We start from the raw sequence: 144,179 nt of genomic DNA, 5'->3' as shown, positions 1-144,179 counted from the left end.
TGAATAAAATTTTTTCAGAATGATTCCGGACGCTTCCGGACTGCCAATCGAAAACGCCATAAGATACAAAAATCTTATAAACTAGTGCAAAGTTATATTTAGAAAACAATTTTTAATCATGATAACAACTCATAGAGGCTTAAATAATTCAAAATTTGAGTAAAATATACATATATGTACATTTGTACCAGTTAACAAAATAATTTTATTTAATTTATTAAATAATATGCCTTTAGTTCCTTTTGAAATCCCTTCCTATCTCCAATGTTCCTAAAATGTCGTGGTAGAGAGTTCCAAAGCCGAACGGCGTAAACGAAGAACTGACGTTCAGACGTCAAAGGATCTGCGCTGTTCTAGTGGAAGCACAGAAAGTTATTTTGTTGAACAGATTCGGAGGTTGATGATTTTGTATAATGTTATATAGCATAGTTAATGATCTAAATTGCAAAAGCTTATCGAAGGTGAGCGTTGAAATTTTGTTGGAGAAATTAGATACTCTATCAAATCGCCGGAGTCCAAAAACGTATCTTATTGCATTATTGTAAGCAACATTTAGTTTTCTTTTGCATATTGCATCGCATTTGCCGTATACCTCACATCCATATGTAAGAATAGGAATTATTAGTGATTTGACCAACACAATTCTGGTTTTTATTGGAGTAAAATACTGTGACGCCCATAAGGAACGTAATACACCATATACTTTCCCTACTGCTACACTGATGTGGTTACTCCAAGTTAGTGTTTTGTTGAAAGTCATACCTAAGTTCTTGGCTGTGGAAACATATTCGATGGGTTCATTGTTAAGGATGATCGTGGGAAAATAAGATGTTGAGGTACTTTTCTTAGAGATGACAATACACTTAGATTTAGCTGAATTAATTGAGAGGAGATTTTTCTTTGCCCAATTAGCTATGTTTTCCAGATCAGCATTAATGCGACTTACACAATCTTCAATAAGACCGAGACGGCAGCTAATTTGAAGTTGAGCATCATCGGCATAGAGTTGAATATTAGAGTTACTAATGACGGATGGGAGTTCATTGATGTACAAGGAAAAAAGCAAGGGCCCCAAAATAGAGCCTTGAGGTACTCCTGTAGGCACGGCTATAAAATTGGACAGTAGGTTGTTTGCATAAACCGCTTGTTCCCGACCGGAAAGATAGGAACTAAGAAGCTTTGTGGCAGTGGCAGAAAAATCAAAACAATTTAAAAGCTTATTGCACAGAGTATTGTGATCAACAGTATCAAAAGCACGAGAAAAATCTAGCAGTAAGAGAAAAGTTATTTGATCATTATCAATGTTTTGTCTAATTTCATCTACTACTGTCAGCAAAGCGGTAATGCAACTATGTTTTTCCCGAAAACCAGATTGCAACGGTGAAAGGGCATGAGTAGCGTATAAAAAAGAGTTAATTTGAATTTTCATTATTTTTTCAAAAGCTTTCGACAGATACGGGAGTATGGAAATGGGCCGGAAATCCTTTCCACTAGAATTTTTAGGAACCGGTATGATTTTCGCTCGTTTCCAAGCTGTAGGGAAAACACTGGTTGTTAAAATACTGTTGAAAGCAAAAGTAATGTAGGGCAGCACTATGGGTAGTAAAATTGTTAAAAACTTAGGATGGACACCATCGGTTCCAACAGCGTTCGATTTGATGGAGAGTATGCTTTCAACTACTTGAGACTGATCAATTCCTTTAAATCCGAACTTCTGATTTGTTTCAGCGATATTTTCAAAGGGTAAGTTTACAATAGATGGCGATGGTGTTACACCCAATAAATGTGGAAGAGTAACAAAATTCTGGTTTAGCGAATTTACATCAATAGACTTGCATATTTCACCTTGCTGTTTACCCAAACCTAGGTTTCGTAAATTTTTCCAAAGCCTTTTTCCACTTAAACAAGGGTCAAGTTTATTAGCAAATACTTGAGCCTTAGTTGACCGAATAAGAGAAACAGTTCTGTTACGAAGACTACAATATTCTTCGCGGTATGCACCAAGTTTATATCTCTTCCAACGTTTATATGACAGGTCACGTTTTTTCATAAGTAAACGTATGTCTGAAGTAAACCAAGAGCGTTGCTTTGAGTTAAAAGTTTTAGTTCTCAAAGGCACATGTTTTTCAAAAAGGTGATTAATGTTCATTTGAAGAAAATCAATTTGGTCATTACATGAAGCCATGAAGTAAATATTTTCCCACGCTATACTCCGAACATCACACTCCAATGTAACTAGGTTAATGCTTTTGAAATCTCTGAATGTGAAAGTGCTAGGTGAAGTAGTTAAGGTAAACTCAAAAGTAAGGTAAATGAGATCATGTTTTGAGAAAGCGGGAGCAGACAACTGGTCATACATCAAAACTTTATTAGGTTCACTTACAAAAAAAACGTCGAGAAGTGTAGCAGTATGTGAGCTAAAGTGCGTAGGGGAAGAATCATTAACGGGAAACAGATTCAAGGTAAGCATACTTTCCACTAAGTGGCTTTCCAGAAGTAAATCACTGTTCATATCCCCACACAAAATGACTTTTGAACAAGAGACCGCTATTTCTTCAAGTAAAGATATAAGAGGTTCAGAGTTAATAAGTCGATGAGGTCTATAAGCGACACCCACTAAAATCCTCTCGCATTCCCCAAGAAGCTCAAGAAACAAAAATTCTATTTGGCTGTCATTCGAAGACCTACGTTTAACAACACATGTAATATTTTCTTTCACATATATAGCAACCCCACCACCATTACATCTAGTTCGATCAGCACGAAAAAGCTTGTAGCCTGCAAGTTTTAAAAAAGTATCATTACAAAATACAAATTACATCAACCTCAGAACCTTCGAAAATTTCTCGAAATTCGTCCATTTTACATCTCAAACTTTGTGCATTTAAATGACAAATTTTGAGGCCAGATTTTTGCGCAACCAATATTTTGACGAGTGATCGCAGCTCAACATAACCGTCGGAATCAGGAACTACTCCATTACTATTAGCCAACACCAAGCCGGTGATGTTTTAAAGAAATGCGGAAATATGAACACGACATTAGGAATGATTTAGGAAAAGACTTCGAGGAGAAAAAAAGGCCAAAAGAAAAATAAAAATTTAAAAACATTATTGGATCTTTTTCCATATTCTGAATTCAAAATTTAAAACAAATGATAGTATAATAAATAGGAAAGTAGAAATAATTAATGTTTAAGTTAGTAATAAAAATTATGAAAATGCAAAAATTAAAAAAAGAAAAAAAAAAAAAAGAAAAGTTGTTTATCTGGCAATGTTGTCTAAGTTCGAAAAACTAATTTATGTTAGGTTCATAAGGTTGGTAACCCAGCAATTTATTTAATGTTTCAATGTTGTCAATAATTTGAGCTTCGCTGTCATCTTGATGAAGTTTGATGTAAACAAATCCCCGTGCGGTGAATGCAGAATGTATTTTTTTATTTTTCTTCAGTATGAGTGCATTTCGCAAAATATTTTGATTTTTTTTGGTCAGACTTTCTCGCAAGTAAACAAGTGAAGTACTTTCGGATGGAAACCCAAGATCGCTCAGACTAAGTTGGCGTTTGTTTTGAGTTAGGAAAGTTCTTATTTTCCTTAGAGTCATGTTTCGATCAAATGGCGAAGTAAATTTAAGTAAAACGGCGGAATCCAAACGATTTCTGGAGGGGCGAGTGCGGTAAATTTTGTTGAGTGCGGGTGTATCGAAGCCAATAGTGTTGCAAAGTGTGTTAAATATTGCCGAAAGATTCTCCTCGGGTTGATGTGGTACTCCGTAAAGAATGGCGTCAGCGGCAACAAGCCTATTTTCTTGAGCTTCAGCTATAAGCTGCAGCTTATCAATATTGGAAATGGCGTTTGACAGCTCAGCTTCGCTTATTGACATTGTTGTTTTTGTGTCGGAGAGTGAGCTATTTATTAGTTTCACATCGGTCTTAAGTGTTTCTATCTCGGCAATTGCAGCGGTGAGTGACGATTCAACTTAATTTACCCTTTCGCACATGGCATTTAAATTAGATTGGATTTCGGTTATATGGTTTTCGGTTTTTTCAATTTTTGCCAAGATTCGTGTTTCGGATTCGGAAATTTGATTATTTATAGTATTAGAAATGGACTCACTTATACTTTTCAAGCGTTCATCAATTCGTTCCCATAAAGCACAGTCGATCTCGCTCGGAGCTTTTAGTGAAGGGGAATTTGTAGTTGGTAGTGGTTCATTTGAATGTTTATTCGAGTTTGCGGTATTTCGGACAATTTTTTTTGTTTCAGTGCCTGGCATTATGTAAGTGTAGTTAAGTTTATTTGTAAATGAGGTAAATGCAAGGGTGTTATTGCATGTGTGAGAAATCGGAATGAGATGGGAAGTTAATTCTTTGATTTGAGGTTAACTATAAAACCGAATTCACTTAATTTAAATTCAATAAATTTAATTCAATTACGATAGGACACCACCGAAAACAGCAATAAATATGTAGTGTTTATTAGCAAGAACTGATTAAAAAGTCGGACAATTTTTATAGGGAAATTTAAATAAATTAACCGGAGCAACAAAAAGCACGTCTATTGAGCTGTTCTCATTTCATTTCAATCAATAGTTTGACATTAAAAATAAAATAAAATCAAAATTTTTCAAAATAATAAAGAAGACTTAAAGTATGAAATGCCTCTATTTTTACTTCGTTTTAATAACTGGTCCATTTAACCAAATAAATTAACCCAAATAAGTTCTGAGGTTTGTAATTTCTCTACATATATCTACCATATATAAATAATATTTGACTTCCAGCCTTTTTTTCTTCCTTATTCGGAGGATTAACGATCTCAGTGTTGAAGGGATAAGAACTCATTGCCTAGAGACCAGACATTGGAACATAAAAGTGCACCTTGGATGCTTTTGGTATTTGTGGCATTATACCCAACTGTGGATTTGAATGATTTTAATACAAAAATGTATTTTTTTAGTAAATTGTATTTAAAAACTTAAAAAGTACAAATCATTCAATAAAGGTGAGCTGTAGTTGAAGGAATACTTCTACACGTTCAATATGAACATTTTTTAGAGTTAAGTATTTCGGAGACTTAATTTCAAAAATTTTCAGTGGGCAACTTCCCGTGATTGGGGTTCCAGTCCAGTCCCTAGAGGTTACATATACGTACTTCATGATCGAAGAGATCATGACTCCTCACGTACATTATTTTCTTCACCCTTTTGTAGAATGCACATACGCCTGGCATGTGAGACTCGCCGGAATGTCATCAGAAAGCGGCAGAAAGCTTCCCTTTTTATTCGCTACTCCAGGGCTACCCATACAATTTGGCGAAAAGAATTTACACATTCCAATTTAAACAAGAATCATAAATTAATATTTATTTGCATTGAATTTTCTAGACTTATTTACATTCAACATTAATAATGCCGACGACCCATATTAAACAAAAATGCATTTTCGTAATTTGATAGAGCCTAATCACAAAACACGAAACTATTCAAAGTATGGAATCCCTTCTTGCTGTTCCTTGAAGGCAGAGGATGATGAAGAAAGTCAGAGATTAATGATAGCCACCCTGAAAGTCACACTTAATCTTTTTAATCTTTCGAATTGTCCGATTTATTGGCATAATTTCTCTTGCCCATAACAGGAGGATGCCTACTGCCGAGGAGGGTTGGGGCCCACTGCAGAAATGAACGAAATAATGACTATCGTGGAGGTTAGAATCGATTGTTCAAACTTTTTCAAGAATTCCAGAGTCCTTATTAGGAGGCCACATTTACGGTTATTCGACGACGACTTAGTAAGTTGTTTCAAATATAGTTCTGTCGACCGCCCCATAATAACTATAAGAAAATGAAACGATATGCTATTAGAATTACCAAGAAATTGGATTTAAAAAAAAAAATTAACCTAAAAGTCGCTTTTTAATACTCAATCATTTGGATGAGACATGAGATGCATCTATTGGAACAAGGCACATTTCCACAGTATCTCCACTGATGACTGGTGCCCGCTCTTGGAACGCACTTGGAAAAACCTGCACTTTTTACTTCTGAAGAGGGTTGTAGTGTAGATAATGCGTCTCATTTTTTTTAGCGCAAGACATGAGAGATGTTAGCAAACACTTTTTTCAAAAGGAATATTGTCAAATTCTTCGTGAACAAATTCCAAAATTGCATGAAAAAGGAGTGATTCACTCCCATAATTTTGGAAAACGACAATGGATTTAGATATATCTTTGTCATATTGGGAAGTTCGAACATTTGTCCTTGTCTTCTCTTTCCTTTTAAGGCTTGGCCACACCGGAGGGTATGAGGTAGCGGTACGGGTAGCGGTAACGATATTTGTATTAAAAAAATTCCACATCTGAACGTTGATGTGTCAGTTTGGAATTTTGTTCATACAAGTACCGTTACCGCTACCCGTACCGCTTCCGTATACCCTCTGGTGTGGCCAAGCCTTTACAGTTACCATTTTGACGTTTTAAACTCGGCGAAAATCAAAACAAACCAGCAAAAACAAACCAACTAAACAAAAAAACAAAAAATATAGCATAGAAATGTATTTAAAATTTAGTATTTATTTCGATTTTTAGACATTAGATTAAGTTTTAGTAGAAAGCAGTTACCATAAAACACTTTAAATCGATTTGTATGAGTTTTTTTTACAGACAAAAAATGCTTTGAAATTGCGCGCGTCCTTGAAAATTTGGTTTGTTTATGTTTTCACCCGGTTTACGAAACAATTTTTTTAATTTTTTTTTTGTTCGTTTGGTACTGACGGCTGAACGAAATTCCGAATTATACATGTATATTAAGTGCGTTCAATGTGAAAAAATCTGAATTTAGGTTCAGTTTTGGTGTGTTGAACTCTGCCATTCTCATTCGTGAGGTTTGTGTCCATGATTAACAAATGCTTTTTTTAACGTTACGTCACGTTTGTTAATTTTTCTATTTTAGTTATTATTTAATAAACTATGATTCACCAAACTATGAAACTGATCAAATACGATTCACTAAATTGACACTGAATTATGGAGAAATTTTTTTTTGAAATTCATGACCAAGTGCTGCCTTACGCCTTACGTAATTTGTTAATAACTTTTAAACTATGATTCACCAAATTGTAAAATTGATTCACTAAATTTCACCTAATTCTCACCTAATTATTTGCATAAAAATTTTTGAAAAACCCCACTAAGTGCTGCTAAGTTGATGGCGGTGTGTGAGACCTCCGTTTATTTTCGTATGGAAAATAACGTGATTTAGAGAATAATTATGTATACATATTTAATATTTACTAAACCCTAATCTAGATTTTGATGTCAGTATGAAGATGGAACATAAGTTTCAAAACTAATAGGAAACAGTCAACGCTATAAAACAAAACTCTACTTTTCTAATCCCTTTTGTTCTGACAGTTTTCACGTATTTTCTAGTGAATTAATTTAATTTTATTTTCTTCATTAAACAAACATGATCACTCCCAAAAATCTTTACAAATTGAAAAAGTAGTGAATTTTTTTGTTCTCTTCACTCCACAAATATTCTGATGTTTTTCATGAATTTTTTGTATTTGTATTTTTATTATTTTGACTTTGACATAATACTCGATATTGTTATTTCTTTAACATGTTCACTGTGGACATTGGGGCCTCAAAAAATTTTTTTTTTCCCCAACTACGTACTAGTCTTAAGAAAACAAGCCATAAAATAATCAAAATCTCTTTAAAGAATAATCATTTAGGTGTAGCCTCGGCTTAAATACTAAAAAGATTTTTGAGTCACCTTGTAGTTTATGTTCTACCTTGCCGACAATACATAGCAAGTTAAATTACAGTTTGTACTTCCTAAAAAAGAACTGTCAAAAGTAAACCTGTAAAAAAAAACTCAATCGACAGAAAAACGTAAAAATAAATGGTTTTAAAAAATTATGAAATAAGATGTATTAAAAGGATACCGGTTTCTGTGTGTTAAATTTCCAAATTTATGAAAAAAGTGTAAGTGAAAAAGTGTAAAAAATCATCCATTTTCATACCTACCGCTTAAATTATCTGTCTTCCAACGCACTTTACTTTCAAGGCTTGGCCACACCGGAGGGTATGCGGTATAGCGGTAACGATATTTGTACTAAAAAAATTCCACACCTGAACGTTGATGTGTCAGTTTGGAATTTTTTTCATACAAGTACCCTCACCACTACCCGTACCGCTACCGCATACCCTCCAGTGTGGCCAAGCCTTCATTCATTTTCATTCATTTTGAATTTTGGTGTTTTGTTTTTGTTGTTGTGTTATTTTTTTTTTGTTTTATTAAAAATCTATTTTGTTTTTCTCAAAATTTTTTCTTGTCATTAGTTGGCTCATTGTTTTTGTGTTTTTGTTTTTTTTTTTTTTTAATTTGTTTTCATGAACGATTTTACAATTATCACTAGATGGCGCTGGGAGCACCGTTAATCCCTTTGACATTCCTGTCAAAAAGTAAGTTTTTGCTCCCAGCGCCGCTAAAGAAGTATAACTTCAAAAAACCGAAATCGGTAATGGAAGAAAAATACATTTGATTTACTTGCTTTTTTTTTGATGAAAATTGATTGGGTTCAAAAAATTATAGCTCTTTTTGTAAATGAACTACAGACATAGTTGATGTGAATATTTTGAGCTTAAACAAAAGACTTTCAGATGGAATAAGGCTTATTATTAGTTGTAATATAAAAAAAATGGATTTTTGGCTGATGGAAGAAAGAAAGGTTGATTTTTTCACTCTTTTTCATAAGAAATTATTGTTTTTAATAAATTATTTTTACCTATACCTTTTGCGCATTGTAAAAATTAAAGTATAGTTTTATTCTTTAGAAGAAATATTAAAATTTTTAATGGTACCTAATTTGTAAGCTTTTCATAAAAAAGAATTTATAATGAGAAAAGAAATAAAAAATGTATTTTTTTAGTATTAGTATTGTAACGATGAATTACTGAACTACTTTTAAGATAAAAGTCTGAACACACTACCTACTACTGCAAAGGTAGAAATGTGAACGGACCTTTAATAATCAAGAAACTACCTACTCTCTGAACACATACCAAAATATCCAACTAGACTGGAAGTATGAAGCGCCCCCTCTTGGAAAGGAAGTTTCGAGAAGCAAAGACGAGAACCTTCGAAGACATTCTCGAATCTCGAAATTCCGGTATAAAAGGGCAGCGTAAACACCGACCGGAGACAGTTTAATCTTGAAAGTGAAAGAGTACAGTACAAAGTGAAATAAAGTGTTACGAATTGTTAGTAGTAAATAAAGTGATTTAAAAGTGTATTTGTTTGAGCGAATAATAAAAGTAAATTGAGTTGAAATAAAGTTTGTTCTTATTTGAACGGAAATATAAGTGGAAATTAAATAAGTTTTATTGTGAACCCGGAATAAAACATTACATTGGTGTCAGAAAAGTGGAATAAAACTTATTTATTTGTGCGAATCAGATAATTTCGCGAATAATATAAAAAGTGCGCGTGTGTTTTAACAATAAACAAAGTTCAAAACATTTTGAAAAAAAGTAAAAGTGCTCGCGTTTTAAGAAGTTAAAATGGGAAAGACATTAAATCAGTTAAGTTTGACTGAGCTGAAGGCGGAATTAACTAAGCGAGGTCTTCCTACTGCTGGATCGAAAAATGACCTCATTATTCGCCTGCAGGATTATTTAACCCAGAAGAACGAAAATTTGGATACATTTCAATTCGAAATTGAAATGACAGAAGAACAAGTAAGTAATACTTCCGATATGTCGTCCATGGTGGCTGTTCTCCTTGCCAAATTGGAAGAACAACGTAATGAACAGAAGGATGAACAGAAAAATCTTCTTGAACAAATTGAGACACAACGCAATGAACAGAGAGAACAAATGGAACAACAACGAACAGAGCAAAAGAGTGAACAACAGAATCTTCTGGAAAAATTGGAACAGCAAAAGAACCTTCTAGATGAACAGAAAAACCTCATCGAAGGTAATCTTCATGCGATCGAGAACAAGTTCGTTGCTCTTGATGCTTCAATCAAAGGCGTTGAAAAACAATCTCAAGAAAAGTTTGAGAAAGTTGAAGAAAAACTCGAGAAAGTAGAAATAAAATTCGATGACAAATTTAAAGGAATGGAAGTGAAAATGCAAAGTTTTACCGAAGAACTTGACAAAGTTCGGAAAATTAAGATCCGAGAAAGTTCTGGTGAGTATCCAAAGAAGAAGGAAATGCATCCACCAACCTTTGAGGGACAAAGCTCTTGGTCAATCTACAAGAAACAGTTTGAGGCAGCTGCCACAACCAATGGCTGGGATGACGAAGACAAATGCATAGCGCTGACTCTTGCTCTTAGAGGTCCTGCTGCTGAGTTATTACAAACTTTACCACCAGAGAAGAATGGTAACTTTAACGCTCTTGTCCACGTAATTGAAAAACGCTTTGGAGATGGCCATATGCAGGAAGTCTTCCGCGTCCAACTCAATACAAGAGTCCAGAAAAGAGGAGAAACTCTGCAACAACTCCAAGCAGATATTGAAAGGTTAGCTCATCTGGCATATCCGACAGCAGGAGACGACATTATCAATCAGTTTGCGACAGAAGCCTTTGTTCGTGCTGTATCTGATATAAATCTTCAGCGAGCGATTCGAACAGCTGGAAAACGTTCCCTTCCTGAAGCATTAGCATTTGCACTAACTATGGAAGCAGCAGAACAGGCTTCTCAAGGCGTTCATCGGGTAAGAGAAGTTGCAGTGGAGGAATGCTCTTGTCAAAAACTCGCATTCCAAAGAAACCAGCGAGACGGAGCTGCTCGATGCTGGAACTGTAACAAGACAGGACATCTCCAGCGGCAGTGCAGATTGCCCCCAAGAAGAACTGCTTGCGAACACTGTGGAAACAGGAATATTGCCCAACAACAGGTAAGCGATAAAACTAACACTCATGCTCAGCTTGATTCCCAATTCGGGAAACGAGTAAGAACCAACTTCGAGGGGCAGAATCTGGTTTCTGGTATCAGTGGCCCCAGAACCACAATTCAAGTCTCACAGACTAAACGAGACAACAAAAGTCTGACAATGGAGGCGACCATAAACAACAAACAACACGTGGCTACAATTGACACCGGTGCCACCGCCTCTATTGTACGAAGAGAATTGGTAAAGATGACGTGGCTACATAACACCAACAGCTATCGTTTGAAGACCGCCACAGGAGAAGCAGCAAGAGTGTACGGAGAAGTTCGTCTTGAAATCCGTATAGCAGAACTAAAGTTTTCACATGTGTTTTTGGTGGCAGATATATGTGACGAGTGCATCATTGGAATCGACTTTATGAAGGAGCATGGAATCATCTTGGATATCGGTAATCAAGTCCTGAAATACAGAAATGTAGAGATTCCAATGGTCTATGGCAGCGAAAACTCAACAACAATTAGAACTGTTATCAAAGAAGACATGTGCCTGCCTCCTTCTTCAGAAGTTTTTGTGTGGACGAAGTTAAAGGGGAACTGTGGAAGCCATCGATACCTCATGGTCGAACCAGAAGTTGAGCAAAGTTCCGAAAACATCTTCATCGGGAAGACTCTTGTGGCACAAAAGAACAACATGGTACCTGTACGGATACTTAACATCAAACCGTACCCAATCAAGCTTAAGAAAGGAGAAGTTGTTGGGCAATGTGAATCTGTGTCCGCAATAACTAAGATCAATGAGATGGACATACAGATGACTATGAACTCTGAGAAACTAAAGACTCAAATTTTCAAATCAGACAACTTGAGTCAACATCAACTTAGTGTTGCTGGAAGGCTTCTTCATGAATATGCTGATATCTTCTCTTCACCCAGCGGGCAATACGGCCGAACACAACTGGGGCAGCATCGAATCGATACAGGAGACGCTAGGCCGATTCGTCAACCAGCAAGACGTCTCCCCTTGGCCAAACAAGGTGAAGTTGAAGAAATGATATCGACAATGAAGAAAGACGGGCTGATCGAAAATTCCAAAAGCCCTTGGGCATCACCGGTAGTTCTCGTCAAAAAGAAGGATGGAAGCACTCGATTTTGTGTCGACTACCGCAGGCTGAATGATGTGACGAAGAAAGACAGCTACCCACTGCCAAGAATCAGCGATACTCTAGATGCAATGGAAGGAGCACAATGGTTTTCGACGTTGGATTTGAAGAGTGGCTACTGGCAGGTAGAAATCCATCCAGAAGATCGGGAAAAGACGGCTTTCTCCACAGGAAATGGTCTGTGGCAGTTCAATGTCATGCCGTTTGGGCTATGTAATGCCCCAGCTACTTTTGAGCGCTTGATGGAGTGCGTTTTGAATGGATTAACCTGGAAATCTTGCCTAGTCTATTTGGATGATGTCATCGTTTACGGAAAAACATTTGATGACCATTGTGAAAACCTAAAGGCTGTATTCCAAAGGCTACGAGAAGCACATCTTAAGTTGAATCCAAAGAAATGTGCACTTTTCAAGACCGAGGTTAAATATTTGGGGCATATCATCTCATCCCAAGGAGTGAAGACTGATCCTGAAAGAGTTGACACTGTGAAGAACTGGCCAACCCCTCAGGACAAGCATCAACTTCGGAGTTTCCTCGGTCTGGCAACGTACTATCGACGATTTGTGAAGGATTTTGCGAGAATCGCCAAAAGCTTGCACCAACTTACGGAGAAGGGTAAACCCTTTAAATGGTCAGGTGAGTGTGAGAAAAGCTTTCAGGAACTGAAGCTGCGGTTATGTGAAGCTCCTGTGCTGTCCTACCCGACTCCAGGCAAACAATTCATCATTGACGCAGATGCAAGTAATGTTGGAGTTGGTGCTGTTTTATCGCAAGTTCATGACGGAGAAGAAAAGGTCGTTGCCTATTTCAGCAAGGTACTCTCGAAACAAGAAAGAAACTATTGCGTGACCAGAAGGGAACTTCTAGCTCTAGTATTGGCAACAAAGCACTTCCATAAGTACATCTATGGACAGAAGTTCCTTCTTCGCACAGATCATGGTGCACTAAATTGGCTTTTGAACTTCAAAAATCCAGAGGGTCAAGCAGCAAGATGGATCGAGATACTTCAGACGTATCAATGTCAGATTCAACATCGAAGAGGAAAGCTGCATTCAAATGCAGACGCATTATCTCGGCGCCCGTGCAAGCAAGACTGCAAGCATTGCACACGACTAGAAGAAAAGGAAGTTGTCGCTGTAAGAAGAACGAGAGCTGATCCCATTTGCGGCTGGAGTAATGAAGAACTCAGAATGGCCCAACAGGAAGATTCGGACATCGAACCCATCCTTGCATGGAAGGAACATCAAGAGAAACCAGAATGGGCCGACATCTCCGACCGAAGCCCCACTCTCAAAGCATATTGGGCGCAATGGGACTCACTTCATGTGCAAGAAGGGCTACTCAGGCGTAAGTGGGAATCCGCAGATGGTAAATCCTATGTAATGCAGCTAGTCGTACCTCAGTCAAAGGTAAATGATGTTCTCCGAGAGATGCACGATGGAACTTCTGGAGGCCATTTAGGCATCAACAAGACGCTGGAAAAGCTACGACAGCAATTCTACTGGTTACGTATGAGAGAAGACGTTGAAAAGTGGTGCCGAAAATGTGATACTTGTGCCGCTAGCAAAGGACCAGCTAGAAAAATCCAAAGCAAGATGCAGCAGTACAATGTGGGTGCACCTTTTGAGAGAATTGCAATAGACGTAGCAGGTCCTTTTCCCGAAACCAACAACGGAAATCGATACATCCTTGTAGTGATGGACTACTTCAGCAAATGGCCTGAGGCATTTGCCATTCCAAACCAGGAAACTAAAACAGTTGTGGATAAGATTGTCTTTCATTGGGTGAGCAGGTTCGGAGTACCCATGGAACTTCATTCCGAATAAGGAAGGAACTTCGAATCTAAGATCTTTCAAGAGGTTTGCTCACTCCTTGGCATCAAGAAGACGCGAACAACACCGCTTCATCCACAATCTGATGGGATGGTTGAGCGATTTAACAGGACACTTAAGGAACACCTGTCAAAAGTAGTCAATGATAATCAAAGAGACTGGGACCGACATATTCCATTATTCTTGATGGCTTATAGAAGTGCAACACATAGTTCTACTGGACATACACCATCGGAAGTCCTATTTGGCTCAACAATACGCCTGCCAAGTGAAATAAAATTTGGAAATTTTGGATATCGGTAATCAAGTCCTGAAATACAGAAATGTGGAGATCCCAATGGTCTATGGCAACGAAAATTCAACAACAATTAGAACTGTCATCAAAGAAGATATGTGCTTGCCTCCTTCTTCAGAAGTTTTTGTGTGGACGAAGTTAAAGGGGAACTGTGGAAGCCATCGATACCTCATGGTCGAACCAGAAGTTGAGCAAAGTTCCGAAAACATCTTCATCGGGAAGACTCTTGTGGCACCAAAGAACAACATGGTACCTGTACGGATACTTAACATCAAACCGTACCCAATCAAGCTTAAGAAAGGAGAAGTTGTTGGGCAATGTGAATCTGTGTCCGCAATAACTAAGATCAATGAGATGGACATACAGATGACTATGAACTCTGAGAAACTAAAGACTCAAATTCTCAAATCAGACAACTTGAGTCGACATCAGCTTAATGTTGCTGGAAGGCTTCTTCATGAATATGCTGATATCTTCTCTTCACCCAGCGGGCAATACGGCCGAACACAACTGGTGCAGCACCGAATCGATACAGGAGACGCTAGGCCGATTCGTCAACCAGCAAGACGTCTCCCCTTGGCCAAACAAGGTGAAGTTGAAGAAATGATATCGACAATGAAGAAAGACGGGCTGATCGAAAATTCCAAAAGCCCTTGGGCATCACCGGTAGTTCTCGTCAAAAAGAAGGATGGAAGCACTCGATTTTGTGTCGACTACCGCAGACTGAATGATGTGACGAAGAAAGACAGCTACCCACTGCCAAGAATCAGCGATACTCTAGATGCAATGGAAGGAGCACAATGGTTTTCGACTTTGGACTTGAAGAGTGGCTACTGGCAGGTAGAAATCCATCCAGAAGATCGAGAAAAGACGGCTTTCTCCACAGGAAATGGTCTGTGGCAGTTCAATGTCATGCCGTTTGGGCTATGTAATGCCCCAGCTACTTTTGAGCGCTTAATGGAGTGCGTTTTAAATGGATTAACCTGGAAATCTTGCCTAGTCTATTTGGATGATGTCATCGTTTACGGGAAAACATTTGATGACCATTGTGAAAACCTAAAGGCTGTATTCCAGAGGCTACGAGAAGCACATCTTAAGTTTAATCCAAAGAAATGTGCACTTTTCAAGATCGAGGTTAAATATTTGGGGCATATCATCTCATCCCAAGGAGTAATGACTGATCCAGAAAAAGTTGACACTGTGAAGAACTGGCCAACCCCTCAGGACAAGCATCAACTTCGGAGTTTCCTCGGTCTGGCAACGTACTATCGACGGTTCGTGAAGGATTTTGCGAGAATCGCCAAAAGCTTGCACCAGCTTACGGAGAAGGGTAAACCCTTTAAATGGTCAGGTGAGTGTGAGAAAAGCTTTCAGGAACTGAAGCTACGGTTATGTGAAGCTCCTGTGTTGGCCTATCCGACTCCAGGCAAACAATTCATCATTGACGCAGATGCAAGTAATGTTGGAGTTGGTGCTGTTTTATCGCAAGTTCATGACGGAGAAGAAAAGCAAGGTACTCTCGAAACAAGAAAGAAACTATTGCGTGACCAGAAGGGAACTTCTAGCTCTGGTATTGGCAACAAAGCACTTCCATAAGTACATCTATGGACAGAAGTTCCTTCTTCGCACAGATCATGGTGCACTAAATTGGCTTTTGAACTTCAAAAATCCAGAGGGTCAAGTAGCAAGATGGATCGAGATACTCCAGACGTATCAATGTCAGATTCAACATCGAAGAGGAAAGCTACATTCAAATGCAGACGCATTATCTCGGCGCCCGTGCAAGCAAGACTGCAAGCATTGCACACGGCTAGAGGAAAAGGAAGTTGTCGCTGTAAGAAGAACGAGAGCTGATCCCATTTGCGGCTGGAGTAATGAAGAACTCAGGATGGCCCAACAGGAAGATTCGGACATCGAACCCATCCTTGCATGGAAGGAACATGAAGAGAAACCAGAATGGGCCGACATCTCCGACCGAAGCCCCAATCTCAAAGCATATTGGGCACAATGGGACTCACTTCATGTGCAAGAAGGGTTACTCAGGCGTAAGTGGGAATCCGCAGATGGTAAATCTTATGTAATGCAACTAATCGTACCTCAGTCAAAGGTTAATAATGTTCTCCGAGAGATGCACGAGGGAACTTCTGGAGGCCATTTAGGCATCAACAAGACGCTGGAAAAGGTACGCCAGCAATTCTACTGGTTACGTATGAGAGAAGACGTTGAAAAGTGGTGCCGAAAATGTGATACTTGTGCCGCTAGCAAATGACCAGCTAGAAAAATGCAAAGCAAGATGCATCAGTACAATGTGGGCACACCTTTTGAGAGGATTGCAATAGACGTGGCAGGTCCTTTTCCCGAAACCAACAAAGGAAACCGGTATATCCTCGTAGTGATGGACTACTTCAGCAAGTGGCCTGAGGCATTTGCCATCCCAAACCAGGAAACCAAAACAGTTGTGGATAAGATTGTCTTTCATTGGGTGAGCAGGTTCGGAGTACCCATGGAACTTCATTCCGACCAAGGAAGGAACTTCGAATCTAAGATTTTTCAAGAGGTTTGCTCACTCCTTGGCATCAAGAAGACGCGAACAACACCGCTTCATCCACAATCTGATGGGATGGTTGAGCGATTTAACAGGACACTTAAAGAACACCTGTCAAAAGTAGTCAACGATAATCAACGAGACTGGGATCGACATATTCCATTATTCTTGATGGCTTATAGAAGTGCAACACATAGTTCCACTGGACATACACCATCGGAAGTCCTTTTTGGTTCTACAATACGGCTGCCAAGTGAGATAAAATTCGGATGTGTTCCAAATGAGCCACAGGAAATAGATGAGTATGTTGATAACCTGAAAGAAACACTGGCTGACATTCACCAACGGACAAGGACAAATATAAAAGCGTCTAGTGACAGGATGAAAACAAGATATGACGCACGAGCGACAGCAACAGGGTTTCAAGAAGGAGAACTTGTGTGGTTTTACAATCCCCACCGACAAAAGGGACTATCACCGAAGCTACAACAAAACTGGGAAGGCCCTTACACAGTAATGACCAGAATTAACGATGTGGTTTACCGTATACAAAGAGGGTTAAGAGGCAAACTAAAGGTAGTTCATTGTGACCGTTTACATCGTTATAATGGTGAAAGAAGCAATGGAGTTGTTCGGGACGAACAATCCTAAGAGGGGGGCAATGTAACGATGAATTACCGAACTACTTTTAAGATAAAAGTCTGAACACACTACCTGCTACAGTAAAGGTAGAAATGTGAACGGACCTTTAGTAATTAAGAAACTACCTTCTGAACGCATCCAAAGAAATTCCCTCGACTGCTGAATATCCCAAAATATCCCACTGGACTGGAAGTATGAAGCGCCCCCTCTTGGAAAGGAAGCTTCGAGAAGCAAAGACGAGAACCTTCGAAGACATTCTCGAATTCCGAATTTCAGGTATAAAAGGGCAGCGTAAACACCGACCGGAGACAGTTTAATCTTGAAAGTGAAAGAGTACAGTACAAAGTGAAATAAAGTGTTACGAATTGTTAGTAGTAAATAAAGTGATTTAAAAGTGTATTTGTTTGAGCGAATAATAAAAGTAAATTGAGTTGAAATAAAGTTTGTTCTTATTTGAACGGAAATATAAGTGGAAATTAAATAAGTTTTATTGTGAACCCGGAATAAAACATTACAGTATTATATTTATTTATAGGTACTAACTATAATATTTTTTATCTTATAAATTTTTTTACAAGAAAGTTGACAACAAAAATAATTTTTAGGTCAATAAAAGTAAACGGTTAAAAATTCTGGAGTATTTTTTAATATTTTTTGGGTTACATATAGGTCTACACCAGAAATGTATTAAAATTTAATACATGACAAGTATTAAAATTTTTTAGTTAATACAAAATGTATTAAAATTTAATATAATTGTATTAAAACATAATACAATTTATATTACAATTTAATACCAAATGTATTAAATTTCAAGTATTGCATATTAAGATTTAATCTTTTTATATTAATTTCTAATAAGAATTTTATTAAAAATCAATACAAAAATATTTCAATTCAATAACAAATGTATTTAAAGTTAAAGTATTCTTTTCCTAAATTCATTACTGAAAATAAATATTAATCATAAATTATATAATAATGGTGATATTATTTTATCTGTTTCACAAACTTCGGCATGTAAAATCTTACTGCCGATCAAATAGGGTTGCTTAAACATCGATAGTCTATCGATAGTATCGATAGTGAAAAACTATCGCGTACATCGATAGTGTCAAAAAACTATCGATTGTTTTCTTCGTGCACCTTTGTTTAATATCAAATGACATTCAAACTCACACTCTTGTATATTTATAAAACTCACCACCAAAAAATAATCAAAATGCAAAACAAAAATCGTCACAAGTAAACAACACAAAATCGTCACAAAAATCTTCGAATGGAAATCCAGTGTAAACGCGTATTCTTGTTATTCTTTTTGTTAAAAAAAAATTATAAAACATGAATAGCTGTGAATATTTGAAAGTTTTTTTTTATTCTTATCTTAAATATTTATTTTGCGCTGTTTTGAAACTACATAAGTATTTTTTTTTTTTTTGTTATTTGAATAATTTATTTTTATAATTTTTGTTATATGAAGAATAAATAGCAGTGCCTATTTTAATTTTTTTTTTTTAGTTTTTTTTTTTATATAAAATATGAATAAACAGCTTTGACTTATTTTAAGTTTTTGTTTTGTTTTTATACATAATAAATAAAAATGAACCGTGTTCTTTCTTCGTTAAAGCCTAGTAAGCTGCTGATAAGCTGATGCGAAACAAAATTTTCATACAAAATTTCATTAAGACTGGGTTCCCTTTTTCAGCAAAGTCAAATCTCATGTAAAAGCATTTGTGTGTATTAGTGAATGTATTTCGCTCTCTCGCCATCGAATTCTCTGGTTTTTTACTCTCAGGATGTTGGTTATGGTTTTCATTCATTGTCTCTTTGTGAGATCACCATCGCACTCACGCGTGCGGGGTGACATGCAAATGGATGTAGGTATACTACGTAGATCTTTATATGGATATGGTGTTTGTGGACGAAAACTGGTTTGAAATTCAATATTTTCATGAAAGATTTCTGGAGTGTATACCTATTTATTTTTGAAATGAAAAAGAAACTTGTTTCCATGTTGCTGTTGTGGATGGCATTTGAGTTTTTTGTGTATCAGAGAAATTTTTTGCATTATAATAATAATTATAGTTGTTCAGCGGAGAAGCAGGTAGAGGATGTGTTATATGGGTGCATTGATATAATATACTTGACATTATCCTTTGTGTAGTGTGTATAAAAATATGAGTAGGTAGATGCGCAGAAGGATTGATTTTCAGGTTCTTGCTCACTTTTGAGTTGTTCTTCGTTGAGAAATTTTTTGTCTCGCACTCGCGCGTGCCGGCTGACATGTAAATGTATTTACATTGTATATAGAATGTTTAGGTTCTTATGTGTATGTTGTTTGAGGATGGACTCGATATCAATCCAATTTACTTTCAACACCTTTTTAATAAAATTTTTTTTAGAGTCACCAATGCAATGAACTCAGTTCGTAACTGAATCGATTTTGTTTTTTATTTACCTATACCTACATTATTAGGAAACAAAAATAAGGCAGCATTAATAACTTATAAGTTACTTTTTTTTAAACCTTGAAATTAATTTTTCAATTATGTAATCAAAATTTAGGGAAGTTTTCAAAAATAATTTTCAAGCTCAACACTTTGAAAAAAAAAAAATGATCTATTTTTCAAACTGATATTTTATTTATAAATTCAGATAGGCATTAGCTACTTTTTTGCTTCTGTTTCCTCAGTAGGTGTAATTTTAAAAACTTTTTTTTTGCTAAGGAAACATACTGAGCATCTTCACCTATTCAAAACTATTTCTATAAATACCATCAACCAATTGTTGTTGCTTTTGACTTTGCCAAATGCCAAACGTCAAAACCTTATTACCCCATTTTGAAAGATGGCGGCTCTAATGATCATACCTTGTCTTTTTATACCATGAATGCATACCTACCACATATCTAATCCTTTACCTATATCCCCGCACGAGCGATGTGAATATTACACAATGCAAAGAATTTCGCTGACACAAAAAAAAACCCAAAAGTGTCAACTCGCAAGTGCGGGTGCGATATTATAAACACGAAATGAATTGTTAAGAAAAACCCAAGAGTCAACAAGAACAAAACAACCCTTTTTGAAAACCAAAGATAATTATCTTGCAAAAAAATATCTACTATCTACGTACTCTCTGCAGCATCTTCATAATTTCATGAATGATTTCTGCCTGCCTGAGTGAGGAAATAAGAAACAAAACAAAAAAGTATTATGTAAACACAAAAAAAAAAAAAACAATATATAACGAGAAAATGAGAGCGCAAGAGCAAGTTTTTTTTCAATAAATAGAAAAGAACAGAAGGAAAGAGTTCATCAGCGCCAGCTTACGCAGTGGCATTCTTTTGAACTAAATTTGCATGTGTGCGTGATTAATGGAATTTTCAAAGTAAAAAAAGCTAAAATAGACACTTTTTCAACAATTTACATATATTAAAAATACTGTGAGCAAAAAAATATATTTTTTTTTTTGAAACTGATTTGAAATATAATGAAAAAAAAATAATAAAAATAAATTGTGGATGCTTTGACTGCCCCTTCCTCAAAAACAGAATGCAAATATTGGTTTATTAAAATCAAATTCTTAGTGTGTAAATAAAAAAAATATTTTTTTTTGGCAAACTGGCTGCATGAACAACTTTATTAACTTCTCATTAAAAAATACAAAAACATTTTAAAAAATAATCACGCTTTGCCCCACGACTAAAATGACACCTTTCCTTCAAATTAACCGTTCAAACTAACTTCAAATTAAATTATAGAAATTTTATTGGATTCTCCTAATTTTACTTTATTATTTTCTTTTTGTTTCATCTACAAACACTAATAAACGGTAAAGTTATTCTAAGAAGAGTGAGTAAAAAAACATGAAATTATAACAAATTAACGAAGCTTTTTTTCTAATAAAAAAAAAATCTGTTTCACGTACGAAAACAAATTTGATCATTATAAAACAAAAAAAAAAAATTAAAAAGTTTATAAACAACGGTGCCCCAACCAAAATTCTGATTCAATCTAAATTTGCAGGAAAAAAATCATTTTCGACTTTTATAAAAATCGCACAAGAAATGTTTCTAAAATTTAAATGATGCAAAAATATTTGTACGTTTATTACCTTTTCAAAAAAGTACGTTTCATAAGATTATCTTATAAACTGCAAAAGTTATACAACAATTAGTCAACCATCTTCCATTAAAATGCTATGGAAACCCCCCCTTAACAAAGTCTTGAACGAAAAATTTCGTTTTGCTTTTCGTTTTTCAGTACGGAGCTCTAGCGAAAAATTGGAGAGTTTTCACTCATTTGTTATTAACTTTGTTACTGTCCTGTGCATTTTTGTTGGCTCGAAGGGCAGTGTTGACGGTCATTTTTGTATTTATTTTATTTTTTCATTTTTAATTCATTTATTTCTTGCTTTGAAAATTATTTTCTGTTGATTTTTCTTGATTTTAAATTAAGTTTGAATTTTTTTATTTTGACTTTGACAGAATATTCGATGATATTTCTTCGTTAGCATTTTCGTTGTCGACTTTGGAGACTTGAAAATTTTTCGTTTCTCATCAGCAGCGTACCAGGCTTAAATGAAAAAATACCGAAAATAAGTCTCTTTTTTACTGCGAAAATCTGGGTATTTAGACAATTAGGCAATGTTAGCATCTAGCAAGGAATATTCATCAACGTTTTTGAAGTTAAAATATAATTTTTTATTTTTTTTTTTTGTGGTTTTGATAAGGCGAATTTTATTAAAAAAAAAACTATCGATACTATCGATATTTTTTTTGAAAACATCGATACTATCGAAACGTCCGACTATCGACGTTTAAGCCACCCTACGATCAAAATTCATCTGCAATGTTTGCGTTTCGCTTCGAAAAACACAAAGCGCCTTCAAATTAGTACAAGTTTACAGTTTTTGATTTAATTTTTTTTTAGAAAAGGTGCCTCAAATAAAGGATTTTTTTAATGGCTACTGGCGTCCACAGTACACATAAAAAGGTAATATATTCCTTCAAAACATGACAATTTGGTGACCAATGTCAGCTACCGAAATTCTTAATTGTTTAAATTACCGACGAAAAACGCACAAAAACCGAAAAACCACGCACACCACTAATTTTTTAACAATTATTCACCATGCTCTGCGAAGAAACACGAAGAAAATTTGTTAATTTTTAATTAATAATTTTTTCAAATGACATTTTATAAATTAAAACAAAAACAAAGTTCCTGTTTACTGCGATTGAAGTATAAAAATTAAGGGCAGACCTGACAGATTGGTGCCCATTTTTGAAAAACAAATTTTGACAATGTTCGGAAGATATTACCTTATTATGTGTACTGTGGCTGGAGTGTCGTTTGATTAAAATTTAATATTCTTGTATTACAATTTAATACTTTTTATATTAGTTTTTAATAAATTTGTATTACATTTTATTATTAAAATGTAATACAAAAATATTAAAATCTAATACAGTGGTATTAAAATTCAATACAAGATTAGAATTTAATCCACGGAAGTTATTTTCTAATAATTTTTTTATTACAAATAATAAACTTAATACTTAAATATTGAAATTTAATACAAAAAAGATTAAAAATGATTTTAATATTTTGGAAGTATTAAAATGTAATACTTTTTGTATTGAAAATTGTTTTAATGCTACAGAATTTTTAACCGTGTACAGAACCTTTTTTACTATCTTAGGGGTCTCGAATTAATGATTCGCTCAGCTTCAGTTAAAAGAGTGTAAAGCTCTTCGTTAGTAATTTTGGCCTTCCAAATTGTGACTTTGAGGATATCTTTCACACTTTTGACCAACCTCTCCCAGAAGCCACCCCACCAAGGTGCTCTTTCCACGCTGAATTTCCAGTTAACTCCACGATTACTAAGAAATCCATGGAAGATCTCGCTGTTGAAAACTTCTCCCAATAACTTTATGTCCGTTGCCGCTTTCTTGAATGTTTTCGCATTATCTGAGTAGATCGTTTTTGGAGGGCCCCTTCTTGATATAAACCGCTGCATTGCTAGGAGACAACATTCCGTTGTCAAGTTTAGGACAAGCTCCAAATGTACTGCGCGGACAACTGCACACGTAAATATCATAATATAAACCTTGCTTTGCGTGTCATCGGATTGTGTGTAAAGAGGCCCGGCGAAGTCCACACCAACAGTTTCAAAAGGTCTTGATGCTTGGATTCGATCTCTTGGTAAAGGGGCAAAAGGTTGGGATGCAGCCTTTCCCCTAAGCCTCCAACAAATGCGGCACGATGCGATGACTTTTTTGATTGACTGTCGTCCACCTGGCAACCAAAACTTTTCCCGCATCCGGGCCAGCGCAGTATTCACTCCACCATGCAATGAATATTCGTGAAAATAAGTAGCTATTAATTTGCTCAAATAACTACGCCTTGGAAGAATAACTGGACTGATAACATCTAGCGGCTCGTCTAGTTGCGTAAGTCTACTTCCCACACGAAGCAAACCTTGGTCGTCGACAAATGGATTAAGCGTCAGGAGGGTAGACGACCGAGAAATACTTTTTCCCTCCTGTAAAGATAAAACTTCATTAGAAATATAAGTAAATTGAAAATAATGTGATGTTTTATTCCGGGTTCACAATAAAACTTATTTAATTTACACTTATATTTCCGTTCAAATAAGAACACACTTTATTTCAACTCAATTTACTTTTATTATTCGCTCAAACAAACACACTTTTAAATCACTTTATTTACTACTAACAATTCGCAACACTTTATTTCACTTTGTACTGTACTCTTTCACTTTCAAGATTAAACTGTCTCCGGTCGGTGTCTACGCTGCCCCTTTATACCGGAATTTCGAGATTCGAGAATGTCTTCGAAGGTTCTCGTCTTTGCTTCTCGAAACTTCCTTTCCAAGAGGGGGCGCTTCATACTTCCAGTCTAGTTGGATATTTTGGGATGTGTTCAGAGGGTAGGTAGTTTCTTGATTATTTAAGGTCCGTTCACATTTCTACCTTTGCAGTAGTAGGTAGTGTGTTCAGACTTTTATCTTAAAAGTAGTTCAGTAGTTCATCGTTACATTGCCCCCCTCTTAGGATTGTTCGTCCCGAACAACTCCATTGCTTCTTTCACCATTATAACGATGTAAACGGTCACAATGAACTACCTTTAGTTTGCCTCTTACCCCTCTTTGTATACGGTAAACCACGTCGTTAATTCTGGTTATTACTGTGTAAGGGCCTTCCCAGTTTTGTTGTAGCTTCGGTGATAGTCCCTTTTGTCGGTGGGGATTGTAAAACCACATAAGTTCTCCTTCTTGAAACCCTGTTGCTGTCGCTCGTGCGTCATATCTTGTTTTCATCCTGTCACTAGACGCTTTTATATTTGTCCTTGTCCGTTGGTGAATGTCAGCCAGTGTTCCTTTCAGGTTATCTACGTACTCATCCATTTCATGTGGCTCGTTTGGAACACTTCCAAATTTTATCTCACTTGGCAGGCGTATTGTTGAGCCAAATAGGACTTCCGATGGTGTATGTCCAGTAGAACTATGTGTTGCACTTCTATAAGCCATCAAGAATAATGGAATATGTCGGTCCCAGTCTCGTTGATTATCATTGACTACTTTTGACAGGTGGTCCTTAAGTGTCCTGTTAAATCGCTCAACCATCCCATCAGATTGTGGATGAAGCGGTGTTGTTCGCGTCTTTTTTATGCCAAGGAGTGAGCAAACCTCTTGAAAGATCTTAGATTCGAAGTTCCTTCCTTGGTCGGAATGAAGTTCCATGGGTACTCCGAACCTGCTCACCCAATGAAAGACAATCTTATCCACAACTGTTTTGGTTTCCTGGTTTGGAATGGCAAATGCCTCAGGCCATTTGCTGAAGTAGTCCATCACTACAAGGATGTATCGATTTCCGTTGTTGGTTTCGGGAAAAGGACCTGCTACGTCTATTGCAATTCTCTCAAAAGGTGCACCCACATTGTACTGCTGCATCTTGCTTTGGATTTTTCTAGCTGGTCCTTTGCTAGCGGCACAAGTATCACATTTTCGGCACCACTTTTCAACGTCTTCTCTCATACGTAACCAGTAGAATTGCTGTCGTAGCTTTTCCAGCGTCTTGTTGATGCCTAAATGGCCTCCAGAAGTTCCACCGTGCATCTCTCGGAGAACATCATTTACCTTTGACTGAGGTACGAGTAGCTGCATTACATAGGATTTACCATCTGCGGATTCCCACTTACGCCTGAGTAGCCCTTCTTGCACATGAAGTGAGTCCCATTGTGCCCAATATGCTTTTAGATTGGGGCTTCGGTCGGAGATGTCGGCCCATTCTGGTTTCTCTTGATGTTCCTTCCATGCAAGGATGGGTTCGATGTCCAAATCTTCCTGTTGGGCCATTCTGAGTTCTTCATTACTCCAGCCGCAAATGGGATCAGCTCTCGTTCTTCTAACAGCGACGACTTCCTTTTCTTCTAGTCGTGTGCAATGCTTGCAGTCTTGCTTGCACGGGCGCCGAGATAATGCGTCTGCATTTGAATGCAGCTTTCCTCTTCGATGTTGAATCTGACATTGATACGTCTGAAGTATCTCGATCCATCTTGCTACTTGACCCTCTGGATTTTTGAAGTTCAAAAGCCAATTTAGTGCACCATGATCTGTGCGAAGAAGGAACTTCTGTCCATAGATGTACTTATGGAAGTGCTTTGTTGCCAATACTAGAGCTAGAAGTTCCCTTCTGGTCACGCAATAATTTCTTTCTTGTTTCGAGAGTACCTTGCTGAAATAGGCAACGACCTTTTCTTCTCCGTCGTGAACTTGCGATAAAACAGCACCAACTCCAACATTACTTGCATCTGCGTCAATGATGAATTGTTTGCCTGGAGTCGGATAGGCCAGCACAGGAGCTTCACATAACCGCAGCTTCAGTTCCTGAAAGCTTTTCTCACACTCACCTGACCATTTAAAGGGTTTACCCTTCTCCGTAAGTTGGTGCAAGCTTTTGGCGATTCTCGCAAAATCCTTCACAAATCGTCGATAGTACGTTGCCAGACCAAGGAAACTCCGAAGTTGATGCTTGTCCTGAGGGGTTGGCCAGTTCTTCACAGCGTCAACTTTTTCAGGATCAGTCTTCACTCCTTGGGATGAGATGATACGCCCCAAATATTTAACCTCGGTCTTGAAAAGTGCACATTTCTTTGGATTCAAATTAAGATGTGCTTCTCGTAGCTTTTGGAATACAGACTTTAGGTTTTCACAATGGTCATCAAATGTTTTCCCGTAAACGATGACATCATCCAAATAGACTAGGCAAGATTTCCAGGTTAATCCATTTAAAACGCACTCCATTAAGCGCTCAAAAGTAGCTGGGGCATTGCATAGCCCAAACGGCATGACATTAAACTGCCACAGACCATTTCCTGTGGAGAAGACCGTCTTCTCCCGATCTTCTGGATGGATTTCTACCTGCCAGTAGCCACTCTTCAAATCCAAAGTCGAAAACCATTGTGCTCCTTCCATTGCATCTAGAGTATCGCTGATTCTTGGCAGTGGGTAGCTGTCTTTCTTCGTCACATCATTCAGCCTGCGGTAGTCGACACAAAATCGAGTGCTTCCATCTTTCTTTTTGACGAGAACTACCGGTGATGCCCAAGGGCTTTTGGAATTTTCGATCAGCCCGTCTTTCTTCATTGTCGATATCATTTCTTCAACTTCACCTTGTTTGGCCAAGGGGAGACGTCTTGCTGGTTGACGAATCGGCCTAGCATCTCCTGTATCGATTCTATGCTGCACGAGTTGTGTTCGGCCGTACTGCCCGCTGGGTGAAGAGAAGATATCAGCATATTCGTGAAGAAGCCTTCCCGCAACATTAAGCTGATGTTGACTCAAGTTGTCTGATTTAAGAATTTGAGTCTTTAGTTTCTCCGAGTTCATAGTCATCTGTGTGTCCACCTCGTTGATCTTAGTTATTGCGGCCACAGATTCACATTGCCCAACAACTTCTCCTTTCTTAAGCTTGATTGGGTACGGTTTGATGTTAAGTATCCGTACAGGTACCATGTTGTTCTTTGGTGCCACAAGAGTCTTCCCGATGATGATGTTTTGGGAACTTTGTTCAACTTCTGGCTCAACCATGAGGTATCGATGGCTTCCAATATTCCCCTTTAGTTTCGTCCACACAAAAACTTCTGAAGAAGGAGGCAGGCACATGTCTTCTTTGATGACAGTTCTAATTGTTGTTGAGTTTTCGTTGCCAAAGACCATTGGAATCTCTACGTTTCTGTTTTTCAGGACTTGATAACCGATATCCAAGATGATTCCATGCTCCTTCATGAAGTCGATTCCAATGATGCACTCATCACATATATCTACCACCAAAAACACATGGGAAAACTTTAGTTCTGCCAAACGGATCTCAAGACGAACTTCTCCGTACACTCTTGCTGCTTCTCCTGTGGCGGTCTTCAGACGGTAGCTGTTGGTGTTATGTAGCCATGTCATCTTTACCAAGTCTCTTCTAACAATAGAGGCGGTGGCACCGGTGTCAATTGTAGCCACGTGTTGTTTGCTGTTTATGATTGCCTCCACTGTCAGACTTTTGTTGTCTCGTTTAGTCTGTGAGACTTGAATTGTGGTTCTGGGGCCATCGATACCAGAAACCAGCTTCTGCCCCTCGAAGTTGGTTCTTACTCGTTTCCCGAATGTGAATCAAGTTGAGTATGAGTGCTGGTTGTATCGCTTACCTGTTGTTGGGCAATATTCCTGTTTCCACAGTGTTCGCAAGCAGTTCTTCTTGGTGGCAATCTGCACTGCCGCTGGAGATGTCCTGTCTTGTTACAGTTCCAGCATCGAGCAGCTCCGTCTCGCTGGTTTCTTTGGAATGCGAGTTTTTGACAAGAGCATTCCTCCACTGCAACTTCTCTTACCCGATGAACGCCTTGAGAAGCCTGTTCTGCTGCTTCCATAGTTAGTGCAAATGCTAATGCTTCAGGAAGGGAACGTTTTCCAGCTGTTCGAATCGCTCGCTGAAGATTTATATCAGATACAGCACGAACAAAGGCTTCTGTCGCAAACTGATTGATAATGTCGTCTCCTGCTGTCGGATATGCCAGATGAGCTAACCTTTCAATATCTGCTTGGAGTTGTTGCAGAGTTTCTCCTCTTTTCTGGACTCTTGTATTGAGTTGGACGCGGAAGACTTCCTGCATATGGCCATCTCCAAAGCGTTTTTCAATTACCTGTACAAGAGCGTTAAAGTTACCATTCTTTTCTGGTGGTAAAGTTTGTAACAACTCAGCAGCAGGACCTCTAAGAGCAAGAGTCAGCGCTATACATTTGTCTTCGTCATCCCAACCATTTGTTGTGGCAGCTGCCTCAAACTGTTTCTTGTAGATTGACCAAGAGCTTTGTCCATCAAAGGTTGGTGGATGCATTTCCTTCTTCTTTGGATACTCACCAGAACTTTCTCGGATCTTAATTTTCCGAACTTTGTCAAGTTCTTCGGTAAAACTTTGCATTTTCACTTCCATTCCTTTAAATTTGTCATCGAATTTTATTTCTACTTTCTCGAGTTTTTCTTCAACTTTCTCAAACTTTTCTTGAGATTGTTTTTCAACGCCTTTGATTGAAGCATCAAGAGCAACGAACTTGTTCTCGATCGCATGAAGCTTACCTTCGATGAGGTTTTTCTGTTCATCTAGAAGGTTCTTTTGCTGTTCCAATTTTTCCAGAAGATTCTGTTGTTCACTCTTTTGCTCTGTTCGTTGTTGTTCCATTTGTTCTCTTTGTTCATTGCGTTGTGTCTCAATTTGTTCAAGAAGATTTTTCTGTTCATCCTTCTGTTCATTACGTTGTTCTTCCAATTTGGCAAGGAGAACAGCCACCATGGACGACATATCGGAAGTATTACTTACTTGTTCTTCTGTCATTTCAACTTCGAATTGAAATGTATCCAAATTTTCGTTATTCTGGGTTAAATAATCCTGCAGACGAATAATGAGGTTATTTTTCGATCCAGCAGTAGGAAGACCTCGCTTAGTTAATTCCGCCTTAAGCTCAGTCAAACTTAACTGATTTAATGTTTTACCCATTTTAACTTTTTAAAATGCGAGCACTTTTACTTATTTCAAAATGTTTTACACTTTGTTTATTGTTAAAACACACGCGCACTTTTTATTTTATTCGCGAAATTATCTGATTCGCACAAATAAATAAGTTTTATTCCACTTTTCTGACACCAATGTGATGTTTTATTCCGGGTTCACAATAAAACTTATTTAATTTACACTTATATTTCCGTTCAAATAAGAACACACTTTATTTCAACTCAATTTACTTTTATTATTCGCTCAAACAAATATCACTTTATTTACTATGTACTAACAATTCGCAACACTTTATTTCACTTTGTACTGTACTCTTTCACTTTCAAGATTAAACTGTCTCCGGTCGGTGTCTACGCTGCCCTTTTATACCGGAATTTCGAGATTCGAGAATGTCTTCGAAGGTTCTCGTCTTTGCTTCTCGAAACTTCCTTTCCAAGAGGGGGCGCTTCATACTTCCAGTCTAGTTGGATATTTTGGGATGTGTTCAGAGGGTAGGTAGTTTCTTGATTATTTAAGGTCCGTTCACATTTCTACCTTTGCAGTAGTAGGTAGTGTGTTCAGACTTTTATCTTAAAAGTAGTTCAGTAATTCATCGTTACAATAACTTATCCAATATGTTTCTGCTTTCTTCATTTCAGTTGCTTGTAGAAACCTTGATGAATGCATTTGTCTGCCCCTTTTGAGAGACCATTTAGGCCACCACTTGATGAGCAACGCATTAACACCTCGAACTATGTACGCTGTAATTCTGAGTAGCTTCTTCCAGTCACTTATCGTTTTATACAGCAACAGCGGTTCCGAATATTTTGAAGAAACAGCAACATCTTCCTTTCGAAAAACCGGCAGCAACATAACAACAGCATCTTCAGCAGCAGCAACATTTCCTATAGGCCAGTAGCTTTGATCTTCCTTCAACCAAGATGGACCTTCCTTCCACAGCGGCGAAGAAGAAAATTTATCTGCAGATATCCCTCTCGTTAACAAATCTGCGGGGTTTTCTTTCCCAGAACAATGACGCCAGTCGTTCAAATCTGTGAGGTCTTGTATTTCCTTAACGCGGCTAAATACGTATGGTTTCCATTTGCGAGCATCTCCTTGTATCCAATGGAGTGTGATCTGAGAGTCTGTCCACAAAAAAAGTCGTTTAAATGGTATATTTGATTTCTTAAAATAAGAACCAAGCCTGGCAGCAACCAACGCAGCTGTAAGTTCTAATTTTGGCAAGGTTAAATCATCTGTTTTCTTTTCTTTAAGTGGCGCAACTGGAGCCTAAGCACACACGAATCTCACATCAATTTCCAAGTTTGCATTTTGGATTCTCAAAAATGCAACAGCACCAAAAGCTTTCTGGCTCGCATCCGCAAATATGTGCATTTCAATCGACGTCAACTCAGCTTTAATTCCAAGCCACCTAGGCATTGAAATTTCGGGAACCAGTTCTAAGTCTTTCAAGCATGTGATATAATTTTTGCTGGATTCTGTGTCTAATAGCTCGTCCCAATTAACCTTATCTCGCCATAAAGTCTTAAATAAGATTTTAAGCTTTATTATAATTGGGTTTAAGAATCCTAAGGGATCGAACACTCGCGCTATAACCTTCAATAAATTGCGCTTTGTAGGTACTACCATCAATTTCAAAAAATCTAAATTGAAATTTATCATCAATTCGTCGCTGTGTACGTTCCACAAAACACCCAAAACAGAGTGAACTAAGCCGTCAGTCAACTCGAGAGAATTTTGGACATCAGAATTATTGCAACGCCATTTCCTAAGATTCATATAGGCTCGCTTGAAAACTTCGATTGCCTCTTTGCAAAATTTCTCTGCATCACCTTGACTATTTACGCTAGAAACCAGATCATCCATATAGAAAGACTTACTCAGTATGTCGCACGTTTCAGGAAATTCTTTCGATTGTACAGAGATGTGAAGAGCAATTGTGGCAGACAGCAAAAACGGACTCGAAGAAACACCAAAAGTGACACGAGTCATGCGGTACTCTGCCTCCGTTGAAAAGTCGGTAGTTAAATCTTCGTTTTGAGAAAACCAAATAAAACGGTGACTGTTTCTTTCATTTTCAGCTAACATCACTTGCAGGAACGCTTTCTCAATATCAGCCACTATCCCAATTTCACCGATCCGGAAATTCAACAGAATTTGGAGCATGTCTGGAAGTAGATTCGAGCCTGTCCATAAACATTCATTTAAAGATAATTTACCTGGTAAATGAGATGAGGCATCGAATACAATTCGGATCTTGGTAGATGTCTTTTCAGGGCGATATACTGCGCAGTGTGGCATATAATACAGGTTCTTCATATTTTTGTCACTTGAAACAACTCTCTCTGCGTATCCTGCTCCAATAAACTGCCGCATTGCGGTATCATATTCGCAAAGTTTAGATGGTTCCCTCTGAAGTCTTCTTAAAAGGGAATGCAGCCTTGACGCAGCCATTTCTTTGTTGTTTCCCATCTGTCCAGTTACGGTTTTCCAGGGTAGGAGCGCTTCGTACCTTGTATCGGTCTTTCTAATACATTTTGTTTGGAGTTCTTTAGTGAAATCACTCATCTCCATCTCATCGCTTCGTATGCCTAAAGTCTCTAACTTCCACATTTCGTCATATGATGTTGAGCTGAAAAGAGTGGAAACACTTTCATTAACGATAACATCACCTGTGTCGCAGGGACCCTGAAGCGTCCACCCAAATATTGTGTCTGGACAGATGGGAAACAACAAAGTAAAATTATCGTCCGCAAACTGACTTTACAGACAACTACCTTTTTTCGAGTAGTATTTACATTAAGATCGATCGATTATTTCAAAAATTTTTTATTTAAATAACTTGATTTAAAAATTACAATGATGCGTATAATTGTGGCTTCTAAAAAAGGTAGATATCATTTATAATGTCCTTGTTTTTTAATATTCTTTTTTATTTTAGGTTTTTTTTTTAGAAAAGGGGGCCATAGTAAATAAAATGCACGACTGGGTCGCACAAACTTGCTCTTAGAGTTCAAGTTGCTTAAATTTTTAAGACTTTTTATATAGACATTTGGAAAATGTAGGTACCTACTAATATAGGTACAAAAAATAAAAAAAAATAAAATTCGTTTTTTAAAAAAATAAAATAAAATCTGAAATCAAATTGCCCTCCAAAACAAGAATGCAGTTTTGATTGATATATTAAGGTGCATTTTTAGAAAAAAAATTTTCAAAATCGTTTGAGCCGTTTTTTAAAAAACTAATTTTTTATAGATAGTTTTTAAATAAAATTGGTATGCCATTTTGTAGAAATTACTAATCAACATCTAAAAACAAAATTTCAAAAAAATTGAATGTCCCGTTTTCGAAAATTTGATTTCTCAAAAAAAAAATTTCAAAATTTTTTTAAAAATCCAAAAATTATTTTTTTTTTAAAATTTTGTTTTTGGGTTCTTCTTCTTCTCCATTATCGACGATAGTCATGATCTCGGATGGGGTCACAACTCTCCCACTCTACTGCTTCACACTACGGCTCCGCATGTGGGGTTCGCCGGGTTGACCTCAGGAAACGTCGGCAGGCTTCTCGATTTTGAATTGTTCCATGTCTAAGGCCAACTGAATGCAGTTGTCGTTGCATTTGTCTTCTCCATGAGTTCTTAGGCCTGCCTCTTCTTCGCGATTGCGTTGGAACGTCGTATGCGATCGCCTTTTGAACTGGGTTCTCAGGGTTTCTTCTTTGTACATGACAGTACCAGCTTAAACGGTCATGCTGTATTTTATCCAAGACGGTATTTTTGACGTGAAGACTTCCTCGGATTTTCTTGCTTCTTATTCGATCAAGCTTTGTTACTCCTGCTGTCATACGAAGCATCTTCATCTCTGCTGCTGTCAGTTTACTCTCATACGTTTTATACATTGTCCAACATTGTGAACCGTATGTAAGTGCTGGGCGAACAACTGCAGTATAGAGCTTTCTTTTTAGTTTAGGGGGCATTTTTCGGTCACAGAAGATGGCAGAGTTTTCGCGCCACTTCATCCACCCTACACTTATTCGGTGGTTGATGTCGTCATCACAAGAAGCTTGGTTGTTGATCATAGATCCAAGGTATTTGAACTTTTCGCACTTGGGAAGTATTGTGCCATTCAGGTAAATGTCCGGAATAGGGCCGTCTTTGTCAGAAAATGGACAGCAGAGATATTCTGTCTTTTTCGCGCTTATCCGGTACCCACTTCCCTCCAGAACATCCACCCATACATCAAGTGCTCGTTGCAGGGATGTTGGATCTTCTCTTATGATGGCGCCATCATCAGCAAAGAATAACTGACTCACTTTCGGATCCGTCACTTTTTCTTCAAGCAGAAAGTCAAGGACGGTAATAAAGAGCAAAGGACTCAGGACGCTTCCCTGGTGCACACCGACTTTAATTGGGAACTCTTCGGTGACTCCTGCGGGGCATTTTACATTCGTTTTTACTTCCTCGTACATGTCCTTGATCATCCGCACGTAGATTTCCGGAACCCCTCGCTGTCTCAGGGACACCCATATCAGATCTCGTGGTTGTCTATCGAATGCCTTTTCGAAATCAACCAGCACAATATGCAAATCCCTCGAGGAATCACGGTGTTTTTCCATTCGGATTCTTAAACTCTGTATGGCATCTGTGGTTGATTTACCCGAGACAAACCCGCACTGGTCATCAGACAGCCGTATTATTTTTCGTAGTCGGCCGTCCAAAATCCGCTCAACGATCTTCATGGTGTGTGACATCAGCTTAATCGATCGGTAGTTATCACAGTTTCGTGTGTCTTCCTTTCCTTTGTAGATTGGGAGAAGGAAACTTTCTCTCCACTGATTTGGCATTTGGTCACCGCTAATGAGTTTGGAGATGAGAATCGTGAGCCATTTACACCCAATGTCTCCCATCTTCTTCCAGAACTCAGAGGGTATTTCGTCTGGACCAATCGCCTTTCCTTTCTTGGAGTTTTTCACCGCCACGCTAACTTCTTCGACTGTAAGGTCGGGTACTTCTTCTAAATTAGGTTCGGCTGTTGGAAAGTAAATCCTGGGAAATTTCTCATTTAGGAGTTGAGCATCGTTAATGAACTTTGGTGAACGTATTTCCTGAGCATTCCTTCTCCTTTGAGCGGCAATTTTGAAGATAGCTGCACCCTTGTTCATCTTGGCATGTCGCAGTTCCTGGAGAGCCTGGTTTGCATCAGCAGCTGGATCAGATATTTCCCCAAGCTCGCGATACATGCTTTCCGTACTCTCTGCCTTATGCTGGGCGCATTTCTTCTTTGCGTCCTTCTTGTAGCGCTTGTAGTCCACTTCGAGTCGTGCTTTTTCATCTCTATTATGAGAGGGGCATTTGGACCAAGCTTGGAAAGCGGTCTTTTTCCTTGATATCATTGCTTTGACTTCATCGCTCCACCACCATGTTTCTTTTTCCCGTTGGTAGTTTCCTTTAGATGTTCCTAGCAGCGACCTCGCCTTCACCAAGCAAGTTCTTGGCAGAGAGTCCCACATATTTTGTACTCTGCACTCTTCGTTTTGTAATCTGCTGGTGGTCTCGCACAGATAATTTCTCATAACAGAGATGAATGCATCGCCTTTTTCCTTCTCCAGGTTGTACCACTTGATACCTCCGGTAGCCTCTCTTTGTTTGTTTGCCGCCTTCGTCTCCATAAAAAATTCTGTCAGTAGGAGACGGTGTTGCTGGGCGATCGCTTCTCCTAATATCACTTTGCAGTCTTTCTCTAGCGGCTTCATGAAACTAGATACCAGATGGTAGTCGATCTGTGTTTCATTTCCACCGCTGCTATAAGTGATAAGGTGTCGGCTTTGTTTAATGAACATGGTATTCAACACTATAAGACCATGTGACCTGCACATGCTTAGAATTTCTTCGCCAGGAGGGTTTCTAGCTCCGAATCCAAGGCCACCATGGCAGTCCTCATATTCTTCGTTGCCGTTCCCTACATGTCCATTTAAATCTCCACCCACAAACAAAAGCTCTTCCTTTGGGATGTCTTTAATGAGGTTGTGGAAGTCTAGCCAGAATGCATCTTTTTCCACCTGCTCACATCCAATTTGGGGAGCATATGCACTGACTATATTCCACACCTTTCCTTCCATCACCAGTTTTAGAGACATCAATCGGTCACTGGACTTCGAAATAGCCAAAACGTTTCCAAGAAGCTTTTCCGCAAGGATGACACCGATTCCGTTTCTACCTTGCTCTGTTCCGTAGTAGAACATCTTGTATTGTTTTGTCTTGACGTGTTTCGCCACTTGGTTTCTTGGACGCACAAGATGTCCACTCGCCTCCTCTTCATCATCTCTTCTAATTCACAGCTTCGGTCGTTTATACTACCCACGTTCCAACTCGCGACTCTCAATTTTCTTCTAACCTCGTGCATTACTTTGTTAGCCCCCGGAATCCGTATAGCTCTGACCCGATTATTTCTAATCGGTCCAGGATCAGTACCGTGTGTAGCAGCGGTACTGCCTGGCGGGGTAGTGCTGTTCGTGTTAGCAAGTACTTCCATAATGCTCGAAATTTTTCGGAAAATTTCGCGAAACGTTTTTCGCAAATTGTCGACACTGGCATGCTCCTGTTTTTGTAATGTGATCGTCTTTTACTACGCCGGTGATCTCCAGTCGCCTAACCCAAGGAATTGCATGCACGCTTAATGGAAAGCTCTTAGATGTTAGTGTGTCGCTAGGCTCACCTTGATGTTATTTTGCCTAGATGTGATTTGCTCCTTATAGACCTGTGCTCTGAATATGTCGGAGTAGCTCATATAAGGGGTTCACCAAGTAGTTCGGCCTAACTGGAACTGGTGACACTACCGTTGATTCTGTAAACGAATTCTTCCGCTACCGTCAATTGTTGGGAGTGCCTTGGTGGGAACACTCTTTCGTTGGGGGGGGTAATTAGTAGCAACAGCCTACTCCGCTTCGACCTGTCGACCATGGGAGGCCCTTCTGCGAAAACAAGTTTCGCGATCGCATAGCTCTTAGCTTCATAGTAGTAGTCACCGTAAGCCCATCCGCCACGACAAGGCTTACCCCCATGGATGGGTGTTTTTGGGTTATATTAAAACTATTTGTGAAGAAGCATTTATATAAGTTATATTAAAATTATATAAATGCTTCTTCACAAAAAGTTTCGTTAAAATAGAACAATCACTTTCGGAGATAATCGGATTTGAAAAAAACGGTTCTATGTCAGGTACCGTTAATAATGATTTTCAAAAAAAATTTTTTTTATTAAAAGATAGACCTTGTCTTAAAACTTGAATTTGAATTTTTTAAACAAAATCGTTGAAGCCTTTTTTGAGCAATTTCAATTTTACTAAAATCGGTAAAAAATTAATTCCAAAAATCCCTCTGGAGAGTAGCCAAATAATGCTACATACCAAGTTTGACATCAATCGGTTCATCCGTTTAGGTTGTAGCTTCGTTTACAGACAGACAGACGGACTTCCGGGACCCACTTTTTTGGCATCGTAATGTCATAGAAAAATGCGATCTCAACTTTTTTTTACTTGCTCTATAGGGCAAGTATTGGTTTCGTGTAGAAAAAAAAATTTGAGGTTTTAATCAAAACCAACATTACGATGATGGAGAAGATCAAAAAAGTGGTTTTCGTCATACCGTCCGTCGCACAGTGGTTCCTCTCTATGGAGTCAGTGGAAAAAACTTGTAAAAACTAAACGGGTGGACCGATTTTGTTGAAATTTGAAATGTGAGTAGAATAAAACAAGCTCTTCTTCATGACATAAAAATTAGGAGCCTTCGTTAAAAAATATTGATATTTAAAACTTTTATTAAAAAGTAGTGATTTGAAAAAAAAGGTTTTTAGATCGGATTCACTCCCACGTGCTGTTAGGTGCTATAAGTGGTCATTCGTTTTGTTCAGTGAGGTTGTTCTGAATTATTCATAGTAAAAATAAACAATTTTTTGCTCTCCAATAAGTTTTTTTTTTTGTTCCAAACTGTTCTCATTGATTTTCCATTAAGCTGTCTAGAAAGACTTTTCAGAGCATATTAATGAAAACTGTCAAATGATTATTATCTGAACTGAGTTTTTTCATGGGAATATTCTTTGAAACCTAGAAAAAATAGGTAAAAAAGAAGTTTATTTAACAAAAAGTTTCATACAAATTCAATCTTTGAATAACAAGCAAGACAAAATAAATGACTGAACTTTAAGAATAACATATTTAAGTTTTTAATTTCTTTTCTGCAGCAATGATAGAGTATTTTTATGTTGAATTTTTATTTTTAAACTATGAGTCGTACAAGAATCTCCGATTTACTTCATTACTCAAATAGTTTTATAAAATATGTATCTAGTTTCTTCTCTAGAAAACATTTATTAACTTTAAAAAGTGAGAGAAGAACTCTATCACGATGTTAGTCATTTTTACACTAAATAAATTTATTTTGTGGCTTACTATGTTTAATTCCAGCTGAAAACATTTTCTTCATAGTATTATACCATATTAGCTGCGTTCCTTTGGAAATATTTATCTATTGCTTAGTACTTAAAACTACTTTGAACTACTTTTCCTATACTTAAAAAGTAGTTCTAAGCAGCTTTAAGTACTAAGCAGTAGATAAATATTTCGAAAGGAACGCAGCTATTATAATTTTATCTAAGCAAAATAATACTTAAATTTTCTATAGGTTTTTGATGTGTTAAACTCGAATCTGAAGTCAGAAAAATTCTATTAGTCTTCGTTCTTGAAATATAACCGTTATAAGAAAACCTATTTTCTTTCACATTTTAACGGTAATATCTCAAGAACGAAGGATTATAAAATTTTTCTGATTGCGGATTCGAGTTCAGCACATCAAAAACCTATAGAAAAGTATATCTTGAATCTTTTTTTAAAAAAAGTTCAATTTTTTTGACCAGTGTTATCACAGAAGTTTATTTCAGGTAGTGTTTCAGGAACACGTAATCTAACACTTAAAAGCTTCTAGCAAGCCAAGGCGGTATTGGGCGGAATTTGTTTTAACACCATAAATTGTGTTTTCAATAGGCTTTCAATGCTGACTATACTGAACGTGGAGCATCGTGGAGCTTTTTTTTATAGACCAACAAAGTAAAAACTATTCGCCCGGACCTTTCTTTATGAAATGTCCCGATTTTTGCTATTCATAACAAATCCAACAAACAGTAAATGCAAACTTAAGGACAATTATACCATTAACAAAATCTAATACATTTTTCTATTTCAAAAAATCTCTATTCATTCAAATTATATTGTAACGATGAATTACTGAACTACTTTTAAGATAAAAGTCTGAACACATTACCTACTACTGCAAAGGTAGAAATGTGAACGGACCTTTAATAATCAAGAAACTACCTACCCTCTGAACACATCCCAAAATATCCAACTAGACTGGAAGTATGAAGCGCCCCCTCTTGGAAAGGAAGTTTCGAGAAGCAAAGACGAGAACCTTCGAAGACTTTCTCGAATCTCGAAATTCCGGTATAAAAGGGCAGCGTAAACACCGACCGGATACAGTTTAATCTTGAAAGTGAAAGAGTACAGTACAAAGTGAAATAAAGTGTTGCGAATTGTTAGTAGTAAATAAAGTGATATTTGTTTGAGCGAATAATAAAAGTAAATTGAGTTGAAATAAAGTGTGTTCTTATTTGAACGGAAATATAAGTGGAAATTAGATAAGTTTTATTGTGAACCCGGAATAAAACATTACATTGGTGTCAGAAAAGTGGAATAAAACTTATTTATTTGTGCGAATCAGATAATTTCGCGAATAAAATAAAAAGTGCGCGTGTGATTTAACAATAAACAAAGTGTAAAACATTTTGAAATAAGTAAAAGTGCTCGCGTTTTGAAAAGTTAAAATGGGTAAAACACTAAATCAGTTAAGTTTGACGGAGCTGAAGGCGGAATTAACTAAGCGAGGTCTTCCTACTGCTGGATCGAAAAATGATCTCATTTTTCGTCTACAGGATTATTTAACCCAGAAAAACGAAGATTTGGATACATTTCAATTCGAAGTTGAAATGATAGAAGAACGAGTAAGTACTAGTTCCGATATGTCATCCATGATGGCTGTTCTCCTTGCAAAATTTGAAGAACAGAAAGATCAAATTGAGACACAACGCAAAGAACAGAAAGATCAAATGGAACAACAACGTAAAGAACAAAAGGATGAACAGAAGAATCTTCTCGAAAAAATGGAGAAACATCTAGAAGAACATCGCGATGAGCAAAAGAATCTTCTAGAAGAACAGAAAAATCTTTTAGAGGGAAAGCTTGGTGATTTCGAGAAGAAGTTCACTGCTCTTGACGAGCGTGTTGAAGAAAACAAAGAAAAGCTGTTGGCATTGGACACAAAGTTCGAAGAGAAACTCCAAGACATTACTAAAGAGTTGGACAAGGTTCGAAAAATTAAGGTCTGAGAAAGTTCTGGTGAGTATTCAAAGAAGAAGGAAATGCATCCACCAACCTTTGATGGACAAAGTTCTTGGGCGATCTACAAGAAACAGTTTGAGGCAGCTGCCACAACAAATGGCTGGGATGACGAAGACAAATGTATAGCACTGACTCTTGCTCTTAGAGGTCCTGCTGCTGAGTTATTACAAACTTTACCACCAGAGAAGAATGGTAACTTTAACGCTCTTGTCCACGTAATTGAAAAACGCTTTGGAGATGGCCATATGCAAGAAGTTTTCCGCGTCCAACTCAATACAAGAGTCCAGAAAAGAGGAGAAACTCTGCAAACAACTCCAAGCAGATATTGAAAGGTTAACTCATCTGGCATATCCGACAGCAGGAGACGACATTATCAATCAGTTTGCGACAGAAGCCTTTGTTCGTGCTGTTTCTGACATAAATCTTCAGCGAGCGATACGAACAGCTGGAAAACGTTCCCTTCCTGAAGCATTAGCGTTCGCACTTACTATGGAAGCAGCAGAACAGGCTTCTCAAGGCGTTCATCGGGTAAGAGAAGTTGCAGTGGAAGAATGCTCTTGTCAAAAACTCGCATTCCAAAGAAACCAGCGGGACGGAGCTGCTCGATGCTGGAACTGTAACAAGACCGGACATCTCCAGCGGCAGTGCAGATTTCCACCAAGAAGAACTGCTTGCCAACACTGTGGAAACAGGAATATTGCCCAACAACAGGTAAGCGATACAACTAACACTCATGCTCATCTTGAATTCCCATTCGGGAAACAAGTAAGAACCACCTTCGAGGGGCAGAAGCTGGTTTCTGGTATCGATGGCCCCAGAACCACAATTCAAGTCTCACAGACTAAACGAGACAACAAAAGTCTGACAGTGGAGGCGAACATAAACAACAAACAACACGTGGCTACAATTGACACCGGTGCCACCGCCTCCATTGTACGAAGAGACTTGGTGAAGATGACATGGCTACATAACACCAACAGCTACCGTCTGAAGACCGCCACAGGAGAAGCAGCAAGGGTGTACGGTGAAGTTCGTCTTACGATCCGTATGGCAGAACTAGAGTTTTCGCATGTGTTTTTGGTGGCAGATATATGTGACGAGTGCATCATTGGAATCGACTTCATGAAGGAGCATGGAATCATTTTGGATATCGGTAATCAAGTCCTGAAATACAGAAATGTAGAGATTCCAATGGTCTATGGCACTGACAACTCGACAACAATTAGAACTGTCATCAAAGAAGACATGTGCCTGCCTCCTTCTTCAGAAGTTTTTGTGTGGACCAAGTTAAAGGGGAACTTTGGAAGCCATCGATACCTCATGGTTGAACCAGAAGTTGAGCAAAGTTCCGAAAACATCATCATCGGGAAGACTCTTGTGGCACCAAAGAACAACATGGTACCTGTACGGATACTTAACATCAAACCGTACCCAATCAAGCTTAAGAAAGGAGAAGTTGTTGGGCAATGTGAATCTGTGTCCGCAATAACTAAGATCAACGAGATGGACACACAGATGACTATGAACTCTGAGAAACTAAAGACTCAAATTCTCAAATCAGACAACTTGAGTCAACATCAGCTTAATGTTGCGGGAAGGCTTCTTCACGAATATGCTGATATCTTCTCTTCACCCAGTGGGCAGTACGGCCGAACCCAACTCGTGCAGCATCGAATCGATACAGGAGATGCTAGGCCGATTCGTCAACCAGCAAGACGTCTCCCCTTGGCCAAACAAGGTGAAGTTGAAGAAATGATATCGACAATGAAGAAAGATGGACTGATCGAAAATTCCAAAAGCCCTTGGGCATCACCGGTAGTTCTCGTCAAAAAGAAAGATGGAAGCACTCGATTTTGTGTCGACTACCGCAGGCTGAATGATGTGACGAAGAAAGACAGCTACCCACTGCCAAGAATCAGCGATACTCTAGATGCAATGGAAGGAGCACAATGGTTTTCGACTTTGGATTTGAAGAGTGGCTACTGGCAGGTAGAAATCCATCCAGAAGATCGGGAAAAGACGGCTTTCTCCACAGGAAATGGTCTGTGGCAGTTCAATGTCATGCCGTTTGGGCTATGTAATGCCCCAGCTACTTTTGAGCTTTTAATGGAGTGCGTTTTAAATGGATTAACCTGGAAATCTTGCCTAGTCTATTTGGATGATGTCATCGTTTACGGGAAAACATTTGATGACCATTGTGAAAACCTAAAGGCTGTATTCCAGAGGCTACGAGAAGCGCATCTTAAGTTAAATCCAAAGAAATGTGAACTTTTCAAGACCGAGGTCAAATATTTGGGGCATATCATCTCATCCCAAGGAGTAATGACTGATCCAGAAAAAGTTGACACTGTGAAGAATTGGCCAACCCCTCAGGACAAGCATCAACTTCGGAGTTTCCTCGGTCTGGCAACGTACTATCGACGATTTGTGAAGGATTTTCCGAGAATCGCCAAAAGCTTGCACCAGCTTACGGAGAAGGGTAAACCCTTTAAATAGTCAGGTGAGTGTGAGAAAAGCTTTCAGGAACTGAAGCTGCGGTTATGTGAAGCTCCTGTGCTGTCCTACCCGACTCCAGGCAAACAATTCATCATTGACGCAGATGCAAGTAATGTTGGAGTTGGTGCTGTTTTATCGCAAGTTCATGACGGAGAAGAAAAGGTCGTTGCCTATTTCAGCAAGGTACTCTCGAAACAAGAAAGAAACTATTGCGTGACCAGGAGGGAACTTCTTGCTCTGGTATTGGCAACAAAGCACTTCCATAAGTACATCTATGGACAGAAGTTCCTTCTTTGTACAGATCATGGTGCACTAAATTGGCTTTTGAACTTCAAAAATCCAGAGGGTCAAGCAGCAAGATGGATCGAGATACTTCAGACGTATCAATGTCAAATTCAACATCGAAGAGGAAAGCTGCATTCAAATGCAGACGCATTATCTCGGCGCCCGTGCAAGCAAGACTGCAAGCATTGCACACGACTAGAAGAAAAGGAAGTTGTCGCTGTTAGACGAACGAGAGCTGATCCCATTTGCGGCTGGAGTAACGAAGAACTCAGAATGGCCCAGCAGGAAGATTCGGACATCGAACCCATCCTTGCATGGAAGGAACATCAAGAGAAACCAGAATGGGCCGACATCTCCGACCGAAGCCCCACTCTCAAAGCATATTGGGCGCAATGGGACTCACTTCATGTGCAAGAAGGGCTACTCAGGCGTAAGTGGGAATCCGCAGACGGTAAATCCTATGTAATGCAGCTAGTCGTACCTCAGTCAAAGGTTAATGATGTTCTCCGAGAGATGCACGAGGGAACTTCTGGAGGCCATTTAGGTATCAACAAGACGCTGGAAAAGGTACGACAGCAATTCTACTGGTTACGTATGAGAGAAGACGTTGAAAAGTGGTGCCGAAAATGTGATACTTGTGCCGCTAGCAAAGGACCAGCTAGAAAAATCCAAAGCAAGATGCAGCAGTACAATGTGGGTGCACCTTTTGAGAGAATTGCAATAGACGTAGCAGGTCCTTTTCCCGAAACCAACAACGGAAACCGGTACATCCTTGTAGTGATGGACTACTTCAGCAAGTGGCCTGAGGCATTTGCCATCCCAAACCAGGAAACCAAAACAGTTGTGGATAAGATTGTCTTTCATTGGGTGAGCAGGTTCGGAGTACCCATGGAACTTCATTCCGACCAAGGAAGGAACTTCGAATCCAAGATCTTTCAAGAGGTTTGCTCACTCCTTGGCATCAAGAAGACGAGAACAACACCGCTTCATCCACAATCTGATGGGATGGTTGAGCGATTTAACAGGACACTTAAGGAACACCTGTCAAAAGTAGTCAATGATAATCAACGAGACTGGGACCGACATATTCCATTATTCTTGATGGCTTATAGAAGTGCAACACATAGTTCTACTGGACATACACCATCGGAAGTCCTATTTGGCTCAACAATACGCCTGCCAAGTGAAATAAAATTTGGAAGTGTTCCAAACGAGCCACATGAAATGGATGAGTACGTAGATAACCTGAAAGGAACACTGGCTGACATTCACCAACGGACAAGGACAAATATAAAAGCGTCTAGAGACAGGATGAAAACAAGATATGACGCACGAGCGACAGCAACAGGGTTTCAAGAAGGAGAACTTGTGTGGTTTTACAATCCCCACCGACAAAAGGGACTATCACCGAAGCTACAACAAAACTGGGAAGACCCTTACACAGTAATGACCAGAATTAACGATGTGGTTTACCGTATACAAAGAGGGGTAAGAGGCAAACTAAAGGTAGTTCATTGTGACCGTTTGCATCGTTATTATGGTGAAAGAAGCAATGGAGTTGTTCGGGACGAACAATCCTAAGAGGGGGGCAATGTAACGATGAATTACTGAACTACTTTTAAGATAAAAGTCTGAACACACTACCTACTACTGCAAAGGTAGAAATGTGAACGGACCTTTAATAATCAAGAAACTACCTACCCTCTGAACACATCCCAAAATATCCAACTAGACTGGAAGTATGAAGCGCCCCCTCTTGGAAAGGAAGTTTCGAGAAGCAAAGACGAGAACCTTCGAAGACATTCTCGAATCTCGAAATTCCGGTATAAAAGGGCAGCGTAAACACCGACCGGATACAGTTTAATCTTGAAAGTGAAAGAGTACAGTACAAAGTGAAATAAAGTGTTGCGAATTGTTAGTAGTAAATAAAGTGATATTTGTTTGAGCGAATAATAAAAGTAAATTGAGTTGAAATAAAGTGTGTTCTTATTTGAACGGAAATATAAGTGGAAATTAGATAAGTTTTATTGTGAACCCGGAATAAAACATTACAATATACATCAAAAGTTGCAAAAAAATTAATCTAAATTTCGATAATTTTAAAGGATCCACTTTGAGGTAACTGTAATCGAGACCCAGGCTATGCAAAAAGATAAAAGTTATGCATTATGTACTTAAATATTATGTAAGATAAAAAAACCAAATAAAAAAAATTATGAAAATTGTTTCACTTTTTGGGGTTTTTTCCATCAGGGAACCACTGTGCGTCGGTCTGTGCGTCTGTGCGTCCATCTGTACATGGAGCTAGGGCCTAAACGGTTAGATGGATTTGCTTGAAACTTTTGGTACAGATGATTTTGACGTTATTCCCTAGACCGGTTTTTTTTTTTGTTTTTTTTTAATATCTCCTTTTTGGTATCAAATAAATTATGCGAGCGCAGGTTTACCCTAGGGAGGCAATATAAAATCGTTAATTCCTCGTTTTCCTATCTCGACTTAGGCGGTTAAGGCTTGTGGACACAGATATGGCGTGGCCGTTTTTTTTAAATTTACATATTTCTTAAGTTCATATATTTCATCAAAGCATAAGTCAATTTTATTAAAAATGTACAGTCATCATTTTGAAAAATGTAAAATGTAAAAAAAAAATGTTTTAAAACATTTTGAAAAAAAAAATTTACCTTAATTTTTAAACTTTCGATTTTTTTTTTAAATTTTTTTTTTTTTTCTCGAAACTGTTTCCAATAAATATTTAAGATAAGGATACTGTGAACTACAAGAGCAAGTACGTGCGACCCAGTCGTGCATTTTATTTTTGTACGAATGCATAGCTTGATATACATACATACACGGAGAAAAAATAAGGTATGAACCACCTTATTTCTGGTAAATTTAACTTTAATGTAGAGTTTAAATAGGGATGACTCCCCAATAAAATGGAATTTACATTACTTTTCTAGTAAATTTATAGCTTATGATTAACTTTACAGTAAAGCCTTCTTTTGTATGAGTTTCTAATAGAAATTACTAGAAAGTTAGGTACATATTTTACCTTACTATAAGGCTGAAAATACTGATTTTTAAAGTAAATTGAACTTCTCTATGAAAGGTATATAATTTAGTTACAGATTGGATCAAATAAAGTCAATTTCATTGTTATTGATGACATTTTTCTAAATAAAATTGTATGCATTTATCTTACAAAAATTAAAATAAAAAAGGTAATTTTTTGTAATTATTGAAAAGCATAACTAGGAAACACGTACTTAATCCTCAAAGCTATTTAGAAGTAAGTAACGTATGACCCTGTTATGTTTTTCAATAATTACATAAATTACCTAGTTTATTATAATTTTTGTAAGGTGCAAACAAACAATTTTATTTATGAAAATATCATCAATAAAAATGGAATTGACTTTATTTGATCCATTTTTTTTTCTAATTCTTCATGAATTAACTAGATTGAATGATGTTAATGCATATGGATACTCCTATATTATTCTAACACAAGAAAAAAATTTGCTATCCGTAATTACGGAGCCAATAATAACGCATAAAAGAACGCAAAAAGTAATGAAAACATTTCACTTCCAAAAGAAAAACACAAATTTGAAAAGAAATTTTTACATTTTATTTCTTTATTTTAATTATTCCGCACATTATTAATTATTCCGGACACCTAAAAGCTATGACAAAAAAAAATATCCAAAACAAATGGAAAACAAAATGGCAGACTTTTCAATGACAGCAATTAAGATATGGGAAAATTCCTAGAATTAGGTAGTATTATGACCTTAGTGTAAGGTAAAACTTATTCATAGAATAGTTAAATTTGTAAAATATGTTTTACTAGAATCTTAAAGTGAAAAGAGTCATACACTTTTTTGGATGAAGGTTTATTTTACTCTACGTAAAGAAAATATTGCTACCCGTAAGGTACATACTACTTTATTTTGTTCACCATAATTGTCTTGTAAAAATTACTTTACGGAGCCAAGAAATGTTCAATACGTAAGGTAAATTTTACTTAAAATCTAGGGCTTTTTACTTTAATTTCCTTACTAGTCATATGGAGTATAAAATACTAGATTAATTTTTCTCCGTGTATATATAGTATAGTACCTATATCGCAATCGCAAGTAAAAATACTTGTATTGAACCCCTCTACAAAATACAGTTGTCAAATCTCGGCCTCCAAGTTATCGTACTCTCCCCAGTTCTGGGCTGGAAAAAGATATAAAGGTTCTGTGTACTGAAAACTAGCTTTTTGGTTGTAAAAAACTGAATGTTTACCTTTTCCAGAATGCTGATTGACAATTCGGAAAGAATTGGATTATAGCCTAATTCTCAGCGAAATTTTGTTTAATAGGAGTATGGAGAAAACATAGATAAACAGGCCTAAAATCTTTATTAACTCAATTTCGCCAACAAGTTTCAATTAGTAGGTCAACATGTTAACTAATGTTATTGCGATTATAATATCGCTATCCGTGCAGATAAAAATAATTTGTGAAGTTAATGTTTTGAGACTTTTTATAGTAAATCCATAATGTCCACATTGAATATAATAATTACATTTATTACACAGATGTCCAATTCAGAAATAAATCTCTCAATCAATTTAGGATGCAGATGGCGGGGAAAGCCATTTCCCGCATTTTTATACCGACCCAACCACTTTACAAAGAACACATTTCTCTTGTGCTCTGTCGGTAAATCATTAATTTTGTTTCGATTGCATGCAAAGGCAACTCAATGGTAAGGTAGGTTATCAGAGGCCAGAACCGTATAGCAGATGTCCCAAAGTTCTAAATTCTTATGTGTTCCATAGGCACAAACCAAAAAGTTGAATGCTTTCACAGAATATATATATACAATGGCTTTCATCTGAAATGTTCATAAAAAACAATTGGTAAGTCTTTCCACGCCATCTTCATCTAAGCTTGATTAATTACACAATAATGTACCAGTTTATTTTTAATTTGAATTATTTGCAAGAAATTAAAATGCAGACCCACTAATAGATGGCGCTAAAAGATAGTGTATTCTATTTTAGAATTTTCTGTTTTGCGTGTCTAGTTTATTGAACTTAATGCAGGAAATTGAAATGCAGATCTACCAAAAAATGTGGCTAAAGTATTTTCTTCGATTGATTATACTATATAAATTTAACAGTTTCTTCTTTGTCTTCTTTGGATGCGATGCGATTTTCTGACACGAGCATTCCTATGATGCTGTTCTCCCGCTTCCATAGTAAGCGCGAAAGCTAGTGCTTCAGCAAGCGTGCGTCTCCCAGCTGTTCAAATCGCTCGCTGAAGGTTTATGTCAGATACAGCACGAACAAAGGCTTCTGTCGCAAGCTGGTTTATTATTTCGTTACCTGCTATTGGATATGCTAGGTGAGCCAACCTTTCAACATCTGCTTGGAGTTGTTGTAGAGTTTCTCCACTTTTCTGAACTCTTGCAGTTAGCTGGACGCGGAAAAGTTCTTGCATATGGCCATCTCCATAGCATCTTTCATTGATCGTTAAAATCGATGTTTTTTTATGGTGGCAAGGCTTGCAATAACTCAGCCGGGACCTGTAAGGGCAAGAGTCAGTGCTACACATTTGTCTTCGTCATATCGTCATCCCAATTGTTTGCTACTGCAGCTGCCTCAAACTGTTTCTTGTATATCGACCAATTACTTTGTCCATCAAATGTTGGAATATGAATTTCCTTCTGCTTTGGCTTTCAGATGTTTATCTTCACAGTAGTAGGTAGTGTGTTCAGATGTTTATCTTAAAAGAAGCTCAGAAATTCGTTACAATATGTGTACTTAAAAAGAAGAAATTCATGCCTATTACAGAAGGCGCAGTGACTCACTCCCCGGGAATCTACTCGATCCGCAACCAAATCAAATTTCAATCTGTGAACTCCCCGGGATGAACTGTATTATCGATCCACGAAAACACACTAAACTGCTTACCGACATATGTCATTGGTCAGCTATTACATGAAGCCTCAAGAGGCGCGCCTCTTTTCAAAAATAATGAGTGCAAAAGAGAAAGAAGATAAAACAAAAAATTATCCGACCGGAGAGTCGTGGGCCAAAATTCTGAGACTCTTTTTTGACGTTGCTTTTTCCACTCGTTCTTTTTTCAACATTCCCTTTCATTTCTTTTTGCTTCTTGGTGGAATAAAACAACAACAATACTTAAATCAAATGAGAAACGTCAAATTTGAGTCTTTGACTCAAGAGGCATCGTGTAATAGTACGCGCCTCACAGAATGATTATCAAAAGAAAATTCGAAAAAAGAGTCAAACCTCTTGAGGCTTCATGTAATAGCTGACTTGTTAACACTTAGGTGCGTTCTTTTTCTAACAATAGTTAACTATTGTTAACAATCGTTAACTTTTGTCGTTCCTAAACTACAAAATAGTTACGATTTGTAACTATTTGACAGATGAACATCGTTCCTAAACTCGTTTTGAAGTGTCAAATAGTTACAAATCGTAACTATTTCCATGAGATTGATGATGTGTCAAAGTGTATGTTTTGTTTGGAAAAAATGAAAATAAAAAGAGAGTTTTGTAATTTTTTGATGAAAGATAATTTATTGTGAATAAAAAACAATTTTTTTTGTTATAATAATGGAAATAAAGGTATTCTCAAAAGAAATTTAGCTGGTGGTTTGACAGTCTAACAATCTCTAACAATAAATCGTTCCTAAATGATTTGTAAGAAATCCAACGATTTCTAACAATGGCACTTCAATAATAATTTTTGACATAACAACGATCGTTGACTATTGTTAGAAAAAGAACGCACCTCTTACATAGCCAAATGTCATTTTATCACTTCCGCACCGGCGGCTTCGGTAAAGTAATACGAAATCTTGTGAAAGTGACTCTCACTCCCGCCGCAGTGCATCTGCGTCTTCGGTAATAGGCGTGAATAATATGTAAATCCGTGTTTGTGTACTTATGATTCTAATTCAATCAGCCTTATCAGGAGTTTCGCCCGAATCGTTCACCCGTAATATTTTTGTTCCCCCGAATTTTAAAAAGCTATGTCTGCTTCTAAACGAAGACGCAAGGCGCAGAAATTATCTTCGAATTTCCTTTTGATTTTCGTTTCGGTGCGTCGCGCGCTTCTACATGTAGTATTTTTTATAAGACGCAAATCTGACAGCTATTTATTTTGTATTTTATATTGTTCTCGTTTTCGCATATATTTTTATAACGAAATAAGCACTAAAATATACATAAAACAACTCCTGCGGCCTCTATGTGCAACAAAAACATTTAAATAAATTAAAAATGTTACTACCCCAATAATATACATCCGAGGAGGCGAACTCTGCAACCATCGAAATCAAATAAAGCAAAACAGTACAAAAAAAAAAGATTAAAGAGAAACGTCAAAATGAGTCTCAAAATTTTCGACCAGAGACTCACAGGGTAGAAAATCTTCCTTCATTTTTCTTCGAACTTTCTTTCTCCCTTGCTCTTATGTGCATCTTGAAATTTGCGTCTTCGTGTTGAAGCAAACTATCCAGTGTTTCGCCCGAATCACAGTACACATAAGAAGGTAATATATTCCGACAACTACCGTAATTCTTAATTGTTTAAATTACCGACGAAAAACGCACAAAAACCGAAAAACCACGCATAGAACTAATTTTTTAACATTTATTTACTATTTTCCGAGACGAAACACGCGGAAAATTTGTTATTTTTCAATTTATAATTTTTTCAAATGACATTTTGTAAATTAAAACAAAAACAAATTTCCTGTTTACTGCGATTGAAATATAAAAATTAAAGGCCGGCCTGACAGATTGTTGCCCATTTTTTTACAAATAAATTTTGACATTTTTCGGAATATATTGGGCACATTCAAACACCTATCGGATAGGCTATCTGGGATACACGTATCTGGAATATCTTTTTGAACGAAGAGGTATCCAGATAGCTTGCCCAAGCAGCTACTAAAAAAATATGTACATAAATATTGAGAAGAGGAAACTGTTTCTTTTAAGAAAATTACATTTTTTTATTGTTGAATAGTAATTCTTAATCGCTTTGACTTTATTTCTTGCCCTTTATTTCTTGAAGAGTTATCAAAATAAAAAAAAAAAACCAAATGTATATCAGCTGATCACTCGGATACCTGAGGTATACCTTCATATTATTTTTTGACAGAAAATGGTTCGATTCCTTGCTAATTTTTAACATTGTTTACAACAACAAAAAGCTATCCGATAGCTTTATGTTAGCTCTTTGAACGTGCCCATTACCTTATTATGTGTACTGTGCGCCTGAATAAGATTTCATTTTGAATTTCCCTTCAAGCAAACGAGTCCGACCTCGTACGTCTTTCCCCCCAAAACCCTTTTGTGTAGTGTTGTCTGGGAATATATGTGAAAGCCACCACGTTGGTAAATGACGTTAAAGGCTTAACTACATACACCACTTTTTCAAAAAGTACAAAAGTGAAAAGATTTTTTTTCTGGCTATCGCAATTGTTTTGTGATAAAGAGTATACAAAGTGTTTTCTTAGGCCAACAAATAAGCTTTCTGCATCATTTGTTTTAATTTTTCATCACGAGAAACCATACAAAAATGCATTTGAAAATTTTCACTTTTGTACTTTTTCACTTTTTGAGCCAATGTAGTTAAGCCTTAACACGCACACATTTATAGATTCACGACATTCACCACACATCGGACACAAACACAACGAAAGGTTCACGACATTCACCACACCTCGCAGCTTGTAGGTAAACGTCAGTTGACCGCCGAGTTTCCATTCTTGGTATTTTTTGTTTATGCCTCGGAGCCGATTTTATATGTATTGGTTTTTTCGGGTTGGGGTCAAAATTCTGCCGTGGTCAAAATTCTTTTGTCAAAATTCTGCTTTCAAAATTCTGCTTTACAAAATTCTGCTTTCAAAATTCTGCTTTTCAAAATTCTGTTTTTCAAAATTCTGTTTTCCAAAATTCTGCTTTTCATAATTCTGCTTTTCAAAATTCTGCAAAAAATTAAAAAAGGGTTTGGAAAATGTTAAAAAGCGCGCGCTTTTTAACATTTTCCAAACCCTTTTTTAATTTTTTGCAGAATTCTGTAAAATCATCTTTTTGAAAAATTATCTGCTTATTTGATTACTTACCTACATAATTTGTCATTTTTTAAATGCGAATTAATTTTTGTTTTATAAATGAATAAATTTGAAAATATTAAGAAAAGGTTTTTAATATTAAACATTTCCGAAAATAACTAAAAATTTATTAATTTATCAAATAAAGATGAATATTCAAAAATTTGAATAAGAAAAGGAATATACAACATCGGTTCCAATTAGTATACATATTTTATTTGAAAGAAAGTCAGTATATGCATTTCAAAAAATATTTGCGACACTTAACACTTAAAGTACCAATGTTGAATTACATTAATGAGGTGTATTTTTCTTTAGCCAGCGCATATGCTATAAAAAAAAACAGAATTAGCAGAATTTTTTGTTCAAATATAATGCTGGCAGAATTTTGAAAAGCAGAATTTTAAAAAGCAGAATTTTGAAAAACAGAATAGAAAAAAAGCAGAATTTTGAAAAACAGAATTTTCGCTGAAAAAGCAGAATTTTGAAAAGCAGAATTTTGAAGCCAGAATTTTGACCCGATCCCGGTTTTTTCACCACGATTTCTCCTTCGACTTTGTGTTCATACACAAAAAGTTGCAAGTGTGTGAGTGCAACCCCGTTTTTCTAGCTTTGAGGTCGGAGTGTCTTTTCTGAACTCAGTTTTCTTGCTTGAAGGGTTAGAACAGATGATATTTCGAAATATAGGTATGTTCAGAAAACAGCTCTCAATAAAATTTTCCATTTTTGTTACTGAAACAGAGAATGAAATCTGAACCTTGTTTTTATTGAACATAAAAAAGGACAAAATAAATGAAATGTTGCAATTTCTGGTTAAAATCGTGGCCCCTGAGTGTCTTGATTTGATTTTTAATGCTTCTCCAATTGATTTAAAAAAAAAATTTTTGAGTAAGCAAAAAATATAAAATTTCCCTCTCAGTTTTTAAGCAAGGTTCCTAAAATGAATTAGCGTAATTATCTGCATTTTTGCTTTGATAGTTGTTGCAAAGATTGATTCAAGAAACGAATAGAAAAAAAGGGACACCACTTACTTTTTGGCCTAGGGCCCAAACCCTTCAAGCAAACAGGTCCGACCGCGATCCGAGTTCGCTCCGCCTCAGGCGGAGCTGAGTCCGATTTCGGCTCAGAAATTATAATCACCGCGGAGCCGATTTTATATGTATTGGTTTTTTCACCACGATTTTTCCTTCGACTTTGTGTTCATACACAAAAAGTTTCAAGTGTGTGAGTGCAACCCCGTTTTTCTCGGTCGGAGTGTCTTTTCTGGACTCCGTTTTCTTGCTTGAAGGGAAGAAGCTAAATTCGACCCTGTCAATAGGTGTAAACGGGGTGTTTATTACACTGTGCAAGTTTTTTCAATAAATTTTTCGAGACAAGTGCGCTGTTGACTGTTCTCCCCTATTTTGGACCTGGGAAATCGATTGGCATAATGATATGCCAATGATGTTTTTCGATTTACCGGTACGACTTCGAACAACATTTTTTCGGAAGTGTTTTCAATAATTTTAAGCATTTTGTCCGGTTTAAAGTCATTTTTCTTGTTTATATTGCTATTTTTTCTGCTCAAACATTATTTACTACCAGCATAAAACAAATAAACAATTTTATGCAATTAATTTAACAGTTTAGCAAGTTTTGGTTGAAAAAAATTCAAAAAATTTGGACTGTTATCTTTTTATTATGTTTAATGGAGTAACTTAGGCCGTGTGCGAATTGCGTTAAAATGTTGGTTAAAATATGACGTTTGGTTAAAATTTGACACAAGCATGGTGAATAAAATGGGTTAAAATTTACCCAGCTGCGGAGCAGGGTAAAATTTGACACTAGTGGTTAAAATTTGACGTTTCTCAAGATAGAAAGATCAAGATAGATTTGAAATTATTTTTGTTATAATGCGTTGATATTTTAAGAAATGTTAAAAGTATTAATACAAAGTACTTCCTCAAATTAATACTCATCTTGAAATAATAATTTGAAATAATTGTTTGTTTGTTTTTTATTTTTTATATTTCTATTTTGTTGGCAGCTGGAGAACTACGAATTAGTGTTAGAAGACTGAATTAATAAATTTCTTTTTGATCATAATGAAATGGGAATTTATCGATAAAATAAAAAAAAAAGTATGTGAAATTGAGAATTTCTTACATTTTCATACTAGAATATTTAACTTGATATATTTTCAACTGGGTTTTGTTAAAAAAAATAGTTAATTGAACATAAGAAAAACCATTTTTGAGGGTAATTTTGTTTTATCTTGAGGGAATTTTATTCAAAGTAGTACCAAGAAAAAAGTCCCATTTAATACATTTTAACCCAATTTGCACAGCAAAAAAATAAATTTGATCCCTTTTTTAACCAAACGTCAAATTTTAATCGTGGTAGAAATTTTAACCAACATTTTAACGCAATTCGCACACAGCCTTAATGTCGAATTCCTTTCAATGCAAAAATCGAATTTTCGGCGATCTTGAAGCGAATTTTTTCTGAAAATCATGTTCCATAGAAAAAAAATTCGAATTTTTTTTAATCCCTCTTTTTTGAGAGATTTACACGGATCTGCACACACACTTGGAACATTTGACATTTCTCAAACGTCAAGCTGAAAGATTTCTTCGTGCTGTTTGTTTATTTGAGAACTCCAACTTCAAATAAAGAGTAAATTATAATCATATATCGTATTTTTATTGCGGAAAAATATGATATAAGTTTAAAAAAAACAATGTGCAGTCAAAATATATTTTTTCCTAGCATACTTCTTGTGAAAAAGTCAAATTACTGTGACTTTTCTCCCCGTGATTGTCTTCAGGAATTTCTTCCTCTGTAAAACCATAGCATACGGCCTAAATAATTAACCTTCTTCACTCAGATCTGAATAATATCTTCAATTTCTTATTGATTTTGATTAAATTAAATTTATATTACCGAAGTAAATAAACAAAATTATTGATCAAAGGAATCTCTGGTTTTATTTTGCTGGAATTGTTTTGATTTCAGCTTGACGTTCGTGTAAAAATTGTTGTCAAATGACACGCACACAATCACAAAAAAAATTCGGTCTGTTTTCATGTTTCTTTTTAAGTTTTAACACCAAAAATTCGATTTTTTTTAAGCGATTCAAAAAATTGAAAGGAATTCGACATAAGCAAATTACAGATCCAAAAAACTTCCGAAACAAATTTTGTTCGAAGTCGTACCGATAAATCGAAAAACTAATGATGCCAATCAATTTCTCAGGTCCGAACACTTGTCAAAGATTTCGACTTGCACAGTGTTATTATTGTAGGTTGTTTGTTTGACTGAATTATTGAGGTGTGCAATGTTTAATTATACATAGCTGATAATGGTGTCATATGTGACTAATAATGCTCAAACAAAAACGATTTATGTGCTATGTCCTATAAAAATTGACAGAATAGTAAGATAGGGATATTTGCCTCTCATTCGCACTCTTATCCTATCCATAAGTACACAGAGAAAAATAGTACAGTACATAACGCTTATAAGAAACTCAAAAATTGCACAATATTTGTTTCTTATAACCGAGTGTTTCTTATATTCTTAGAACGGATATAAGAACCAAGTTTCTTATACAAATCTACCTACCCAGTAGTACCAAAACTTATCCTCGCCTAAATATTCAATCCAATTATATAACTACATATTATGTAGCTATTTTATATTTTTCACAGATTTCTTTTCTATTTTTTCCAGATTTTATTTATTCAAGGATTATGTATCAATTTAGTTTTAAGTGAAATATTAGCTGTGTTCCTTTGGCCTGAAGTATCTACTGCTAAGGAGTTCTGGTTGTATTCAACTCCATTTCTTTAATAGAAAAAATGTCCTTGAATGGATTCAGATGCACTAAAAAGTACTTTGCTGAGCAACATTTTTAGCAAAGGTAAACACAGCAGGGATATAAAGAACACAAACACAACAAATAACAAATTAAACACTGAGCTGAAATTCTCTTCAAATAATGTCAAACTCAAATGACATTTGCACAGGTTGCTTTGAATTTTTCTTTAGGGTTCATGTTTTTTTAGTTTCGTAATTTTTTTGAAAGTTTCTTAAATCCAACCAACTTTATGTGTGTGCAAAAAAGTTCGTGGTTTGAAAAATGTTTCTTTTATCAGTGTTTTTCTTATAAGCGTGTTTCTTATAAACACATAATTCAACATTAAAATATATGGTAAAGTACACGGTGCTTTTGTTCGAGTTTTTTTTAAGACTGGGTTCCCTTTTTCAGCAAAGTCAAATCTCATGTAAAAGCATTTGTGTGTATTAGTGAATGTGTTTCGCTCTCTCGCCATCGAATTCTCTGGTTTTTTACTCTCAGGATGTTGGTTATGGTTTTCATTCATTGTCTCTTTGTGAGATCGCCATCGCACTCACGCGTGCGGGGTGACATGCAAATGGATGTAGGTATTATACTACATAGATCTTTATATGGATATGGTGTTTGTGGACGAAAACTGGTTTGAAATTCAATATTTTCATGAAAGATTTCTGGAGTGTATACCTATTTATTTTTGAAATGAAAACTTGTTTCCATGTTGCTGTTGTGGATGGCATTTGAGTTTTTTGTGTATCAGAGAAATTTTTTGCATTATAATAATAATTATAGTTGTTCAGCGGAAAAGCAGGTAGAGGATGTGTTATATGGGTGCATTGATATAATATACTTGACAGTATCCTTTGTGTAGTTTGTATAAAAATATGAGTAGATGCGCAGAAGGATTGGTTTTCAGGTTCTTGCTCACTTTTCAGTTGTTCTTCGTTGAGCAATTTTTTATCTCGCACACGCGCGTGCCGGCTGACATGGAAATGTATTTACTTACAATATATAGAATGTTTAGGTTCTTATCTATATGTTGTTTGAGGATGGACTCGATATCAATCCAATTTACTTTCAACACCTTTTTAATAAAGATTTTTTTAGAGTCACCAATGCAATGAACTCAGTTGAATCGATTTTGTTTTTTATTTACCTATACCTACATTATTAGGAAACAAAAATAAGGCAGCATTAATAACACTGGTCAACAAAATTGAACTTTTTTTTGCCACAAGAACCAAGATATACTTTTCTATAGGTTTTTGATATGCTGAACTCGAATCTGAAGTCAAAAAAAATTTGATTGGCCTCCGTTTTTGAGATAGGTATAACCGTTATAAAATGCTGAAAAACGTCATTTTGGCTCTTTTCTAGCTTCTGTTTTTATGTGGGGTAATTCATTATAAACAAATTTGTTGCCAATAGCATTTTTCTGATTGCGCATTCGAGTTCAGCAACTCAAAAACCTTTAAAAAAGTATATTTTGGTTCTTGTGGCAAAAAAAAGTTTAATTTGTTTGGCCAGTGCTATTTCTGAGTCAAAGACCACTCCTTAAATTTTAAATATCTCGGGAAGTAAAAAAGATATCGGAAAGATTTAAACATTTTTTGAAAGAATAAAACCAGTTCTTATAGGAACCGTTACAAATTTTTTCATAAGGAACTACCCCACATAAAAACATAACCTCGAAAACAGCCAAAATGACGTTTTTCGGTATTTTCTAACGGTAATATTTCAAAAACGGAGGCCAATAAACATTTTCTGACTTCAGATTCGAGTTCAGCATATCAAAAACATATAGAAAAGTATATTTTGGTTCTTGTGGCAAAAAGCTTGTTGACCAGTGTAACTTATAAGTTACTTTTTTTTAAACCTTGAAATTAATTTTTCAACTATGTAATCAAAGTTTAGGGAAGTTTTCAAAAATAATTTTCAAGCTCAACACTTTGAAAAAAAAAAATGATCTATTTTTTCAAACTGATATTTTATTTATAAATTCAGATAGGCATTAGCTACTTTTTTGCTTGTTTCCTCAGTAGGTGTAATTTTAAAAACTTTGTTTTTGCTAAGGAAACATACTGAGCATCTTCACCTATTCAAAACTATTTCTATAAATACCATCAGGTGCATTCTAACCACAAATACACTTATATAACCCTTTACACATTCCCCCGCGAAAATATAACTATTATACCTACAAACCTACAAAAAAAAACCGAATCCGCAACATATAAACAAAGACTATGAAAAACAAAACGATATATTTATATTATATAACCCCGCACGCACGCGCGAGTGTAGTATAATAAACAATACAACCCAGAAATCAACCTAAATATAGAAATCAATCATTGTGCACAAGCACATGTCAAATGTCAATACACATTTTTACACACAAACAAATGCATACCACATATCTAATCCTTTACCTATATCCCCGCACGAGCGATGTGAATATTATGTCGTTTTCTATTGACGAACCTCAGAATGAGATTTGTGAATTTGACAGCTGAAAGGGGGGGTGAAGAGGGGAAATAGTGGACAAATCTCAGATTTCATGATCTATTTGCGTCCTGAGATTCAAAAAAATGACAAAAAATGAATCTGAGATTCAAGAATCTGATTCTGGATTTTTATCAAGATTCACGCATACAAACACACGCACTTTCACACACACTCCTCTGTTTGACATTTGTCTGAACATTTGTTGTTGTTTTATTTTTTTTATACGCACAGATTTCGCACACAATTACAAAACTAGATTTCATATTCTATTTGCAGTGGAAAATCTGAGAATTTTACACAAAAATCTCAAAAGTCAATAGAAAACGACATTACACAATGCAAAGAATTTCGCTGACACCAAAAAAAAAAAAACCCAAAAGTGTCAACTCGCAACCGCGGGTGCGATATTATAAACACGAAATGAATTGTTAGAAAAAACCCAAGAGTCAACAAGAACAAAACAACCCTTTTTGAAAACAAAAGATAATGATCTTGCAAAAAATATCTACTATCTACCTACTCTCTGCAGCATCTTCATAATTTCATGAATGATTTCTGCCTGCCTGAGTGAGGAAATAGGAAACAAAAAAAAAAAAGTACATATTATGTAAACACAAAAAACAAAAACAAAATATAACGAGAAAATGAGAGCGCAAGAGCAAGTTTTTTTTCAATAAATAGAAAAGAACAGAAAAAAAGAGTTCATTAGCGCCAGCTTATGCGTGGCATTCTTTTGAACTAAATTTGCATGTGTGCGTGATCAATGGAATTTTCAAAGTAAAAAAAGCTAAAATAGACACTTTTTCAACAATTTATATTAAAAATACTGTGAGCAAAAATATATATTTTTTTTTTTGAAACTGATTTTAAATATAATGAAAAAAAATAATAAAAATAAATTGTGGATGCTTTGACTGCCCCTTCCTCAAAAACAGAATGCAAATATTGGTTTATTAAAATCAAATTTTTAGTGTGTAAATAAAAAAAAATATTTTTTTTTGGCAAACGGGTTGCATGAACAACTTTATTAACTTCTCATTAAAAAATACAAAAACATTTTAAAAAATAATCACGCTTTGCCCCACGACCAAAATGCTAAAAAAGTGCATTTTGACACCTTTCCTTCAAATTAACCGTTCAAACTAACTTCAAATTAAATTTTAGAAATTTTATTGGATTCTCCTAATTTCCCTTTATTGTTTTCTTTTTGTTTCATCTAAAAACACTAATAAACGGTAAAGTTATTCTAAGAAGAGTGAGTAAAAAACATGAAATTACAACAAATTAACGAAGCTTTTTTTCTAATAAAAAAAAAAAAAAAAAAAAATCAGTTTCGCGTACTGCATGAAAACACATTTGATCATTATAAAACAAAAAAAAAATAAATAAAAAGTTTATAAACAACGGTGCCCCAACCAAAATTCTGATTCAATCTTAATTTGCAGGAAAAAAATCATTTTCGACCCTTATAAAAATCGCACAAGAAATGTTTCTAAAATTTAAATGATGCAAAAATATTTGTACGTTTATTACCTTTTCAAAAGATTATCTTATAAACTGCAAAAGTTATACAACAATTAGTCAACCGTCTTCCATTAAAATGCTATGGAAACCCCCCCTTAAGCGAGGTTTTCTTATAAGCGTGTTTCTTATAAGCGATAAATACTGTACCAACTAAAAACTAACAGATTGCCTTGTTGAGATGTTTTATAAAGAAATCTTATTAAAATCAATGATTGATTAAGAAGGATTTCCCATAGAGATTTCTTATAATTTTTATAGAGAAAATCTTCTTAAAATTTGAGTAAAAAGTTTGGCTCTATAACAAAAATTGCGATCATTATTTATATAAGGTTGTTTCGGGAGGTAACTGTTAAAGTTTGCGACTAGTGAGTCAAAGTCTTCAGTTCAGTCCCCGGCACGATCGTAGTTTTTTTTTCCTTAGAAAACCCCAACAAATGCAAATCTTAAAACCATAAGGAAAACCTTTTCGTTTTAACAAGATTTCCTTCTTGGATTTTCATCCATAGACAAATCTTATTATTTTTGTTTTATTTTATGTGGCTTATTTTTCTCTACGTATCTTTAAAAAAAAAAAGTTCTTACAGGGTTGTCGTAATAATCATTTTGGGTTTTTAAAAAAGCCGAAAGAAATTCATGTAGGTAGGTAGTTTGAAATTTCATTTTGTTTTTATCTATGTTTGAAAATGAAATAAAATTTATCTTTTTCCACACAACAGAAAAAATATCTACAACTTGCTTGACAGCCTGTCAAGCAAGTTGTGACAGCCTCCGTTTTACTTTGTAGGTTCTTACAAAACTTTTTTCAGGGTTGAAAAGCAACAGAGTACGATCAATGGATGCATGCTCAATGCTCACGTCTCACGTGTGTGCCAGGCAGGACGTTGTAGGATATACGTCTGATGTAATTGGAAATTCATGGGGGGTTTATAGAACTTTTTATAGGTGTTTCCCTTCATTGGGTCGCAACCACACTCGACGGATGAAAACTTATCAAAAAGTCAAAGAAAACAACAACAAAAACGTAGGATTTGACATTAACTTCCGACTGCGTCCTCCAATTATAGTTTTGGCTTTTCTCATGAACCATTCAACCGTTTCTCGATAAAAAAAAAGAATATCTAAAACAAAGTAAGTTTTTGTATTTCAATACAGTTATTACTATATTATTTATTTTTTTTGTTTTGTTTAATTAGATTTTTTTTATAATAATAAGAAATTCTTAAAGAAGAATATTTAATATTTTCATAATAATAATTATAATAATAATAATAATGACTATTTTTTTCACTTATTTTATATATATTTATAATATAATATTTCGGTTGTAATGTTATTTGTTTAATTGTCTTTAAATGGCTTCTATTAAGTAGATCCTTTTTTATCAAATTTTCAATCAAAATTGTATTTATCAATCAATGTATTTATTTTTTTAGCTCACTGACTCTCCTGCTATTTATCTATTTGCTATACTTGCTTTCTATTTGCTTTTGAACTGATTTACTTAAAGTGAACTTTATTTTGTTTTCGGTTTCTTCTGTTTTTGGTGGTTGTTCACTTTATTTATAAAAACAAATGTTTTGTTTAAACAAACTTCTAATTAAAAAAAAAATATTCTACTTTCTTCTGATATGGATAGAGTTGTTATTTTCTTAATTAGTATTTTTAAAATTATTTGTTTTGTTATATATACATTTTTCATATGAATATATATCACGGTTTTATTTATATATCTTAATTAATGTGTGTACTTGATTAAAAATATTAACTAATATATGTATGTGTCAAGTACTCTAACAGAAATAATTAAAACTGAAGGTGATACATATTAGCTGTGTATAATTTATTTAATAATATTTGGAAGTATAAAAAGAGATTTGTTTTTGTGTTTACTTATATTGAGGTTTAAGAAATGGAAGGAGATATTGAAGTTTTTCTACTTATTTTTAATTCATATATACAAATATACTTTGATAAAATTTTGATTTTGCATATTTGACTTATCATTGAATTTACGTATTATTGTTATTTAAAATATTGTTCTTTTTTTATACATACATACATTTATTTAAAATTTTAATTTTTTGACATCAAAAACAACAAAACTTCGAAACAAAACAAAAATGTCGTGGTGTACTAAAGTTGTCTTCATTTTATTTAGCACCTTTCCTTTTAACAAATATTAATAAATATTCATCAATTTCGTGTAAGAGTATTAAAATCTTTACTTATACGTTATATATTTTTTTTTGGACGAAGTTTTTAACAAAAATTTGTTCAGATGTATTAATCGTGTTTACAGATATCGCTAATTTTTTTAAATTATTTTGGTAGTTATATACTTACAGTTTTAAAATTTTTATCTATACATCTATATTATATATTCATTGGTTTGACTCATTGGATTTAAATTTAATAATGCAAGGATAACGGTTCCTTTCTTATAAATGTGTTATTTTCTAAGCAGTTTCAGAGAAACAAAGACTGAAATTCAAAAAAATAATAAAAATGTACAAAATAAAGAAAACTCATTTTAAAGATTATTATCGGTGTGTTTATTTTCAGAAAAAAAAAACTAAATATATAGGTAAAAGGGGATTTAATTAAAAAAGAATAACTTTATTAACTTAAAGAATAAACTTAGAAAATATTTTAATATAAAAAATAATTAGGAATAAGGCATAAAGTAATAATTATTATATATAACTTCTAAAATATCTTTTATTTTTCGTTTGTTTACATGATTTTTTAAAAATGTATATACGCTATATACTGATTTTAACAACTTATATATAACATTAAAGAATAATATATTATTCTATATTACGATATGCGGGATGCAATTTCTATTTAATTTTCAACTTTTATCAACTTTGAAATATCGTACTTAAAGGCATTGCCATTTCGGTTTTATATTTTGAATTTTGCTTTAATAGAATTTAAAATGAAAATGAATATTTTTGATTATTTACAGCTTGTTGAAATATACCTTTCTTAATTCAATTTTAATGATGTTTGTAGGTTAAAATTATTTTCATTTGGTTCAATTATATTATTTCTGTTTTTTTTTTTAATTTTTTTCTTATTTTGATGAGATCAAAGGAAGTTAAATATAAAAAAAATAATATAAATTTGTATTTACACAACAAAAGTATAAATCTAAATATTTACAAGATTAAGATTAAAACTTATGCGGACAGTCTTATAAACCTTAAATCTGAGACGAAGATACAGAACATTATTGTTATTTATATTTACACCATTCCTAGCAGCGCGAAAAACTAAAAATATTTCAACTTATGTTTAACATAAAACTTAATCACATTATTTTCTTAATTAAATTAACTTTACTAATATTTTTTTTTTCATCTAATAATATTTAATATTTTATTAATTTATGTATTATTTTATCCCTTTATTTTATTGATTGCACAAGTTTTGGATGTTGCAGTGAATTACTGACTTCTTTTTAACTAATAATTCCATGCACCAGGAGTATCATCATCTTCGTCCTGATGGTGGTGTTGTTGTTTTCTTAAGTCCAAGTCATCTTGGTGGCTATCGTTGGTGTCACAGTCTTCTTCTTGCTTAATTCGAACTTCGGGTTCCATAAACCTCTGGTCGATGTCAGCCCGAGCATCTTCGCAGTCGGAGGACTGGCCACGATGGTGGGTTGTAGGTTCTTCGTCGTTGGCATCGGAAGGGCATTCTTCGTCGTCTTCCCCATTTCCTGATTTTTGGCTGTAGTCAGCAGCTTGTTGTTGCATTACACAGACACCGTTTATTATGACTTCCTTGTCGTTAGGACCACCTGCTGTAATTGGAGGCACTAATCCTGTTTTGCCATCACCTTGCCAGTCAGGATTCACCCATTGAGGGGCAGCGGGCTTACGTCGTGATGTTCGAGACTGGCCAATATTGCCATATAATGAAGATCTCGGAGTTTCACTCATTTCTGATTTTTCATCACTTTCATTGATCGACTCGTTGTCAGATAGATGCGATTCATCTTCACCATCGTCGTCATAGTCTCCATCTCGTTCTCTTTTAAGGGAAAGGTCGAGACCACTCATTTGTTCCTTAAAGGCGTTGTTTAGGGCTTGTAGGTCAGGTTCTGTTCCACCAGGAAGTAAACCACGACCAATTAGTGCCGCCAGGTTTGGGTTGGCAGCAAAATACGGTGGGTAAGGCATGGGGGCGCCACTGAGACCCATACGCTCTTTTTGCAATTCCATCAGTCTTTGATTCAAAAGTATACGGAATTGGATTGGATCGAAGGGTGTTGCGTTAGTATTTTCTCGACTAGGAACTGGTTCTGAAGGCTGGCCATGAGGCACCTGCTGCTTTAGGCGCATTCGGTGATTGTGAAACCAGTTTGTGATGGTTCGTGTTGCCAGACCCAACTCGTTAGCCAGAAATTCAATGGTTCCAACATTTGGATATGGATCCAGAGCAAAGGCCAAGCGTAGAGCTTCTTTCTGTTCCTCGGAAAAGAGTACACGTTGTTTTTTGTTTGGTGGAGCGCCAACTGAACCAACTGAACCAGGACCAGGGCTGCTGGTGTAAAAGTCAGCGGTATCATTGCTGCTTGTATCGGAGCTGTTGTCTTGTTGATTGGGACCAGTAGATCGACGTCGCTTGCTTGCTTCACGACGTTCATTCTTTAGAACCTGCAGTCGTTCTACATTGTTTGCATCCGAAAGCCAAAGTTGCATACGAATAAAGGGTTCCCGACCCTTAATGCTCAGCATGTGCCATGGCTTTGGTTTCGAGAGTAACTCTGAAACTGATCCTTGAGAGAGTCCTAAAACAGCTTCGCCAAAGATTTTCTGTCCTATATTGTTAGCCAATAGAGCTTCTTTTATTTTTGTAGTTATAACCTGCGTGTCTAAGTCTTGTGTGAGGGCTGCCATCTCATAAACTGTCGGTGACATGTGCTGGTGCATACTGCTTCGCATAGCATTTGCTTGATGTGGTGAGTGGATTGGCATCATCATTGGCTTTTTTTCGTTTGCAGCAGCATTGGCTGCAGCTTGCTGCAGACTTATTGCATGTTGCGGCGGAAGTCCTGGTGTGGTTAATAACATACCCTGATGTTGAGCATTTTGCAGGTGTCCTGCAGCAGCTGCAGCAGCCATTGCGGAAGCTGCTTGCATTTGTTGCATTATATGTTGGGCTTGTGGTTCCATTTTCAAGTCGTTCATCATTTTTTGCATGGGAATGCTATTCATTTTGTTTGCAAGACCCTGTGGTATTTGTGGACTACCGCTGTAACTACCAGTGCGCATTAATTTCTCGGGAGCTATTTTATACTGGCTAGCTACAAGCTTATGTACGGCATTTTCATCTTCCAAAAACATTTTCATACGGATAAATGGTTCACGACCTTTTTGAGTGAGCATATGCCAGGGCTTTGGTCGGGCAAGGAGATCAGAAACGGATCCTTGTGACAACCCTAGAACGGATTCCCCAAATAGTCTCTGGCTTATGGAGTACTGTGATAAAGCTTCTTTCACTCGACGAACGATATCTTCGGTATTCAAATTATTGAACATGTCGAACTGCTGCTGGGTGATTGGAGGTAAAACCGCTTTTGTGGGTCTTTGTGGCTGCGTGTGGTGAGGCGTTACTGGAGGCTGTGTAATCAATGAGTTTGTAATTGACGCCATTCTTTGCAGTGGACTGGCAGCTGCTGAGAAGTCCTCGTTTGCTGTCATAGCCGGTGGAAGAATAGAATTGCTAAGTGGACTTGGAGCAGCTGAATTAGTATTTGGGTTTGGAATCGAATTAGGTGCAGGTGCAGCGTCCGGTTTAAGTCGAACTAAGCTAAAAGCACTGGAGTGACGTTGAGCGGCTTCTTCAGCTGTTTCTTTGGTTTGATTAGACGAGGAGTCGCAGCTTTCCAGCGAGTGTCGTTGACCATTGACTTTGATTTCATTTTCCTTCGGGACGGATAGATCCTGTGCACCATTCAACACTTGTTGCTGCAGTGCCATCAAACTGGAGAAATTCGGAAAATTGGGTATGCTGCCACTGTTGTTCTGTTGCAGTTTGGCCATTTCACGGTGGTAGGCTTCCAAAGCCATGCGAATGTTATCGTCGGGTGGAATTGTGCTGCTAGCGGGTGGAAGACCACCTGTAGCACTTAAAAAGTGAGGAAACAAAAAACTAAAAAATAATTATAGCATGTCTGTCAAATTTAAATAAAGTTTCAAAAGACCTACCTTGGAAATGCGTCGCGTGGATTGCGGGTCATGAGTTTTTGAAGTTCTTCTTGGTATATTCTTGCCATCTTGTCCTGCGACATTTCATCCGGCTTCGCACTTCGACGCTGGGCTTCTTGGCGCTGTTGAATTTGCTGCTGCTGTTGTTGTTGTTGCTGTTGCTGCACTGGCGATTCTTTATAGAATGGTGACGTACAAGATGCATGCGGTGATTTCGAATCGTCGTTGCTCTGCTCATCGTCAATTGATGAAGACGGTTGTTGATAATGACGCTGAGATTCATGTTTCATTTGCTGTTGCAACTGTGAACCTGGTCCCTGAGGAGTCTTCATAAGGCTGGAGGCTTCATTTAAAATGTGTGCGATACGATCATCCGACATGGAATCTTCATTTCGTCCATATTGGGGAATGCCTGAATCTATAAAAAAAATTAAATTTACCCAATAAATATCGAATCATCAGATTTTTTTTCGATAAATTAGAAGTAGTATAAGCAAACACATAAAACAACATTTATACCTCATCACCTATAATCTTCATACAGTATTTAGAAGGCTTTTTACGATCGTTAAGAGGTTTTACAACCAACCTTGGTCTTGAGATAAGGTGCAAGAAATTCGTTGAAGTTATTTGATTTATCAAGTAACTTTTGCTCTTGGTGGACATGACCTGCGGAAATTAAGTAATAAAACCTCAATAAAAGACAACATGAATGATGATTTCGCGGTATTCGTCTAATTTTCTCTTGAAAAGACCTAGCCTGGAGGCTGTTGTAAAAGTGATTCACCACATATCGAAACGGAACCAATTAAAAGGAACCAAGTGCTTTTATAATTGCACCAAAAGACTAATTAAATAGCCCTGGTGCTCCAAAAACAATCTATGGCGATGTCGACAAGGATAGCTTTGTAAAGGTAACCTATAAAGAGGAACACATGAATGACGAATTAAATTTAAATAATAATTGCTTGCCCGCCATCTGCCACCCATTGAAATCCTTTATGTGTATATGATGATTTTTTTTCAGAAAAAAAAAAAGATTAATACATCAAAGGGATAAATTCAGCGCTGATTCGATTTGAATTTTCTGCTTGCGTTGGCACGCATTTTTACATTCATATCTGAGTGGGTTTTTATTAATTTGAATTTTTTTTCCCAAACGTCACGATACCACCGGATATATAGACTTAATTGATTGATACCCACTAAAGGTTGAAAACACAAGCGCTCATACAAAACGAATTTTATTTTTGATCTTTATATTGCATAATAGGAAAAACGGAAGTTCGAAAAATGTTTGCCTCGTTTATTGATGGAAAAGCGCAAAATTATTCTATGCAGGGTTTGAAATTAAAAAAAAAAAATTAAAACAGAAATACATTCGTACAAGTGGTTGAACTTTTTCCTTCCTGTCAAAGGAATCCTGCGAGAGATGATGAATACGGTGTTCCTATGCAAAACCCACCCAAACATAAACATGAAACGACAAAACAAAAGCAATGCAAAACAAAAACAACAAACAATTCCTGCAAATAGCTTTACAATTGCATGGATAATCGATTCCCAAAGGGCTAAACACTCTTTCATCGTCATCGTCGTTGGGCATTGTCATCGGGTTGTTGCTGATGCTCCTCTTCACATCATCAACGGCAATGATGCTTGCTGAATCAGCTCTTGCTCCAAATGCATGGTTGAATGAATATCGAAGGATTGCAAGAGGATTAACGATATGAAGAGATTCTTTCTATACAGGAAACGGAAGCAAAAGGCAAAATAAAAAAAACTGCCAATTGTAATCCAAATTCGAATCCAATTGATCCTTGTGGTGAAAAAAAAAAAAAAAAAACAAAAATTGCAATTTTTCAACATCATAGAAACTTGTTCAAATCTTAAACCAAGACTAAAGAGAAAGACATATACAATTTATGGGAATGAGTTTATTAAAGAACGGTATTTGGACGTGTTGCCAATCACAAGAGTGCCATGCAGTAACCTAGGACATATAATAGCTTAGGACTTTGGTTTTTATCGTAACTTCACAATCAGTCGGTCACTTGTTTCAATTCTCATCATTGTCGCCAGGGGAAGCAAAATAGAATGTTGGCTATAAGAGTGAGGGCTTTGGTTCAGCTCGATATATCCGTACAGGAAATCCTTTTGCGAATTGTGTCATCGAAGTATCATTGTCGTTGTAGTCATCGTTGTGGCATACATACACGTATATTACAACAGCAAAAGAGCCACTTGATATCAAGGCACTTTAGATCTTTTCGAGAAGGTTTTCCGCTGTAGAAGCGAAGGAGAGCCATACGATGGGTGTACGTCATGACGTTGTAGTCAGTACATGAGATAAGGTTAAGGTGGATCTGACCCTTATTGTCGTATGTGCAGCAAATGGATGTAGACCATCACCACAGGATTAAAAAGGAGATTTTATTATTTTCAATCATCGTTTTTATGACGGAAGTTCTTTTGTGAACGGCGAGGATTATTGAAAGACAATTTTTGTGTTACTAGCGATGTCTGTCATCATCGTCGTCGTAGTCACATTTTGTTTTCAATGTATTGCAGAGAGACAGGGATGACTGACTGAGTATTGTGTCCAAGCGCTTAATGAAAAGAAATTAATCATTGTGATGGTTTTAATGACAGTGTTATTATTTTTTTTTCTGTATCTTTCGCCCTCTGGATGGAAAATTAATGATAAAAGTAGGATTAATATCACTGTGCAAGTATGTATATGTATTTTGCTTTGTTACCTGATTGTCGTCTAAAGAAATGTTTGGAGGTATAAATTAGAAAAAACTTAAAGGGACAATTATAATCCTAACAAATTAAACATTTTTCAAGCATACATACATAAATAAATAACGACATAACGAATAATTGAGTCGTCGGCTGTTCAGTTTTAAAGAATCAAATGTCCATACAATTAAATACTCAAAATAAAATTACAATACATAAGTACTTAAACACGCAGTCACAAAATCTCATCAGCGTGTTTAATTGGAAAATTACGTTCGCGAAGACAAAAGGGTTTTTCATTCAATAATTTGAAGAAAAAAATACACTCAACTTACTCGTCCCAATTCATTCAGACTTAAAAAACATTGAATAAATGAATTTTTAAATCGAATTCTGATTCATAAAATCAAACTCAGGTTTGCATTTTCACTCTTCAATTTGTGAAGAACCTATCATTTAATCGTGTGTGCTGAGACGTCATATAAATGAAACTCGTTGTTGAAGAAAGAGAGAAGTAAGGTACTGCATAAATTGTGAATAGGCGAAGTTGGGATAAAAGCGCACATTTCAATCATTGATTTTTTGCAAGCTTGCAAAATAATTTGCATGAAGATTAGTAACAACAACATGCAACATACATGTTTATCCGCTTAGACCTAAACAAATATAAAATAAACTTTCATATACAACTTTCTGTTTCTAATTAATTTTCTTGTCAATTGAATAATAATTTTATTCTTCACTATAATTTATTTAAAGTTCACTTTTTTCCTAACGTACCCTATCTTTTTTACCAAAGTATTGCATTGTTATACCCCAACTTATCGTATCGTCGCTGTTTGACTTGTAATAAGACAAACAGTTGCCATAAATTCCACGCACATATGTATGAATACGTATATAAAAGCAGCTCATATACAAATTTCAATAACGAATGCGGCTTTATTCCGGTTTGGAATTTGCACGCATCGTTTGTGATCTCTTCTAGCATAAATCGAGTAAATTGACACTTTTGCTAATAACAATAATAACTCGAAATGGGTGGCTGTTTGGCGGTGACGCGTAGGGTACGCGCCTCTGTATGTCTGTTTGAAAAAGTAGAAGAAGTGTGATGTAATGACTTTTGCTCCCCAAGACTGCACTTTGCTCCATCTGCCATATAGGAACATCAATTTATGAATTTTGATAGGCATTTTAATTATCTTTCCAAGGATTAGTATTTAATAAATGTGAGCCTACGGAAGAGCAAAGAAGAAGGTCTACCAACTTTGTAAGATAATTGGTATCGACTTGCCAACAATATTGCATTGTGTGTATATTTTAATATTGAAACATAAAAGGGTTGATTTTAAATCTGCCTTTCTCTGAATAAAGCAGTAGGTATTTGTATGAAGTTAGAGGAAGTCTTGTAATCCTTGACTTACTTTGAGTTGAGAATTATTATTAAAGGCAAAAGGGTGTAGAGTTGACCAATGTCATTGATTTGTTTATTCTTTGCAACAAATACAAAAATAAAAAAGAGGTATGGATTTTAGTTTTAGAAACAATCATGCGATCGCTTTTTTTAAACATCAAATTTTGGAATATACGCGATTTTTCGGGGCTATATAGAGTTTTTGAGAGGTCAAGGCAAGTTTTCCAATTAACATGACAAGGCCAAATTAACACTATTTTGTGTTATTAATATAAGAACTTATGCTCTGTTATTTTTTCTAAGCCACAAAGTTTTAAAGCTACGACGTTTCCGTCATCGTTTTTGATGTTGGAATTTGTTAAAAAATGAAAAAATGGAATATGGATAAGTTTACTACATCACTTAAGAAATCAAATTCCTTAAGAAATAACATTGTTACTAAAAATAAGGTCATATGTAAATATGTATACCTAATAAGAGTAAATATGTACATAAATGGACATATAAAAAAAAGAATTCTACATAAGAACTCAAATAATAATTTGAAAATAGGGAAATTGGCTACTCTGCATTTAAACGTCTCTATCCAATTGCCCCTTTCACAAAATTATAAAGCTCGGACAATGGACCATGTTCAAATTTTTTAACTGGTCTATGTGAGTGCTATCCAAAGTGCTAATGGTCCTATGTACAAAACTAATAATTTTCTTTATCCACACAACCCCCAAACACTACCCAAGGGTATTTAATTGCTCGATAATGAAAGGCTTGACCTTAAACCTTTACTCGAGTGGACGATTGCATTTGTCTCCTTTTGGGCGCCTTTTTCTTTTTTGGGGATAATTGCTTAAATCAAATTTGACACATGTGCCTGTTGGTGCTAATGTTTTTTAAAAGCTATTCCTTTCTGTGATGAAAAATTATAAATTAAATTAATTACACCAACCGTGCAGTAGGTACAGAAGAATATACACAAAAGTGCACAGAGAAAAAAAAATCAAAGAAACTTTTTTAATTGTATGTACACGAAAGGGTTCAAATATAGACCTCAACTTGCTGCTTGGCATTTTGTTTTTCATTGTGGAAACTTTTTTCTCTTTTTTTTTATTTTTATTTTGCAATGCAAATTGTTAATTGTTATTTTTGTGTGTTTTCTAGTTAAACAATCAATGGGAGTAACTTTTTGCACTTGGGTGTATTTTTTATGTGAGTGTACACAAAAATCAATTTTTAAATGGGCAAAACAAATTATTACCTTTTTATTGTGCTTTTTTTTGTATGAATTTCTTTTTGTTTTGTTTCTCAGAGTTTTTCTCTTGAACAAAGTTCTGTAATGGGAATCCTTTGAGGAATTTGTTGAAGTTGTTTTTTTTTATTTAGTTTTTGTTTTTTTTTTATACCTAGAGCTTCTGTTTTATTTTTATATGCTTACTAAAGTGTGTAATAAATTTGATTCTTGAGGCAAAAAATGTATTGCTTTTAAGTTTTAACCAACTGAATCCGATGAGCCTGGGGTCCTTTATTTTCAAAATCAATGGCCCTATAGACCCGAATTTAGCTAAACTCAATTTTAACACAAAAATTAATAGTAATAAAACATACACATCTAACTTCTAATCTTAGAATTGGCTTAGAAGCCAAGATGTTAAAAACGAGACACTTTTTTAATTTGGAAGTATGTTATATTTTTTGTTTTTCGCTAAATGTGGGTTTATTACTAAGGGCCAGTACATTTTAAGTAATTTATTTAAACATCAATAAATAGAAAACAGGTTACAATTGTATCAAGGTTGCTCATGCTTATATGGAAAAATGTATACGCCTATTACTATAGCCCTTTAAACATTCAATATTTTTACTTGCTCTATAGGGCAAGTATTGGTTTCGTGTCAAAAAAATAATTCGAGGTTTTAATCAAAACTAACATTACGATAATGGAGAAGTCTGAAAAAGTGGTTTTCGTCATGACGTCCGTCGGTCTGTGCCTCGGTGCGTCGTCAAAAAAAGGTGTACAAGAAGCTGCAGCCTAAACAGGTGGACGAATTTTCTTGAAATTTGGTACAGATGATTATTTCGTAATTTCCAAGGTTGGTTTTTTTTTGTTTTTTAATATCTCGCCTAGAACGTATACCTCCCATACAAACTTTTCGAGGTATTGCAATTTTCTCGAAAACGGCTCTAACGATTTTGATTAAATTTGACACAAGTAATGCTGTACGTATATCTAATATAACTGCGTTTTTAGTTTTTCTCAAAAAATACGGATAGTGGAAATATGACAATTTCTTTTTTTTAAATCGCTAATGTCGGCTCTTCCCGTGTATCGTTAATGAGTTATTGCAATTTTCTCGAAAACGACTCAATAGATTTCGATTAAATTTGGTATTCGTTATAGTCTTAATGAGTCTAACAAAACTGCGTTTTTAGTTTTTCACAAAAATTTCCTAGAACGGTATGGCGTTGCCGTTTTCTGCCAAATTGATGCATTTTTTAGTTAATGTCGTATATTTCATCAAAGGTTAGCCAATTTTATTCAAAATTTGCAGACAGATATTTCTTGTCATTTAGAAGTGTAAAATGTAAAAAAAATCTAAAATATTTTGAAAAAAAAAAGTTTAAATGGAATTTTTTTACTTTTATTTTTTTTTTTTTTCAAAATTTAACGAAATCTTTAATTTCCAATAGTTATCTAAGATATAGATACTTTGAACTATTATTACTTATTTTATGAGAATTGTATCGAAAACAAAAGCGGAAGCGAACAAAGATAAAATTTCACACACTAACAACACTGATTAAGAGTTCCAGGTCTTTCAGATTTCAAAAATTTCTTTAGATAGAGCATCAGAAGATTATATTTTTGAAGCAATTACTAGTGACAACAAGTAGGATGTACTGTGTGTATTCACAGCAAAAACGAATATGCGTGACACCTCACTATACCAAGGCAGAAGCGTTAAAAATGTCCCCGCACGCGCTCGCTGATGAGAAGATGTCATCTTTGGCAGCATGCCAAATTGTTACAATTTTCAAAACTCTACTAAACAAACACAAATAATTTGTGTTTGATTATTTGTGTTTTTTTTTTTAAATTTTAATTTTGATTATGGGCGATTGCATACCTATGCACATTATTGCATACGTCTTTCTTTCTGAATTGCAAATAAATTGATTTTATTTTTGAATAAGTGTTTGTGGTCCCTTGAAAGGGTCGCCACGAATAAAAAAAAAACTACAAGACGATGGGCAAATAATTGGGTTTGTTTTTGTGATTTTTAATTGATTTAATTAAAGTCACTGTAAGTTTCTTTGTTCTTCATACAGTCGTAAGTCTATGTATTTCGTTTCTAGATCTAAGACCATCTGCAAAGTTCGTTTGCAACACGAAGGGGTGCACTTCCACCAAAAATAGCTGCATGTTTGAAAACAAAAGAAAAAAAAATCGAACAAGCAAAACAAATAAAAAATATACTAATGACAGAACGAACTGCTTGTGCGCCTGTACTATAAATTGGCAGGTTGTTTTTTTATATTTATTTTTTGTTTGCGAATTTTTAATTACAGGCTGAGAAGTTGGTAATAAGTATGTGCCTCCTCGGCATTGCAGTTCTTCTCTTCCCATTCCTAACGAATGTTAAATATTTATTCCTACAGAGGGGGTTAAGTATCAGTAATACAAGATCCCAATCAGTTGGTATAGCGTGTCTTTTGCATTCGATTTCGGTATAAAAAACGGAACCAAACAAAACAAAAGTCCGTTTCTAAGATATGCCAAAACAAATGAACTCAACATGTTTTCAATTGCCCTCTATGAGCAATTTGTTGACCCTCGATTTTTGGTCGATTGCCAGAGTATAAAAGAAAGGAATTTGAATTTATTCGGGCGCCAATTAATTTTATGCGAAACCAAAACGAAAATCTATAAATATTTGTCTATCCGCGCCTCACAATGTCTTGAACTCTGGAAGCACTTTATTGTGAACCTTTTTATCGTTGTTGTCGTTATTGTCGTTGATATCTGTCGGTGCCTTGAAACTTCCGACTTCTTTAGGAGGGGCCTGCACCGGCATGTTCATTCGCAACCCTCGTTCATGAGTAATCGCTATAAATTAATTGTCAACTTTTGTACCGATTGCAATAATTGCGCTATGGAGGTATAACAGTATAAGTTTTGATTTAGCATGAGAGATTTATAGAAAAGCAATGTTTATTTTAATTCTTCTTATCTAGGTACATATGTATGTAAGTGTATGCATGTATGCTTCTAATATTTTTAAAATTAATTATAATTCAGGTAGAAAAATAAGAATGATATAAATGTATCATGGTTGAAGTTTCAACTTACCTTTTTTGGGTATAAGAGACTTAAGCAACATCACAGCGTTATCATCACATCCCCAGGCGTGCATTTTGCGGTAGCTGTCACGGCCTTTTTCAGTCAGTTTATCCCAGGGCTTTGGCTTGGAAAGCAATTCGGATACAGTTCCTTGGGATAGACCGAGAATATATTTCGCAAAAAGTCTCTGTCCGATGTTGTGCACGGAAAGTAGCTCTCGAACGCGTCGTGATATGTGGAGCGTGTCTAAACTTTGATTGGCGTACTTGTCCATGTTATAACGGAGCATTTCCTGTAGCTTGGCTTCCATAGGATCGCCCTTGGGAATGAGGGATTCTCCTAGACGGCCAGCCATAGAGGCTCCAGGTGGAAGTTGAATATCTTCGGCGAAGCGGAAATGACCGCGATCTTGGAATTGGAATGGCAAACCGGGCAGAAATGCAGGTGGAAGATGGGTCAGAGAGCCCAGTGAGTTGTTGTTATCTTCTTGACTTTTGGCGGATTTGGAGCCAGTAATGTGTCCATCATTAGACCGCTGGTCTTGAAGATTAGGCGTGCTTGCTGTTGAAGAGGAATCGTGATGGCTGTTTGCCTTCTCGAAGTCCTGGTGGTGATGTTGTTGTTGCTGATGATGCTGAAGGGAAGGATGCTGATGCTGGTGGTGGAGGTGCTGGTGGTGGTGTAGTGGAGGTTGTTGAAGGTGGGATCCCGTAGTCGTTGTCGAAGAAGTTGGATGGGAATCTGTTCGAAGAGAAGGAGTTGAATTCGATGAGAAGGTTGAATTGACTAGTTGGCTCAAAAGAGTTGTGGTTGATGGTCCTGTGACCGATAATGGAAGTGGTGGAGGCGATCGGCATGAAAGAATTGATGGGAAATTTTGGAAAATCGATGTTGGCGTTTCAGAGGTTGGATGTGTTGTTGTTATTGTTGGTGGTGAGTGTGCTGCTATGGAGACTGCAGCAGAAGCAATAGTAGTTGCTGGCGATGGCTGTTGCAAAGGCATCGAAATTTGTGGAGCCAATGGCAGATGTTCGAAGCCACGACGCCAATATGAATTAACTAACTCACCGCCAAGCAGCGAACCAAACTGATCGACACTTTGAAAGTTTGACGAAGGAATATGCTCTGATACAGCCGCTGACTCACATGAAGACTGCAAATCCTGCTGATGCTGAACGTTTGCATCTAGGTTATTGTTAGAGACCTCGCACGATGAAGGTTCGTTATCGCAAGTCTTGATTGTCTCTGGGTCTGCTGTTGCAACGGTTGTATCACTGGAAATTCCTGTGAAACGCAAATTTTTCAGAGGGAAGTATGAAGTGGAATTTCATAATGTATACATATGTTTAACATTTTTGTGAAAAACGGTCTTTTAAAACAACATCAATATCTAAATCTCCGAATGAACATATAATTTTTAAAATTTTGCAAACAAATAAGGAATAATAAAATAAATCAACTACAAAAGCATAGCGCGACACTTTATATCATATATCGCATGTGTAGTTTTTTTTACAACCATCGATAACCCACTCTGATTTATATGAGACTTGTGGCAATAAATGCAGGCGCCACTTTAGGAAATGCCGCGCCATGTACATCGTAGGTGTCATAAAAGAAAAGTAAATTCTTGATCTGATTTTGTTTTTTTATGTGTGAAGAGGGCTTTGAGGGTCGAAAGTATTGGTAAGGAGTTTTGCTTACCTTCGCCTTTTAGTGTTTCACTTGATGCATGAGCTGCGACTGCGAGAGCCTTAGTTCTTTCGATTATAAGTTCTTGGAAATGTTTGGGGTCATTGACAGAAGCCTCTGGCTGACTTGTGATGTCGCTTGTCGTTGATGGTAATCTATTAGAAAAAAATCAAAAGTATGGTTGAAATTTTGTAAGTTACTAACTTATGGTATGGAAATGCTTGAAAGCGAATATTTTACTCACTGGTTTTCCTTTTTAACTTGAATTTCTTCAACTGTTGTTGGTGGCTCAGAGGAAACTATAGAAATAGATTCTTTCTCTTCTGGACATGATACGGGTTCAACAGCAGAAGCTTCAGCGTTTTTGAAAAGTTGTGGTTGTTTCTGCAGACGAGTCTCAAGTTTCAGAATGTGTTGACGTTTCACTTCTAGATTATCTTCAAGTCTTTGTATCTGTACAATATGTGATTCGTGGAGGGTTTGCAGTCGGTTAACCTCAGCGATAAGTGCTTTAATCTAAAGGAGAAGAAATAAATAAAATCAATTATAAATATTAGGGCTTGTCATGCTAATCAGTTTTATTGGGCAATCAAACAATAAATGTGCGCCATCGATATTTTGTGATAAACACGATATTTGATAATTTATTTATTGAAACCAAACCCATGAGAATAACGATAAAAATAATGTGTGTAGGAAAGGTATCCTTCACTGCTAAGTTGGTATGCAGTATAAATATGTATGTTTATGGTTCGATCGTGCGTGTGCATAACTCAATGCTCCAAAGACATATGGCAATAATTTCCAATCACAATGATGTATGAAAAATTTGATGTGGGAATAGGTACCGAACGTTGTTTAGATACTTTACAAATGAATCAACCCTTCCCTCAACCACTCCGTCCTATTATTTCTGCCTACTATTCTAAAAAAAGGATCCATCATTATTTCATTAGCGAAGAACAGCGTGCAGAATAGATACCGTATATTCTACAAAGAATATAAAGCTTTCGTGTTTTTGTTTAAGTCGATTCCTCGGCATGTGTGTGCTGTGTGAGCCTGTGTCACGTAAGGATGTCTCTCTTATGGGAATGTGGCAGGAGAAATAATCATCCCCTACACACAGTGTGCAGAATTTTTATCGACTTTAATTAATTGAATAAATTTTCAGAATTTGTCTTCGACGACAACCGACAATCGACGTCGAAGAAAAGGAAAAAGGGTTGCCACCGCCGGCATACAGTTGGGATTTTATTATATGATGGTTAAATAAAAGTACACACAAAATCCCCCCTTCACAAAGATATGGGGCTGTAGACCATATAAGAAAAATATTCTCGACGAGGGAATACGTTTATAATTTTAGCTGGTGTTTTAAAACTTCGTGCGTTGTCAACTTACCGTTAAGTATATGTGCTGGCAAGGCCTCCATGGCGATTAAGCAACAAACGCGATCTGACTATATCTACTAACTTGGAAGTTCGAAGAGTCAACTTGACAAAGGCGATGTCAATAAAGAAACATACACAACACACCCATCATCATACCCGCCTCTGCCTCTTTCCTTTATATGGACTTAATCACAACCAAACACTGCCAAAAAGTTTGTCTTGACTTTATCTTAAGGGAGAACGTCTATATTTTTATACTCTAACATGCGTACACATACCTTCACCGAATACCGAAAGCAATCCCTGTCGAATTTTCGAATCTTCCAATTATCATATTTTCCCTTCAAACAATATCTATAACTGAGGTTTATCTATGCCCTTTGTTATAATATGTGTATGTGTGTTTTTATGGCTCTGTATACCTTGGATAGGGTGGTGAAAGCAGGCAGCATTCCTACAAGTACTTTACTACACCACGGGGGTGCGTAATTTTATTAAAAAGAAGAAAAAAAATATGTTATGTTATTTTGATGCCGGAGCAACAGTGATGGGTAATATAATGTCGTCTTAGCTTGTTTTTATTTTAGCTATGAGCAAATAATACATTTCAAAACCACACACCCAGCTTTTGGAGAGGATATTAAAGAAGGAGAGAATATTCATGAAAAAGCGTTGCCACATTTTATGATTGTTTGGTAAAAAGTTCATATGAATTTCGTTCATAATTGTTCGTTATTTTTATAAATGTTAGTTTTCATTTAATTTACCTAGTAAAAAATAAGTTTTTTTTTCTATCGCAGATATGTATATCAGAAGCCGAGCAAAACGAGCGAAACGCTGAGTGAAGACAACTTCACTTATTTTAGTGGTTCGAAAATAGAGAAACATAAATTCAAAACTGATTCTCAATACAGTCGGCTGTCTACTTCAGGTAAACAAAAAATGGTGTGCCAATTATGTACCTGAAATTTCAGCTCAAAACAAGGTTATGATTCAGTATACCTACTATTTTCCGCGAAGTGTATAAATATACAACCTTTCAAAATACAATTCGATTCCAGACATTCAATTTGATTTATTACTTTAATATTGAACTGAATTCCCTTTCCTTTAGGTACTTTACCAATGAAATAAAATTCCAATCTAATCTTCAAACTGAATGTCGTTTGCCTGTTCCCCTGCCCACCACACCTATGTTTAGATATACATCACCCTTCTCTTACCTACTTCTCGTATTAATTAATGAATCGAATCAAAATTTCAAAAACGATGGCAGATTTTCCCTTATATTTCTTGATCAACCATACTCCCAGCACCTCATTCTCATTCCTTCTTCAACTGTTTTCAGAACAGATAAACACGAAAATATTCTGCGAGTTTTGTCAGATTGTAAGTATTCTATACAACGAATCCTTTCATTTTCATTTGCACAGCTGGGGGTGGTAGAGGCAAAGAGAATAAGTATTGTTGGGTGGTGTAAGGTGTATGGTTGTCATATTATAATCGAAGACACACATTTACAACTCCCAAATCAAAATCAACCCCTTCGCATGCAAATTGTAGCGCAGAATTTTGAAATATTGAGCAAATACACGGGATTTGAGTAAAGAGGTAATTCATTGATTTCCATTGTTTGTATATATTTCTATTCAGAAGCAAGTTCGTTTTGTTTCGTTTCTATAAATCATTGTCCTTCTTCTGACGGTACGGTGGGGTTAGAGGCGCGGGCAAAGTGGGATGTGCGGGAAAACTGTGGCGTGGCGATAGTGGTTGTGTGAAATCTTTAGTGTGAGAAAAAGGATAGAAATCCAATAAGAAGAAATAATTTGGGAATATTTCGACGGGTAAAGTTTTGATAGTGAATGTATTGAGTTTTTGCCGTTTGCTGCTTTCATAGAAGCATCAGAAATCTATACGTATTGATGGTCAAAAGAATGACAAGCCTTGTGTTAAGTAGCTATCTAGTTTGCTATTGTTTCCTCTTTTCGATTGTATGGATTTTTGATTAATTAAGTAAGATGAATCCAGTGGTAAATTCTCTTACATTAAACAAAATGGATTCGTCCTTTTTTTATGGTCAACGGAAGCAACAAATCAAATTTATATACAACAAAAAAAAAACCTTACGAAATTGTGTGTGTGTATAAAAAAGGAAATCTAATTCGGTGTGAGAAAAAGGATATTAGATTAAACCTATGTCCTTCTGTTAATACACAGATATGGTATCAAAAATCAATGACATTGCTTCTTCTCATGCTTTAAGTCTCAAAAGAGCAGATAGGTATATACTTTTGAAAATATTCGCTAGAATGAGTTTTAATTCCTTTTACTTCCCATTTGAATGATGAGTATAGGTATAAAGGTGGTAGGCCAACAAGTTGGGGGAGTCGCGGGCTGGGCGGCGAAAAAGGATATTTGTTTCAATGCGCCTTTAGCTGATTACTGCTTATTGTGTGTAAGAGCGGTATAGAAAGACGACAGAAGATTCCAGTTGAAACCTGTGCCAGCAGGAGGAACAGCAGAAGACCCCTTTCGGTCTTATGATTGTTGGTCCGGGTGAACGTTCAGATATATGAAAAGGAGTCTACGGTGGTTGTGAGGATGATGATGATGTTGATGATGACGACGTCAACGACGACGATGATGGTGTTTTTTGGTATTATTCAAAGAAATATTTTTATATATTTTTTGGGGTTGATTTTAATATTGTATTGGTTTTGTCATGGGTAGTACTATTAGGTACTGCTCCCTGGCAATTTTGTTAATTACAAAACGAGTGCGTTTGATGGTAAAAACATATACTCAGACAAAGGGGGTACCCATCGTTGAATCTCCTTTGGGCTCTTCTACACAAAAAACCAAACCAAATATACAATCATTTTCGCAATAATTCACAATCCTTTCGTATATTTCAAATGATTCTATTTCTTTTGCAATTTAGCTCTAATGTATAGGAAGAGGGGAATATAAATATATGTATGAATTTTATCAGTTATTTCCAAATAAATCAATAAATTCGCCCTTTTACAAATTGTGCATTTGAACAGAAAGAGTTGTTTTTTTTTTAACCTGATCACATGGTTGTTTTTTACAAATGAGTACGAGGATTAATTTTACGTGTCTAGCCTTTGAGGGAAGTTTTTTTTGCTAGATAATGCTAAGAATAAAAATCATTTTTAAAAGTTCTTTGAATTTACACAACAGCCTTTTTTATATGCCTACATATTTATATTTACATATGTATTATATCTGCATATATGATATATGTAGTAAATTTTATTTAATATACACTCCTTTTCATCAGAATAGGTACACAAATTTTCTAATGTTCATTAACCGTTTGTCGCCAATATTGGTGCGTGACCCAACAAGGTTTTATTGTTTTTTGATAGTTTAAGATGTTAGAAAAGCAACGGCTAAAAATATTTCAAAATGGACCATAACTTTCCCATTGTTTTTCTTGTAAAGTATTTTTTGAGGAAAAATTAACTTATTTTTGTCTTCATCAGAATAGGTACACCCTTGTTATCTTTAATGTTTTTTGTGGATTTCGAGCAAATTTACCATTTAAACATAAAACTGGACTTTCCTAAGTCTAATTTAATAATCATACTACCATTTTGAAAAACATGGGTGGATTAAAATCGCTAAATTTTGGTGAAAACACCTTAAGAAATAAAACAAACAATGAAGGATCCACCAGTACTGGTATGGTTAAAAAATTACAAATTGTGAATATGCTCTATCCAGACTTTATATACAAACATTCTGGGAGTACAAAAAAATGAATGATGGTAAAAAAAATGCAAAAAAAACTCTTAGACGAGTAAATTTTTAAATGTGCTACCAGTTTTGGTGGATTAACGACAAGAATAAAAGTGAAAAACAGTTGTTATTTGTAATTTTAGGACAGTAAATAGAATGGTCATTAGTCCGAAATTTCTAAAATGGCTGAATTTTGAAAAGACACCATCACTAAACCAAGAACAGAATTGTATTCGTTTAAGGTTTTTGAAATCCCTTACCACATGAAAAGTTGAGTGGTATTTCTTGTTATTTTTGGATTAATGAACATTTAATTTTGATGTGAGTTAAACTATCAGTTTACATTTTGCGAAAGGAGAAACCATTTTGAGACCAAATTCATTGTTAAAAAAGAAGTGTTAAGGCATGTAATAAAATAATCTACTACGATAATACAAATAATGAATTTGAAACGTGAAGAATGGTCACTATTATTTGTAAATGAGTATTCAAGGAACTTTTCCTTAATTCTCTAGTATTTGTGAACCAGTATACTGAATTTCTCAACAGGACCACGCCTACTACCACAAAAAATGCTCTGTAAAATATTGGGAGGAAGTGAAAATTAAGGAAGTACTTCAGTATCTGCCATAGAAAACAACCCTGAACCTTGTTGAAAATGTTTGGAAATGGCTAGCCCTTACTGATAAAATTTATGAAAGTCGATTTTAAGACAAAAATATTTCCTTATCCACCATTTAACAATTTTAGGAAGAGATTCAGATAGATTGCATAAAGAAATTTAACAATGCAATTCCTGGACAGTTTTGTTATTTTTTATGAATAAAAACGCCACTATACAAAAAATAAAATAAGTAAAATATATTTTTAAGAAGAACTTGGTTTAAATTAATTTCATGGACCACTTTGACATCATTCTTTATGTGTACCTATTCTGATGAAACAAAAAAATAACTCAGTTTTTCGATGTGAAATGCTTTGCCATATAGAAACAAGAAAAATAACCACACGTTTTGAATTATTTTTTTTGCTGATTCTGCTTACATCTTAAACAATGACTTGAAATCAAAAAATTATTATTTTTCCTACACTGCACAGTGTGACCAATCACGAATCTAGCTGGACAAAATTAATAACTCGCGTTAAATCGACTTTTTTTCTAAACAGTTTTAAACAAATGAATGTGAATAGATAAAATTCTATAAAAAAGAAAGATTTTTTAAAAAGAAATCTTTAATTTCTGCAAAAAGTGGGTTAAATCTCAATAAATAAAAACTCTATTGCTATTCACGAAAAAAGAGAGGCAGAATAATTAGTTTTTATTAAGAAATAGAACTTTTACACACGTTTTTGACAGGTGACATACATGATTTATTTTCTCAATACCATGCTTTAAATTAAAATTTTAGCAATGATTTTAATAAAATATGCTTCACAATCATAAAAAATGGCATCAACTTAAAAAATATCTGCAGATAATTTAAAAAAGTAACTCCTTTTTCGGCGATGCAAACTTGAAACATAAGGGCCTATTAAAAACAGCTGTGTTTATATTACCTTCGATGTTTTTCAAGCTAATAATTCTCTAAATTTCTTCGTGACCCTATTTCTGGCCTTTTACACTTGCTTGCTTTTTGCATTGAACTTGTTTAAGATGTTCCGACAGAAAAGCATCATTCATCAATGATAATGCCTCATTAGATTGAAAATTCCAGTGGTCTAGTGGTTCCAGAGGATCAGAACTTAATCTTTTATACATTTTGATCCTCCACTCAAAGAACATTTCCATAAATCCTTTCCGGTATTATTGGAATATGCTTTTTCAATTTTGCGGAGAGCGATTCTACTGATTTTAACTATTTTCTAATGGATAGGTGCACTTAGGAGACTTTTAACCTTCCGTTTGTTATATTTTCCCCGTTTTTTTAGTTTTTAAAAATTCTTTTCTACTTTTGTTTCACTATCTACTGTTTTTGTTTATTTAGTTATCACATAATATTGGTCAAGCAAAATGAAATTCATGTTTAAAGAGTGGTCCAAAGTGTCTTCCACCTTTTTTGTCTTTTTTTCGCTTAACTTGAAGCACAAAACTTTTATATATGTTTTTAATTTTTATTTATTGTCAAAAATGTTCCAAAGATGATGCCTGCTCATTAAAAGATCAAAAAAAACTGTCTTTTCGATCTTATTTGGCAGTTTTGACACATTTTTCGAAAATTTGTTTTTTTGAAAATCTTGACTTCATTTTGAAAAGTGAAAAAAGTTGTATGGCGGTCGAGAAAACGCGAGACATGTAACTAGCTTATCTTAGTGACAATACTCCACCAAACACTAATTAATTAATTTCAGACCGGAAAAATGCGGAAAAATTAACTTTACCTCTATTTGAAAAACAAAGATATTTTTTTTTTGCACTTCCTAGTCTTCATACAGAATTTATTTTTTTTAAATAGTTGCAATGGTAATTAATAAATAAAAATTATAATACCTTACCCCCAAATGTAGATTAACAATTAAAAAAAAAACAATTACAACAAAAAAACTACCACAGCGTTTTTAGTCGTCAACCAAACTCAAGCGAAAAATAGAATACTTTGTATTATTTCCATCCAACTGTTGACAAGAACCAACTTTCAAGCTTAGCTTACGATAATCCGAGATGAAAACAAAAAAACCAAACATGAATTACAGTTACCCATTGTATTGAGAAGCTCAGCTCATGATTTAAAATCATATGGCTAAACTTTTTTTTTTCTATTTTGTCCAGTCAATAGAATTACCACACTGTGCACTGTAAGGAAAAAACGAATACTGACCATTTGAAAAGTTGTGTACCTATTCTGATGAAAAGGAGTGTATGTATATATTTTTAGAAGAGCTCAGAACATAGAAAAACGATTTTAATTTAAGAAAAATCTGAGTTCAATCAAGTTGTTTTTGTCGAAAGTTTGTTACATTCGGAAATTGTAAAGCCAAAATGTTAGAAACATGGAACACGGCAATTCGTTGACAAATAAATTTAATTTGAATAGGTACAGTAGTTAAACTTTACTTAATCTAACTTTCTAAGTTGTTGCTGTAAATTTTCTTTTAAAAAGATATTGTCTATCACTAAAACTATGATTTTAAATTTTATAATTCGAAAAAATCTGAGAATCAGGTATTTTTTGAATTAAATATTTTACCTTCTTCTGACATATCAATTTTTTTGTAGAAAATAAGTCTTAAAATGTTTTTTTTTTTTTTTTATTTAACGTTTCAAGGGTAGATCTGGGATTACATTGGGAATCTGTGAAGGCAAACACTGACTGTGTGCGATGTCTCTATGTTCATCCCTCGAGTGCAATCACATGCATACCTATGGAGTATGGTTGCATTGTTGACTACCGTCCTTTTCTACTTCTTTTTTTCAACTACTTATTATTTTATTTGCTTTGCGATTGTTTTTCGCCTCAATTGTAGAAATCTTCAAATAAAACACACGTATAAAATTGAAGATGAAAAAAATCAATTCTCTTCCTGCATGCACTTGCATATGTCACCACACTTAATTCCAGTGCCTTGAATTTGCCTTACCATATAGTCTAGCTGCAGCTTGTGCCAGTTCAGGATGCTTGGCATATCTATGTTGTTTTGTTTGAACTTCAATTGCATTATTATTCCCGTATACTTATACCCACATATATAGTCTATGTGCTTCCTCTCGGCGGGCGTGTGTAGAAGTATGCGATGGTGCTTGCTTGAGTAAACAATGAAAGACGCTTTTACCCTGAAGCACAGTACTCTCAATTTATTCATGTCGTGAAGGAGAAGAGCTTCACAATACAATAATATTTGTTGTACAAAAATATACACATTCCTCAAAAAATAAAACAAAATAAAGAGGAACATCATTGGGTGGCACTGTGGCACGGACAAGAAGCATCAGGACTCTCGGTTCTGGGAATACAGCAGAGTTTTCTAAATACATACTAAATAGTTTGAGCAAAAGTTTTCTTTTCCTCCTTCCTGTTTGTTGTCCTCTTCTAAATCCAAGATGGCAACCCCTCATAATATCGTCACAGATCAAAAATATTTATAAAATTCATAAATTTGTATCCATGTTGGTAGGTATATTTATGCATCAATGAATTCCAGCGAGGGAAGATATACAGTATCTATACAACACCACATCTATAATTTTTCATTGAATAATCTCTCCTGTTTCTGGAAAAAAGGTTGTTGGTCTCTCGTACAAGAAAAGTTATTTGATTGCCATGAGTCTGTTTCTATTATACCTCTATAGATGACGGTTTTGCGGGTGACTTTGGACTTTGATTAAATGCTCTTGTTTGCCAGGTTTGTGATTTGTAACAAAATATTACAAATAAGACCTTCTTCGTTTTCGGGATATTTATAGATGAAATTATGTCGGAGAGTTAAAACTAATTTACATATATATACATATATATATACAAATACATAATCCTCTAGAATATGTAACTTTGTATTTGCAATTTTTTAAGGCGAAATCGATTGACTCATCAACTCGTCAACAATAAGATCTTAAATTTTATCCAACTAAGCTTAAAACGATAAGGACTTTAAGTGAGTTCTTTTTGGTAATTTTATCACCGAATTTGAGGGTGCTGGTAAAATTACAATTTTAGGAAATTGAAAAACAGCCAAAAGAATATCCCAAATAATGACAAATTAATTTGATGTCCTCTTTAAAAACCGAGCGACTGAAAAAGTCTTTTTTTTAGGGGAATCAAAGTACGCTGTTGTCTGCTACCAATTAATTAGTCACGCTGCATAAGATTTCACTTACCGGAAATTGCTCTTTTCTGTGAGATTGTGATAAAGTGAGAAAAAATCAAATTATCATAATCTGCTATCAATTTGACATTTTTTTAATAGAAAAGTAGGTATTTAGTAATTACGTTTGATTCTATTTGGAAGGATATTCGAGGTTTTATTCGGCAGATTTTAATTGAATAAATGACGACATGAATGATTGGTTTAATTTGTATATGTTTTTACTTTTTAAATCATAGTCTAGACCGTAATTTAGAATTCAGAAAATCTTTTACTTGAGATCCTATCGACAACGGATACAAATTTGACCTGCGATGTTGGTTGGTTTAACACACAACGTTAAAAAAAAATATGAAAACATGTCATTCCCATTTATATATACATATCACTAACCAACACAATGAGATCAAAGTCATTTTCTCGTTAGCAATTGGTTGGGTTTATTGGGAAAGCAGGACGTAAAATTAAAAGCTTCGTAGACAAGAATTCCAAATAAAAAGGATGGTAATCTATTTGTTTTAGCTGGACGAATATATACCGGAATCGAATATAAATTTATGATTTCCACACACAATTTTAGAATTTTAAGTCACATATTCTCAAAAAAAAAAAAAAAACAAAAATTTTAATAAATGGGAGATTCTAGTGAGTGAGTATATTATTATCCACAGAAAAAAAAAGAATGAGAGGATAGGTAGGTATACCTACGTAGATATAAACATTTTTTCCTTATGACTTGAATTATTCGACCGTCATAAAATTTTCTGAACTGTTACACTTTTTATTCTAGTAAAAGGGTTATTTCTATCAATGTATGTATATTTTTATCTGTTGTCTGTTTCACTCCAATAATAATACTTTTGAGAAACATCCAGCATCAGCATCCTTATCATCGCACCGACAACAAAAAAAAAGGTTCATATTATTATTTGTTTCGTCTGATGATATATTGAGAGATCCGGAGACTCTGACCATTTGTTCAGACCAATAGGGTAAAAACAAAACAAAAGATTCGCGACGACGAAAACTGAAATCCTGTGTAAAAGGCGTTTTTTTTTTCAAACAAAAAATTCTCAAAATGGAAATAAAAATCTCTGTTTAAAGTGGCTTCTAGAATTTTTTTTTTTTGTAGACACTCAAGTTAAAAGAAAAAAAAAAATATAAAGTTGAATCGCACAGGATATCTACTCAGTGCGCGGTTTAAGAAAAAGCAAATAAATCCTTCAAAATGAACGAGTGCGATAGGGAAATGCTTTATCTTCAACGAATTGATGAGAACGATGAGAGGGCAACGACGACAATGATGCTGATGATGAGGATGACGATGATGCTGTCGGGCAGTATACAAAATAAAAGAATAGGAAACAAGACAGGAAGAAGGATAATAGTACAAACAAACAAAAATACATGATTTTTCAATAATCCTAATGATGATGACTCCATATAGGAATAGAAATGTACTTTATGCCCTTTACCTTTCGTGATGGTAATGGCCAAAAAAAGGACATAAATATAAATTTGCAAGATGAGTGAATACCTGTGTAACTTTGGTGGATCTAATGTTGCCACAATGCCGCAATGTCTTAACGGAAAGTGTGGATTTGTATGTTTTTATTTTGTTTTGTGATTGCTAATGAGAATGACGGTTATAAATGAAGTCTGTGAGGGCAACTAACCCGATATCGATTTAACACTCAGATGTGGGATAAAACAACACGACTCTTGTACTCTTTTATTATATTTTTTATAATGTAAACCATAATTAGATTTAATGTGAATTCAAAAAGTTATCAGACTGCGTATAATACATTTCAATCCTTTTGAACACGAATATAAGAAATGTATTAATTTGGCAAAGTATTTAAAAGATAATTTGTCTTAATAGAAAAATTGATTTTTTAGCCCCAAGCAAAAATGGTTTGCGCAGTAAAATGTTTGAACATAAATCTATTTTTAACTAAACAATACTTTTTTAATTTAATATAGGTTTTAATTTTGAAATCCACAAATTGATATTGTTTTATGGAAATTTTGACACTTAATCGTCAATATAATCTAAGGTATTTATATTCTTTAATTACTAATTTTGACTAATTTTAATTATTCTATAGTCAAAAAATTGCAAATTATAATTATACATGGGTGACAAACTAAAAAAAAATTTTAAATCAAAATTAAAAATCGTTTCTATTATTTCTTTGATAACAATAATTAATCCATATTGTGAAACTGTTTTTTTTTTTTTTTTTTTCTCTTAATAATAATTCTCTTTATCAATCTTCATTTTATCTTGTTGTTTGGCATGCCAAATAACCATGTGACAAGAACAGATCAGATTTATTAAGAAAAATATATTCAATACAATAAACTAAAAAACTAATAAATTCACAAAGGTATCTTTTCTATCACATATATTAAAGCTTCTCTAGCACAGTGTCATTTTGTATATAAACCTCTTTCATAAATTAATTTTTATTTGTGCACATTATATCTGTTTAGTATTTTTTAATCAAAGTATGTAGTTTCATGTGATGTTTCAAGTTTGTTGATTCTATCAAAAATATAATCCATATTAAGAAATGTTTGATAAAGTTCTTAATTTATCTCTGCAAACGAGATGACTTTCGAAAAATAAAAAAAGAACAATAAAGATGTCATATTGTTAATATGATGAATATAATAAATAATATTTATAAAAGAAAAATCATCATAAGAAAGAGAAGGTAGGCGTGAATGCGATGGAGAAGCGACGAGACACGATTGCATTGATTTATAGTTATAACCTAAATTTACAATTAGAAGGTAAAAAACAAAGATAATATATGTTTAACCAAGTTATTGCCAGCTGACAAAATTTATTGGTTTATTCTTTTGAAATACATTGATACATAGATGCAGACATTTTTTAAATATATTTACCTACTGTTTTCACAGAATATTTGTTTGGTTTGTTTTTTTTTTTTTTAATTAAAATCGTGGCGTTAAAATGTTGTATTGAGAATAGAAGATAATGTTTCTTCACGTAGATCCACATAAATGTATACCAACAATGTGTTTGCATAAATATTTGAATGTGGGTGTGATCAAGCACATATTTTTGTTAAAATAAAACCCGCATCTATACTAATTTAACATATTAATCATGATCCATCCGTCGACCCTCCTTAGAATTCATCAAGTCATTATTTCCGGTACATTTACTTAAAAAATATTAACTGGTGAAGTGGTCATCTTGTGTTTTAATCAAGAAAAATAAAATACAAGAAATGCAGATAAATCTATCTGCGTCCTGATGCGGGTAAAGAACACTGAAGAACATATCTAAGAATATTGAGGACGCCCAAAAAATATATTGAAAAATAATTGGCACAACATAAATCTTATGCAAATTCAATTCACATGAATGAACATCGATGAGAAAATATAAATCGAATTCGTAGTAAGATACTCCTAAGACGAAGACGATGACTTTCGGAGCGTATTTAATTGAATTATTAGTTAGTCGCCAGATGGCAAATAAGTTTCTTGTACAGACGAAGGAAAACACAAGTCGAATGTCGTCTTCGTGTTTGTCTCTGGCAGTAATATATAGGTGGATTGATTTATCAATCGATTCCCTTCTAATTTTCTAAGCCAATTAGCCGAAATGGCAAGGAATCATTTCAGTCATAACGTTATATCGTAAAATACATATAGATATGCACACACTTAGATGTGAGCATTCAATCATCACTAGAGCCATACACCATTTACCATCAGAGATTCTTAATCTAGTTGAACATCATCGCACACACAAAATGGGAACTCAATTACAAGGCTGAACGGAAATTTACGATAAATTGAAACAAGAAGGTTGGAAAATTCAAGTTTTCCGGTAGACAATTTTGAGAGATATCTATGGTAAAATATTCTGAAGATTTATATATTTAAGGCGTGAAAAATCTGCACTCAAATCGAAATCTCAAAAAGTCTTCTTATCGTGTAATAACGTTGAGTTAGTGATTTATGATTGCTTGTCTATTAATCTCTATGTTGTCGTTCAACGTTCATTTGGTTATCCGTCTTTTCATTCGTCCGCCTGATGCCCTTACTCAATCAATTACGGTTAATTGAATTGTAATGTACCAGAGGTTTACACTACAAATATACATATATCTATATATCTGTATGTATATTTTTAAGATTGTGCATTACTTCTGTATGTCATGCTCTCAGAACGCGCAAATCAAAAGGCCAATTATTCAATTCAACAAAATAAAAAAAAACTTGTATGGCCGACAGTCCATTTCCTTTCAATTTCAATTCAAATCAGTTGAACATTATATTTTCGTGATGTTTGTCCGTTTTGTTGCGAATCAATGTACTACCTACACTCAACTAAACCGACAGAGCATCATCCACTTCGATAATCGACTATACCTACTAGTTTTATTATTATTATTTTTTGTTTTGTATTTTGTTGTTCTGATAGATGTTGACTGACCATAACCATTATGGCCACAATCAGCGAGTGCGGGGTCGCGCGGTTAAATCAGGGAAAGCTTGTGATTCCATTGGAGAGTTTGATTTTTTAAATTGATTGCTTCCTTATTTTGGCTAAATTTGTTGATTTTTTTTAAATTCCATATCTGTATGCGTGTCGTGGTGGAGAGTAGATCAAACTCACGGCAGTTGGAAACATTAACATAGGTCAACAGTACAAACTATAGTTCGTAGCAAACAAGACATTTACAAAGTTTTTTTACTTTTAGGAAGGTATTGGTACTTTTACTTTAGGTAGGTATTGTGAGATTCATCGGAATGAAATTGACATTTTCTGCTTCGCATTTAATTGCCGCATAAGGCAATCTTTTAAGAACATGAACAACTTTTCCCGAAACAATTAGTATATGTAAAAGTAAAGTAAAAATAAATTTTCCCAGGTTTTATCTTTATCACGTGAAAATAAAAATAGGGATAAATAAAAGTTTCAGTTTCGTCTCCAATTGTTTCTATAAAAGCAAAAACAAATCAAAGAGAATAACAATAGCTTTTTCTACTTTAACCGATTTTAAGTGCAAGTATTTTTTTTTCCTTTTTATATCTCAACTAAACCAAAAATATAAAATTAAATAAACAAACGAACATCAAAGTCAATCGATTCAGACGGCCTTGTAGAAGAGAATTAAATAAAGAAACCAACGTTATTAGTATGTTTACAAAAAACAAAATTACAATAGTTATTACAGCTACATTTAATTTAAATTATCAGTTTTGTCGACAGGTCTGAAGTACCGAGTTTGTACTGTATCTGAACTCTTTGATTGAAGGATTAGACAAATTTATTTGCAAAAGAATGTGAAGGGGGTGAACATATTGTCATCATCGTCATTATAAAATTAAATTGACATTTTCTGCTTCGCATTTAATTGCCGCATAAGGCAATCTTTTAAGAACATGAACAACTTTTCCCGAAACAATTAGTATATGTAAAAGTAAAGTAAAAATAAATTTTCCCAGGTTTTATCTTTATCACGTGAAAATAAAAATAGGGATAAATAAAAGTTTCAGTTTCGTCTCCAATTGTTTCTATAAAAGCAAAAACAAATCAAAGAGAATAACAATAGCTTTTTCTACTTTAACCGATTTTAAGTGCAAGTATTTTTTTTTCCTTTTTATATCTCAACTAAACCATAAATATAAAATTAAATAAACAAACGAACATCAAAGTCAATCGATTCAGACGGCCTTGTAGAAGAGAATTAAATAAAGAAACCAACGTTATTAGTATGTTTACAAAAAACAAAATTACAATAGTTATTACAGCTACATTTAATTTAAATTATCAGTTTTGTCGACAGGTCTGAAGTACCGAGTTTGTACTGTATCTGAACTCTTTGATTGAAGGATTAGACAAATTTATTTGCAAAAGAATGTGAAGGGGATGAACATATTGTCATCATCGTCATTATAAAATTATTATTTGTTTAATGAATAGGCTGTGTTAGGCTGGTTATAGTTGAATGATTACACTAACCTATCTGTGGGGACTGTGACCCTTTCGAATGTCTGTCTATCTCTTTAATAGTATAACGAACCGAAATATAGCTATTGCAAGCCTCCCGCATAAAATACTGCACGCATCACGCAGAGCCACAAAGACAACATCTAGAATCATGGGAAACATTTTGCTTCTCCTCCGGCACATTTTAAACAAATGATTCAATACATGTGTGTCATTCTCTAAGCAAACATTAAAGAATGAACTACACAAAAACTCCAATTGAACATCGTTATTATGCAACTTTTGTAAAGTGCATTAGACGAACAACTTTTTTCTGGATTGACGATGAGAAATGTAATAGTTAAACCCTCTCCCAACTTGTATCATTAAAATGTCTGAACGTCTAAACAATCGATTGGTATAAATCAATTGTTTGGTTTTAGGGATGGGGCACAGGCACCCTCGTCCTCGCCAGATAAACGTGGGGGTAGGGTAAATTAGGGCATTATGGCATACCTAAGCACAAACTCAAATAACTTTACTACGGACTACAATTTTTACTTCAATCATTTTTTTTAATTAAATTTCATAAAAACGTAACATAAATAAATTATTTAATAATAAAAATTCAAGCTTTTTAACAAAAAATAAATTAAATTAAAAATAGTCCAAAAAAAACCATATTGCCCTATGTACGGGCAATATGGCGAACCCCATTTACTTCGGAACCCTTTACTTTTTTTACGTATATTCAGCATTTCTGAAATAAAATTGTAAATAAGTTTCATAAAATTAACGTTAAATTGAGGTTATTTTCAAATTTAAAAAAATGCAGAGTTACTTTTGAAATTAGTTTTACATAAGGGCATTATGGTGCAGTCGGGTATAATATAGCGCCATAATGCCCTTATTACATCTGCGCCATATTGCAAGATATACACATATTCACAAAACTCCAAAAACTAAACACAATTCTTACTTCAGTTAAAATATAACAAGTGATATAACCAAACCAAAACTGTACTCTGCGTTTCACTCTTTACAACAAACACGTGCACTGTATACTTACCGAGATACACACAAACAAAAACAAAGCGATATTATATTGGAACCCAGAACCGGTATATTTTTTTTGTTTTCTTTTTTGTTTGGCACAAAAATAAAAGCACTGACCTGCGATCGTCACAAGGCTAGTATTCGACGAAGGCCAAAGTTTCTGCATTGGTTTTATTTAAATGCGAGTATTGAAAGTATGGTAGTTGAGAGGTGCGCCATAATGCCCGGTGCGCCATAATGCCCGAAGTTACCCTAATTAAAATAAAAGGGAGTAGCACTTATTCTCCAAATTCCAAAATTAATCCTTTTAAAATCCAAAGCTATTTTGTGTCTGAAACGGAAGGGGTTATGGTTAGGTGGTGTGATGCAAAATGAAAACGACTGTGACAATGCGACCTATGAATTTGGATAGAGGAGGATTGGGGCGGGAACCAGGACGATGACAATGTAAAATAATTAAGTTTAAAAAGTTTCTCCATCTTTTCAATTTAGTAAAAGAAGGGAGCTCCAACGACAAAAGTGCGAAATAAATGTAGCAAATGATTGGGTAATTTGATTGGAATGAAATTATTTAATTCGATTGCTGTGCCTTGGTGACACGCCACGAAAAAGGAGGGTCCTCGAAGAAACGTTGAAAAAAAGTAATGATGATCAAAACCCTTCTTACCAAATTTATGCGGTTTTTAAATTCCATATATGTATATATATTTTTATAAGTAAATTGAACACATTTCATAGCAACTTCTAAATGAATACTAAAATTCATTGGTTGATAAAAAAAAGATTTGTTCCTAATTTTTTTGTTTTTATTTTAATCTCTATGAAATTTATTTCTTCATAAGTTTAATCAACAGTACTTACTATCGCACGAATAAAAATCGAAATAATATTTTTTTTTTTATTATAATCAACAACAAGAAAAATATATTTCCACGCATATCAATCGATTTGAGAGAAATTAGACATTGAAAGACACAAATTTCTCTATATTGAAATAATTGATAGATTTGACCGTATCATCTTTACGATGCTGTCACTTGAATTCAGTTCCATCCAAAATGAGCACATGTTATAAATAGTGAGGCAATTATGAAATAACCAACTTCGGAGCGAATTAATTAGTAAGATTGAATATTGAAAGATTCCAAAATGTATACCAATTATAAATCAGACACCACTGTAACAGGGTGTTTCAGTAGGCAGAAATTGATTTGATTGATTTATTTGAATTTAAAAAAAGCCAATCTTTTATTTACACTTTCGGAAATAGTTGCATTCATATTAGATACTTCCTTTTTAATAACCATATAATTAAGTATATTAGTTTACCTACAGCATGTTCGGGAAAAGAAAAACTGAGACAATGATGGGAAGGATAGTTTTAAAACAAGAGTTGCTTGAAATTAAAAAATAATAAATAGCAAAATTTCTTACAATTTATATGTATGTATATTAGGGTGGTCCTTATTTGAAACATGCAGTATCTGGTTGGAAATGTTGAGAAACAGTTTCCCTATTTTTTTTTTTTTACTTCCTTCCTCTCCCGGATTAAGGGTGATTTTCACAAGCAAAATGTATCTTTTTATTTATGTATATATACCAACAGACTTAGCAGTTGAAATAATATTTAGAACTGATTAATATCCACCCACCGTGGAATTTCGGAAAAACGAAGATAAGGGCCACCTTAATGTATGTATATGTACATATATTACGCTTTACCTTGTTAAAGATCTCGAAATCATTTTCTTAGAGATGTTGTAAAGAACAGTTGTTGAATTATACAAATTCAGCTTTCAACAAAATATTGAAGCTAATAAAATGAAATGTACTTTAAGCTTATGAGGTCAAACACAGGAAAGCGTTGTTTTTTTTTAACTTTATTCTACAATTAAATAGACATTAATCAAGGCAACCTTGTGCACATTATATTGCTTTTAAAATAACTGAGTTCTAAATAAGCATGATCCGGGAGTTCATATTGATACCATTATGACCAACAACTACCACCAATAATAAAACAAAATATTAAGTAAACAAATTAAACTCCCAAAATTTAATTTAAATTTAATTAAATATTGAAGTTATAAACTATTTTTAAAGATATTATATCTTAATATTAAGGCAAAATATATAAAATAAATAGTAAAGGTAAATAAATTTAAATTTAATTCCGATTTAACATAACGGGTCGAATCACGGCATACGATTACGATCATAAAGTTAATGTTTTAACAATTGATAAATATCAAAATTAAAATTTTAAAAATCATCGAACATCATTTGTGTTTAACCAATGCACCCTGTATATGTCTGGTTTAGTAAATATAAACAATAATAGTTGTCGATCATCTCGAATTCTATATCTACACTGACACCTATGTATTTATATAAATAACTTAATTCAGAATAGTTTAAAGGGTCAACCTACCCAACCAAACATGCTAATAAGCCTTGAATATTTAAGTCATTTTGAAGAATTGATGGATACATGCGCAAAAGTTGCCAGTTTCAAGACAGATTTTCGTTTCAAAATGAATTATTAGAATCCGACCCTATATTCGGAAAACAAAGAAACATACCAAATCCAAGAGACGCGCACCGATGACCATCAAATAGCTATACTCGTAGAAAGACTATAATTTAATTTTCGTTTTGTTTGTTTGTTTGTTTTTTTTTTTAATGTGAACGAATCTAAAATAGCGTGCGATGATAATTTTAAATAATTTTTAACACGGTTCATAGAAATTTTAGTTCGATCATTTTGTATGTTATTCTTCATCAACGTCGGTAGTTTTGGGATTTTGGAACCTAGATGTGAGGTGAAGCAAGAGTTCAAAAAATGATGTTTGGTTTCGTGGTTGGGGAGAGATAGTATGTACGTCGAACGTTTAATAGAAAAACAATATCTAATACATAATTATAGTTTCAAATACTGATTGCTTCCGATCACGTATGATTTAACAATAATAGACTTAGATGAAAACAGAGCAAAGACATACAGGCACAACAGTTTTATACATATGTAATGTACATAGATGTCTCTTTGAAAAGTGTTATCTTTGTTATGCATCTAACGTGCGCGGTTCGCCGTCTTGTAAGAAACAACAAAATTATGATTACTGAAAAAACAAGGGACTTTTTATAAGAGGCAAAAGATTCACAGGTATGTATTTTTTAGAGTTCAAAGGAAAAAGCATTTCGTAGATATTTTAAGCAAACAACAAAACGTGGAAAAAGAAGACAACATTAAGCAAAAACCAGGACTACAGGTGTAGGAAGGTGCATCTTCCTTGCGATAATATGTATGCACAGATTTTGATGTACATGAAGGTAGGTACATATAAACATAAATGTACAGATAGAATGGAATCCATTTTTGCATTGCTATAAAGGTAGATAGGTAGGTACCTACTCATATCTTCCTGTGAATATGATTTAAGAAGAGATGACAACGATATGGGGTGTGTGTTGAGTGTCAGACTATATAAACGGGACTCTTTTATGCGGATGATTGCTTATTATGCTGCTGAGATGAAATTTAATGCATGTGCAGATATGTATACATATGTTGCATTTCGGTGCTAGAATGAGAAAACTCTAATTTCGGTTGAATGTCTTAAAAAACGTATACCAAGCACTTGTGCTGGCGGACTTGCAGATCGATTCGGCCCCGTGAAAGTGGAAGGTGAATGCATATTAAAGCTTAAGTATGTTCATTTATGTACACTCAGGTCCTTGTATATAAACTCAGAAGTTAAAAAGAAAAGGTTTTCAAATAGTTACCAACATAATGTTTGAAAAGAATGATGAAAATGTTATAGGTAATTTGTAAGAATTATTCCCATTTTTTCGAACAAGGTTTTAGATGCTCAACTTTCGTAGTTGGGTTCCTTATTTAATTTCCATTTAAATTCAGTTTATTTATTTTATTTCACCAACACATCAACCTTGACTAAGTCTTGATTTGGTTAGATAGGTACATGGTCTGAATAAGTTATACAAAAAAAACAATTGGCTTTACTCACTTACAAATAAGTGAACATTTTTCTAATTTTGATAATTAAAAAAAGCACTTTTGTACTTTAAGGCGACTTAAGGTGCATTACAAAAAAACCTGATGGAAATTTCTTAAGTTTGTTTTTAATTCCATCTTTGTTATAGTTATTGAAATATTTATTTTTTAATTGAATGAGTCAAATTTCTCGTCTCATACTGTTTTTTTTTATTGCAACCTGTCTATCTCTTTAAATATGTTTTTACTTTGAAGCTACAACTGCTATAGATTGTTGGGTTGGATGCGTTCTTTCACGCGTATAAGTAACCCATCTAGCGATGATGGTGGAAAAGATCATAATGAGACATGTATGGCAAAATGCATGAAAATCCATTAAAAGCCATTTTTGTATTATGGTTTTTACAAAAGAACGAAGAAAAAAAAAAAAAAAAAGAAAAAAAAACAACCCCAACTCCAGATGCAACATGGAACACCGAAGAAAGAGTGAGTGAAAGCGGAGTACACCCACCTAATGCATTGTGTAATCATCATCTTACCCATCAGCATCATCATTATTTGCAATAAGGGGTGGAAGCGCAGTTATACAAATAACAAAATGACAATATTTTGTGAGAAACACCCCGTTCCCCCCTTTTCGCTGTCAACCATCAGCCCTTGAGGATGATAATAGATTGGAAAGTATTTTTGCATTTTTTGAGTACATATTTGCTTATAGACTAGAGTTTTTTTTTAGCTTTTCTGCTAGGCCATTTTATCCTGAAATTATTTGCACACACTTCAATGGGCTCCGAGATACCAAACGATGTGGTATGAATTTTATGAACAGCAACGAACCACTTACGATAATAACCTGTAGCTGGGTGAATGACATAAATTGGAGGGTGCAGTACTGTAATTATCCTTAAAGCACTCCAAACAAGAAAAATATACAAAAACAATATTTCCAAAACAGCACAAGATGAAATATAAAATCATTTTGTTAAAACACATTAAGGACATAAAAATCAATTAATCACAAAATTTAAACCAAACGCGATTCTCAAAGAAATATTAAAGCATGTTGCAAGCGGCATCATCATTATCGGTACAAATAATGTTCAGCACATGTAACATGTATACCTAGTACATATTGTATGTATATGTACCTACACAGCATTCGATACGGGCGTCTGCAGTTCGGAAAGATAAATCCACATCACAAGCGATCTAGACACACGATGATTCCTCAACCATATATTCTAGTAGTCCGTTTAAGCGAAGGCATATCATGGCCAGCCATAGGGGCGGCTACATATTTTGGCAAGCGAAATAAAATCAAACTAATCGCTCTTTTTCATTTATTAAATATTTTTTATTAATATTTTGCGATGATGTCTTGATTTTAAAAGATAAATTGAGAGATGATTTTAAAATCAAATTAAAAATGATAAAGGCGATTTATGATCAAAAAGAAGATATAGGTTTATTTGAAAGATATTTTTAGGTAAAAGATTTTTTGTTGTTGTATTCGACAATAAAGAAGTCCTTTACAGGATTTTGTTTCTTTAAAGTTGTAGAAAAATGGTTCTACAGACTACAGAAACTAATTCAGAATTGTTAGTGTTCCGCCATCTAAAGTAACGGAGAAGACAAAATAATGATGCTGAAGAAGCACAAATGTTTTGAAAAATCTCTGAAAAACAAATTTTTTCTTTCAATTGGCATCTTTCATTATCATTTTATCTGTATTTTAAGTTTCTCATATTGTTACTATCTAACCAAACAAAAAAAAAAACTTGCATATGTTTCCTTTCATATGTAGAAATTACCAATTGGTGATAAATAAAAAAAAAACTTTCTATTTTACTTTATAAACTTGATAAAACAAAGTACTACTATTCATGTTTAAATACAAAACGGTACTTTTTCTTATCACTTGAGCTGTATATACACATGTTTCCGTTATGGCAATACTCTGATAATATGCATACATTTGTTTGACTTCTGTCGAAGAAAATTCCACGAAAATCATCACTGATAAGAAATTCAAAACAAACCACAACCAGCAACCAAAATTACAGTTGCTGATGAATTAAACAATATGTAAAAAAATATAAAAAAAATAAACTAAATATTTTTTATAATAATGCGTTAATCGCTATTCTCGATACATTGTTATCGAATTACCATATTTACCTATAACCACAATTTGATTTTTTTTAAATTTTTTGAACCAACCGAAAGAGAAACGAATAAGTATTATAATAACAAATGGAACGGAATGATAAAACCACCAGAGAACTTAACAATTCATAATGAAAATATTGGTATACACATATCTCCTCACATGCCAATGGTAATATTATATGTATGTGAAAAACCGGAAAACCATTCAAATTAAACCGGATGTCACTTTTGCGTTGCACTTTATTCTGTGTGTTAATCACTCGATTCGAACACATTGTTGTTATAATTTTTACCAATAATTTTATATTTATCTATAGTTGTTGTTTTATTTTAACGGAGAAGGAAGCGGTGGGGGCAGAAAGAGGATAATTATTCAGAGAAGTGGAGAACCAAGTTATTGTGCAGAGTAGATATTATATATTTAAATAAAATCGTATCTGAAAATTAATTTTGCAGAGCAATCTATCTAGCATGAAGAAAATATTTGTCTCGTTTGCAATGTATCGGAACGATACCTCGAGTGAGTAGTCTGCAAATAAATATGTACGATGGCGCATCGCAGAAAAATCACTGCGAACGCGACGGTCGAAGATGAGATCCCAAAAAACCGAATGGAGTTTATCGTACATCAGAGTAAAGCAAGTAGATATCTATAGGGAAAATTTTCAATTTTAATTAGGGACAGTGCGTTGATTTGGCTGTTTTCATTGTGTGCATTTGTCCTTTTATGCAAGATGTTAAATTTATTTTGTTTGTATTTTTTGTATTTTTTGTTCGCTGTTAAACATGCCGATTATTTCTTGGAATGAATGAACTTCGAACTGTAAGGGGTTAAAGGGAAATTGTTTTATTGCTGACATTAGTCAAAACCGGCTGTATGACGACGTTGATGGTATGGCGTTGGCAGAATCTTGCAAGCACTGATCAACACACTATCCATAGCATAATTGGCTTCCTTGGCTTCTTTGACTGAGCTGACTGGCTGGATGATGATGATCATCATCATCATCATTTGGTGCCGCGCACGATGATCTACAAATTGTTCGTAGATCCTAAGGAAAAGATATGGAACACATGTGCTCTGCAGATACTTCATATTTATACAATAAACGTTGCTAAAAACACAGCCGCAGATCGGAGATCCTGAGGGAGAAGCATGAGGCAGGCGCGTAGTGCATTTCGCATAAGTTATAAATGAGCGTGCATGTTCTTCGGATTAATGTTTTAATACCAAACGAGGGCCAAAAAAGTCGCTCGAATGTTGATGTGTTATTGAAATGAAATGCATACAAGTTCTGCCACAAGCGCCTCCTCTCCTTCTTCTCCGCCTTATTCACTGAAATCCTGGTTCGGATGCAACGCCGCACCAGCCCAATGTATAGTGGAAAATAAAAACAATTAAGAAGAGTGCTGCACTTGGAATAGTAATACCTAGTTTATTTTTTATTCGTTTATTTTTTGACATTCTCCGTCTCAAGATCAATGGCATTTTTGACATTTTACAAATCAGAAGGTCATAATCTTTAATTTTTTGTGTAGAGAATTTATATTTATGTTGAATTTGTGTTGCTTTAAATTTGAAGAAAAATGTCATTCTCGATGTAAAATTCTTGGATACTTTTTGGCCAAAGCATTATAAAATAAGTTTTCGAAAGATTCAGCTTAAATGTAATGCGTTGCAGTGTCGCAAAGCTTTTTTTAAACAAAGTATAATAGACCATATCTGATGAAGGTTAAAAATATTTGCTATAAAATGGCGATTTAAGGATTCAAAATACTTAAACAAAATTTTGCAGAATGGTGAATCGTGTTTCACACATACGTAAGGCTTTTATGAATTATAATTATTATCTAATTCATTTTTATATTATTTGAATCTTGAAAATTAATTATTATCTAATTCATTTTTATATTATTTGAATCTTGAAAAAGGTAATGCATAGAACGTATGATGATGCACTTTATGATAGAAACAAACAAAATTGCTTTTGTCATTAAGTTAAAAAATATTCCAACAAATATTATTATGCGTTATACATAATGTATGTAGAGTGTAGACATAATTATTATAACACAAATAATGCCTTGGCATAGATACCTTCAATACCATAAAAAAGGGACACATCTAAACCCATTCAAATAATCAAAAAAAATCGTTTTCTTTAATATAAGACACGTACCTATACTATTTTCGGAAAGATGATTTTGCCTTTTATTTTCAATAGATAGAGTCGTGTTCTTTTAAAGTCCCTCTAAAAATGTAAAAACCATTTGTGCCATGAGTTTTTTGCCTTTGCCTTTCACTCTTTTTTTTTAAACCATTGTTTGTTCTATTAAGACGATTTAAAGATGCTGTTTCTCGCCTCGAAAACAACAACCACAACCCACCCTCAAAATATAAAAAGACTATCAGTATCATTTACAGTATTGACATCTTAATTTTTCCGCCTTGCCAAATTGTTTACATTCTTTTTTGTGTGTGTTTTTTTTTTTCTTCGAGGGGGAAAAAGGATAAATTCGGCCATCCGACCTTCGTATAAATGTCATATTTTGAACTTTTATACTTTTCCCCAACCCAGCGGAGATTTAAATGTTTTGTTGATGTTTTGAAAAAGTGTTGGCCCCGCATAAAGGGTAAATCGAAGGACGATGTTTTACGCATTATTGAATAAGTAGATTCTAGGAGGAATCAATTCGAAGTGTTTTGGGTCATAATTAAGGTTTCTGTTTACAAAGGGTTCCAATGGTGTTGGTTTGTTTAATAAAGAAAAAAATAAATACTCAAACTTCACTTACCTCTTTTTCTTTGGCAGCCAATTCATCAGCAAAATGATTATTATAACTACTACTGCTATTACTATTACTATTGGTATTATTATTATTATTATTGTTACTAGTGCTATTATTATTATTATTGTTTCTTGTTTCCTCGTTGCCACTGGAACCCTCTACCGTGGACAGGAGCGGGCTGTGCGATCGAATTGAGATTTGATTGCTCGCCAGAGTTGCCGATTCACTGGAGTCTTGGTGGAGATTCATTTCGGCGGTCATTGCCGTAATAAGTTTACTAGCGTCTGTGAACGTTGCACCAACAGTTGTTGCGCTGTTGGGGGCAGGGTTAGTGGTGCCTGCTGCCAATACCGCAGAAATTTCAGAAGCTGTATTTGACGCAGCTGGTGTTGTCTCCATTATTTGATTATGATTGAAGAGTAATTTTACCGAATTAAGACATCCGTTAAGTGTGCTACCGTTTTCAGATAATGGCGGAGACGGCGAAGGAGTAGCTGCTAGCAAATTTCCGTTTTGATGCAAATGTTGTGGTATGGCAACACTGTTTAATTTGTTATTATTATTGAAGCTATTGTTGTTGTTTATCGTTGGGGATGATAGTCTTATATTTGGTATTGGGGTTGTGCTCACCGAGGATGGAGATGGTGGTGATGAATGGATCGAGGGGGCTGTTGTAGTCGTTGTCGATGACGTCGATGTTGTTGATGTTGCAGTAGAAGTTGTTGACAATTGTTCTTTTAAAGTATTTACTTCTTTTTCAGCCAATGTAGCTCTCTGTAAATAGAAAAGAAAAACAAAAACAATTGAAATTAAATCAAAATTCAAAATCACAAAAAATAAAAAATAAAAAAACAATATTCCAGACACAAAAAAAGTTTACCAAAGTATTCCCATTTTGATGTCTGCTGATAGTATCGGCAGAACTTATAGCCCAATTAACCCCCATTTAGAATAATATTTTTCGAAGGTAAGTAGCTTCTCATACCTCCTATGAATAGTTGTATGGTGGCAATGGCAACAAAAAACCATGCATTATCCCCAAAAAGCAACCAAAATTTCGGCATGTTTTGTTTTCATTCTTCTTCTCGCACACTTCTGACACAGACACAAATTTTGTATAAATGTATTTCCGTTCAATTTGAATTTGGACGAAGCTAAAGGGGTTTCATTCAGTTCATAGTACACCATAACGGGATGAGAAGGTTGGAAATTCGACTAAATTTACCGCTCGAATTTTAATAGTTCGAAAAAGTTTTCCTTGTTCTTTGGGTTGAAGAGTGAAGCAGATAGCAAAGAAATACAGAAAAAACGACCACGAACCCCTTTTTTACAGGCAGTCAAATAAAACCATCCTTTGTCGGACACACCCTCATTAATTTTACTTTTAAAGTCATTACGGGCTAAATTTACCCAAATTAATACGTTACACTTTGTTATAACACTCTGATGCATATAACTTGCTACAAAACGTACATATAGGTATGCAGCAAGTAGTGGATTTATCGATAAGCCAATTTGGAGAAGAGTCCGAAATAAGTTTGGCAAATTAGTCAGTCGAATCGAAGGACAAACACCAACATCATAAGTCATGATAAGGAGGCATGAGGCCATTAACCGGAAAAGGAAAGAGAAAATAAACCAACAAAACAGCAAGGATCCAAGCAATGGCATACCAATGCTCAAGAATCGAACGAGAAAACGGGCTTAACAAGGAATTACTCTTAGGCAAATTTATCTCTCTTTGTGTTCATCCAATTGTTGTGGCTACTCGAATTTCGGATACCTTTTTTGTCTGGAATACGAAGTATATCCTGCATCGAATCTCCATTTTTAATGCCAACCCCCTCTTAAAAATTTAATCTATTGCGAGGAATTATGATTCTCTTTTCGTTACCTTGGAGTTTTTTTGTCAATTCCTTTCAAAACGGACGCGACGTATAGAGATAAATAGGTAGATAGATAGACAGACACACAAATAGATACGAAAAACAAGTGTATGGCTTCTCACGGGGATTGAATCTCAACAAGTCGTAGTGCCGCGGGTATCAATGGACGAACGAAATTAAATATTTACCAAAAATAAAACAATTTTTACTATAAGAAAACAAAAACAAAACAAGTTAAGACAAAAATTAAGCTCAACAAAGTCCACAGTAGAGGAAAATCGATACACCAGAGACGAGTTATGAGACCCGTATAAATCTACTGTGGCAACACAGCAACCCTTTCTCATCACCAACGACATTGCTACTACCCCCTAAGGCAGATAGCTATTAGAAGTAGATTTATCGCAATCGAAAAACTTTTGGCGAATTGAAAATTTCAAAAACCCCTCTCTCCGTCAAATGAACCCCTTTTTCTTTGGTTTTCGTACACAATGTTGCTGCATGAAAAAACAGAGGAAGCGCGCGATGACAAGTTGCTCCGGCCGAGTAGCCGAAAGGCGGGCCAAACTTGTATAACTTTTGTTGTCATTCCCAAAGTCGATAATGTTTAATTACAGATTACATCTGACAACCGCGCCCACCACCCCTCATGATTCTAATGATTTTTAAGCTTAAAGCGGTTAATATATAGAGACAGAGAGAATCTTCTTATGGAAAGGGCTGAAACAGTTTTTGATGTCTGATTCAGATTCTGATGGTTGGAACCCTTACAATTGATTTTACCAAAGTCTTCGGTGGGCGCAAAAATGCGGGAAAATGGGACCGTGGCTTTTTGGGGACGGGACGGCAAGAGACGGCCGCAAAAGCTGTGGTTCAAGAGATACTTTTTTTTTGTGTTTTTGATGTTGCTTCCATTTTTCTCTTTTAAAGGAAATATTTTTCACCTTTCCATCAATGGAAATATCAATTAACGAAAATGTAAAAGGGTTAATTAACTAAAATGCGGGCTTCACTTCAAACACAAAGGACCACACCGACCTTAAGCATGTACATATAATTACGAATATGTGTATATCCCTTGCATCCATTTATATTTTAAATACTATATTCAAAAAGTCAGAAATTTTAATACATTTTTTGGCAAAAAGGATCCCATTTGTTGATTTGCTTTAGATGTACAAACTCAAACTTCCCAACACAAGATTTTTGTTAAAAAAAAAATTTTTTATATTATTTTTTTCTAAGTAAAGCAAATTCGTCATATCCTGAAAGCAAAAGGGTAAACATTTTCAGTGCTAGTATATGTATACCTCTCAAGGATGATCAGTGTGCTCAAATATTTTTGTTTTTAGATTTCAGAGTAGGTATTTACTCTTCCTCCAGCTTCAAGCATCAGGCTGGTGGTTGGTGGCTGTTGGCTGGTCCATCCGACTTCTAGAGCCAGTGTGCAAAAGTATCGTTATCATTATTGGCTTCCTCGAGTGAGCCCATCGAGGTCTGGGAAAAGTATAGTCTTCGAATTTGAAGAGAGAACTTTACATACTACACGTATCCTACCAGAATAAAGTTCATATCGTTTTCAATCCTCCAAGTGTTCCTTTACTTTTTCTTTTTATATACTTGTTGTTGTATTTGTTTTTGTTGAATGATTTTCGGTATGGATTATGGAATAATATTCTTTTGGCTCTCTTTTGTTTGACTGCTGATATTTTTGGCAGTAAAAGGGTGGTATTTGATGTTCCATTTTTAAGTCAAATTGCAAAGGATATGGAATATATATAGAGTGTTTGAATTTGAATTGAAATAGAGATGCTGCCCTTAAATGAAAGTTGAAATGAATACTTTCTTTTATTTTTTGTTGTTGTTCCTTGTCTAAATGGTGCAATTTAAAAAGGATGCTATTAATCTTTATTGGTTCTATCATTCACTCGATTCAGAGTCAAATATTTTCCCTTAATTAAGGAGATGGAAGCAATACTATAGTAAAAACAAAAAAAAAAAAGTATAAAAAAGAAGAAGACCAAACAAACGAAGATAATTAACGGCACAGAGCGGTTGATGGGATGCGAAATGAATGAGTTTTCTATACACATTTTTTTTTGTTTTTTCTTTATTTTCATTTTGGTTTGGGTTTTGTTTAAGGGTAGGCGTCAAACCTCAGGGGGTCTATTATAAAGGGAACTAAGGTGGCTGCAATACGCTTTCGAAATTCCTACAAAGGAAGTTTCTTTTTTACAAGGTGTTTTTTCTCTCAATGTTGGTTAAGACAAGGATAACAAAATTATTATTGCCACTGCGAATCAGATTGTAAAATTTAATTAATATCGGTCTCATTGTAGTTGTAACGAATTTCAATTGATAAACATCACAAAACAAAGTCCGGAATTGGAAAGAGAAAAAATTAATTAGAAAAAAAATAATAAAAATAAAACAGGAATCGAAGTGGTGTGATGTAGGTAGTCGGTGGCAAACCAAGCCGAAACGGATGAAATAATAAAATCCTTGCGGCTATTTTTGCCGAGACAATAAATTTCAATGGTGGATTTTTCAAAGCAATACATTTTTTGCAAATAAATATAAAAGCAAGCAAAATCAATGTTGAAATGTCACTCTGTCATTCTGTCATATCCTTGTTGTGCGGTTATGCAAAGACACCGTGCTTACTATAGGTAGGTGGATACATATACAGGCGTTAGTTGTTTGCGTAGAGGTAGGTACCTACCTCTGTTTTTGTTGTTTTTTTTTTGTGACATTTTCTTTTTATTCATAAAAATGCTCGGTATTGAACTGCTTTTGAAGCTTTTGCTGTTTTTTCTATGTCCGTTTTTGAATTTCATAAAATATAAAATTTGTTTTCAACACACTTAAACCATATGCCCTCCCGCGCAATGCTGTTGTTCTTAAACCCTTTTTTTCTTTGAGTTCTTTTATGACTCTCCCTTGCTGCTCTCATTGTTTGAGGCGAAGTATGTACTGTACGAGTACATAAATATATGAATGTAATAAACAATGCTTTGTGGGAAATGTGTTTCAAAATAATACTCAATTGCAATTTGCTAGGGCATGGATGACTGGCATAGCCTTTGAAAAAATATAGCCTACAGAGGGTTCTTTTTCTGATTTCTGATCAATACTGGTTGATGATTCTTGTAGAAAATGTGACAAGAAATGAAGAAGCAGTTCTTGTAGTTCCATAAAATTTCTGATGGGGAGTTCTTTCTACAATTGTTTTTTTTTTTGTATTGCCAATACCTATGGTCTAAAACCAAAATATTGCTATGAATGCAAGAGCAGAAACATATTTTATATATAAAAATTTATTTGTCTTTCTTAAAACTTGGTTTACCGTTTAAAAATGTTTTTGAAAAACTTATAGGACACTAAATTATCATCAAGAAACATTTTTGTATCTTAGTTCTTTTAACATTAATCCATTCAAAATTTAGACACAACGAAAACAAGCAAACGCCCAAACGCATTAATTTATATTGTCTCGAGTTGTAATTTTTGTGATATCAACCGGTATGTTATAGAGGTATTGTATTTATTATACAATGTTATTCAAAAAATTTTACAATGCTTTTATATAAGCATGCATACACACGTAAGTCGATAGTGAGTGTATATTTTTTACTGCATAGATTCCGGAGTGATAGGGTTACCTATATTTAATATGAACATAGGTATCTAAAGGTCTTTACTGAAAAATATAAAGAATTGATCTTTAATAATGCACAAGTGAGCCATATTGCGTGATTTATTCTTACAGCCAGAAATTTAACGCCAAAGTTGTGGTAGGAAAGTGTTCAATAACGAGTTCAATATTTTTTATATCTATCTGTATCTGTGATCAATTTATTTTCAACTGCCAATAAGTTTTTTTTTTAACTATTTATACTAGGTATACCTATACATACTTACATACAAATATATTTACACCAATACTACCTATTATAAAACAAAAATTATTCGCACAAAATCAATTTCTTAGATCGAAATCAGAATTTGTACCAAAGGAAAAACCCATTAGACAACTTCTGTTCGGGTAAACGTTCAATTTCAAAATCATTTACTAGCTCCCTTTTGAATTAAACCGAAACAAATTAATTTAATTAATTACAATCCAGTCTTATTAGATAGCGTTTTCAGACCAAACACGCATAAAATATCTCTGTGTTGTGATTTTCATCTGCATAGCACTTCTAAAGGTGAACTCTCCTTAACCCATCACTCAAAAAGTAACCAGAAAACCATCCCATTAATATCTGCCTGATTTGTTTTCCCTGTCGAATCCTGTTGCTCTTAAAGAAACAAAGTGGGATTGCTTTTCTGAAGTTTTGTATAAGTAAGTTTATATCTACTCACTATATTCGTATACCTACAAGAGGGGAGGCAAATTCTTTTGGTACGTATTATAAGTTAATTGTCCCCAAAAAGATGTGTCTCAGGAGAAGCTAAACAATCATTAGAAATCGAATGTAAAAGGATGTCACATCAATTTGGCATGTCACGATTTGACAAGTAAAAAGGGTGGCCTGTCTGATCCAAGCAAAATGATGTATTACAGCAGATGTATTTATTTGGGATGAATTCTAGGTCTTTAGCCAGAGATGCTATTCGAGTTGCTTTCTAAAAATCAAATCAAAAACCAAAGAGACCAGACAACAAATGGAGCGCGCACACCACCAATTCCGATTGACATGAAAGTTGAGGCAATGGCGTATCCTATAAATTATATCGAGATTGAGTATTGTTGCCCCGTGTGGTGTTGCTTGAGTGGATGGGGTGCCTGGGAGATGCTCTATATCTGGGACACACTTTGAAATTTCCTCAACCATTTGCCAATGTAAAACTGTCAAATCCTTTGTAAAACAATACCAACACGCCGCATAATGCCAATTAATCAGAAATTTTCAAATAATTGTATTTGTCGGGTTGGCGACAGCTCCCAGAGAAGAAGAGTGTGTCTGTGTGGGTATATCTAAAGATGACCAGATCTCCTGTCTGGGAATGGTAAACGGATTTATGGCAATAATATAAGATTAATTAATGTTCATTTAAAATAGATCGAACCGTGTCTAAGAAGATGCTGAGTGAGAGCGAAATCGCGGGTTGATTTTACATTAGACGCTAGCATGCAGCATTCTAAAATTAAACTAAAATTAATTCAATAGTATCTATTGTTCGCTATCTCAAAGATTTGCAAGGCGCGCGCGGTGCTGGCAGCAACGCATTCATATCTGTATTCGTATTTTTTATTCTATGTGTACATACCTAGTGCACATTCTTTGTAGATATAGACAAACGAGTTGTTTTGGGAATAGCAGAAGGCAGAGGGGCATAACTTGTGACGCTATTGCCGATGACAAATGCTTTGGCCAAAGACACTTTATTGTAATGGGGCGCGTATATTGCAATGCACGGACGGATAAATAAATATTTTCGACTTTCACATCGCTAGACATTCACATGAATACAACACAACACCGGTGGCTGTCGATCATTTAATTGTGATTTGGGACTCAGACTTTTTTTTTTTCATTGTTTTGTGTGATGAAAATATGTAAATGTTTTTATTTTACATGCATGTAAGATTAAGAGTTCATTATGATGATACAAATGGATTTCAAAAATTAAAAAAAAAAAATAGCTTAGATGATGAAAAACACCCAGAGTGAAGTAGACAGAACAGAACCTTGTGGGATGCCACGTTAGTGATGAAAAGTTCTCATCAATTTTTTGTATTAATTATTTTGATTCAGGCTAAGATACAATATCATATCGAGTAAGCAATCTTCACAAACGTGTTGTGACAAAAAAGTGTTTAAAGGATAGATATAATGCTAATACCTATGTACATATATCAGTTTAAACATTTATTGATTATTACAATAAGAAAGACATTAATGTTATTTTCTATAAACATTCAAATCCATTGAAAGGCAGAATCGTTATTGACCATCTTTATCCTGCTATGCCACTCATACCTTTTAAAATTCATTTGAAAAATAAGATAGCTAGATATTGTTTCCAAACTTGCCTCGCATTTTAACTTTTCATTTTTAATAACCCGTCTCTTTTTTCGGTCGATACCTACGTATCAGAAAACTTGCGATAAAAGGGTTCAAAATCACCCCTTCACACACTTCCACACTCCCTCCATTGTCTACTGCTTATAAAGTTTATTGTTGTATCTTTTCAAATAGAAACACACAAATAAAAAAAATTAAGCAAAAATTATAATTTTAAAGTTCTTCTTCGTTCTCGCCTCAGCTCATCCATTAAAAATCGAATCCTGTCATATATGGGCTGTTGTTGTTGTGAGCTTACTATCATACACACTCAGACTCACCCCTTTTGGCCCGTTATTTTCAATTCCACCATGACAGATAGCTAATGTATATTTTTAACTGAAAAATAACACAATCATAAATTTGCATACAAGCATACATAACATACATATATATATATGAACGCAGGAATAAGACTGATACTTTTCATCCTTTCAAAAATATAGACCCAAAGCAAAGCAAGCATCCTGCTGCTATACTATACTGCTTATTCTGATGAAGATAGTCTGGAATGGGACCGGAATAAAAGGTGGTGTAGGGGGTGGTGGTGATGGCGTAACAAGAAGAAGAAGAAATAATGGTCGAATTGATATACAAATGATGATTTTTGTTCTAGGGCGGCGGCGGAAGGGGGATGTTTTTTTTTTAGGAATGGGTGCTGTTTCAGTTTTTGTTGATGGTGTGTAACTTTGTACATAAATACACACATGTGTGTAATATTTAAATAAATAATTAGGAAAAAAATGAATAAAACGAATGAAAGAGATAGAGAAAGGATTTTTAATCGTTTGTTCGTTCATTTATTTGTTTGCTTATTTATTTTGTTTGAATACTCTCTTGGGTATGTGTTTGACTTTCAATGTATGTGTATGCGTTTGTAAACATAAGGCATTCAAAAAAGGGTGCTGAAGAAAGAATCACGACATTCTGTATTAATTGCTTATACGTACAGATACAAAAGAGTCCTCCAATCAAGCAGTCGTGCAAAAAAAAAGAAACCCGATGACAATAAGGGATACAAGCGTGCGACGACAACGACGGTGACAAGAAGACGGTGAAAATACCCTTTTTGATGGTAAAGCGAGTCACGCAAAAAAAGATACACGACTCCCTGATATCAAACGGGGGGATGTGAGAGGTTTTCATACACATACCTACTTGCTTGCATACATGAATTGCTAATTAGTTATCAAAAGCAAACATCGACATCGGAAGGACTCGCGTCATCTGTAAAAGAAAGCTGATAGATGTTACCAGCAATAAGAAGGTGCGGATCCTTGTATTTTTCTTTTTCTGTTTCAGGTTAATACAATATGCAACACACATACACTCCGACTGATTATTATCTCAGAATGGGGTATAGCTAGTGGGATGATAAGATAATGAGAGGAATTTTTGGCCATATCTTCTTTACTCCAAAAACTTGAATACTTACACCTAACTCATTGGTCAGAAATATGCTTCCTCACTTTTATATGAATTCCAAAGATTATAGATATACATAGTTAGATACATCCCTTCACAATTATTAAATTCGGACATCGGAAATGCCTTCACATCATGGTTTTCCTTTTTATACGCATATATCTATACATATGTAAAATAAATAGGTATATGACTGTACATAAATTCAAACCGACATACCTATCTATACATTCTATAGATACATACAGCTACATAAAATTCTAAAAATACTGAATTGTTAATTTTTGATGTGATTGCGATGTATTGTACCCATCACACATATTTTGTTCATTTTTGGACCCAAAGTTATTATTATTATTATTTCACATATCTACATTCACATGGCACATTGAAACTTTTGTCAACCACAAAAAGGGTACATTTTTGGCGCAGTATGGTGGAATGAGAATTGGAATGGGATATGTCGAATAACTTCATCCCTTTTTATACTTTGATAGAGAAAAGGCAATACCCCATGTCCACAATATTCGTCCTTTATTATTTTTTTTGTAAGAGAGTAGGTACAGCTCTATACACAACACAAAAAAATAATAAAAATAACAGAAACATGACCATTGGTTTTATATGTACCTACATTAACCCCAAACCCCTTCCTCCGAAGCTCATTCATTAATTGTGAATGATTATTTATTTAGAAAATTTTGACGATTCAAAGCCAGGTATGTACTTTATAGGTATATTTACAGCAATATAGCTAGGTATAACGAAGGATTGTACAAAAAGAACATTATAAAGTAAACCCAAATGTTAGTTATGTCCATGGATACGTTACCCGCCAGACTGCCTTGGGGTAGAAAAAAGGTTTTTTTTTAAGAAAAATCCAATGTTATTTGTTTAAATATTTCAAAAAAGGATTTTCAAAGGATAAGATTGGTAAGCATAACAATTCGCATGTATCTGCACGTATCAATAAGAAAAGAACTAAAACGATACCCACACGATACCTATAGATATAGATGAGATACGTATGGTCGTAATCCTCTGGGTTAATTAGTCCTAATTAAATATGCATTAAAGGAGCGAGCATCCAGGAATAGCGAGACAATGAATGGGAAAAAGCTTATCTTTTCATGATATGATATGATGAAGATGTTTTTTTTTTTGTATTTATACATATGTACCCATATGTAGGACGTAGCAGTGTGTATACATACATAATATATACTTATGTATAATGTAGGTTGGATAAAAAGATATATCTATTTGAAAAGTTGTTGAAAAATGCATGCATACAACCATCAATGTCTACAAAAGGATTAGCGAGTATGAAGCGGATTGAAGCGAATGAGAACGAACGAACGAGCAATGAATGTGTTGATTTTTCGATATTTACCTAATAAGGATGAGTTTGAAATTATTCCAATTAGCTTTGTATAGTATTTTTTTGTCCTTCTTTCTTTTATCATTATAAAGAATTTGTGTATTTATACACTTCTTAGGCATACCTTGATTCGCATAATATCTGGTATGTACAGGTTATGTGCACTTTATTTATATAATGTGTACTTTGTATTAACCTCTGATTTATCATGAAACAAAAACAACCTAACTGGTTTCAAATGTTAGTATCGATTGAAAGGTATTTCCTATACGTTGTTTTATAATTTAAAATTGATATAGAAGAATTTTTTTTATTTGACAATCATCATAATAGATATGGATTGAAGATTGTGCTGTTTTATAATTCAAATTGTAATGTTTATACATAATACATACCGCTTATGTTAGGCAATCACCTGTCAACTAGTTATCAAAAACAACACGGAAGACACATCAGTCTTTCTTGAGAAATAAACAATACCTAATAAAATATGACCAACTTGTCTTGATTCATTTTGTATAGGATCTTCTCATGTCATCTAGTGGTGATGAAGTTCTCATCAATCATTATTCAATCGTCATTTTTTGAACTCAAGTGAAAATTAGGAACTTATTCCTATACCCATGTATAAAAAATGAAGACAACAGTGATTACGTTTATATTCTCGAGACTTGATCTGGAATGAAACCACATTGGATACATTTATTTAAAACTTCTTGTATATTTGTTACAGGTAAGATGCAGATATTCCTAGAATATATTTAAAATGTTGTCAAAATTAAATATGTAACGGATTTGTGTCAAGTTTCATAGGTACCAATTACCTAACAAACAAACTATATTGAGTTAAAAATTTATAAATCAATATATTCACTGCTTCAGATTCAGATAAACATATATTTATATACAGGGTGTCCCAAAAGTAATGGATCAAACAAAATATGCTGATAGGCCAACTTTAGGACTCTCAGAATTTGGTAACTTGTTCATCCCAAATCCTTACGGTTTTCGATTTAATGCAGTTTTTGTGAAATTTCGAAAAATCCCGACTTGGCAACAGTATTTTGCTTCCTCCGCTCATAATTGATTTTTGTTTTATACAATTCTTTCACTAAAACATTGCCTAATAATAAGAAATAATTAACTAATCAAAATATTTTTTATTTCATATGCCATTTTGCTGCAAATTAATGAACAGTTCCATGTTTTATAAAAACTCAATTTCTTTCTTTTATTTCAGAGCAACACCCTGAAAAAAATTTGTATGGTGTGGCACTGGTTTATTATTTTTAAAACTTGCTGTGTTATTGCAGTTTTCAAAAATGTATAAAAATTTCCAAAGTTGAAATTAGAACGAAAGATATTTTAATTTGAATGCAAAAAAACAGACGTTTTCAGAGCAAAATAACAAACAAAAATCGAGGCTTTTTTTCAAAAAGAAATAAACAAACAACAGTCGAGAAAATGTGTTTATTTTTCTTAGTTATTTTTCTCTGAAAAGCCCTGTTTTGTTGCTTTTAAATTGTAATATCTTCAGTTCTATCTTCAACTTTGGAAACTTTTATACATTTTTGAAAACTGCAATAACACGACAAGTTTTCAAAATAATAAACCAGTGCCACACCATACAAATTTTTTTCAGGGTGTTGCTCTGAAATAAAAGAAAGAAATTGAGTTTTTATAAAACATGGAACTGTTAATTAATTTGCAGCAAAATGGCGTATGAAATAAAAAATATTTTGATTAATTAATTATTTCTTATTATTACTCAATGTTTTAGTGAAAGAATTGTAAAAAACAAAAATCAATTATGAGCGGAGGAATCAAAATACTGTTGCCAAGTCGGGATTTTTCGAAATTTCACAAAAACTGCATTAAATCGAAAACCGTAAGGATTTGGGATGAACAAGTTACCAAATTCTGAGAGCCCTAAAGTTGGCCTATCAGCATATTTCGTTTGATCCATTACTTATGGGACACCCTGTATATAGTATGTACATGTACATTCATTACTAAAAATAATATTTTTACTGTAGGAGTACCTAGGTGGTATGCGTGTTTTTTTTAAGAACATGAGAGGTTGTCACACCATCGCCAGAAGTCATTGCCATCTTGAATTCCTTCCTTTTTTTCCAGCTCTCTGATCCCATTGTATCGTATACATCATTTGCAGATAAATATGTACTTACTCGTATTGTATAGGTATGAGCTTGTGCAAAGAAAACAAAAAAAAAACGAAACTGCTTGTGATGCTTTAGAGGAGCCTCATTGTCAGAACTTAGAGCCCCACACACGACACGACATGACAAACTACATACATACACATGCATGTATGTATGTATCTAACAAGACGGATGTCATCAGCATAATGACAATTATTATTTCTTATTCTACTGCATCTCTGCTTATGTTGGCTGGCTGCTGTTTCTGCTTCTACACTGCACCCTTTTACAAGAGTGACTTGCGTCGTCAAAGTGGAAAGGACTCACACATTACTTGGTGATGCTTCCAAGGAGCATCAGCATCAAACTCAAGCCATACACCTTATGTCTGCGAAAGTGGAAAGAAAAGCCCGGTAGGTGTGTAGTGTGCATGTCAAAAAGCACTTTTTCAATCACATTGCACCACCTGAAAATCACTTTCTCTCTCTCTCATTTTTAACAAAAACTCTTGGTCGCTCTCTTAAAGAAAAAGTATATTATGTATGTAGGTGGGCTAGGTGTATATCTACCTACTTCTACTTCTTTACAATGCATACCTATATGCACATATCTATACCTATTATGTAATTAAATGGTCTTATTCATTGTAATCCTATTATTAGGATGATTTTTTAGTTAAAAATTTTATAACAATTAAGGTGAGATGAAAAAAACTCCATCAGCGCACATATGTACATACCTTAGCTTGATGGCTGATGAACTAAGTCTCTGCCTATACGACAAAATAATGCGAATTTCATCAAAAATGACCTTGCAAAACGAGGATTCACCACGAAAAGCACACAATTCATACCTATTCGCGTGAAAACCTCAAATTTTCCCCCTCTGTTTCCCACCCAAAACAACGACACAACACCACCACCCCCCTAATGGGTTGCAATTGATATCCTCGGCGCGAACTTTGATACACTTGCCACCAGTTGTCCATCCGTTGGCATAGACAAACAAACAAATAAGTACAAACAACCCTTACACTCAATGGCGAGTTGGCCGTTACCCCAATTCTATCATCGCATCGCCATGCACATCGCGCACTCCTGTGGTGCGTTGCTTCACATTCAGCAGTTAAGGTTAACTCTCCCACCCCATGTCCGCCCCAACGTACACAGCCGCCAATTATCCTGTTCATGACAGGTGGTTATTTGCACGTATTCCATTACTCATCTGATGTGCTGTTTCAGTTTCAGTTTGTTGCTGGTCTGCTCCTTGTTTTACTTTTTTTTTTGACAAAATGTGACAAATCATCTGCCAAAAATCGCACCCAAGTTCACTGCATCCTGTGAGTAGCCATTCATACACACAATCATATACAAAAGTGCGTGGAGGAATTCACAACATTGCGAAAAAAATAGGTTGAATATGAACAAGGAAAATAGCACTCGAATCCCCTAATTTCAAGGTCACTTGCAAAACATGCAAGGGGGATTACTTTAACCCCGTTTTTGTGTTGTGTGTCCTGCGTGTATTTTTAATCGCCGTCCCCCTTTGTTGTGATGTGTTTTTGTGGAAAACAATTAATAAACAATCGCAATATTGTGTAATTCTCTAAGGGAGACAATTTCATATCGAGCATTGCATTGTTGTTTTGTTTACACTGCAGCTCGAAATTAGTCATATTGGTGTGAGAGTCTAAGAACTCATAGGAACAAGCACAGAATATTGGATCAGTTAACGAAAGTGTTTTATTAAAAATAAAAAAATAATTGGAATAACAACGGATTTGATTCTATACGGCTTCGTGAAGTTTTGGTTTAAATGGTCACAATGAGTTTTTAGAAAAAAAAAAAAAAACATTTGTATCAGCTTCTGTTTTTCTCCAATTGATTTAATGTTAATCTTATGGTATTTTGGTATAATTGCTGGCTTTTAAATTTGACAGTTGCCAGTTCATGCGATTGGGTTTGCGAAGAAGATATATTTAGAACAAATAATAACTAGTTACTTAGTCTTCTTTTTTTTTCAAACAAAAATATTAAATTTAATTAAACTGTATTATGCGACAACAGAAGCTATTTCAAAATTATGAATAAAATTTCTCGGGTAGGTACGGTTTCATGTTTACCCTTATCTCTGCCTACCTAAAAAAGTGTATTGTGTTCCAAAAAATTGCATTTAGCAACCTTTTTCCCATAAAAAATTAGAAACAGAAAATCTTAATTTGTACTAATTTGAAGGCGCTTTGTGTTTTTTTCGAAGTAAAATGCATGAATTACTGACAAAATTTGATCGGCAATAAGATTTTACTTCTCATGGATTACGAAACGGTATAATAATATCACTATTATTATGTGTTATTTTGATATTTTGTTTGGCTGGAAAAGATAAGATATAGCCTAAGAAGAAGATAAAATTAATATCATTAGGTGTAATATACATTCTAAAACTTAAAACAGTCAGCGAGTCAAATATCATTAAACAGCAACAAACAACAATCCACAAAACTACCCCCTTATTTCGGGACAAAGTTTGCTAACATATTTATTGGTGTAACATATTACATATCTAATAGACTTAAGTTACCTAGTATACAAAGATAGTTCGGAAATTTGATCATTTAGTCAGAAATATTTTTCTGGTGTGGCAATCTTTTAAGCTGTATTTGAGCATAAGTGTGTTGTTTCATTAACCGCATCTGATCATTTATTGAATATACCTACATATATGTATCTAAGTAAGTATGTATGTAAAGAGAAACTTACTTCCGCAAAATGCAACACTTACATATAATAAATGAAATAGTATATGCGTTATACCTACCTATTATCCCATTTTTTATTAGTTTCAAAATAATTTTTTTAGAGACAATTGAGTAAAAAAAATCTCAAATATCAGACACACATACCTTAAAATGAACCTTTTAAACTATGATCATTTCAATCCCATTTTATTCATCAAAGCAATCAAATTGAAAGTTTTCTATAAAAGGGATTTTCAATAAAATAATAAAAGACCGGAAATCACAAATTCTGCAAAAACCCAAACAAAAAAAAATCACAGACAAAAAAAAACTTTTCAATAACGAGTCAAAGCAAACAAGATTTACCTATAAGAAAAGCAGTCATATCTTTTATGCTCTTTTGATATACGCAGGAGTCGTTGCGATCTCCATTCAGTTTTAGTGACGCGATCATCGAATTTAATTGAAAAGAAGTTATTGAGATTTGCATAAAGTGCGAGGGCGGGGACCATAACGTCTTTCTGTTGTTCGTGTTTTTTTTTTTTTTTTTATTATTATTTTTGTTTTCTGTTTGTAAAATAGGTACTTGAGAAGCGCGACAACTCATCGCGTGCATTTCTACGTATAGTTCGTACTTTATAAACAGCACATAAAGGAGTCCTTTGGTTCATTCAACAATTTACGAACGTGAATGTGATAAAGTACCAACAGCCGTGCACGACAAACGAAAATCGATCAAAGCGTTTAATTCATATACCTACCTATATGTATAAAGTGTTGGTTTGTACATACATGTAGGAACGATTATTTAAGGTCATTATATTGAATTTCAATTGTATGCAAATGGACGTTTTTTCGACTTGATCGCAAGGATCGATAGTCATCGTGAAATTATGGATTGCGAATTGTATTGGACTTTGTTTTGCAATACACCCACGTACGTTAATGTATTTAATTTGAAACTAACTGATACATAAAAAAAGTAGATAAAACACTTGAATTTCTTCACAATCGAATAAGGAGAAAAGATAGATACCAAGGTCAAATCATAATGAATTGCAGGATGTATTTATCAGTGATGATGCAGTCAAAAACTGAATTCTATCATTTCTATTCAATATTTTAGTTTTTTTTTTTTTTTCAAACCACATGATTTCGAAAATTCAAATTTTAATAAAGCGTGAGAATTTTGATAGAACTTATGTAGACAATTGCCTATATGTACATAGGTACCTACCTTTATATGTAGGTATGTACGTACCTACTAGTTTATTTTTTTAATAAGGAATAGGTATTTGGCAAACGCTTAACGTGATTGGTATTTGAAAAGGCTTTCAAGCGGAAATCGACTATGTCATTTAGTAACGTGCGTCAAAAATGTTCAAGGGTCACGGGAAATAACTCAACGTCAATTTTTAAACTGAGATTTTGGTGCCATATTGTAGATTTTTAGAAACAGTAAAAGCAAAAACTGATTTGGGTGGATTAAGGTCCCAACCACCAAAGGGCTTACTACATTCGCCTCATTCGTATCAATAATAATAGATTCGGGTGGCCCACGGCGCCTAAGAAATAGTGGCAGGTTAGGTACTTACCCAATATATTATGGAAAGTAAGTTTTTGAGAAAATTTTATTAAAATATAGGTAAATTTGTTTTATTAAAGTAAAATTAAATAGTAAAATGAAATACTATAAACATAGGTACCTACATAATTATGAATTCAAATAAGATGCATTCAAAATCAGGATTGTATGGTGAGTTTTATGAAATAATTTTTTTTTAATTAATGGAAAGTTTAAGTTTAAGTTAAGAATTCATTATTTATATCTAGGTATATTTTAAATTAAAATGTTTTGCTTAAAAAAATGTTAATACCTACCTACCTATTAACCTTTATCTTTGTAGCTAGGTTTCCCTATAAAGTATAGGTACCTAGATACCTACCTCTATAAGACTCTTATCTGACTATAGATACCTTAGTAGGTACCCACCTTCGAATGAAAAATATTTAATCAACGACAAACTAACAGAATGATAAGATATCTAGTAACTGTAACCATACATATACCTACATATGTAGGTATATGTATGGTAGGTATACTTCAAGATAATAATTCCAATGACATAAACACACATCTTTTTCTTTTATTTGATGAAGAGACATTTCTTCATTTTTCAACTTAACCAAAGATCGCCCTTAAATTTTAATATCTACCTACTTACATACATTCTTTTTTGTTCTTATCTAAAACACACTCTTTACACACAGTTAACGCCTTTCTGTTGCCAATATCTATACCTAACCCCTACCATTTTACACATAGCTAGGTAGGCACCTACCTATCTATCTGTACCTAGACATTGCAAAAGTAAAAAAGCAATATCGATATTGGTCCATTGTATAGATATAGGGGATGCGCTTCATCGCGCGCGCAATAAAGGCGTTTCCAATACTAATTGATGGAGTAAATATATTATTCTTGTTTTTTGCCAATATCCATTACATATATGTATGTAACTGCCATATACCTATGGCATGTAGATGAAAATTTTTCTTTTAACAACATATTGATTTGGTAATTTATTTCTTCTTTTGCGTTCTCTTCACATAGGTACTTACACACATAAAAGGTCCTGTAAATTCATCTCGTCCAATCGAATATCGACTTTTCGCACAAGAAGGGGGTGGTGCTTTAAGAGCTCCCACAAGTCTCACCCACCCACCCACTCTTTGAAAGAAAAAAAAAAAAACATAAAAAAAACGTAATCACCCCTCACTCAAATCCGGGAAAAATAAAAATGTAGAATCGACGTACATAAGCGCCATCCCCCTTACTCTACTGCTTCTGACTGCTTATGTATCCGAAAGCTTTGTATTTTTTCTTTTTCACTTTTCTCTACTTTTTTTTCTTGCACCCCCATCGATTTTGATTGGGAATCCATCCATACAACTAAGCGCGCTTCAAATATCCCCAAGTGGGAATTTACCCCCCATCCTTCAACCCCCACCCAAACCAGTATCTTTCTAACACAATCTAATAACGTTCGAATGAAGGAATATAGAATCAGGTGGAGCATGGAGGTGCTCTCTTTCTCTCTGGCTCTTTCTATGCGGTATACTCTGTGCCACAATCGAATGAAGTATGAAGGACAAATTTCAGTTCCTTATCCTTTTGGATGTGGTACTGACATGGGATGGCACATTGTATAAAGAAACGAATCTCCTCAAAGTAAAAGAGAGTTTTTTCTGACTTTAATTTTAAGAGAACTTTTACTACGAAAGTTCCCCATATATGCTCTTAAAGTACCTACCTAGATACCATTTTCATTGACTGCTGCTGAAGCTGATTCACTTCTCTAACTGTGCTGCTGCAACAAAGCTTTTTGTATAAAAAAAAATTTAAACAAAAAAAAAAAAAACAATATAAAATATGTATATATGTAGGTACCTACATATGTATGTAGGTTGGTTGCTTTCCATGCGAAATGGGGAAATTTCGATTTTGTTTGATTCAATATCATGCTCCGCCCTTATTCAATCATTGAGTAATTTGTTGATATTGATAGGTTTTTTGTCCTGTCCTATCAATTTTGAAACTGAAACAGGCTTTACAGAAAACGGCAATCAAAATGGATTTTTTATAACGTAATGTTAATAAAGTACATGCTTGGTCGTTACAAAGAATATAGGTACCTACATACATTTTTTAGCTTAAGAAAAATACATTCAAATATCTAAAGCTCGAATGCCTAAAGCTGCAATAATTTTCTACAGTCAACCAAAAACAACCCTCTCGATAAGCCGACGGCATTTTGGCGACATCACCTTCAACGACAATGCTCCCTTTTACACAAATCAGAAGAAGACAAAAAAAAACATCGGAAGAAGACGAGATGAAGTAAAAAAAAAAAATAAAGCAAAAAAAAAACAATCATCATCCCCTCCTACTGTACCACATTCCTAGTCAATAGCCATCCAATCAGGTTTCTGAAAAATCTATCTATATTCCATCTTTCGCATTTCGGGGTTTGCTGTGGTGATCGAACGGCTTTCGTTTCACACACTCGTTCAATTCATTGGACTCACTCTCTCTGGTAAACAAAAAATTGGCTAAAATCCACACAGTCTTACGTTTCCTACCTGCTGCAATGGTATTAGTGCTTTCAACTCAACTGATAGCATATAGGAAAAAAAGAAGCAATAAAAATTAATGAGGAGACATAAAAAAATTCACCACACCAATTGAATTGAGTAATTCACCAACCGACGGAGTTCTCTTAAATTGGTTTTGGTCTTTGGTGTCTTTGTGTTGCGTTCTCTTTAGTCGATTCGATGTTAAAAGAATATTTGTGCGAATCGGTTTTAATTTTGTATTGTATTTTTCTTATACAAAAAGATTTTTTATAAATATGAAATGTGACCATAGAAAAAAAAATCATTGTATTTCTTGGAGCTCCATTAATATTTTCTTATTTTAGAATGAGAAAGAAATAGGTATGTTTGGAGAATTGGTTGCTATTGCTGTTCCTTCTGAATGTCTTCTTGTATTTTTTTCATTTTTTTTACAGCCAAGGCTCCTATATCCTTGAATTTGAATGTGCGCGACGCCTCTAGACAGGCAGTGACCTGACTGAAATATGCAAGTGTGTATTCCAGACTCCATCATCCATGGGACTCTTGATTTTTTTTTCTTTTTTGTTGCTGCTTTCCCCGATATTGCTTCTCATTTTTTTCTTGTGCTTTCTGTTGGGTGTAGGTGTGTGCTCCCATAAGTTTTTAAGGATTTTTATATTCTTTTTCTTATTTTTTTGTTCATTCCTTCTTTACCATTAGGGTGCTAGGTATATTATGGATCTTGGAGGGTTGATTTGGGGGATTCTGGATTGAGCCACATCACATAAATAACAAACATTAAAGTGTGTGCTGCTGTGAGACACGACTATAGTGGCAGTAGCAAGAACTATACTGGGGAGCTCTGCCTTCGGGCTCCTCTGTGCTGTGCACACAATATCACCAATTGGTCCATTTGGGTTCGGTATCTATCGAGGTTGTATATGAAGATATTGATAATGTGTCAGTGCGCACATACCGATTCCAAGAGCAAGCACAACACTGTCTGTTTTATTTAATTCTGTGCACTTGTTTATTTATTTTCTGGAGGAATGGCAAGGATCCTATAAGTATATAAAAGAGTATCAAAGTCCCTATGTACTTTGGTGGAGGTGTTAATCCCCTAAACGAGCGAAGGAGGTGTGAAATTGTATATATTTTTATTGGTGGCACTTGACAATATTGATTTGCAGAAACAATTAATTTTCATGGTATCCAATGAACTAGCTTTAGAAGGTAGGTACCTTCCCCGAAAGGAACTTAGAAAAAGGCTTCTCTTCAATAACTTTTAAGGAATAAAAATGAAAGAATTGATAAAAGGCATCATATATGTACATTGATATACCTAAAGGTAACTTACAGAAAGAAAAAAGAATAAACTATGGAAGATTAAGACCTAATATCATGTGAACCTAAATTGATATAAATATTTTATATTTTTATATTGTAGATATGTATTTATTTTCCCTTATGAGGAGATTTGAATCCATCCAATACACATATCCTAATGGTAGGTAGGTATTTATTTATTTCTTTATATATCACGCCAAATAAAAGAAAATATATTTATTTCTTTTAATATGAGATACATAACTTACTAACCATATCATCGGCATCATATATAGGTACACATATGTATCTATGATGGAGAAAAGAAAATGATAGAATAAAAGTGAAAAATCTTGAATTCGATGACTTTCGAGTGGGTGGGTCCTTGACAATTTTCTTCTCCTTTTTTCATTTGAAGATATTTTCTTCATTTTTGTGAAAAGTTTTTTTTTTTTTTACTTTTTTTCTATCTAGGCAGCACTTACAATACAAACCTATAGGTAGTAGTATCTAGTAGTTCGCGCTTCTTCGATTTCAATTCTTGCTCCAACACTGTGAAGCATATATAGAGGAGCACAAGGATGCAGCGAGCAAGGATAAGAGATGCAAAAACAGAAATGTGAAAGAAAATGAGAGAGAAAATGGAAAATTTATTATTGAAAGTATAGCTGCACGCGAAAGTTTGTTCAGGGGTATAGGAAGAGTGATGGGGGAGGAGGATCGTCGTTTGGAGGATAGAGAGGTGTTGGAAATGGTGCATGATGAGAAATATAGTTATAGGAAGGTAGGTAGGTATAGGTTCGTACTAACTGCATGTAACGAAATGTAAAAGGGTCTCTCGATGATGGTGCTTGTTCGTCCCGTCTCTCCTGGGGAAAGTGTTGCTAGCTAGAGTGAGTAGGTACCTACTGTGCACTATTTCCTATACCTACCTATACCTATAAAAGTTCGTTGCATCAATTTTTGATTAGGGGTTGAATTGCAAAATATAAAAAAAAAAAACAAAACGAACAGGAGATGAACTATGCACAGTTGAAAGCTACTTTACTGTGCTGGACGACGTGCAGCATTGATGGAAATATGTAAGTACCTATAAGAAATAGCTTTGGAATCAGATATTTACTTTGTGGAACTAGCAAACCCAGTATAAGTTATGCTCTGTAGTTGTGTTAGTTACAAAAATACAAATTAAAGCACCAAAAAAACTCCACCCCTCAAATATGGAGTGAATTGTTAAGCTAAAGCAAACATTTTTAAATATCTAGTATTGCAATTAAAAATAAAAAAGAAAACAGAAAGTAACCTAGGTAAATAGATTATTTGGTACCATCAGGGTTATTATCAGTGGATGACTTCAAGAAGAAACATAACTATAAGATATCAGTCAACAAAATGTATGTAGGAACTGAAATTTCACAAAAATCAACTAAACATAAACATTTTTAAACATTGTTAAACATTGGAATCCCGCAAAACAAATCCACCTTACTTAAGAGAACAATAATTTAGGTATATAATTACATATTAAAAATGCATTGAAAACCTAACTTGTGCGTTGAAAACTTAATACCTGACTATTAAGTGATACTTTGTATACTTTTAAGGTAAATAATAAGCTCATTTTTTTAACGAAATCATTTTGAAATTTTGTTTCCCTTGAGATATAAAATGTCAATGAGAAAATTTCAATTTTATACTCTGTACTTGAGGTAAGTCGCTACGCAAAACGCAAGTAACATTGGGCAGGTTCAGAAACGTTAGGGACTAAACATTTATGTAATTTCTCGGTCTCTGATTGGTCTGCTGTCAAAAAAAATCCTTCCAATTTAGGTAATTCGATTGGAAAGCTGACTGGAAAGTTAGGCAAGAAAATTTTCCCTAAAAATTTAGGAAAGTTTTTTTTGCCAACATGACAGGAGATTGTTTTTAATTAAAGAATTAATTTAGCAAAATTAAATTTATTTGTGTGAAAAACAACTAAAAATTGCATTATCGGTTATAATTAATTTTATTTATTCATTGCAGTTAAGTGAAATTTGGTGTCTTACCCATGCGACCGGTAAATTTCGAAATTTGACAATAGCATCACATCCAAACTAATTTAGTCAATTTACTCAAATTTCCGTTCAGAAAATGACGTTGCCTAAATATCTAGTCCCTAATATTTCCTGAACGTGCCCATTTCAAAAATATCATACATAATACATAACAAATTATAATAAATAAAACAAAATCAAGTAAAATAAAATAAAATAAATTTAAATTAATAATTTATCTTTCGAAACTCTTGATTTTTTAAATTAAAAAATTTGTTGAGGCAGGCTAGAAAAATTGGGATGAAAAACTGAGCAGAATTCAAAATACGTATTTTGTTTAATCTTAAAAAAATCATTTCCGCGTTCTGAATTTCTTGACAATAATTTCAATGCTTACTAAATCCATCATACTTATTTTCAACTGGAAGGGCTCACGCACCTAACACTGTCACTTTAGACTAGAGAGCTTGGTTTCTAAGAATGTATTACAAAAGTAATTTTTGGCTAAAGGTCTTATTACCTACCAAGAGACGTTCTCACTCATCTCCTGGTGATGTTGAGTCCAAACTTAAGTATCGGCAACCCTGGTTTTTCTACACTCATGATATGAGCTCACAGAAAGGAAGAAAAAAAGAATAATAAAAAAAATATAAAAAAAAAACAGAAAAAAGTAGCAGTGTCAAGAATGAAGCGCGCATGTTAATGCGCCTTAATTTTGATTTATGAGTATTCGCCCTCGTCTTTACTGTTGCGGTGCTATACAGTTGATTTTGTTCTTTTATTATTTTATGCATTTCAGTGCCTTTTAATTTTATTATTTCATCTCATCATCATCACACAAATCCAAAGGATGTTGGTTGCATACTATGATACTGAGATACAGAACTATCCCACTTTTTATTATTATTTTTTTTTTTGTATAACGTATTGAGAATGAAAATTGAAAGCGCATTCGCATAAAGTTCGAAAGGAAACGACACAAAATACGAAGGCATCGAAGATTTTGTGCTGCGTGAGACTCCAAGTTTGATGAAAGAGAAAAAAAATTAAACTCCGTCCGATCATTATGGGTGACAAAAACATTCCCTTTTCAATGCAAATGAGATGATAGTGTGCGGAGGAAGAGAAGAAGAAGGGATTTTTTTATGAAAGATGCCCTAAAAACAGCCTCACACATTTTGAGTCATGTTTTAATATTTTGTTGTTGTATAGTTTTTTTTCGGATTCGAATTTCCGCTTTGGTTTGGGGGTTTATCACAAAATATCTTCTCATTTCATTGACTGTTACTGATCCAGACTGAGAAACTCTCCCACATAAAAACACATGTACATACATAGATATACCCAAATACGCATTGAATCCAGATCCAGAGCTAGAGCCAGCAGCTGTTGATGATGGTGATGATTCAATGCGACGATGGTTATCGCAGAGCAAGTACGAGTATATTCAAATTGAATTTGATTATTGGTGATCATTTAATTGACAGGAAGTTGATTTAATTGAATATGCGTATCCGAATTGGGGAACTCTGAATAGTCAAATTGGAGACACACAGTAGTGTGTCAAGGCGTTAATTAAATTATAATTCGTGTCTTGGTTCGCAGGATTGATCGTATATAAAAACAGTAAGCTTCGATGCAAGAAACAAAACCACTCTATTACATGATATCTACATATACGTACATTGATACTTGGGCTATGAAATGAAGTAGAATTCTCGCCAAAAAACCCACACTCGGCGACAGGAAATGTGTAAGAAAGTGTCATTCAACTATGTTAAATGCTCTGCCATCATGTGTTTAGGTATTAAACTGCTGGCTCCGGTGTGGTACATACCTACCTACTATATGGTACGACCAACTATAGGTATAGGAATTAAACTGTGCCAAAAACTTTCAAGGACATTCACTCTGCACACAACGTGCGTAATTATGCCACAAACTAACAGACAAATGATAATGCAAATATATATTGCTAGGTATATACGTATATGTATAAACATAATATGTATATACAGACACACAAACACAATGTTTGTGTATGGAATATTTGCAGGATACTATTATGCTGCTGTTAAGTGAAAGTGCGTTGTGTCGTCTCGTGATTCAGATTTACCAGAGCCGGAGAACACCCTTTTTTCTTCTCGCTCCTCGTCGTCGACGTCATCCTCGTCCCTGAGCTGGGTATCAGTGTTGTCTCGCCTCCATTTTGTGCGCCCACTTGTTTGTTAGGAAGAACTGTAAATAGCTTGCGTATTCTTTAAGGAGTCAATGGAATGAGGGGGAAGAGGGTTGGGGGTTGAAGGATGTACCTTAAATTAAGAGACTGTAACTTTAAGGCGGTAAACTTTAAGAAGCTAGCAAAGAGGTAGGGAGTGGGTTGAAGAGGAAATTAAAAATCCATGACATCACATCCGGTAAAATGTTTTCAAGGACGACCGACGACGAGCCAGTTAAATATCTAAATATCTATATCTGTACTCTGTACCTACAACCTTAAAGTTTAATTTAGCAAAATTTTAAGTAAAAACAACATCTCCTTTTCGGGAGATAGTATTCAACACACACAGATAAATAATTTATAGGAGAGAGACCAAGAGCAGAGGTATGATGATTTTCTCAAAAGACGACTGGGACGACAAAGCAAAATGTTGAGTCGGTCGAAAAGTAACCGGGAGAGGAAGTATGTAGAGACGGCAGCGGCGCGGCGGCAGCATCAGTGACGTAGAAGCATTGGCTTAAGTTGGCTTAGAAAAGGTTCTTCTAATACACCCCAGAAGAAGGTACCGAAAATAGTAGGTATATATAGAATGAGCTCTAATACCAAGCCCCCAAAAACCACCAAATGGATGGAGTTCACTAGGTTTTTCTCAGTCGGTTATACATTACACTATACCACCACCACTATATCTAAAGCAGCACCTTCAAAGTACGAAGTAAATGGATAGTATGACGACTACAAATACGACGACGTCGACGACGACGGTGGAATTCGAATGAAAAGATAGAAAAATACAAAAAAAAAAAAAAACAACCATCATAACCAAGAGGAGAACGGAGAAAATATAAGAAGGGTTCACTTGAAGCGCAGCAGACGCCTTCATTCAAGGTGGTTTTTGTGGCCAGCGCTGGAGGAACAGGGAGATGCAGGGTAAAAGGATATTTTATACTAGTAAAATTTCTTAAACGCCTTTAAATAAACATTTTAGATTGTCTGCTTGGCAAAATCTCCTTGTTGTTTATGGGGTTTAGTAGAATCAAAAACCATCAAGGACAATGGTAGCGGTGCGGTAGGTATCTATTGTTTTTTGTTTGTAAAATTTAAAGATTCTTTGCTAGGTCGGTATAGGTGAGGTTTAAGGAAAAGGATGCCACGTATGATGAGATTGACTATTCATTGAATTTGGCATTTCTTAGGTGTGTATTAGAAGGGTGGTTTTTTGAAAACTTTTTGTTGGTTTCTCAGCCTACACACAGAGACATATGTATAGTGAAAAATTCTCACCCACATTGGTGTTTAATGAATCGAAATACTGGCTACCCGTTTGGGAATCGGCTTTATTTTTAAATCTTATTGTCTTAGACAAACAAGAATCACATTGTAGAGACAAATAATACTGGTACATATTTATATATGCAAACATTTAACTCATTTTTAAAAGTTATTGAAATGTTTTAACTAGTATATTTTCTTTATTTGTTTGCAGTTTTGCACGTAGGTTGAGCGATTCGAAATTTGGTATTGTATGTTTTGGAAAAAAGTAAGATGGTGTGTATGTAATACAAATTTCGAAAAATTACCAATTTTCTAAACTTCAATGAAGGCTGTAAATTAACAAGTTCAAAGTTTTATTAAACACTTTTTATAGATATCGAATTTTCATCTACTTGTCTATAGAAAATAAATTTACCCTCAGATTTCTATATGTTATTCTCATCGAAAGGAAGTTCTTTATCGTTAATTTTTTTTTCTTTTAAAAATGTTTTGATGAGTGCCACATCAATACAAGAAAGAATTGTTGAATAAGTCTGCTTCAAGTAGTGACAGTGGCAGTGTGATCACATCTCGAGATTAAGTTCATTTCAAAGAAACCACCGAAGAACATCATCGTTGAAATGTTTTTTTTTTTTTTGTATTCGTATGTATGTTTTAATCTCTCTATTACCATCAATTATTGAGAAATTCTCAAACTCATTCCATCTGTATGGTGATGCTTGTTATTATATCTAATATCTAAAACAAACATGTCATCCCTTCGCCCTCTTAAGAAACTATGAAAATGGAAGTGAATTGGGTGAAAGAAAACTACTTGAACTTCTTCTCCATCTACATCGTCGTCATTATCGTCGTTCGGTGTTTCCGTTCCATGCCCCTAATATGAAAGACCTTAAATATTTAATGTATTTCTTATTATATAAGTTATTGCATTCTATCACTAGTTGGACCGTTAAAAATCTATAAATTAGACTGAATCTCTTTAGAAATGATATTCTATAAAAGGTTAGTCCTAAAGTTTAAAAGTTAAGATTGCAATCGTGTGTATTGCTGAAACTATAAAACTATTAAAATAATAACCGCTTAATAACCTTCGATCCCGCTTCTACCTTTTCAAGGGTATTTGCGGTATCTTTAGATAATATATAAACTATATCAACAGAACATATAGGGCGGCCACCCTTCTTGTGTGAACTCTTGTACGTCATATACACGTATTTTCGAACGTGCTAATAGCTGGGACATTGGTTATCAGTACTTACCCAATTACATCTGTTTGTGGGGGTGAGTTTGCTTCTTTCTAAGTTTTCTCTATTGAATGTAGTCTGTTTATTAGAAATGATATAATGTTTGTTAGATACTTTATCGATGATGCTTTTTTAATAAAGTGTAGATACATCTAAATGGCTTAGTTATGACCAATGTTGGAAAGGGGAGCAAACACATTCCAATAAGGGAGTTTTTACTTCTTCTCTGTTGGATTAATAATTGTTAAATGTGTTGGCTGTTGTTTTTTTTTCCTTTTTTTTATGCAGACACTATTGGTTCGTCTGGGAAATTTTTAAAATGTGACAAATGTGGCTCCCCTTTAAAAAAGATTCATAAAAAACCAAAACATCTTTATTCGTTTTCTTTTTTTTTTTGTTTTGTTTTGAGAAATCAAATTTAATCTTTGTCACAATTTTCTATTTTTGAATTTTCGACCTAAGACGCGTCGATGTTATGTGTTGTAGTATCTATATATCGAAGCCCAACGGAAACCCATTTGATTTTATGACCGAGCAACCGAAAAGAATTATAGGAAATTTTGATTTGATTTTATGTTTTAGAATAGATTAAGAAACGTCTTTGACGCCTTATAATAATGTATCTAGATACACAAACACACGTACCTTCTTTATGTGATCTTTTTTTTTTGTTTGTTTTTCTTCAATATATTTTTTATTCTGGATATAGGTACACATGAAAGCGGGGAAGGGAGACTGCCAGATTGATTTGTGGCACACGGTAAATTCTCAAGTCAAATGGCAAAAAGCGGTGAGCACGTGGTAGCACAGCAGGCGGCATGCAGTGCCACAATGGTAGCTGCGATTTAAATTTAAACTTGCCATCAACATTAACCCTTAAAACACAAGTAGATATATGCTCAGTAGCTCAGTACAGAAGCTATTGGGAATCATTGAAGTTATACACTTCTTTTATCCCGCAAAGATGCATGGTGGCGCTCCACTGACGTCTATGTGTCTGTCTAATGGAGTTTATTCTAAAAATAATCATAAATGTTAAGGTATCAGCGTTTACAGAAATAGAAGGCATATGCGAAAAAAATGGAAAGAAGATCCTCTTCAATCACGTCAATCATTTTTGGCGTTTTCTCCAGCTCTAAGGACCAATTTTTGAGAAGAAAGTGATGTGATGTATTGTTTGTAGGAAAATGACATCATATCTTTATTGTCATTGATCTGCAATGGAAACTCAGAACACATCCAATATCTCTGTTTTTTTTAAATATTGATTATGAAATGGAATTTTAAATTCAAACAATCTAGTTCACATCAAATTCTAATAAAATAAAAATATATTACCATGACTGTCGTCAAATACATGTACATGTGTCGAAGACACACAAAGTAGATCTTCACATCATTAAAATTCAGAAGCCGTCACATATCTAAATAAATCGAAACGACAGATCATAAAAACCGAAAAATTGAACGGCTCCGGTTTTCGAATGGTTTCTTTATTTTTATTTTTTTTTTTTGTCTTTTATCGTGATATTTATACGTATATTTTTGTATTAGTATTCGCTTGTCTTTTCGATCGGAAAAACAACAAAATTACCATTAAATTTAAAAATACGTGTTCTGTCTCGCCTTTGAACAGGCGTGTCGCGTATGCCTTCAAATCGAACGAAAGAAGAATAAAATTCACTTCTAGAAAAATTGTATCTTTTGGCACATTATTAGTTATCATGTATTTCTCAGTGGCTCATCAGAAAAAGATAGATACAAATACATAATCAAATAATCAATGAGAGATGATCAATTTTATTTGTCTTTTTTTATTCTGTTATTCCACTTGACTTCAAGTGCGATCAATGAATGTATGTATGTAGAAAATGATCATGATAGTGATACAATGTATTCAAAAGGCATAGCAAATTGTTAATTGTTGGTTTTTTTTTTTTTTGTATTCAATTAAAATTCAAAAATATACCTACTTCATATTTTATCATAGATTTGGTTGCCAATATAACATCTGTGGGAAGATTAAATATATCTCTCAGTCTGATTCCCCCAAAAGTCCTATGCGTGGAAGTCCTATCATTGCTACTGCTGCCTCCTTAGCGTTCCATTTGACGTTTGACGATGCAACACAAAAGTAAGTATGTATCTACAATTTGACGACAACCAGTCAATTTTTTGAGCTCTTTCTGGCTTCGGTTTTTTATTTGTGTGTATGACAATTTTTTTTTTGTGTCTGCGCTGCATTGGAACGAGACGAAATTTTGTGCATTCAGTGTTGTGAAAGTGACAAAAATAGATGTCACACTAAGTACTTTGACATTTTCCATAAATAAAGGCGTTCGTATAATGATGATGGATTTTTTGTTGTTTTTTAATGGTATCCTTGTTGTTGTTTTTCATTTTCATTTAGGTACATTTGCTTACTTCAAAAATTTAGTTTTGTTTTTGTTGACTTGTTTACTCAAATTAACGTTGATGGTTTGATGAAAAGTGGGCTTCGAACACTTTGATAAGTTTGAGGAAGATAAAATTTGAGCTAACAAATGTTATCACTAGTTTTTTTTTTAATGAAAACGAAAGCTATCTATCTAAAAATCAGAATATTCTTTTACTGATAGATATAGAAGTGGGATCAGAAATATTATATTCATCATTCTGTTTAAGAAAATAGGTAAAAATGCTGTGTTTTAAAAAAATAGCTGTTTAAGAAAATAGGTAAAAATGCTGTGTTTTAGAAATCTCTCTTGCAAAGATATGATTTCAATAGCTTTATCAGAACACAAGGTGTAGGTTTAATGGTAACTCTTAAACGCACATTACGGAAGTACCTTACTTGCTTAGATGATGTTCAGAGGTAAGTGCAGTCATTCGAAAAATTTTAATTTTTGCCTTCATAAATAGTCTTAACCCTCTGTAGGCACACCTCTTTTTTGTGACGTGATAGGCACACGGGTGCGAATTTGGCTTCTACTTTTTCATGTCGCTAGAACTTTTTTATGTCTCATATTTTATAGAGAAAACGTATATGAAATTATAACCATTATAAAGAGACTTTTTTGTACCCACTTTTTTAAAAATTGTAATTTTTTCATTTGTGTCCGGCCAAATTCGCACCCGTGTGCCGACAGAGGGTTAGTTATATTTTTAAACAATTTCAGAGGACAAGTCGTTGTCATTCAAAATTCATAAAGACGATAGCTTTAGTAAGCGTCGAATTAATATTTCACATGCTATATGTTTTTAGAATCTAAGTTGAATGAAGCTCCTTACATTTTTTGTTAAATTCATAGTTAAGGGTGATGAATGACGCATTACCGTTTACAACGAAATATTTGATCTCTAACATCTAAAAAATTTATTTGCAGTAAAAAAAAAAAACTGAAAAAAATAGGAATGTTTAATCCATATTGTGATTGTTTTTACAAAAACTGTAATAACCTATCGTGTCTTCACATAAACAATTCCAATTTTTACAAAAAAAATTATTTTTCGAATTATCATAATTTATCCCAACACCTAAATATATTTTTCAAAACTTTTTAAATAACTACTTATAAAGGTACCTACCTATTCCCTTTACAAACCTTTGTACTCATAAGAGTTTTGAGATTTATGAAATTTAATAACAAATTTGATTTGAACACATTTTTTTTTTTACTTTTTTTCTATTGATGAACATTGCGCAGCCGATTACAAAATTTTCGACACTCATTTTTTATGAAAATCTATCAAAAAAACTGCTTAATATTCAGTTATATTGGAAGGGTCCTTTGCCTTTATTTGAATATGAATCCGAAAGATATTAATTGCTTCTCTGTGATATTTAATACTGAACCCTTTTTAATATAAAAAAGTATCTTATACGCGGTGAAATTCTGTTTGATTTTTATAATCTAGATTTTATGAATCTAGTTTTCTTTTCGTGGGATTCGGACAAGTTTTTTTTTACAAACATGATCCTTGCCCCATACCCGTTAAGCCTCGTATAGTGTTAATCAATTTAAATAAAACCGGTTTTTCGGCAAAAAAAAAGAAGCAAAAACTCCCTTATTAGGATTTCTATCCCCTGACTAGGCATTAAGAACCGATGGACTGATACAAGTATGTATATATCATGGGAATACAGGGAATCGTTTCCATTTTGAATTTGACAAAATCGAAATTGAAATAATAAAAACTTTAATTCGCTTATCCATGGATAGACAGATATGATTCGAGTAGGTATTTTGGTTGTATATTGTATTTGATGCAAAATTAAGGGATGGTTCAAAGGGTAGATTTTTATATATAATAACAATAGTCGGCCAGATAAAAATTCAAATGAACAATCTCACAATTTTGTTTGTATTTATACTTATACCTATGTACCTACCTACTATACATATAAATAATATATGAACAAAAATAAATGAATAGACATGATAGTTTAAAAAATGTGGCGCTACAAATGATCACCTCAATGAGAACATCGTAAAAAACAAAATAACCACAAATAATAAATAACTTACAATGAGACTTTGTATCTATGCATATATATTAATATGAACATACCATATAGGTAGGTAGTTAATTTAGTTTGAGTAGTATAAATTACAGAAACATTTTTCAAATGAAAATTAACTCCAAATAGTTTTGTAAATTTATTTAAAACTCCATCTAATCCACTTCAGTCTAGACGAGTCCGACGAGCTGAAACGAGATTCGTAAAAATTCACCCACCCACACACGCTACCTATTTTGCCATTAGACATGCGAGAATATCTATGTATCTGGCAGATACTCGTACACACATAAGGTGTATCTTAATAATGACAAATGATCACAATCGCACAGTTAGTACTTTAACATTTCAATTTGGAAATATCGAGTAGGAATATTCTCTTGAGCAAAAAATAAAAATTTAAACGCCAATACTTCGTTTTAATTCGACATAATAATAATAGTAATCGTCTTTGAACTTAAAATAACAGAAAACACCAATCCATATAGATCTCGATGTAGGTATTTAAAAATTGGAGGAAATTTAATTTTTTCACGTTGTGGTTGATAAGGTAAATAATGTACATTATGTTTGTAGGTTTGTGTTCAGTGTTTTGACTGCTGCTTGCCATGTGTTTTATTTCGTGTTTTTTTCATTTTTTTTTTCTTTTTGAAACAGTATATTAGGCAGATACCTACATATCATTTTATATGTATCATTTTGGAATAGCTGCCTGGTAAGTGCATCATCGCACGAAAGTAGAACTCAACTTATAGTTAGTAATGATGATTCCTTTTTAATTTTCCTCGCATTATAAGAATATCTGCGCGTCTTAGATCCCTTGAGGCTGAATGTAACTCTCCCCTTATTCCTGTGAAATCCTACCGCCAGCCGATGGTTGCTGCTGTTACTGATGTATCGACACACTGCTGGATGGGACCACCAGTAACAACAACAAATATTTCTGCAAAATGGGTGGTGGCCAAACGAATGAGTGATCTGTTCCTTTCGGATTGACTGATAATCACGAGAAGGCAAAGGACTTACATATTTACACCCATATATTTATGTATTACTGCTTTTCGGGACTATAGATCTCCCTCTAGACACTGATTACTGATCACCAGAAACAGATACCTATTTGTCCAGTGATGAGGAGTATAGCAAGCAGATACATAGGTATACATACATAATACTATACCTACCTACAACGGTTGATGTGTATTTCTTCAAGTCAAAAACCTAAAATTAAAAACTCATAAGATATCGACTGATATATTGAGCTGCGCGCACACAAATTACACTGACAGGCATCACAGTCTGAGTTTTCGTTTTATCGTTTTATTTTGATTTTTTGTTTTTCGAGTTTTTATTCAAGTCTTTTTTTCTTGGCTACTTCTACGCTTGGTTACCAGATATTAGGAGCAATTAGGCATATTAAGACGTTTTTACTCTCGGTTGAATTGATTGCATGTAATTTAATTCAGTTGAGTTTCCGGTGCTTGTTTTTAAACTCTATCACAGGCGGTACTTATTTTGTTAAACCCAATGAAAAATAACGAAAACACAATGTAGGTAGGTATCTTCCGATCGACCAAACAAATACAATTGGGTCTTATTTTTATTTCACAATTAATTAGGCCAAGTGCAAAGCTGTAAAAAAAAAACAACCAAAATAAGGAACATAAAGCTCAATATAAAATATTTTCGGACATTTATGCTAACGTTTACATTTGCAGTTATATAGTTGCTTGTCAACTCAAATTGCAGGCGCAGATACTTAATCTTTTTGAAAACCTAAGCATTCTGTAATGATAGGTAGGTAGATATTAAGTAATAATTGCATTTGGAGTTCCGCTTTCAATAAAAAAAATCAGTTTGAATATTTGTTTATATTATTAATATTTGTGGTTGTTGTGGTTCTGTTTTGTAACTTAAAATTTTGCAACATGTCGTTGTTGTGCAGCCGGAAAGAAGAGGTCGATTAACACATGTGAATTAATATGGAAAATAGGTCTTTATGACCACCGCACCTGTGCTTTTGTTTGGTAAGGGCAGTTTTTTTTTTTTATTTTTTTGTTTCGTTTAATGTATTGTTAAGGTATAAGTAAGGAGGAAACATACTCATTAAATTGGAAATAACTGAAACTAGATAGGTATACGATATCTATGTATAAACATGTTTTCCACACAAGGCCATTATCGTTAGGTTCTGATTTGTCATTATTTGTTGGAACTTTTTTTCAAACGTAGGTATATGTGTGTTGGCAAGTACGAATGAGCCTAATGACAATATTGAATGATTAAATGAAATTAACTCGTTTACAAGTTTTTTTTATCAATTCTAGATGGATCGGAAGTTTTCCTTGATGAGTGCAATTTAAATTTAAAGACTAAAAGGGTTATAAATAACAAAGGAAAACTTAAAAATTGCTTTTACATGGTTGTTAATCATTGGGTAGATAGGTATTTACTTATTTTGAAAGTATGTTTCCGACAATTTTGGAAGAATGTTGATATTATTGACTTAATAAAGTGTGAAAAATTTAAAAAAATAAAATAATTTATTCGATATTTGCCTGATTGTAAATAAATAGGAAGTGGTAACTTGTTACTTTTTGAAGTTGATGATTTTTAATCTTGTTTCTTGTAGATACATAGGTACCTAGGGAATCAATATTAATTATTATGCACTAAATGTAATTGCATGTTTGTTTTGGATTGAAATTGGACCCAAAACCAAAATTATTTGTATTACTTCAAAAATCATTACCTATATTAGAATTAGTGTAAAAGACTACAGGATTTCTGAGGGCTTATCACACCCACATACAACAAAATAATTTAGCTGTTTTTTGGTTCTATTTTATTTGATTGAAATGTAGGTATCCAGCAGGCTTCTTGTTTCACAAATAGGCTCATGACCACCAAACATTAACTTTCATCAAAATCATTTGATGTAGATAACTTCAGATACCTAATTACCTATAACACATTTAGTTAATTTTAGGCCGTGTGTGAATTGCGTTAAATAGTTAACACAGTGTAAAATGTTTGACACTATTGAGGTGAATCAAAAATTTTCAGCTGTTAAAAATTTATCGGGCTCTGGGACCTGGTTAAATTTGAGTTAAATTTTTTTTGCAGATGGTTTTGTTTCGTTTTTTTTTTATTAAAAAGGAGTATCGTCGCAGAAAAAAGGCAAACAAAAATTATAAACAATAAATTTTTTTTTTGAATTTTTTTGTTCACCTCAATAGTGTCAAAAAATAAACACAGATTTAACTATTTTCCGAAATTCACACACGGCCTTAGTCATCAAAAACTAAACAACACTTATTTATTGAGCACTTGAGTTTGATTTTATAAAATTTACTTTTCGGTACACTTAAAATTTGTTGATTGTATAGTAGTAAAATATTAAAAATATATACAATTCACTTTAATTGTGGCCATATAATATAGGTACCTATGACAAATTTATGTGAACAGTGAATCTAAGTGAAATTTTACTACAATAGGTACAAATAGATTAGGTACCTATCAACAAAATAATTGTAAAAAAGCTTATTAAATTCATTGATTGTATATAATGTAAGTTCATAATGCATTTATATAATTTATGATCTGTGAAATAGTCTCCCTGACTCTTAAAAATCGAACATAATGCTTCGTTGAGACAAATATCGCTAAGATTGATTTGTCTGGGAAGTGCCAGTGTGAAGAAATAATATTGTTGAGGATTGCAAGAGTTATAAAAGAAAATTGTATTAGATAACTCATGGAAAAAAAGTTCTTGAATAATTCCACTTCATTAGAAGTTACAGAAAAAAAAACAAATTAGGTTTAGGTACCTATTCAATCATAATATTGAAAATTCGATGCTGTTACTTTTGTATAGATAAAACTGTTGTTCAATATCGTCGTTAAAGTTGAATCCAATTAAAAAAAATATATATATATTTAATAATGTTCAATTTTGAGGATGATTAGTCAATAGCGAATACTTGGTACCTAAGAGCAGTTTTTTTTTTAAGCGTAGCAAAAAATAACAAAAAAATATTCAAATTACTTAAATCTTAAATATTTTTTTTTTTTTGAAAAATCAAGCTAGTTTTGTACACCTGTCTAAAATAGTAGGTACCTATATGAAGTAGGAATATATTGTTAAGCTCTTGGATCAGTATTTTGGCCCGTATGCATAAAAATAGTAAATACTAGCAACAGGAAATTAATAAGTATAAACTAGGTTTGATATGCATTTACTATTTCTCATTCATATATTAACCTTTTTTTTGTCTAACTTCAACTACAAAGTTATAATACCTAGAATCTAGAATGTTATCAATCAATAACCATGGTAGATAGGCACCTTTACTAGTTTAATTGAACCTAGATTTAACCGTGTTAATTTTCATATAAAAAATATTTTGTCTTTTTTAATTTAATAATAATATAGCTACTTCCCCTTTATAACTTTTAAAAAATATTATCCTTATGCCGCGGTGCCTACTTAGTTTAAAATAAAAACTTCAGCCTACCTACAAGTCCTGTTTTTTTTTACACAAACACGACACAAATCATTCAATAGGTAACGAATATCATCAACTTGCTATCGCATGACTATTTAATATTTAAAAACTTCACAAAAAATTAAGTTATCATTAAAATTGATCAAATTACCAATTTTGTTCGATCTCTTATTGAGAATAAGACAAAAATTTTGAAAAAAAAAAACAAATCACACGGCTGTAATAAAATATAAAACTAGGTAGATAGTTTGCTTTTTCTTCAAGCAAACAAAAAGAAATAGGCATGCAAGCACTAACGAGTATTTAATTATTATTAATAACACGATACCCAATGATTGTCTTCATCTGGCCAATATTTACCTTCTGCAGGTTTCTATGAGATAATCTTATAAGAATAATAGGTGTGTAAAAACAAAACAAGGAAACTTGCGAAAAATCTAATTTCGGACTGATCAATTAAATCTGAGTCAGGTGTTGTCTCTAAAAAAAACTTATCATTACATCTGGCCACTTTGCTTGAATATTTTGTGAGTCGATTTCTATGTTTTTGTGTAATTGATTGAATAGTTATTATTTTTTTTTTATATGATCCGTAGTTAACTTTAAAAATATTTCTAAATTGAAGTTCGGTACCAACGTGGTTCTTGTTTTGATACTAACTAAAAAAAAAACTTTCTGTTTATCGACGGCAAAATAAAAAAAAAGAAAACTTAAAAAAATAAATAACCGAATAAACGAAGGAATCAAATAATTAAAACTTACCTGTTGCCAAAATTGTGCCAAGAGATAGATTCGTTCCTTTTTAAATAACCAATCCATTGATTGAACAGCCGTCAAATCCATATCGGCTGTCCCGGCTGTTTGCGGCAATGTTGGCTGCATTCGGGTGAATTTTTGGAAAGTGGAGGCAAAACGATCTTCGTCTGCCTCCCTTTTGCCGTGCGATTCAATTTCCGTTTCCAGTTTTTTTTTTATTTAAATTGTTTACAGAAAAAATCGATAAGGTTTTTTTTTTTGTTTCACACTTAAAAAGTATAGGTAACAATACAATTTTGGTCTTGTAGCCTTGATTCACTACTTTTTTTTTTTTTTGTTTAAAAATAATTGTGTTGTTTGGTAAAATCACAAAACTGATTAAAAAATAATAGATATCTTTTTCTTGTGCTTTTCCATTTACTTCATAATTGGATGCAAGCAAGAACAGATCACAGTAATAACATTAAATTTTTATTCACAAATTGTTTGCATTTAATTTTAAAAATTGCCGCCATATTCACCAACAAAAAAAAATACGATATTTATTAAGTTTACACATAAATTTCGATTACAGGTGTAGGTATGTATTTTCGATGGGTTCCGATAAATTTTTTAATAACAATGGGTACCTATCGTATCGTCGTGGTTGGCTTTTCACAATTGAATGACAATATCATTTGATTTTGATTGATACGACACCGCACCGGATTGTTCACTTGTAGTTCACAATGGAGGAAACAACGATGGAAAAATTGTATCTAAATACACTTAAAAATTGTAAGAAAGTGTGTTGACAAGATTTTCGCGAAACACGGAATATTTTGTAATGTAATAGGTATTTATGTATTTTATGTTCAAGTGAATAAGTAAATCGAAACAAAATAGCGATTATTGATGTGAGAGTAATAAATAATAATTATTTACTTTCGAACCTTGATAGATAGGTATATTTATAACCAAAGATATTACTGTATTATCGAACAGCGCAACCTTAATCTAATAAGATGTTGCCTGTCATGAATTCAGCTGATGACTGAAAAATTCAAACATATACAAAACACACACAACCCTCCTGCTCGTTTGGCGTTTCGTTTCGTTCGTTCGGATTCAGAAATACGTATCTCGCTCGATTCGAAAAATTGAGTTTGAACAGTTCGAGATACATTTTTTTGTATTTTCTTCTTCTCTCATGCTCTTTCTCTGTCTCTCCCTCATACTCCACCTCTTTTGGTTGATTGTGTGCGTTTATTATATTGAACGGAAAGAAGCATGGGATCTGTGTTGAATTCATTCACATGATTTCGATGAATGTTCGATTCGAATGGATGTGTCGTTTTTTTTTGTTTATTTTCTTATTCACCACATATAATTTGCTTCCTTGTTGCGATGTTCTTCTTACAATACTACAAAAGATAGTTGGGTATTTTTTTTTTTGTTGTTGTTTGTTTTTCTGTCGCTGTCGCATTTTTATGTATACCTTTAAGTATCTTTCTGGGTGTTCAGCACTTTGTTGTATTTTGTTGGATGCATTACATGGCGGATTGCTGCTCCATCTATTTGCTTTAGCATTCGCAGTCATTGGCGTGGTGAATAGAGTGGTGAAAATACCCTTCAGTTCAGACTGTAGACTGTAGCTATATTGAAACAAAATGAGTTGGGAGAGATTCTTCTGTTGTCTGCCAGTTGTAGTCGTCAAACGGGAAAAAAATAATCGTAAAGTAGGTACTAAAGAATACAAAAAAAAAGTAAACAAAAATTCAAATCAAATCAAGTGGATACAGAGAGAAAGAGAGAATCAACTATTCGAAGAAATATAAAAAAATATTATATAGGTACCAACAACGATTTTTCCTTACATTTCCATACACAATAGAGTACAAATATAATAAAAAAGTGGGTGGGTGTGAGTGAACGATTGTGTGTCCAATCGTATACTTTGGTTGTCACTAACACCATGTGCATAGGTGGTGGCAGGTAATCGAATCTTCGTGTTTGAATGACGACGACGACGGCGCTGAGAACAGGAGATTTTTACCACACACACGACTCAAACTCAACATGCCTGCTTAAAAAAAATACATTTCGATATTGCTCCAATCGAATAGTTACTAATCGGTTTCCTATTACTGGTTGTGTTTTGCCGTCGGCCGGCCCCTCCTTTGCAATGTTTGACAGGGGAGCTGAAGGTGAAGGGGAAGAACTAAATGTCAATTACCTACTCCGCAGTGGTGGGCTGGTAATGGGTATTTGAAAATGACATTTGCTGCTGATGCATGAAATGTTATTTTTAATCCTTAATTGTGCAAAAGTAATATTCAAGTTCATTTGGTATGGAAATGAGTTTCTTCAGTAAATATCAAAAAAAATTTTTTTTTGTTTGTACACATTTAGGATCCCACTCGTAGACATTATTTGATGGTATTTTTTGTCTCCTTCGGTCCTTTACCACCCCCTTTCCTGGAAAAAAATAAGAAATGGAATTGTGACAATAGGACGATGGTGGAAAAAATGTCTATGTGTGTGGCGATATTTTTTAATATCTTCCTTTTTGCCATTTTTTTCTTCAGTTTTTCTCTATAAGAATACACAACGACGTCGTCGGAGACCAACACATGTACTCGCGAGTGGTTGATAAGGATAAATCCTCCTACCGTGTTTTTTTTTTTTGTTTGAGATTTCTTTTCCCGATTTCGATTTCATATTCATATTCGAAAAAGTAACGAAGACGATATAAGTGATGGGTATCGGCATATGTGTGTGGAGCTGGCTGGTTGGCTAAAGGGGAGATTAAAATGATTATGTCCTCTCTTTTAAACAACATTTCTCTTTTATCAATATGATTTTAACCGTTATGCTTATGGTATGAATTGATGCTTGATGAAATTCGAACTTCGAAGTTGATGAATCCGATGATCTCTTAAAATTTTGGTAGGTAGGTGCCTAAATGAATCATTTTCAATATTCAATGGAGGGCAGGAGATTGTTTAGTTCTTCGAAATCGAATCAAGGTACGTAACGTATGTTGCTATGTATTTCCAAAACGGGACACAGGTATCCAAATTTTTTACTCACCTTTTTCTTTAAATTTTTGAAACAGCTATTTACCGAGGTTGCTTCATTAACAGGTTTCTGTAATACATACCTACCAATATAAAGAAATGAATAACTATTTGTTAGTAGGTGACTTGATTGATACCTATCTATTGATTTGATAGAAAATAGGCCATTTACTTAAATCAACGTAGGTACCTACCTACCTACAACCAAGGATATGGATCCATCGCCCATATTAATTAAAGTAGCAGATACCTACTTCAAAGAATCGTTGAAAAAATAAGAAATTGGAAGTTGAAAAATGCAAATTAATAATTATTATTGATGATAAAAAGTTCGTTTTACCCTTAGAGGATATAATATATGGAGTGCTTGTTCCTATACCTAATACATTGTAACGCCATATACATGGAGAGGAGTCGCTGCCTTCGTTTTTCAGTGCGAGTCCGGTTCCGTAGCTGTAAATAAACACGCTTGTTGATGACAGCCATCTAGTGAAAATAAAATGGAGGCATGCACTCATCGAAAAACTTAAAGAAACTAGAGCCCTCCATAAAAGCTTCACGGAACTAACAGCACAAGCACTCCATATATTATATCCTCTAAGGTTTTACCTAAAAATCCCTTCTTAAACTGACTTACTTGACTTAGGAAAATTCATTTAGAGTACCTAAAAGATGTATTTATTTATAACTACATGTATCCACCGAACCTCTGTGTAAGTTACCTACGGGCTACCAGCTACCTAGCTATGAAGAATTTGAACAAGAGTTCACCATACCACTGTTATTATTTATTTCGAAATTGAAAATTAATTAAGTGATAGTAATTACTTTTTCCTATTTTTACACACTCACCCTGTTTTAAAAGAAATTCAACAGTTTCAAAATTTAAAAACATATTCAGTTGGTACCTACCTAGATAATGTTGATTATGCTTATAAAGTGTGGTAGATAAGCGCTGAAATTCACTATGAGGAGAAATTTACAATTTGGTTGTGAATCAAATTCATCATGAATCATGAATTTCGAAATCGAATCCGAAAATGAGACGGAGAGAATTAAGGTTTCATTTGAAAGAGAATTAATGATGGGCGATTTGTGTTGTGAAGTATAGTAAGAATGTAGGAAAATAACAACAACAAAAATACACCACCATCATTCACCATTCCTGTGTATCGCAGTCGCAGATTTGTGTGTTGGATTTGAGATGATATTTTCCCATTTTTCGAACTCTCTTTTCCGATTCATTTCTTGTTTCTCCGATTTTGTCCGGCTCCATTGTATGTTTGTCAATTTTTTTGTACACCACGCCCCCTTTGATTGCTTTGCTCACACGCATACATATGCATATGATTTTTGTTTAAGGTTGAGAGTGAGTTTTGGGGTGTTTAA

At 34.3% G+C, this 144,179-nt stretch overlaps 1 protein-coding gene across 3 annotated transcripts; it reads right to left on the bottom strand.

Annotated features, from left to right (window-relative positions):
* Positions 1–60,972: 60,972 nt before the first annotated feature.
* LOC129919954 (homeobox protein cut) lies at positions 60,973–141,097 on the bottom strand. Of its 3 annotated transcripts, none has more exons than XM_056001082.1 (7): positions 139,738–141,097; positions 102,087–102,854; positions 76,359–76,630; positions 76,127–76,269; positions 74,432–75,706; positions 65,928–66,345; positions 60,973–65,871 (listed from the first exon to the last, which is right to left on the bottom strand). In XM_056001082.1, exons 1-7 carry the CDS (start codon positions 139,855–139,857, stop codon positions 63,177–63,179), a joined length of 5,691 nt encoding a protein of 1,896 aa, XP_055857057.1. In that variant the 5' UTR covers positions 139,858–141,097; the 3' UTR covers positions 60,973–63,176. The 3 variants fall into 3 exon arrangements, with proteins under 3 accessions (XP_055857057.1, XP_055857059.1, XP_055857058.1); XM_056001083.1 differs by having other exon boundaries at positions 60,974–65,871; positions 74,432–75,163; positions 139,738–141,093; XM_056001084.1 differs by lacking the exons at positions 102,087–102,854; positions 139,738–141,097 and adding an exon at positions 93,774–93,815.
* Positions 141,098–144,179: the final 3,082 nt, after the last annotated feature.

This window comes from Episyrphus balteatus, chromosome 4 (genome assembly GCF_945859705.1).
Source record: "Episyrphus balteatus chromosome 4, idEpiBalt1.1, whole genome shotgun sequence".
NCBI classification, from domain to species: domain Eukaryota; kingdom Metazoa; phylum Arthropoda; class Insecta; order Diptera; family Syrphidae; genus Episyrphus; species Episyrphus balteatus.
Note: the sequence above shows the minus strand (reverse complement) of the source record. Positions and strands in the feature narration are given on the sequence as shown.

Excerpts from the sequence above, each read along its gene's own strand:
- LOC129919954 (XM_056001082.1), bottom strand. The coding sequence starts at position 139,857 with ATGCAGCCAACATTGCCGCAAACAGCCGGGACAGCCGATATGGATTTG. Across the intron at positions 76,631-102,086 it reads TGGCTGCCAAAGAAAAAGAG|ATTAAAGCACTTATCGCTGA; the intron begins GTAAGTGAAGTT and ends CTTCTCCTTTAG. Across the intron at positions 66,346-74,431 it reads GTCTCTTATACCCAAAAAAG|ATTCAGGCATTCCCCAATAT; the intron begins GTAAGTTGAAAC and ends TTTTTTTTATAG.